This window comes from Eulemur rufifrons, chromosome 20 (genome assembly GCF_041146395.1).
Source record: "Eulemur rufifrons isolate Redbay chromosome 20, OSU_ERuf_1, whole genome shotgun sequence".
Classification (NCBI taxonomy): Eukaryota; Metazoa; Chordata; class Mammalia; order Primates; family Lemuridae; genus Eulemur; species Eulemur rufifrons.
The window spans coordinates 30696832-30841010 of record NC_091002.1 but is presented as its reverse complement, the minus strand read 5'-3'; positions in this window follow the sequence as shown (position 1 = coordinate 30841010).

The following is a 144179-nucleotide window of genomic DNA, read 5'->3' as shown; positions in this document are numbered from 1 at the left end:
TTTTATTGAAAAGGAACTGAGGTTCTAAGAATGGGAGGGACTCTGCAACATTGCATTCCTAGCAATATGAGAGTATTAGAACTTGAAGTTGTACCTTCTGAGTCCCGTGCTTTTCCTGCTATGTCACATCTCCGTAAACTCCAGCTATCAGAGTTCTGTTAGCATTGCTTAAGTGTTTCAGAACTACATTTCATTTTAAATCTAAATTCTTTATGAGAATAGTAAGAGGGTAAGAATTGTGCCTAGACCATCAGGCAATAAATAATATTGATAATCAAATTAAAATTAAAATTTAATCAAATTAAAATTCACAAGTAAATTTTCACAAATTAAATTCACAAATAAATTTTCTATCATAGGGTCAGCACTGACTTATAACTGACTTACAACTTTTATATTTTTATTTATGGTACAACTATTTCAAAATATCTCATGTCTACAGTGATAGCAATGTGGTATTGCAATATTTTTTTTAAAAATAAATGTTTAGCATTATTAGTATAAAATGTATGCATACTACATTCACATTCTTATTGTTACTAATGCTTAGTACATGGAGAAATTATCCGTTAGCAAAAATGATTATTCAATTGAAATAGATGCTACCAAATAGTCTAAGCAATTGAAAGTTTCTACAAAATGTCTCTATCATGAAATGTACCAGTCTCTTCTATATTATCATTGAACTGAAATCTCCATAAAAATGACAAAGAAAGAAAAAAATGAGAAATTATTATCTGGTACAATCTTCAGTCATTTGAACAAAAACAAAAAAAACATGTAATGAAGATGAAAGTAATAAGTGCTAGACCTATCCACCCATCTTTGCATTCCTTCTTAAATGTACTAAAAACATTATTATAATACATCTAAAAATCATTGTCTGACTTATGATGGATCAATAAAGAAGTACTTGCCCTGTGCACATCAAAATCTTTTGAGAAAGATAAACTTTGTTATGGAAAAATACAAAATAATACCACATTGTCAAAACAATGTATCACCTGCTTTTGGTAGAATCGGGGTCTGAATAGTTACTATATAGTGATAATTATTAGTAATTACGGTGAAATGCAAAGCAAGAAATTCAAATCATCCTCCTCATCTTGTTCCTCCTTTCTTCTTGCACCCACCTGAAGTTTTCTCCCTTCTGTATTCATTATATTAGTTAGTGATTTCTCAAACTATAAATGAGATTTTGAGTTTTTTGCTCAGTCAAAATCTATTTTCCATTCTCTTGGAAATAGCACCCCAACTTTTCCCTAGACATCCCCTTCTCCATCACTGTCCTTTATGTGGTTCAGTCAGAGAGTGGATGTCCATGGCCACAGTGATCAGTACAGAGCTGAGCAGGTGGCCTAATTAGCACACTGATTGCCACACACAAAAAAATGCAAACTTTCTCTTGGGGCCATAGTGGTTTATTATGAAAATAGAATAAAAATTTTGAGCATAATTTAAATATGGTTGCATATTCAGTTACCTTGCCAGAAAAGAGTTTCATGCCTGTCTCCACCTACCCAACTTCTACTTTGAGACACTATTCAAAATTTGTTTAGTTTTGTTTTTTCTACGAAGTCTTTTCTAATTTTGCCAGCTAAAATTATTATTCACGTCCTTTATACTTAACGCTGCTATGATAACAGGTATCAGATTATAACTTGTGTTACTTTTCCACTCAGTAGTTTTTAAATTCCTTGAAAGCAGAGACTGGCCATTACACATTTTTTCCACCTTCCTTCCAGTCAATAGAATTATGCTTTGTGCAAAACATTAGAACAATCACTGTTACCTGAAAGCTTGTATAGATGAGTATATCTGTGTATAAACAAACAGCAAAGACCAAAATTAAAAGACTTTAATAAAATGTTCCATGAAAGCACCGATGCCTTTCCCTGGGATTAGGTAAGGTGGTTGAGAAAATTGCTTTGTTTTATTAATTCAGGTTGAAAGTGAGTGCGTTCAGACTGCTTCCACACCACTGAAATTAAAGTGGAAATTGCTTTCTTGTTCCCATATTTGACACAGACAACTAGATCAGAGAATTCAAGAACCAAGTCAGACTTGGAGCAACAGGCAGCTCTTCTATAGACAAGGTCTAGTAAAAGTGTTCATGATGGCCATATTTTTTCACACTGCATTTTCTCTCTGCACTATTAATAGTTTTACCTCAACTGACTCATTTCCATTACTAGCATCTACCTCTTTATTTCTCATTAAGCCCATAAGAAGCTCCCTACTTCACCTGTGAAATAAGACATCTTTGCTATGCTTTGAACACATCACTATGAACCCACTGTGTCATGCTGTGCCTACAGAGGATGAGAGGTTGTAAAACAGCTGGTGTTCCTACCTCTAGAAGAAACCAGAACGATCTCTTCTCAGAAAATGGACCACAATCAGCAGAAAAACAGCCTGATAGTTGACTGCTCCTTGTGCTCTGTGACTCCACTGAACTGTCCGAACTTAACCTTAATGGACTTCGAAGGTCAACACGAACCTAAAATCACAAGCAGATCTGGGGTTCAGCAATGGGCCAGCGCCAAGCTACCTTACAATCAGCCAATCCAGAACTGACTGACCAGGCAAAGGATGTGTTTGAACCAATCAAAATTTCTTTTCCTTGTGAAATCTTTAGGCTTTGTAAGTCACACCCTTGCTTTGATCACTGAAAGGGTATTCTCAGGGACTGTTTTCCTGTTGACATACCCATTTAAAGTTAATTTGCAATTCCCTCTTACTTATTTTCTGACTTAATCTGAAGGTCCATCCCTCAGAACCATACCCCTGTATATTGGATAAATTTTCCATGCTGTCATCAGCAGGAAACTCAGCCTAACCCTCTCAGTCTTTATTCTGTTTTAATCAATTGTTTATTGTCCAAATAGGTTGTCAAAACCATTTCAATTCTGGCAAAAAAATACCAAGCCAGGCCTCTAAATTGTACAGATAACTAAGAGTTTTGATACAGATGCTTAGTTCAACAACTTCAGAACACACACTGAAGACACACAGCTTGAGCTGAGCAGAGCATGCATCCCTGGGTAAGAGGATGAAGCATTTCATATTCAAATGCTTGAAATTATTTGCAACATTCACAATTCAAATGTGACCAAAAATTGCAACAAACTTCCAGGGCCCAAACCCTCTCTTTACTCTGTTGTAAGCCCGCTTATTTATCTCAGCAAGTTAGAACCACACAGCTGGAACAATACGGCAGCAGCATTTCTTCTGGCATTAATCCACATTTAAAGAGAAAAATCCCTTTTGGGAACATGGGGTGTATCACCTTAATTTTTTTTAAAAAATTAAACTGTTATGGCCTGAAGCTATCAAAATGTATCATGCTGTTTACAAATCCTTGTTCAAAGAATACTTTGGTGTGCATATTTATGAATACAAAGAGTTACTGTTTTACAGAATTATTATTTCAATATACTTTTCCACTATGTATGTATAATATGAAAGGGATGACAAAAGTATAATATTATAGACATTTGAATCATAGACTTAATGTCTACATTTAAAAAGTGGCAAGTTTAAGGAACAAAATTATAGCTCTAACAGCCTTTCATTGGCTTTATAGACCTGAATCACTAGTGTTTCTAATGCAATAGTTATTATTAATAAAAGAGTATGAGATCATGAAGTATTAGGCACTCACAAGGGGCTGATGAAAAGGTGCTAATTAATATCATCTTCTAAAATTATTATTACTACTGGCAACAGTACTAATAATGAAAGAGATTAAATACTTATATAGTTCTAGCAACTGACTTATTTTCCATTATGTGATTCCCATAGCAATTTTAAACTATAAATGCTTGATTTTGTTGTCTTTTTTTATGTGACAGATTTAGATTCATGACAAAAATAATGAAACACTCTCTGCTTAATGTCATTTAAATTATTTATACACTGTATGTACTACTACAATAGTCTCCTTTTCCTCTTTATCAACCAATTGCAATTCTGTTTTTTAAAAGTTTTGAAAACTTGTTTTGGAGAAACTAGTCTATTTCCCTTTTTCTTATCCAGGAAAACATTCAATATCAGATACTAGATGAAGAAATAAAATTACTTTTTCAAACATTGTAATATATAAATTATGCAACTTCTTTGACTATAAATCAAAATTAAACACAAATCTTTGGAAAAAAAGGAAAATATTGAGTCACATCTTTTGTGAAGTATACAAGCATAAAAGATTGGAAATCCCATTCTAGTTATTGTATTCATCAATTTTTTATTTAACTAATTTTTATAAATGTGGTTTATAGTTCATGTAAAAGTACAGACAGCCTAAATCAAAAACAAACATAAAAATTGTTTATTCCACCCTCTCATTTTAATGGTGAGGGAAACAGAGTGAATGCCACTTTGTAGTGTATATTACAGTCAGAGCATGGGTCCCCTGACAGAAATACTTATTGAATACTAAACCTCCAATCATAATCATTTAAGTTAAATATACTTTGAAACCAACAGCTTTAAAGAGATGCTAATATCAAGAAAATTCTGTTGTGTTTTTTTTAAGCAGACTGATTTTGCACAATTTTACAAAGTTGTAATTGAACGATTTAAAAGAAAAATGTTATCTGCTAATTTTGTTCAACATTTTTTCTAAATTCTAAGATTTGCTTTTAATATTCTTCCCAAATATTCTTTTTTCTGACTTCTACATTGGTATAAAAGTTATATTCTCTTTCTCAAGCCAATGTCTTAGAAAAAGGACTGGATCAATGAAAGTAGGAAGGCTCTAGATAAGCTATAGCTGATAGAAATATAATGAGAGCCATTTTTGTCATTTTACATGTAGCAGTCACATTAAAAAATTAAAAAGAAACAAAAGAAATTAACTTTGAGCATAGTTTATTTAAACCAGTATGATCAACTTATTATCATTTCACCATGTTATCAGCATAAAAATGTTAAAGAGAAATTATACATTATTTCCTCATGTTAAGTCTTTGCAATCCCATGTGTATTTTACACCAACAGCACATTTTAACTCAGGCTAGCTACCTTTCAAGCACTCAATAGCCACCTGTGGCTAATGGCTACCGTCACCCTAGGTGAATTATTCTGGTAAATCATGAGCTTGCCAGGACTCTTGCCACTTTAGAGCTAGTCAAGACCTATGTGCTACTACAACAGCCCACTGGGAGCACATGAACCAACCTCCCACTACTGAATCCAGAGGGAGTTGGTGAAGAACCTTTACCTCTTAATTTTCATCAACAAGCTATTATGTAGAAATTAAGTAGAAAAACCCAAATTAGAGGCATTGAGATGTTTATATGTAACTGATCTAGGCTGAATTTGCTTTACCTGGCCCTGGCTGACAAATCTGGCCTGGGAGCCTTTTCTCAGCACTAGCTGCAAAATTCTATCTATCCCCTGTGTTTAAGCCTCTCCTGTTAAATTATATCATATTTGTATTCCTCGCTCCCAGCACATCGCTGCCTCTTAATAGGTGCCTGTAAGTATCTGTTACACTGATCTGAGCTAATTAGAACCTCTAAATATGAGTGGTGGAGAAAGAACTTGGCATCCCTACAATTAAGACAAAATTTATTCTGTAGGTATATTGGTCTTTTACCCTATCTACAATTAATTGGCAGGGACACTGGGTGTTCAAGAAAGCCTTCCATATCAAGTCTACTCCATGTCAGAAGCTTCCTTCAGCCTCCTGATATAATTTTACTCAGCAGAAAATAAAGCTTACCTCCTAAATAGTTCAAATTTACCTTCTATCAAAATTGTTCACTCAAAACAATATCTCCTGGGTGCTGAAAATGTCATTAATTATTATTAATATATCAATGTTACATTATTTTATGGAAAAACTAGAGACATGAATATGATTTTTCAATGAGAGGGCAACGTGTGGCTTCATGTTTCCATCTGATGGACATATATAGAGATGAAAGTAGATCTGCGTAGGTATATGTATGTTTGCTATTTGTATGTTCATCTTAGAGTCATCAATGAAGAATTTTCAGGGTGCAGAGGTAACTCAAAGGAGTACTTACAAATAAAAGCCCATCAGTGTTAAGGTTAGGCAAGTTATTTGTGGTCCTTAAGCCTCCTTATCTGTAAATTTAGGAAAAGAATAATGTATAACTCACAGGGCTATTGTGGATGCTAACTTAGATAAGGCATAGGTTTGTGTTTAGCGAGAGGACAGGCACTTGGTAAATGCTTAAGAAGTGGGGTGGCTATTCATATAATTCATATTTGATTTCTAAAAAATGAGGTAAAAGGTAGAGAAGGATAATGGTAGATAGTTTACTGCCCTTTCCTAAAGCTGAAAAAAGTGTGATTCATGCTAATGACTGTTTATTTTACCAGAATAAACACAATTTCAGACATATTATGACTCTAAAAAGAGGTGGTGATTCTACTTCCTGCCTAGTCATTGGGTATAGATGACTTAGTGGCACATATTCTTTGAAACACCCTTATTTAATGTCAAAGGTATCGTGGTCCTTTTCTGTCTGGGGACATCTGTACTGCCAGACTAGATGGTAACACCCATGATTAGTGAACAGAATGTGGAGTCAGACTCAATGACTGAAGTTCCATTATTGCCACACATTCTTGAATCACCTTCAAAACATCATTTGGATCTAGAGACTTCAAACCCCTTCCATCTTTCATGCTCCTTAAAAACTTTCACAGTAGCTCAACGGTTTGGGAACCAAGGAAACTATCATTAGAGTGAATAGATAGCCTACAGAATGGGAGAAAATATTTGCTCTCTACACATCTGATAAAGGACTGATAATTCAAATGTATATAGAACCCAGGAAAATCATCAAGAAAAAAATCAAACAACACAATTAAAAAGTGGGCAAATGACATGAACAGAAACTGTTCAAAAGAAGATAGACTAATGGCCAACAAACATGAAAAAATGCTCAATGTCTCTAATCATCAAGGAAATACAAATCAAAACTACAATGAGATATCACTTAACTCCAGTGAGAATGGCTTTTATCAAAAAGTCCCAAAACAATAAATGTTGGTATGAATGCAGAGAGATAGGAACACTCTTACACTGCTAGTAGGACTGCAAATTAGTGCAGCCTCTGTGGAAAAGAATTTGGAGATACCTCAAAAAGCTAAAAATAGAAATACCATTCGATCCAGCAATAGCACTATTAGGCATCTACCCAAAAGAGCAAAAGACATTCTATAATAAAGACATCTGTACCTGAATGTTTATGGCAGCACAATTCACTATTGCAAGGATGTGGAAACAACCCAAGTGTCCATCAATTCATGAGTGGATTATTAAAATTTGGTATATGTATACAATGGAATATTACTCAATTATAAGAAATGACACAGTGATCTAGCACCTCTCATATTTTCCTGGATAGAGCTTGAGCCCATCCTCTGAAATGAGGTATCACAAGAAGGGAAGAATAAGATCCACATGTACTCGCCATCAAATTGGCATTAACTGATCAACACTATGGTCCTCACATGGTAGTAATATTCTCCAGGGATTACGGGGTTGGGGGGCAGTAATCTCACAACTAATGGATGCAGTGAGCATTGTAGAGGGGAAGGACATGCCTCTAATCCTCGCTTGGGTGAGACAAAGTCATAAAATGTAACCAAAATGTTTGTATCCTCATAATATCCTGAAATAAAAATAAATAAAAAAAATATTGAAGATAGCCAAAGGTTGGTTAGCAGATATAAAAGTATAGCTAGAAAGGAGGAATAAATTCTAGTTTTCAATAACACTATAGGGTGACTATAATTGACAACAATTGATTATATAGTTTCAAATAGCTAAGACTGAATTTTGAATATTCCTAACATGAAGAAATGATAAATGTTTGAAGTGATGGATATACTAATTACCCTGATTTGATCATTACACATTACATATATATATACCAAAATATAATACTGCATCCCACAAATACATATGATTGTGTTAATTAAAAATAATAAAAGCAAAAATAATTTTTTAAAAAAGAAAATACTATTGGAAGAACTATGTCAATGTATGCATGTTCTTATCAAATGATACTGTAACAACTACAATAATGACTTCATTGTAATAAATGATTGAAAGGAGAGGTTAGGCAAATTATAGAAAACTCGAAGAGTAATATGATTCTTCTCAGTGGAACAGGAACCTAAGTTAACTGCTCACAGAGTTGGGTCTAGCCTCTACCCTTTTGTGTCTTTTTCAAAAAATGGACCAAGTAAAATCACAGCCCATTAATTCATTCTCTTAATTAAGTTTTAAGAGCCCCTGCCTTCTTAAGTATATCATTAGCTTCCTTAGCAAAACCTTTTCTTATATATAATGCAATAATAATCTGCACATTAATTCAAGACAAATTATTACATTCCCCAAATTATTGAGCAGATAAATTTTAAGTACATTTAGTAGCTGACTCATAGATGTCTATAACTACCAATGACAATGCAATATGGTCTCTTCATCAGGAATCCCCAAGTTATTGAAAAAGATAATAGGAGTTAGACATGCTGGTGCTAAATTCCCAATCTATGTCTTGAAAGCTCATGTAACTGGTACAAATCCTTTAAATGTAATGAGCTTCAGTGTCCACATATGTAACTGTAGTTAATCTTCCCTTCTCTATATGCCACATAGGATTGTTAGGAGAGCCAATTGAAAAATTTCTATGCATCCTAGAAATAAACAATAACAATATTTTATTTTTCACATTTTATTTTATCACAATATGACATTTAGTCTCCGGGTAGATGAACAACAGAGTCACATAAAAATATCAATCTCTTTACTTCAAAAGTGGGGGTTAATGAGTCCACTTAAAAATAATATCCCCCTTTTTAATGTTTTGTGATGTTTTTACAAACCACTTGTATACATTATCTTAACTTCCTCCTCATGTTCCACTGAAAGTAGGTAGTGAAAATACTGTCATCCTTCAGATGTCAAAACCGAGGCAAGGAAAGCAACTTAATCAACTTAACTTAGATTTCCACTGAACAACGACAACAACAAAATCAGCCTCACAAGAAATTTCCACTCCAACACTCATTTTCTGCCATCATAATTTTTCCAGGGTCAGATTCTTAAAGCAATTTTCTAAGTTCATAATTACCTTAGTTGCATGCACAATTTAGGTAGTTAAGTAATTATATGATTTGCACATGCAAATACTGCAATCATTGGCACATAAAAATAATGTTCTTTAAACATTTGGACCTGATGGAGGACAAATGGTCAGGAAAATCAAAATTTCTGTGGTTCCCAGAAGGGAACACTATAAACAGAAAACATTATAACCTATTCTCACATGTTTAGAGAATCAGCTGACTTTAACCTAGAGAAAAGCAGCAACATAGAGGTATTCTAACTTCTACTCTTCCTATCCAAAGATTACCAGGTACCAAATAAGCTAAGTGGATCCATAAAATACCTGAACTCAGATCAGAATACTTGAGTGTAAAATACAGTCCCACCTTTGAAGAGGTTGGGAAGACTTAACCAAATCACTTAATCCCTAAACTATCTAATACGAATATCTAATAGTGGTATAATAATAATATCAACTTTGTAGGGTCAAATAGAGGAATAAATGACAAAGTATATGAGAGTACTCTATAAACGCTGAAATGTTGTACAAATAAAACAGATCTTTATTGGGTTTGAAATGTCTATGATATGATCAAACATCTCAATAGATCAGACACACATTGGCTTTTGGTTGGAAAACAAGCTATCCCTAAGGGAGCTAAGTAATTTCAGCACATTTTTCTTTTACACAGTAAAAGAGTATAGCCTGAAAGGGGAGTGAACTTCCTTTTAGATCCAGAGTTGATGTGGTCTTTATGTTAGTCCCTTATCTAGTTTGTGAACCTGTAATTGAAGGTGGATGACAGAGAAACTAGCAAGAATTTTCAAGGAGAGCAAAAATTCATGTCTGCCACATTAGAAACTAGATCCTCTCATTAAAAATAGGGAATAGGACATTTTTCACAATTCCAATAATTCATGAGAATTGTGAACTTGCTACGGTTTTTAAGGAATGTGTAAAATGGTTTTACATATGAAGCTGAAGATAGAGCATTGACTGAAAACGTAGCCAAAATGTATGTAAGACATTGTGCAGAATTATCTAACACTAAAGTACCAAGGCACCAGAAAATGTTTTCAATTAGAGAGTCTGTATAGTTTTCTTGGGGGTGATTAACAGACATATTTACAATTTTTGATATGATGAACCTGTAAGAATGCTAAAAAATGAATTGCGGGTCATGTGGAAAGATTTTACAAGAGGTGTGATCTTAGAATTGTTATTCTCCCTCTTTTCTCAATGGAAATCAAGCAATTGGGAGGGGGGAGGGGGAGATGGGTAAATTCATACCTAATGGGTACAGTGCACGCTATTTGGGTAAAAGGCATCCTTGTAACTTTGACTCAAACTGTACAAAAACAAATTATGTAACCAAAATGCATGTACCCCCCCCCCCAGTATTCTGAAATTTAAAAAATAAAAAAATAAATTATAATAGGAAAAAAAACACATTGATAAAAATGTGTGGTCTCTCCTTTCCAGAGTCTTCTTTCTAACTCAGAAAGTGGTGTGATTCCATGGGGGAAGGAATGGCTTTGGAGACACAGAGACATTGTTATACTCTCATCTCATCACTGGCTGGGTATATGGATCTGGCAAGGTAGTAATACCCACATTCTTAAGCTTTTCGATTTGAAACTATCCAAATTATTCTCAAATCATATCAAGTGAAGTGCTGAGGGCGATTGCATACAGCTTGATCAGGATTCCAACAGTATCACCACCAGGACCCAGTTTCTTTCTCTCAGATACATCCAGGCAGCTACGTAGCTCTGGCCTGTGAGTCCCAACCAAAGGGTGGCAGGAAAGACCAACTGTGTCTATGGAAGAACTTTCCACAAATATATGTGTCTTATTTCACTGATTCTGATTGGCTCTAATGTAGTCACAGTGGCCAGGCATCTAAGGACGCTGACTCTGTCAGAGCACATGAGCTGAATTTTGGGGGAAGGAGGGATTCTGCATACGTTTTCCCAGAATTCCAGGAAATTGATGCTGGTGGCAGAAACAACAGATAGCCACTATAGAGGCTTAGGGATGACTTATGCAGGGGCATGATGGTGAATGCCAGGGCTTCTTTGATAACTCTGCCACATCTATGGTTCCAAAGTTCTTCACTTTGATTTCTTTTCACAGGGAAAGTCTGCATCTATCAAATTTCCTACCCTCCCCCCAGTCAGGGGCCTCCAGACACTTCTGTTTCCACAGGGAAGTCATGCAGCTCCCTGAAATCAGCAATCCTAAAAGCCAAAGGGATTTGTGGTCATCTTCCAGATTTTTCACTTCGTAGCTGTGAGCCCTTGTGAAAGTTGCTGACCTCTGTATGCTTTAGGACTCTTAGCAGTGAAACTAGAATAATAACACTTATTCTGAGGGTCCTAGTAAGGACTGAAGATTAAGACATCCCAAAAGTGTCTACTGTAGAGTAGACGCTCAATAATTGGTTATGATGACATAGCTCGGTCCCCTGTTTCCTGGGGCTTCCTCTCCCACCGTCACCACCATACCCCATCCAAATGTCAATATTCAAAGTGGCCCTTACCTGCCTTTCAGAATTTGGAAAAAGTCAGTGGTCCAAACAGAGCTTTAGGCACAGCACAACAGTCCGTGAATCATTCAAAGGGGCACTGCTGTGCAAAGACAATAACAAAAAGGGTTGTCATCATCGGACAAGTCCCTGTTGCCCTTGGTGATGACAACTTCTCTAAAGTACTGAAACTCACATGAGGAATTCAAAGAAAAGACCAAATTCAAGTGTTTTATGAAGGGAAACCTCTGTAGAGAAGTTGGCTCCCTAAAAACTGGCTGTTCCTTATTTATCAGCAAATGACCAGCTGCAACAGGTCAGCCCAAAACCCCTTGCTATGTGCCCTCATCAGCAACCACCCCGCAATAGGTCGCCCCGTTTCTTAATTAGACAAGGGAGTTTTCAAATGTAATCTCTTTGCACTCAGCAGGCCCTGGGTCAAATAGAATCTAACTAACCTGCAGCTTATGTTTACACAGCTTCCAACAGTTCAAAAAGCCAAGGGAAGATCAGAAGCTTATCTCCCAGCCAACAGTAGGGGGTGGGGAGGGGTAGGTGGAATTTGACAGAAGGTTGTAATCAGCTACATTGGAGGATGAGGGGAAGGTCTGCTCATCTATTTCTAAGCATGTTAAGACAAGATGTTACAGTTCTGGAAACCTGGGTGCAGAAAAAGGTGGGCAGATTCCATTCTTGTGGTTTAATTAAGAAGGAGAGTAAAAATCTAACATTAAGTCCAGCTCTGCTCTGGGGAAGCAGGGCAGAGGTGGGGGAGGCTGGGGGAGAGGATGGGCCCAGGGGGATGTGCCGGCCAGCACGTGGCAACTGTTCACGGTGAATCCTATTCTAGCTCATGGCCATGTGTTCCAGCCCTTTTGGAAAATTACCTCCAAATAACAGATCACGAAAGAGCAACTCCAACAAGCCCTATAATTTAGTCCCCAGAGGAAATTCTTCATTCATCAAGTGTACAAGAGGCTAAATTAGTTCTATACCCAGTGGGCCCTGGTTGGCAATTTTATGTGAGGGTAAGCCCTACCTTGGGGCGGAGTCCAGCCAGAAGGGCTGGTGGCCAAGCCTGCCCGGTGCCCAGCTGGGTCAGACCACATATTGTGCCACAGATTGGTTAGAGTTCCTGGGGAGTATCTCTGGGACTCAGTCCCTGTCACTATTTTTCTTTTGCAGATGCACATTTTTGGCAGTTTGTGGGGATTGAGTGAATTGGCATCATTTCAGCCTGAAGTTGCTGGAGGGTTCTTTACCAGGGGACAGAATAATCTGACCAAAAGTGCATGATGGGACTGAAGCCAAAGAGAACCTTTAAAAGAATCCTTCAGTTTCTTTCTCAGTGTTAATTAAGCCAACGTACAAAATAACTACAAATGCGCTTATACAGTATACACAGATTTTTTTTGTTGTTTATCGGTTGCTTTGTTTTTGTTTGTTTGTTTTTTTCCATGAATCTATGGACAGCCTGGAAACCAGTTCCACTGTTGGTGGCCATTAAAATCTAAACAAAACAAAAACGCCTTACTAGACAGTCAGAACATGTTTCAGAGGACAGCTCTTTTCCCTCCGTCAAATCTTTATTTTTATGGACTTTGTTTTTTCTTTTAATTGAGAGGTAGTGGAATTCCTCAGGTGTACCAAACATTTCAGGGTCTATAAATAAACCAGAAATTTTCTTCGTGTCTAATCAACATGTTGCCTGGAACAAGATACTTTTTTACATTCCCTACATTTTAAGAAAAATGATGTTGCTAAAATTGGGTTACATTCTGAAGCTAAAAATCTTGTTTCTCTTCTTAGAAATCTGATTCACTGCCTTCATCTAGGAATCTGAATAAAACTACATGCTTCTCCTTTTTCCTGTCTTTTTAAGAAATCTAAAAAAATGCCAGCTTCATTGGCATTTGTGAGACTTCTTTATGCTTAGATTTTATGAGCAGACATTCATTGTAGATCAAAAATCTGCTTTAGGAATTCACTAAATGCTACAGGCAGGATATATTTGAAAAGAAGATTTACTAAGTTGGGGAGAAAATGATTCTGCAGAAATAGAATACAGATGCTTTCACAAATAGTAAAACAATAATTCTAAATTAAAATTAGAATTGAAATACGTTTATATATATATATATATATCACCAAGTTCAAATAAGACTATGCAGATAGAGTTGGTTGAATTGTGCAGCTTTGTCAACCTGTTTATTTCCTGTTTTCTGTTCGCGGGTGCCCATAACAACTGACACTGTAGTTACATCTCTAAATTTGCACTCACCGAATGTAAAAATGGAGTCAGCTATTCAAAGTACAGAATCCCCTGCCCTGCAATACTATATATTGAAGAAATCTTCTGAAATGATGAATGATGAAATGTATGTACTGTTAATTGGGCAGACTAATAAAAGTGGCCTAATATATGCACTTTCATTCAAAGTATTCATGTCAGATGAGGCATTCTTGTAATCAAAGACATACCTGCCTACTTAATTTCAATTTTCCAATTTTTTTTTCTGCCTTTTTGGTGGAGTGAGCAAGAAGGGGATTCAGAACTCACTAGAAACCATGCATGGGAATAAAGAGGCAGGAATAAAGTTGAATTCATTGCGTAGTCGCCTGGGTGTTGTGAGTTTAATATGTATTTGACAATTTGTCATTTAAATAGCAACCAGAAGCAGGGCTGCTGTAAGACAGTGCAACAAGCCAAGAAGTTTGGAGGTTTGCACTCCTCACAATCATTCAAACTCAGACTAAAATATTAGAGCATAACCACTGAGTGGTCTTGACTCACACTTGTAGAGACCACAAGTCCCAGGTGGCCAGAGCCAGGGACACTGTAGAGACAAAGATCCTGAGTGTGTCTAATGGAGAATGATAGGAGAGAACCAAGGTCTTCATCTTCCTGTAACCTGTGCATCACCCATCCTCAACTTAGACATTTGACATTGCACAAAATTTCTACATGTTATTTTCTGGCATGAAGTCTCCTCTGAAAAAAAAGCTCATCAGCTTGTGATGAAGAGATGAAAGATGTTGAAACATGATAACTTCAAACTCCTCAGAGAAACTTGTGGATGAAGAAGCAAGTGGAAACTCTGTCTCAATATAATTGCTACTTATATTTTCATTCATTTTATAAGTAATCACACGGGTGTATTATAAACCCAGGCACTACATTATTTTCTGGAAACATTATAGAGAATAAGAGAGATAAAGCACTTGGGATTTTCCTTCACGTGGGCTGAAGTGTTTGCAAGGATGATGGTAAATAGATGGTAAACAAGCAAACAAATGAACCAGTGAGATCAAATCATACGGTGACATGGCCTATGAAGAACAGAGTGGATTGGGCATGGTGGCTCACATCTGTAATCCCAACACTTTGGGAAGCTGAGGCAGAAGGATTGCTTGAGCCCAGGAGTTTGTGGCTGCGGTGAGCTACTATCACACCACTGCACTCCAGCCTGGGCAATGGAGTGAGAACCCTGTCTCTAAAACTTTGAAAGGGAGAAGAAGAGAAGAGAAGAGAAGAGAAGAGAGGAGGGGAGGGGAGGGGAGGGGAGGGGAGGGGAGGGGAGGGGAAGGGAAGGGAAGGGAAGGGAAGGGAGTGATGGCAAGAAAGTGGTTTGATGACTGTTATAGATGAGTGGTCATGTAAGCCCTTTCTTGGAGGCAACATTTAAACTGAGACATAAATGACAAGAAGGTTTGAGTCTGTGAACAGCTGGGGGAAGAGGGTGGGCAGGGGAAACATAAAGTGCAAAGGCCTAAAGGCAGGAATGAGCTTGGTATATTCTGGGAATAAAAAGCATGTCAGAGTGACTTATGCCTAGTGAGGAAGGAGAAATGACACCAGGTGAGGTCAGAGAGATGAGCAAGGATCTGTGTGTGCATAGTGTCACCAGCCTAGGTAAGGGTTTTTGCTTTAAGTTCAAGGGTCGAGTACTGAAGGGTTTTAATTTGGGAAATGACATGATAACAATTTAGAATCTTTTAGAATTTTCCAAAATCACTCATGTTGCTATTCTAGAATGTATTGAAAGAAGACATGGTAGAAATAGAAGGGAAGACTACTGCAGGGATATAGGCAAGCAAAGATGGCAGCTTATACAGAAATCTTGACAGTGAAAGTAAGTCAATGTATGTAACATATATTTTTAGTAGCAAAGGTAATTTTTTGTTGATAAGTAGAATTTCAGACATGACGGGAGGGAGCATTCAAAGGTTTCAGGTTCGAGAAGGACTGTTTGGGTTCTTTTCTACCTGTTCTATTCTGCCTATTCTAACAACTGACAGTAGAAAAGTTAACAAAATTGCATTCGTAGAGTCTTTCTCTTAGTGCTTAGCAGTTTGTATTTCAACAGAATTTTTCATATCATGTAATATGTTTCAAATAAGAATGGTATATTCCTCTAAGGACAATAAAAGACCATGATTTGTGTGGCTGTTTTAAATTTTGAAGTAAAGGCTTGGCAGTCATCACAAGACACAAGCAATTTCACTTCCCAATACATTCCTTTAAATGGCATCATGTTGAGCAGGAAGAAAACCAAAATAATGCTCACTCTGGCCATAAATTGTGGAAATTGGAAAAATGCAGAGTTGATCAGCATTGAGCAGAGGAGGCATGCCGTGAGAACCACTTATGTGAATAAATTTATGTATAGCCTGGATCCATGGGTCCTTGAGCAATCTTGAGTCTCATGGAGTCATGTATACATACATATACACATATACAATCTATTGATATGTGTGTGTGTATATATATGAAATATGTAAGATATATCTTATGAGATATATGTGTGTGTGTGTGTGTATATATATATCTTATTAGCAACAATTTGCTTTCAAATGTCCAAAAATAGAATAACCAATGTCAGATTATAGACACGACCCATCCACTTGTGGTTCATAAATAAGCAGCTAATAACTACCCCCAAAGTCTGCTATACTATAGTACAAAAATGGCAGCCTTGACCTTTGAGAAACTACAACCACATTTGAATGATCCATGGCTTCATTTGGGCTGTTTAATAAAGTGTGAGCTCTTTGCTTTATTATACTTGGAGAAACAAAAGAAGGAAGATAGAAAAAAGAAAAACTAAAAGCTGTTATTTTTGATTCCATGGTTTTTGTTCATTTTATTTTTGTTCTTTCAGTTAGTCAAGAGTGAAGTTGTAAAGGGGTAATAAAATTATTCCTAAAATATTTTTCCAGGACCCTGAATGTCCATATCTGGACTTTCATATTTACATGATTACAGTTATCACAATTTCTTTCTCAAGGTAGAGAATCCATATGCCAAGATTTCAGTTGTGTGCCAAGAGAGGCATTTTGGTATTGTCAGGCTGCACGTAAGAAAACCATGGCAGTGGGGCTCTGGCATCACAGGGAGGCCAGATATGGCACACACCTAACAGCACAAGCCTCCTGACACCATCCTCTGAATCCGCATTATTAATGTCATTGTTATCCTGTGTGCCCTGAGATGTAAATGAGGACCAAGGTCTTCACAGGCAGAGAGGCTTTGCAAATCTCTTACCACCTAAGATGATGTGAACTGATGATGCCAATTTAATTACTTTCCCAAAGTCAGCCTAAACATATTTATAATTACAATTTACTGAAACTGCAGGAACTCTTGCCAACTGTAGATAGATTTAAGTGATTAGAAAACACACAGTACCTTCTGAACTAGCTCACCCTGAAAAGAAGGAACCGTGTCACAGGGGTAGAAACCTCCTTAGATGGAAGGAAGAATCCATCTATCTTTTTTCAATGACAAACAGAATTTTCAAATTGGAGAGCACCTTTTCTCCCTGTGACCAGTGACATGCATTTTCTAGGAGTACAGCTAAGGACTTCACTATTTTCCAAGGCTTTGAAGACTCTTATAGGGTGATAGTGGTGGCTGACAATAAGTCAGAAACAAATTTTTTGGCATCCTGACAGGTAAAAATTTCTTTTCCTGGCAGGTAAGGACATGAAGGGGTAGTGGTTATTCTTAAAGCAACATTTTATGGTAAGTGAATGAATGAATGTGTGAGTGAATGAATACGTACATACTAGTACTTAGGGCGAGGCATTCGGCATGGTTTTAGAGCTTTTTACCTCACCGCAGACGCATTTCACAAGGAATAGAGGTTTACAGAGGCAAAAGCACAACATGGTAGTTAAGGTACCTGGCTGGGGAGAAGCTACTGCCCATTCTTCCATTTCCTGTGGGACCACACTTCCTTCATATGTTTAAAGGATATCTTTCTAAACTCATTATCACACCTCTTTAGGTGGTCATATCTGTGTACATGGTGCAGTGGGCTGAAGATTTCCTTCTGCCCAACTCCATTTCCGTGAAGGAAACCACCTGGACAGCGGAATATATGCAGACAGTATCTGAAGCTCACAGACAAGCCAAGAGACCACATGCAGCCCCCATGCAGAGACAAGGAAGCGCTTCCACTCTGATCTTCCCTTCCTCCTGGGGGAACTTCAGGGAGCATACAGCCACGAGCCCAGCCCATACTACAGAATCTTTTTATTAAATACTGGAATCAAGAATTCTTTTCCTAAAATAACCTTTACTATACCAAAGAATATTTTCAGTGAAGGAAGAAACAGATTGTAGTAAAATGAGTTTGAATATGGTGGCAAGTTTTGTTTGGTGATCTGCACTTTCCAAGATAATAAACATGAAATAAAAGCATCTCCATTCACAAATACTCTTTGCCATGTAGAACTAATAAGCCACTCCTAAGGGTACTGTCCAGAGAACATGGCCTTGCATTAGGGCATTGCTGTTGGGGAAGGAGAATTTACATTTTATCCGGATTAGTAAGATGGAAGTGATTTCATCCTTTCTCCTTCATTCATTGTATTCTTTCCTCTGGAATATCTGCGGTAATAACATCACTGACTCCTAGGACCCGAAGCCTGGCAATCTATTGATTGCCAATTGTGGTTCCAATCCCCTCAATCTCTTCTAAATGATCATTCAGTCTCTACTTGTACACCTTCACTATCTCTCAAAATAGTTTTCTTTTTCCCTCTCATAGAAGAATTCTATTCAATAGAAAGTTTTAACTTGTGTTAAGTCAAATTATTTCTACTTTTAACTAACACTCACTGGCTTTAGTTCTTAGTAATTTATGGAGAAAGATGATTCCTCATTCCAAAGTCTTGAAGAGAGCTATGGCAGACACAGAACAAGTAAATGACATGATTCCAGCACTTAAGAACAGTGAAGTTTAAGGAGAAAAGCAGAATTAACAATTAGGGAAAAATTAGCTACTGACGGGAGCCCATCTCTCTGCATGCAATAGAATTGAGAGTATAGAAAGGAAGGGAAATGTAGGGAAGATTCTGGGAGGAGGACAAGCCTAGATAAGCAGAAGTGAAGTAGGGGATCTCCATTCACACAGCAAGAGGAAGTGGAGGGAGGAAAGACAGTTGCAGAGATTATGATAAAACACAGGTCAAACACAAAAGAACACTCAGTAAATACCTGTGATACAGGTAAAATGTTTTTCACTAGCAGAGTGCTATGCATAACATTTTTATATCTGAGAGGTCTAAATCATTTTAGGAATGATATTTCTTAAAAAATACTGATTTAATACAAGTATTATACTTTCAATTCTGTTTTATTTTTCCATTACCTTTCTGCCTGCCTTGGACAGCTGTGTAACTCATGCATCATTTTACATCCAATTTCAAATTTCTATGTATGTCTGCAAACTTCCAGTTTTGGCCTTTTCTTACCCAAAGCAAATATTTCAAATGTATTTTACATTTTTATTCCTTTAATATCTATTAGCAGTAAGATACCTAAATTCCTCATTTACTGTAAACTTTTATGGAATCATGTTGACTGGAGCCATACAGGGTAAAGTTGTAGCCAATCTGCTTTTGATTTAAACGAAGTCTTGCTTTAGCCTCGAATCCAGCCTGTCTACCTGAAATGACAGCAGCCACAATAACCACAAATATACACTAACGTATTTTTCCACTATGTCCAAAATGGTATCACACATCTCTCTAAAAATTTATTTTTCAACTTATTTCCCATCTTTCCATTCAAAATCAAATAGCCAATAACATAACAAGAAGGTCAGCTTACATTAAGAAAATGGTGCAAAATTGCAATAAAATTTTTGAACCTCACTTTTAGTATAACTGAGTAGGACTAGGGTTAAATCAGCTTAGATTTGAATCCCAGTTTTGTATTAATTAGGTTGTATGAACTTGGACAGGCCATTTGAAGGATAGTTTCCTCATCTGTAAACTGCAAACAATTATAGCAAGGTTTATGTAAAAAATTCATGTAGCAAAGGAGCTTACAGAATGCCTGGCACATTGTCACCATTCACAAGACTCCTTAGTCCCTTTATTAATTAATTTTCTCATATATCTCCACTAATGTAAATAAAATAGCTATTTCTAAATTTCTGTGGACCAAAATAAAAGAGACAAAGTAGAAATTAGGTTTTTGTGCAAACTGTATGGAAAAAAATTAAAATGAATGTTTGTCATATACTTTGTTTCTGACTTCCTATCAAAGAAGTAGGCCATTTGAGTTGGCTTTAGTCTTTTACTTACGGTCACTTTATGTTTTGTTTGAATATTGATATTTGGACCTGAGGATGAAATCCTGGATATCTTCTTAGGAGAATTTTGGACAATTTATTGGTAGGTTGTCAGGAAAGGCCGGCACTGAATTGCTCATGTGGACAAAGTTGACCATATTTCTAAGAGAATACTGTAAAATGTGGTTGCCCAGGGGCAAATATTTCAATTCCTAAATCATTTCATTCATGTTTTGCAAGTCAGATTTGCCTCACAAATGCTAACAAAAAAAAAATTTTTTTCTAATACATAATCCGTTGTTCCACTTAATGTCCAATCCTAAAGGCAATTTCACTCTTGTTTGTTATTCCAAAAATTTCAGAAAATCATTGACTTATGATCTCTAATCTGATCTGTCTTCTGATTTCTTATCTTTAAATTACATTAGCTATTTTTCAGAAATGATTCCCAATGGCTTTATTCTTTTATTACCCATTGAAGAGCTCAGTTCTGAAACATCTCAAGCAACCCACATCCAATGAAGTTTGCAGAACACAGCTGTGAATAACCTTTAGTTTTTTTACAACTCAAAATGTAATATTTGATAATTTAATTTTTTTTTGGAAAATGCACTTGGTTCGAATCTTTACATGAATATGTATATATGTATGAACATTCACACTCAACTTTCACATAAATCTATTGGCAGTAGAAATATTTTACCTCCACATATTTAAAATTACATAATTTCAGAAATTAAGTGGAAAATTGCACAGGTCATCTATAAAAACTCTGAAACCTTGTGTAGCCCTCTACATTACCAAAAGTTAGTGCTTGAAACTTAAAGAACTTTAAAAAAAAAAAGTTAAATGAAAATTTAAAGAACTGCTTGTCATTTCTTTCTCTTCTGGCCCAATATAGTTACTGGGGTCGTAGGACCAGGCTTTTGAGTAGCCAGTGCACATAAACAACTCCAGAAATCTTTCCAACAAAGGATCCCCTGTGTGTATACCCACAACTTCAAAAAGTTGGGAATGAACTTTATCTTAGCCAGGTTGACAATGATAAGATTTCAAAACGGCAGGCGGGGGAGGAGGGCGGAGAAAACAGACCACCCACAGCCCTGTTGTCTCAAAAGCAGGCAGAGCCAGACATGCAAATATCACTATCACAGTGTAAGTAGCATCTCCAAACTGACTGTCCTGTTGAGTGGCAGGCCTTCAGGGAGTGTTAGCTAATTGTCTAGGAACAGGAGGGAAAGGAAGGTACACATTCATTTTCATTTAAATGTAAACAATTTTTACCACTAAGCCTGGGGAGAAGAAAAAGGAATATGGGTTTGTTGACACTGTTGTTTCTTGGGATTCAATGTGCCCCCCGTGGCATATCATCTGTGATTTGATTTTTTGTTTTTTAATACAAATTTTTTTTTTTTTTAAGATTTCCTGAGAAATACTAAACCAAGGACCTTCCTATAGAAAACCAGGTGGGAGCAGAAGAGATGTGTCTACATGTGCATGAATACTGCCAGAGGTGACCCAGTGTGTCAGCTGACAGCCCAGGACTTGAGTCATTGCCCTGGCTGGTTTTCTTTTTTGTCAGCAGAGTGAAAAAACATCAAAAACAACCTACAAAAAATAAAGAAATAACCTATTTCCATGTCTGGAACCCTAGCTTCTTGCTTCCCCCAGCTCTCCCATCCCTATTATTAAATGAGTAAAATAGTTGACAAACTCCAAATATCTCACACCAAGTTAAGTCAGATTAAATCATCTTAGTCGCACTGCATATTGCAAAGAAGTCACAAAAAAAAAAAAAAAAAAAGGTTGGCATTGAAAGAAGAAGTGAGAAGTTTGGGGACACATCATATTCTAGCAATATTCCTACAAGTTAGGAATTTGTTATGCCTCAGCACACATTTTAAAAAGAAATCCAGTTGCTGAAAAACATGAGACACTGACCTCTGCCACTGATCAGTTTGCTGGAAGGACACATACTTTGTGGTTACTAAATGGTACTTTTTTGGTTTTATAAATACGTTTAATCACTTGCTGGTAGAGCATGATGAAACCTTCGTCACCTAACCCTTCAGAAGTATCTAAAATATGAAAAGATTTAATAAAGCATAGCCAAAATACTCGTACCTCCAATAAAAGTAATCCAGAAAATTACATTGGCACTTTCTCAGGCAGAATCATACTTAGAAGATTTATTCTCATGTGGCTATGGTGTGTGCTGTGCTCAGACATTTCAGACTTTACTGTATCATCATTTAGATACTATTTTTACCTTCCCCAAGTTCCCTGGATGACTGAAGTCCTTACAGTCCTCAGTTAGTCACATCCCCCTCTACTAATTCGCAGATGCTGGAATAATGACAAGGATTGAGGTCATGATGAATTTCTGAGGCGGAAGTCTTGCCTTTATCAAGGAGGACGTAGTTACTCTTTCATGAGTCACCCAAACTACCTCTTGCATTTGACGGCAGAGCCCAGAGTCTTTAGAGCAGCTGTTTTTGAGTTGCTGACATAGGAAGTGGGAAGTTTGGGAGTTGTTTTGATCACCCATCACTCATTTATAGCTCACTTCCTACGTAGATTACAAGTCTATTCTGTCCTCCTAAGCTAGCTGGTTAAAACTAAGACAGATAATTCTCTGATTAACTCACTGTATGAGGGAAGCATCATTTGCAAGATCTTGAAAAATCCCCAAGCTAAACTACACTGAAAGTCACAGTTCCCATCTAAAAGCTCAGAACCAATTTAGGGGTACATTCAAACAATTTACCAGTCACACAGAGGTGATGAGAGTTGAGTACAATTATCCTCTTCATCCAGCTTCACCAGATCAAATGTCAACATCTATCTCTCTCCAGACCACAGAGACCGTACATCTCTCTCTCTCTTTCTCCCTCTCTCTGGTCACTCTGGTGGGGCATGAACTGCATCTCCTTTTAATCTGAGCTTCCTTTTACTCTTTGCAGATTAGCCAGCAGACTTCTTGGTAAGTCTCCACTTTATATTGCAGTGCACAGATGCACAAAGCATGCCTCCTGAATGGCAAGGACATTTGTGGCACTGGTCATGCAGCTGAGGATTGCCTAATTCCACACCTCTATTTCATCATGCACCAGGACAAAGATATTTTTGGTCAAAAGACAAAAGGATGGACAATCGCTGAGAAAAAGAACATTAGGTTACAGAGGAAGCTCCGTGCTACTATCAAAGAAATTATAAAAAGACGGATGTTGTTCTAAGAAATGTGAGGACAAGGCATTCCCAGTATAGAACTAAGCATAACTAAAGGATAGAAAATGAATCACATGCCAGAGAAATGCCACCAACACATGTGGGTCAGTGGCTAACAACTGGCTCCATGAAACAGATTTAACCATGAGCATCCCATGATTCTGTGGCACTCCTTGCTCACATCACATTTTGAGCTATAATATTACAAGTTACAAGAATGAACAGAAGAAAATTTAGTGTTACAGATTCATAGTTGCTCTTCTGAACTTACTGTGCAGAATATATAAAAGGGCTTCCTTCCCATAATTTGAAAATTCAGAGTAAGGAAAAATATATATACACATATATATTATATTACAAGTTGAGTCTAGAAACATTAAAATTAGTTAACAATTACAGTTAGTTCTAAAATACCAAGATTGCTTCATGTTGAGTTGGCATTTCTACACTACATCTCTATCATTATATTCTATATTGTTATTTTATTCTATGTTACTATATATCTATACTATTTATATATTGCTATGTTAAAGCATAATATGGCATTAATATATTACAACATACTATAATACTAAATCTATATTATATTCTATAATATGTTTATATTATCATATTCTGCTTCTTTTTCTGTGAGTTTAAAGGTGAAACTTAAAAAGTTTGAGGGACTTTTCTGACACATCATTTACCAAATAATTTTATTCTGCTCAGCGAAAGAACCCCATAGACACTGTAAAGCTAACATCACACCTAAAGTAGACTCAGAATGAAACTTTCTGACACCATTGTCAAAGCCAAAACATTGCAATCCCTCCACCTCACCTTTTATCGGAGCCTTAATGACAATAGTGGCTATTCAGCATGTGACTTCTGTGTATCAGATGTATTGATGACTACTGCTGAGTGAATTCTAGGTCTATGGCACCCAGCCCCAATTCTACTCTCAATACTACATAGAAAAATGGGGTCACTTAAGGGTGTACATAGCTTGGTTTGGTCGTGTTAGTCCTACCTGACCTGACCACCTAGATGTTGGGTTGAGCCCTAAGAATTGGCAGATGGGGACTACTGTATCTATTGAAGAGACTAGCATTTGATTTAAACTACATAATCAGCAGTGTTATTGAACTGCAGAGCCCAGTAGGGAAATCCTCTTGTGTCAGAACTTATTTTTAATAAAGGAACAACCATATGTCAAGGTTAATTGGCAGTTTCACATTGAAGACAACTATTATACACATGCGTTTCTGTCTCCTCCCATCTAAAATCCCATCATAAAAGAAACCGAAAAAGAACACATTCAAGGCAGTGATAGAAAATGGAGAGGGTTGCGTTGGCCGGCTAAAACAATGAGGGATGTCCAGAATGGCCCACGCAGATGTGGAGCCGAAAATGATGAAGAACCCACAGGAAAACACAGGCTTAGACAGATCTGTGTTTTAAAACAATAAAAGTTCACATTAAAACTTCACATTAATTTGACATTAAAGCTTCAGAAGCAGACCTTGACGAGGAGCAGTGGAAACTTTGGTGAACAACAGAGAAGTCAGGTCTCCAAAGTAGTGAGGACAGAGGCATCGTCCTTAGGCAGAAGCTGAAAGACAGACTTTCTGAATAACATCGGGGATCTACTAGGCAGTATTCTAGCGACATACTGCAGCTGAGAGAAGGGGAGAAGTACCCAGACATGTTTCTGTTGCTGCAAAGGACGAGAAGATGCTTCCCCTAACACCTCATAAGGCAGGTTTTCCACGCACTCTTGAAGAAAGCCCAACCTGCTACCTACTCGCTTCCCAACTGCCTCCTTTCAGAGTGTAAGACCTGTAATTACCTGCAGAGTACAATTTTTTCCCATTTTTGTCATGTGGACCTACTTCAATTCCTGATATTGATAAATCAAGCCATTATTTGGCAGTGTTACCTCATCTGTCAGAATAACCTGTTGAAGAAACAAGTATGCAGAACAAATGAACTAACCGAACAAATCAACTAACCAAACAAATGAACTAACTGAAGAGAAAATAAATCTTCCAGAGCATAGAAAATAACTATAACATAAATGCAATTAGTGTCATCAGATCAATAACTGTATATCATGGAAATAGGTTTGAACACGAGGGCCAAGCATCTGCATTTCAACATGGTCTTCAAGAATTTCTGATGTGCATTAACATTTACAAACCCCAGTCCTAGAACATCTTCAAGATCCTCCCAAGTGGACAATTCACGATTTTATTTCAAATACAATTGCTAGGATTTATAGTTCTCATTGGATACAAACCACTGCCAGTATGACACAAAGGAAAGAAATGAAAATATTCTGAAATTTTTGGAAATTACCCATGATGCTTTGTTCCATTGAAAGTCCAGCCCAAACAGATTTAAGAATGGGAAATGTGGAGATTACCTTGCTGTAAATAGCACACGTGTTCAGTCTCTGGGTCGTTGATCATTATCTCTGTGTATGGTGTTCTCTGCTGAAATGGGATGGATCTGGAGTCCTAATGTAGAAGTAAAAGAAAACAGTACTTTAAAAAACACTTGGTGAGGAATTAGCATTCAACCGAGTACTTATGAGTACTACATAGGAGAATATCACACATCATGTTTTCTGGCAACACTTGATTTATCAGGCTAAAATATCTTTTGAACAATGTTATGCTCTATAGCATGAAGAGCCTATGGTTAAGTGGGACAATTGTGAAAACAACCAAAGTAGAAGAACTGTGACAAGAACCAGCTTCCAAATGGGGATTTTCATCTGTACATTGTAGTCACTTTAATCCCCTAAATATTTTCAGTTTCCAATGAAAGAATTGAAATTTCCTGAACAACAATACTGCCAGGAGTTAGTATCCCTTTCACTGACCTTCAAAGAGTCTTTCTCTATTAAAATGGTTTAAATCAAATCTGAGCATCATTAAGATTACATGCAGCTCATCAGACACCCGCCTAATTGGAAAGGACAGTCTAGAAATACATAAATTTCCATTTTCACCTAGGATGTATGGGACAGGTTAACCCTGTGAAGAAAGCTGTTGGAAAATCACTGGAAAAACATGGCTTTTCAAACTTATCAAAGTGGCCTTTTGGCACTAAAAAGTAGATTATTTTGACTAGAAAAGATGCCTCTGTATTTTGTTTTATTTTACTTTATTTTTTGCATAGGATTTCTGCATCATTTTTTGGACAATCCAAATTGAGTTCACTGCTCTCATGCTGTAAGGCCCTCATGTCAGATTCTGATCGCTTGGCACCAACTCGGGGGAATCAATTCTTTCAGTGAACATTTAGCTTTTTCTTTGCCAGGCAATGTTCTTGGGGGTTAGAAATAGAAAGTAGCCTTCAGGAAGCTTACACTCTAACATAGCCTGCGGGGCAGCTGGCCTTCCTTACAGGTGTCTGTAAGGATGGGGAGAGTGAGTTTTAGCATTCTCTTCTGTTTTGATGAAATATCTATGAGGAAGAATCAAAACTCTTCTTGCTCAGCTTTCAAAGTTGATTTAATGTGCCTTTTATCTCACTTCCAAGGGTTACAAAACCAACTTATCTGAGAACCAAGGGACGTGCCCTTCCATTCTCCCTTGCTGATAAGTTTATATATTAACTATCAGGCCAGGTGTTGGGGCATATACCATCTCTTTATCAGCTGAGAAGAGGAGCTAGCTTTTAAATTTATTTCTAAATTTGAGAACACAGAGAATAGACAAAGAAGGTCTAACTTGCCTTTTTCCCTTGTTTCTAGTAAGTTTAAAATTCTGGTTGTGACTTTGGCTTAATAACAAGGGGCAGAGGTCATAGGAGAGAGAAAGGAATGAGGCTTGTCTACACCTAGGACAGGAAGGAGACTGACCAGGAAGGCGGCGTGTGCACCTGGTGCCTCTAACAATCAGTCATCAGAGAAGCTTGTGACCCTGTTTTCTCAAGCCCTGGTCCTTCCCTGCCCATTTGGGAGCTCGGGATTTTTCATTATGAAATTAGGACACTACACTGGCTCTTCGATCTTCACTTACAGCTATTCATTGAGTATGATGGGAAGAAGGTGCACCCCAGGGCATTTTGACCATTGACAGGGGCTGGGCCCCTGGCATGAGGCATGCAGGCTAGAAGCTAGTTTAGTAATCAGCTTGGCATCATCAGGTGAATGCACTCATCACCTTGTAGCCAAGGAGACTCCTAGGACAGAGAGAACACTGACTTCCCCTACCCTTCCAGTTCCGTGGATTTTGTTCTTCACTGTCAGGATCACCTTACTAGTGCAAATACTTACACAGTCATTTAAAAAGTTGCTGCTATGTCAGCCACCGTAAAATCATTACATTGAAATATTCAGATTATTTCATCTTTAGAGAGAGATTCCAATGAAATGCACACACTTAAGGTCTAGAATGACATATCACTTGGAACTGGAAGAGCTCCTTGAGACAATCACCACCAACCATTAAGATTACAAAGGGGATAAATGACACCCGAAGCAGGGAAGGTTCCTATTCATGGCCCCAAGCTAGTCTCATTGCCCAGCATGAGAAAGAGGATTTAATTATTGTGCTTGGGGATTCCATTTTGTTAACAGTGCTTTTATATTACCTATCGTAATTTATTGTGAACAGTCTGAAAAAAAGTAGATGAAGTTTATAGTGTTTCAGGTGAGCCCATGCCAAAATTAAGGGAAGGAAGCCATGGTTAACTTACAAATGGGAAAAAAAAATGATCAGCATATCTATTTCAGTAAAACAAGGAATAGGTCTAGGATTACCCTGCCGGGTTGAAGCCCCATCCCCACTTCCTTGCATGAGACAATAGGAAAGTCAATAGGAAAATAGAGGCCCCATAGGGCAGTTTTCAGCACAAGAGAGAGCTGTCCTGATGTGATTAAAAGTTGCATATAAGACTTTAAGGTCAACAAGTGTAGACAGTAATAGGTAACTCCATAGATAAAAGAATGAATATGAACTGCAACTGGGGGGAGTTGGGTGTTTGAATAGGGATGGTCTATCTTGCCAGGCCAGCAGGTGTCCTGCTAGCTGGAAGAGCAGGGAGGACACTAAACCAAAGCTCTCTATGAGGCGATGAGGGGAGACAAAGGCTGCCACATGGTCGAGGAACTTTTCTAACTGCTACCGCTGACAAGAGAGAGGGGAAAAAAATAAAATAGAAAGTCGAACCAGAGAAAACGACAAAGATAAAGAGGAAGTGAAGTAGTTGGAATAAAAAAATATATATATATGGCCCAAGTGCCTTTATTATGAGTGGATAGAAAATCTTCCATCCCAAAGATTCCTAGCTGAGATTTGTTATTCCAAAATCAGATGCTTGAAACTTTCTCTTAGGTTTGGGTAAAACACGTTGGATGGAGGAATTAGGGTCTGAAATTTCTTCTGAGGTGAGTTGCAGATCTCTCCCAGCCCCATGAGGTTGGCTGCAACCTAAAAACCAAGTTTGCTCAAAACGATTCCTTTCTGGAACCGTCTAATCTTGAGCCTCACCTGAAACATTCTTTAAATCCAGGTGGTACCCCTGGACAATTAGTTCTTCTGTAAATAAACTATTTCCCTGAATAGGAAAAGCCTTAGGAGATAAGCTACTGAATCTTTTATAACTCCTCCAAACCCCTAGACATTCCTTAGATTGGTGGTGATATGAGCAAAATGGATAATATTTTCTACCTTCTGAGACGGATATTTCTCTCCAGGACACCTCTCATTATCTGTGGATCCCCTACTACAATCAAAGGCATTCCCCTACGCAATAAAACAGGATCTATTTTGTCACTATTAGTTAAAAAGGTGGAACTGAACTTCTAGGCCTTTTGCTGTAGAATAGCCTCATTAGTAAACTAACCACCAATAAAAAGCAGTCATTTTTGCATTGATATAAAAATTATTTTGCATCTGCTAACAGGAGCTGGAAAGAACTTCAAGGGATATTCACTTGAGATCAGATTCAACTGCTAAAAAATAAGATTTGTAAGTGTATGCTATTTATAAACTGCCAGTTCTATTTGCTCTTCTTCACAGTTTTGAACTTAGTGACTCAGGAGAAATATCTCTTCCAAGGTAATATCCATGCATGATTGTAAGCACTCTGAATTCACGTATAGTTTTGTATGAGATAAAGTAATAGTAATGATAATCATGATAATAATCATTAAAATGTTAAAAATGAAGACACGTTTCATAAAAGATAGAGTTTGTAAAGACTATTTGCTTAGACTGTTGCTATTTTACTCTGTATTTAAGGGATAGGTATACAGAAAGTAGAACTGGATCATCACCAACCGCTCTAAAAATTTAGTCAAGAGCAAGTTTATGACCATAAGGAGGGTGGTACATATGGGCTTCTGTGGGTATTTCTTCGTATCCCCTTCCTTTCCCAATTTTTAACCAATCTATCAGTCTCAATGTGCATTGAACCAATCAATCAAGGACATCATGTCACAGTAAGCTCGGGTGCCTGTGCTTAACAAACCATAAAGTAAGAAAGATATCAGTAGCAGACATATCATGTCTTATCATATTTCTGGAAAAAAAATCAAGTGTTCAGATTTTTTGATAATAACATGTTCAGATATTTTTAGAGAGTAGGCAAAAAGAAGAAAATAACTATATAAGTAATTTTTTGTTTTTTTCTTTTTGGTCGAGTTTGCAAAATGACTTATGAGCAGGACGCAGCAAACCTAGCCTACGCAATTTAGAAAAGCTGCCAATTCTTCCAGGCAGATGCAGCCCCCTGCCAGGAAGAGGGTAAGGCTTGGTGAGAGGCACCTGGGCTGGATTTCAACCTCACTGGTCCCATTGGGTGGGTGGCCTAGTGCAGTGGCCCAACTATATGCAATGGTCCTGCTTAAGAAGATCTAAAAATTACTCACCTTGTTCCATTAAATACCTGCATAGATTTTTATAAACATTTCTCAGTCAAGGATGAGTGTTAACTTCATAGAACATTAGTGTGAATTAGTAAGAAAGAGAACATGACCAGGAAGAAATTATATTATCCTTGAACATGCAAGCTGAGCAATGTAAGTTTTACTAACCTATTGATTTTTGGAAACTCTCCTTAAAAAGACTTTTTTTCTCTTTCTGTATTGCCCACCTGAAGGAAACGTGATGAAAGTTTTTCTGAAAACAGTGAATTATTTAGGAAGTGACTTGACAGGATTATCACATAGTCATTCAACTATTCCATATAAAAGGATAAAGATTACAGACAACATATACAGCATACATGGCTTTTCTGTTCTTACTAGATGCCAAAGTAGACAGAGATTGTCTTAGATAGAAGAATACAAGCTTTCTTTGAGAAACTTGGAATTCAATATGCCCAGCAAGAAACATGGCATTAGGTGTTTTATGCTGTTTTGTCTCCCTCAAGGAAGAAAGCACAAAGGGTCTCAAGCTATGGTTTTCACATCTCGCCAGAGGCGTCATTTCCTTGAACTGTCTCAATATAGATTCCATTTTTTTAAGAAGGCAAGCTGAGACTTTTTCCATTACTCTTGGCCGGGATCTGCATTTAGTCAAACTGGCCACTGTCACTACTTATGTCTAATTAGAACCACCTGGGAGACTTTGTGTCAAAGAGAGGGAAGGAGAGCGAATGTTCATAATGATTACAACAAAATTTAATCTCAAGGCTCATTTTACTTGTACCAGGCCTGCACCTCTCACATTTTCAAAGTTGATTTTCTTTAGATTTTGGCTGAAAGCATTCAGCAGTTGCACGGGTGTGTGTGTATAATACATGAGTACAGTACAAGTGTTCCCTCTTAAAGAGAATTTTCGTAGCCTTTAAAGAAAAAATGTACAATACTGAGATCTGAGTTGAGTTGACACACAATAGCTGGATTGGCTTCTTCTTACTTAGAATGGTACAGAAGGAGCTGAATTGACACCTTGTCAAGGAAATAGCATCACAAGTGTGCACGCTCTCTCTCTCTCTCTCTCCCTCTCTCTCTGAATCCACTTTCCTTCCAATCACACCTTCAACATTTTCCTAAGGATATTTCTTTCCAGTCTTAAACTCAGTAACTTTGGTCTTATCGCAACAGCAAAAACAGTTTCGAAAATTTTGATGGGGGGAAATACAATGTTGAGCCAGGATAGAATTATTACAGCAGAGAGAAAGAGAGAGAGAGAGAGAGAACGAAAAAAAAGCTTATGTTTTTCCCATTTTCTGTTATCAAGTGTAATATGTCAACTCCTTTAATGAAGCCTACAGTGAATGAAAAAAATGTCATTTGTTATGAATGATACGAATAACATTTATAACTGGACCTTTTGTTATAATGCTATGGCATAAAAAAATTTATATTTAAAAATATTACACATTGATTTAAAAAATCCATGAGCTTAAAATTCAAAACTAAGTTCCATAAAATACATGTAATTAAAGCTTCCATTACTCTATTTTTTCTTCTCTTCTCCTTACAAACTGAACCATAATGCAATGCCTAAAATAAGAAAATGAAATGTTCAGAAAAGAAAACACAATTCCAAGCCTCCCCTCTACCCTCCAAAAAAGCATATTTATTATAACAATATGAACCCACTCACTAAGCATGAAGAAATTTACACTAGCACTTTCTGTATCTTCCCCTACAAACAATGGCATGTGTCACCAGTCATCAGAGAAATGAGTAGACAGCACTCAATGTCTTTACTTCACCCTCAATCTCTCAAGGCCCTTGATTTTCCTTTATAATTACTTCGTCAGCACTGAACCCCACGCTTTCTGGTCAATGGCCAAAAGAAGGAAATCAGCTAGTTTTGCCTCTTGATGCTGGTAAGAAATGAAAACCGACATTCTAGCATCGGGAGTTTGCACACTCTGGTTATAAAAAGGCAGATGAAATTTTGGTCATGAAAGACAACTATTTTCTTTAAGAACCCTGTTGGAAACTATAAACGTCCTTGATATCTAGTTTCCTTTCAAGACTGTTGAAGCTCTTTTCAGGTGAGGGAGTGAAAGACTTCGGTGAGCATTTAACTGGGAGGCAGATCTAGGTTTGAATGTTGGCTCGGCTTTTAACTCGCTGAGAACTTGGTCAATCAGTTCACTCATCTGCAAAATGAGTTTGAGCATTCCCATTCCAAAGCACTGTGCAGATTGAATGTGAAGATCAACGCAAAAATATTCAGATAAACTGTTAAAAGATATCTGAATATAAGGTATTGTTTGAATGTTTATTTTAGATGTTCCCTTGCTTCTAGTGCATGTCACTACAGACAAACCCAATGCTGGAAGATGAGAGAGAGAAAATTTCTGTATCTACCCAGGATCTGGGTTCCTTCCTCCTATCTTCGTAAGACCATTTGTTCTTTCTACACATTGGACTCTCCTTTAAGTTAGATAAGTGCCTCTTCACCAACTACCTTACCTCCTATAATCCACAAAATACAAAAAAAAATTACTCTCTCTTGGCCCGTTCCTAAAAACAACATGATAACCACAATATCTGCTCCTTCAAGTTCATCCTTACGTATCATATCCCAACTCATAAATATACTCTCATTACTTTACTTTGAACTTCTTTTCCTTTTCTCTTTTCTCTCTTTCTAATTATGAATACACAAATTTCATACTTGTTGTATTTTTGAAAATCTTTTCTTACGTTTCTCCACCTGTTCTTTTTATTTGAACTTTTATTCATTGATCAAAACTGGCAACTATAAAGGGCTCCCCCAAATCATACATGATGTAAAAAAGCAAAACCATTGTCAACAGTTAAGTAAAGATTGTATTAAAAACGTTTAACTTAGGTCTTGGGAAAGCATATTATTTTCTAAGTGCATCCCCTTAATGACTCAATGAGCACTTATTAATAATCTAAAGTTAGCCCATGTTTATTAATAAAACCTGTGAAAGAGACAATAGTTCTCACCTTCAAGGAGCTTATAATCAAGTTGCAGAATGAAGGGCTTATATGAATTAGTCATGGTGATTTTGGCACTGTAGATTTCATATTTTGGTACCTCCCTGCCAGCTCTTTTTTCATAAGCAGCATCCACTCCTGCAAACACACTGTGTGTCATGGAAAACGGATGCTCAGACCCCAAACAGTATCTAGAAAGGGTAACACAGGGATATTGAATAATGGGATTCTAAAAATCCACTTATTATTAGACAAAGCTGGCTCTTTGAAGGGATGTGATAACCCATATAAGAAAAGCAACTCCACCAAATATAATCAAATTACAGAACAGACATCTCAGTGGGTAAGGGTAGGAGATAGAGTGGGGGTCAAATGAGGGGGTTGATTAAAAAGTCTGCTCCAAGCTGGCCACATGCAAATGTGGCTTCTTAAATAGCTTGTACTAACAGCCTTCTCTGTCAGCTTTTGAAGCCATGGAATATTCCTTTCTTTGATTCTTTTATCAGTTTTAGAATAACGAATGTCTCCTGTATATGAGGCTTATACAGATTTTTATATCTGCCTACCTATTTTATTACCTTTTATATTGCATGTGAGGCTGGAACAGTTTGCAGCAGAACAAAGCTAATTACAGCTTGCATGGCCTAAATATAGCATAATGACAGAGTGTCATTCAAGAGTAGCACTGAGCTGAGAAACCTTTTGGCAGGCTGAGACAGAGATTATTCAGCTCTGTGGAGATAGCTCCAGGGGCTGAGCGACTGCAGAACTGTAAGTTACCCAAAAGTTGTGAGCAGGTCACTGAACAATTGTCTTCATTTTAGGAGGAAAGTTAGTCTCATGACTGCTTTGCTTGTTTTACGTTGACCCTTATTTTTAGAAAATAAACTGCACATGTGCATCAAGCTGTTATTTGATAGAAAGGGTCAATAAATAGGGATTAGGAAGGTCCAGACTGAAATGGAAGAATTGGCAGAACCAGGGGATCTAAAAGGTAATATTCCTGGGAATGTCACCTGGAATCATCTCACAAATGGCATAACTGGCTTAATTCCACCAGAGAATAATTTGTCATTGGATTTAATGATGCTCCTTGCCAAATCCCTTACCTTACATGACTGCTTTTATTCATTGGTTTGTTTTGGTGCTATTTCTTATAGTTGCTACCTTTCATTCTATGGGCATATGCCTATCACCTGTTTCTAATACATATACACTTCTCTCTGGTATGGGAGTTTTTATGGTATAGATGCAAGTGCAGTAGTGGGTGGTCCTAATCCTTTTATACCCTTTATGTCAAACTCAGAAACAATCTTCCTACTCACAAGACATATATGCCATTGGCAGTTTTATTTAGCTAAGGATGTCTGACTTCAGTAACTCTGGTTGTCTCACATTCCCCTGGCTATTCATTCTGCCTTTTGACTCTCCCTGGAATTTCATAGTCATGCTTTGTATTAATGCTTGTTAATGGCATTTAATGAGAACCTTTCAAAGACTCTGAGTGAGTAGAGGAAACAAAGGACGTGCCCAGTGCTGTCACCAGAATTCCACCCTCTACCCCAGGGAAGAAGCCAGGACTTAGCCTTTGAACCCGATGCAAAGCAGGTATAGTTTTTACTAACTACTCTGCTTTCCTTTATGAAAAAGGGTTTGAAGAGCCTAGCACTCTCAGGATGTGAAAAAAGCTTAGAAATTAAAAGGAAAGTTAGTAACAGGAATTTTTGTTTGACTAGATCAATGAAAACCCCTCATGCCAAGCCACCGTACTCTTGGGGGGAAAAAAACATGGCTCAGATTTAGAAGAGAAAGGACATTCATGATGACATCTTCCTTGATTTGAGCCTCAGCCTGTATCAGCCTTGAAATTCACAATGATTTCTTCTTATGAGTGAAATTAATAGACGGAACCTATATGTAAGGATAGATTACAAGAAGCACATCCTAAAATCTATTGTTAAATGTAAGCATGATAAATAAAAGGACCAAGGATGTTTTGGTATTACTATCAGAAACTGTCTAATTGTTCTTATGCTATGGAAGTTTTTTTTTTTTTTTTGCTTGAATTGTGAATCATGTTATATCTTCTATATCATCCTAAGAATTTTGTTCATGTAAAAATGCTGCCATAGTCTACTATATTTTCACAGTCTATTCTACACCATTTTATGGGCTGCTTGTCTTATTGAGGGTTTAGCCAGGATTGTAACTACTTTTTCTTTTATTCCCCCCTCCACCTGCTCTGTGCCTCGGATCTTGCCATTCATTGGTTCTCTGGTTATTGGCATTTCCACATGAGACAGGATAGAAGACATAAAAAGGCATGGGACCCCATCAGTCAAATTGACTCCTCGGTGGCAGTTCTGGGACAAAAAAAAAGTAGGGTGAAAAGTTGAAACACTTGGCTTGAAAGAGATTTTGACATAATACAACAGTTCCACCCACAACTCCTCTATTTACCACTCTTGGTTATAAACTAAATTTTACCTTTTTCTGGTGTTTCAGTCTCCTTGTCTTTGCTTTGTGTGGTCTATTTATTTGGACAACTTTGCAGCAAAATCATTACTATATCAACTTTCCAGCTACCGAGGCAAAAGCCAAAGAAAAACTTACAAACTTTAGTACCAATGTAGCCTTGTGAATGTGGGAAGTGTGAAATACAACTTTTTTGACAGCTGTAAAATTGTTCCATAATGAAAATAGGGGGACCTATAATTTAGTTTTATATTTTTCACATTAACAATAGTATGAGTAACTAAAAATATAGTTGAAGTCATCCAAGTAGCACTTCTCAATACTATGTCTGGGTTAAAAAAAATTCAGGTTTATGTTTGGCTATGTTAATGTAAACAACCATATAATGACTTCTTTTCACGCTCCATCCCATATTTATAACACAAATGCAGACAGGGTTTATGAAAGCAGACTTCTCAAGAAAACCATTTGAATAATACAGAAACTATAATGCAACAGAGTGCCAAAAATATATTATCTCTGAGACGCTCTACTTTTCTCAAAACAATATGATTAAGTATAAAACAAGGTTCTATATTTTTCTATAATTGATCTGTGTGTATATCTGAAATTTTACTGAACTATAAATAGTTAAATAAAAGTGCCTAAATCATAACTAAACAGCTCAATGGATTTTTATAAATTGAGCACTTCCTTGTAATCAGCTCCTAGATCAAAAATATAAAACATGAATAGCCCAAGAAGCCATTTTGAAATTGCTTCAATTTACCTCCCTACCCAAAACCCCCAAAGTATCTCTCTTACATATTAATTAGTTTTGTCCATTTTTGAACTTTTTATGAATTGAATCAAGAGTAGCCGATTTTAACAATCAATTCACATGTTTCAGTATATTCCCACCACCTGGGCAGAAAATCCTGTTGTAGAAATTAAATAAAGCTACATAATTTAAATATACAAAATATAGGCTAAAACTTTGACCGTAATAAAATTCATAAAGCACAGAGTACGTATTTATGCAAGAGAGCCTAGACCTCCTTCTGTCTCTGACGAGATCCCAAGGTGTAAATAATACTCAAAGGGATAATAATACACAATTATTGATTTTCTGTGTGATAGACATCATTCTAAGTATTGATGGGCCATGTGGTTTAATTCTCACACTAACCCTATCAGGTAGGCCTCCTGTTCACAGAGAAGACAGAGTGGAGGTAATTTACCCAAAATCACTCGGCTAGGAGGCGAAAGAAAGGCAAGTGGGCTCCAAAGCCTGCACCTTCACCCACTAACTAAAACCATTTCCTGCTGTGAGTGTCCCTTTACTTTCCTGCAGGCAGTTCTTATAATGCAACCACTGAAGAACAACATGGCTCACAAACTTGTGGACACACCTGTTAAGATAATTAAGCAAAAGGTGAATGTCCTTTTTTCGTGTTCGAAAGTACGGAACTCTACGAAAGTGCAGAAAACAAACCCGCAGGGATTGTGGGAGGCTTAAAGCCTTGGTTACCTGAAACCTCTAGTTAACCAGAAGGGGGCAGTCTCATAAGGAAGAATTAGAAGACAGAGAAAATCATATTAAAGCTAGGAATAAATAAAACTGCACCTATTTACATACTTCTACGTCAGTTCTTAACTACAGGGGATATTTCACAATGTCTGGAGACTTTTTTTATGGTCCTGATTGGGGTGGGAAAGCGGGGGAGGAGGGGAACAAGGTGGAACAGTGGGGAGGAAGGTGGCTGCGTGGCATCCGGAGGCCAGGAATGTTGCTAAACATCCTCCAATGAATAGGACTGGCCCCCGCAACAGAGAATTTTCCTGTTTCAAAAGTCTATAGTTCTGAGTTTAAGAAACCCTGCACTTACGTTTCTGAATTGTCTCCTTCCTCCACGTGGAATAGTGGAAAGAGGAGGAGGTTCAAGGTGAAGAGGTCTGGGTGTGGGCCCAGTGAGTGTCGTGCTGAGGGTGAGCTTAAAAACGTCACTGGGACTCCTATGAAGGCACCAAGTCATTATCCTAGGTGCTGAGTGCTTTTCTTGTAAGTATAGATTATAAGATTCTCATTTCTTAGAGATTTATGACTAGTAGATAAAATTTTTTGACGTATTTTAACACTTTGGCATAAAAAATATAAGATAGTTTCCCAAACGAAGTTTAAATTTAGCAGGAAAAAAATTCTTTATCAGAATAATTTTTATGCTGAGCAGTCTTGCACTGTAGAAAAATACATTAGATCCCCACTTCATAGGCAAAGTAATTCAGAAGCACGGACAAAATCCTCTCTAACCAGAGCTTCCCAAGGTCTAAAATGCACCTGTGCATTTTGGGAAAGTGCAGATCTTGATTCAGCAGCTCTGGTGCAGGACCTGAGATTCTGCATTTCTAACAAGCTTCCAGGGAATACCTCTGTTTACGCTACCCTGTAGGTGGGCAAATGTCTGAGCTAATCAGAATTGTTAATGCACAGAAAAATACATGGGAGATGCACATTGAGAAACACACAAAATCTATAACGTTAGTCACTTTTACCTCAAGTCATGATGGAATATAATAGACAAATGCAAGGCACCCTCTGGGTCATGAAGTTCAATTTTCTAGGCTTATATTGAAACAATTAAGAAAACAGTTTCAAAATGTTTTAGTGGGGGCGGAGGGGTTGAAACGGAGAAGATAGATATTAAATCCAAGATTACTTAGATACAACGTAATCATAAGCTCAGGACACTGTACTTCCCTGTAGCAATCTGGGCCTAGGATTGCAACGCAGTCTTTGCGAAGTGGCTGAATTTAAGGGATCTCATCAATACTTAAAGCTCCAGACAAGAGGAAGCCCAGAGCTCTATAATGAAAACATTCTGTGGCTGCTCAGGCCTCTAAGCTCTGCAAGGAATGGATTACTGTCAGGGGATGTGTCAAGGGCTTATGTTTAGGGCAATGGAATTACTGTATTTAATAAAGTCCCAAAGGGCTAGGCATTGACTTCTTAAAATGACTGGGAAGACCTTAATGCTTCATAAAGAAGAAAGAAGGGGAGGCAGAAAGGCCAAAGGCCTCTGTAAAGCTAGTTCGTGCACTGTCACCTGCTGAGGGTCTAAACATGTGATCCATGGACGGTCCTCAGAGATCTGCAAATTCCTCCAACTGGCAGATGGGCACACATGCTTCTGAGAACAGAATCCAACATTGCATTAGGGTGTCAGGATGGGTCTGCGTGTTTTTGGCTTTTCTTCTCCTTCTGTGAGTTTTGTGGTTCTATCTAATGACAAAGCCTTAACTGATCAAGACCTTTGCAATTCCTACTGCCCTCCCCCTGCCTGGGGCATATGTAACTACAAAACTTCCATTCTCAACTGCAAATAGAAGTTTCCAGGATTCTGTCCAATGGCTTATAAATCCTCCAAATATTAAGCATGTCAGACCACTCTGAGACACCACTAGCTATGGTCCTCTTGAATCTTGGACTTGTAACGTCACTTGCTGAGTAAGCCTAGGTTAAAGTGGAAAGACAAAGCCAACATGGATTGGCAAGATTCATGAGAACAACAGCATATGGGTATTGACACGTCCTCTTGTCTCCCATTCCTAAGCTACAGTTCCTGTGCCTCAGAAAAACAGTTTTTTTTTTTTACTTGAAAGGAAATGTATATAAAAAAGGTGGAAGCGTTTTATTGGACTCTTAAGTTAAAAATGGCATTTAACTGTAAAAATATTTCATATTTATCATCTCTTCCCACAAATGCAAATAACAGTTGCCTTAAAATACTGAGCCCTGAAAAAAGTCATGTATTCACGTTGTGAATAAAAGTAGTATAGGCTCAAGAAAAATCTGTCATAATATGATATATGCCACACATGGAATGTATTTCCCATTGAAGACAATCTTTCTTTCTTCCACAAATGTTTCATTTGCCATTGAAGTAAACGGAAGTTCATGAAGGTTGGCCAAACCCAGCGTTTTAACACTGTGCAGAACAACGTGTCGTCTACTGCCAATTATCCTTGACTGCAGAGGCTACAATATCTCAGGGCCACAAGCCACAAATGCTATATGCTTTCCCCCAAGCAACAAAAAAGCATGTAGTGACAGTCATACTTCAAATATACTTTTATCAGTGTATAAAAACAAAGAGCATGTACTCACATGCGTACTAACCCAGTAGGAGAGAGAGGACAAGATGTGTGGGGGGTATCAGAGATTAAGATGATGAAAAGTAAATTGTTTTAGGACCTTTCTTTTCCTTCATACTTAACTACAAAACAGTAATAACCTGATCATGAACCAACATGAATTGGGAATGTCTGATTGAGTCTACACTAGTCAAATAGTACTAGATTAACTCCAGGTTAAATTCAACCCAACCCAGCAATCTGGATTGGTTGAATAGCCTACATAAGTCCCAACCATATTTCAGATATTAAAAAATTCAATCTAGCTGTTGTTATTTTGGTTAAGGTTGAAGACAACCAGTTTTAGTATTTTAAAATTGAATTTTAATTTTAACAACCTTTTAAAGGGTCATATAGACTTTGAAAAAGTTTTCTAAAACACTGGTGATGAGTCAGTTTCCTGGGTGTTAGAAATGTCACTGCTCTAATAGGCCATTCCAAAGGACCATTTAGTTAAAACCATCTTTTGTCATATATCACATTGTAATTGTTATGTTTCATAAGTAGACTTACTCTATAGCTATGCCACAGCTCTTAAAGCTATCTCCCAATCTCACTCTTTAAAAAAAATTATTAGAAAAAAATTAAATCTACAGAAATAGTTAAAAGAAGAATACAATGAATGGCTGTATCCTTTTCACTTAGAGTGGCAAATTATTATTTTTCACATTTGTTTTTTACCAGTATCAATGTGAGTATAAATATCATATGCCAATTCCTCTTTTTTTCTTCTTCTTCTTCGTGTTTTTTTTTTTTTTTTTTTTTTTTTTTTAAGAGATGAGCTCTCTGTTGTCCAGGATGGAGTTTGGTGGCATGCATATATATTTGGTAGAGATGGGGTCTCACTGTGTTGCCCAGGCTGGGCTCAAAATCCTAGGTTCAAGGTATCTTCCCACCTCGGCTCCCAAAGTGCTGGGATTATAGGCATAAGCCATACTGCACCTGGCTCATATACCTATTTGTATGTTTTGTATGTTGAACCACTTAAAGTGAGTTTTATTCACCATGACTCTTTGCCTTTAAGTCTGCATTTTCTAAGAAAAAAGGTATTTTCTTACACAGTCATGATATAATGATTACATCTGGGAAATTTAGTACTGTTACAGTAATATTATCTGACATATATAGTTTGAATTTACTTTTTGCCAATTGTCCCAATATTGTTTTTTCCTCCCAAGGATGCAGGATCCAGTGTAGGATCACACATTCCATGTAGTTGCTATGTCTGTTTACTCTCCCTCAGTCTACATCAATCCTTCCCTTTCCTTGTCTTTCATCCAATTATCGCTGAAGATTACAAGACAGTTGTTCATTAGAATGACCCTCAGTTTAAGCTTACCTGCTAGTTTTCTTGTAGTTATGTGCAATATCCATTTTCAAAGTTATGCATAACACTGTTTCCCATATGCCATGTTTCTCAAGGGTAATAGCATTCTCAAAGAATTATATAAAATATATATGCTATATATTTATATATTATATATATATATATATAGGTAAAACTCCAGTTGTGCCTCCTTCCTCCATTTTAAATAATAAATATTCCCAGACACATGTCCCAAATGTCACTGGAGGTGGGCAGGAAATACCTCCCTAAATAAACACCTGAACAGATAGGCATAGATGCAATCTCATTTTGTAATTAGTTCTTACAATTTATAGTACGAAAACGAAGCTCACAAATATTTGCTTCTTAAAACTATTTTCCATGACCTTTTCTATCTATTCTAGTTCCCATTCACTGAAAATAAAACCTTTTTTTATTTTAACATATCTCATAAGTCAGCCTATTTTCCTTATGTCTCACTAGTCCAAATACTTCTATAGAATTAGCATTTCAATTATGCTTTTTGACAGGATATTTAATCCAGAACTCCTTCGAATTAATCTGCAGCTGTATTTTACGTCTGGATTTTGTCATGTGCTATGGAAGTAAGGCCCTGGATAAAAGTCCATTAACAACAAAATGGAGAAAGAAGCAGAAAAAAATCAAGGGTGTTAGAGGTGCAAGGGAGTGGTTTTGCTTTGAGCATTCAAACAAATATCGGAGGAAAAATAATCTGACAAACTTCACAGAAATTTGTAGGAGCCCAGAAGTTGGTCCAACGCCCTTTTTTGGCCTGCTGCCACTGGTAAGGAAGTTTTTTCTCTATTTAACAGATTTCTTAGATCCTGCCTACATTTCTCCAACCACTTCCACTGATGCCAACTCAACTCCATGGCTGCTGTCTTGTGATCACACAAAGTCCATGCATCCAAAGAAAAGCGTTTCTGACTCAGGCACAAAATTCCTTTCTGGATGCAAAGTCTATCTTATTTGAGAATTCTATTTTAGAAATTTTTGGTACATTGCATGAAATGTCTATACTAGCAGCCTTTATAAAATTGCAGCTTCATGGTTTTCACAGGGGGAAAGTCTGGGCATGTTACAGGCTTAAGGACCAGTTTTGTTTTGTTTTCTTTAAACCAAATATATTGAATTATTAACTCAATAAATATTTATTTGACTTGTACAATATGCTAGACCATGTGAATACTAGATTAGCTATAACCATGGATACAGCAAACTTTCTACTCTCAAGCAGCTTACATTTTAGTGTAATAAGCTTTTAATTTCCTAGATTATTCTCATCATGTTGATTATAGTAACAATAAACAACAGAAAAGCCAACCAGTCACCAGAGTGATTATCCCTAAATAGTAATCAAAAGATAAAGTGAATTAATATGTAAGTGATTTTTTATAAATCCTTTAAGTAAAAACACACAAAAAGTACTTAGGCAAGACTATAAAAGTATAATACCAGAAACTAAAATAAAGCTACATTTCAACATAACCTGCAAAAATCAGTAAGAATTTTAATGATGAGAATAAAAATAGTAGATAACATCTAGTTTTTTAATAGGTGATATGTTATCTTACAAATGTTTTAATTCTCATGAAAACTGTGAGAGGTACAATCGTTACCCGTGTATTAAGAATAGGAATAAAGGTTTGAGGAATTTAGGCAGACTAGCTTAAATAGAGAGTCAGCAAAGAGCTAACCCTGGATCCAACCACTGGGGGCCTCCAGAACTCATCTTATTAAATTACTACAAGTTATTATCTTCTTTTTATTAGAAGCAACCCCACCCCACTCACAGATATGACATAGACATTTGGCATTCAGTATTAAAAAAGACAAGTAGTGGTAGTAAGAGTAATAATAGTAATAGTAGTGAAAAACAATTAGCACGTATTTTAAAAATGTTATATATGCATTAATTTATCCATTCATTTAGTTTGACTGTAGTACTTTATTTACATAGAGAAAATACACAAATCTATCTGTATAGCTCTATTAATTGGGACAAATGTATACACTCATATAACTGTTACTCTGGTCAAGATCTAGGACAGTTCTAGGGTCCCTCAAAGTTTTTTCTGTGACCTTTCCCAGTCAATACCTATTCTATCCCCAGCCTCAGGCACCCACTATTCTCTCTCCTGTCACTGCAGATTAGTTTGGCTTGATTTTGAACTTCATATAGGTGGAATTCTTTAGTTTGTCTTTTATCCTCTTTCATTAAACAACCATAGCACCATGAACAAAGAAACAATATAACAGACTGAGATTTTACTACATGAGGAAGTGGGCAAGTCTATGTCTTCATATTATCCCATCATCATTTCAGTAGGAGTATTTTAATTTATTTCCATCCCAAGGTCCCAAGCTATGCAAAAATCAGACCCAGAAAGACAAAAAATACTAATTTCTGTGAATTCTATGTTTTAATTAGATTCCCTATCAGCTAGTAACTTTAGAGGAAAAGAAAAATTATAGAAGTTAATTTCCACCATTCCTAAGACTTCTCACTCTTTTCCCTTCCTTTTTTTTCCTCTGGAAAGACATGGGGATTTTATTAAAGTGAATCCTAACACCAAATTTGTAGCCTTCCCTAAAACATATTAGGAAAGCACAGTATCAAATTGACACTTAATCTAGAATGTCCAGGCTTCAGAACTTTTAACCTAGTGTGATAACAATACATCAATATATTTGTGTGTGTGTGTGTATGTGTGTGGTGTATGTATGTATGTAAGAATGGAGGTATGCCAGGGATGAAATATTAAAATTTTTAATCAGTTTAGTAACCAGCACCAGTATTAAATATAGCAAAGAATATGAACTCTTTTAAAAATTAATACATCTTTTAAATACAGTTGAAACTGCATTAATAATCTGAATTCAGTATTGTCCACAATAATATTCAATTGGTGAGTAATGAAAACATTACATTTTTTAAGCCTTTGCTACCCTAATCCTGAGAAAAGTTTACAAACACACAGGTTGAGGGGTGACTAGCAGAATTCCTCCAAATCAGATCTGCCCTTCCATCTGGCATTATGCTATGGAGATATTTATCTGAGGCTTATCTTTACTCAGGAGTCTAAGTTACAGGTAGACCAGACCAGTAATATGACATATAATATCTGGAAATACAAGTGATATATGCATGCACATGAGTTTTGCTGAATATATTAATAAATGTTAGCCTTTTTAACTAGATTCAGAATAACTACATATGTGCATATTTAATGAAATATGTTTGACATGTCGAAAGGGACAATTTTATTTAATGTTTTTGTTAATTGTGTATCACGTAAAATATTTTCCATATAAAAATTTCAAGTATTATGAGGAAGAAAATACTCTCAATGTTTGAAACTGATCTCATGGTCCTCCCAAGAAATAATAAATATCTTACTTTTTTCTTTTTTTTTATCATTTTATACCCAAAGAATGTAATATTGATTCAAGAAGATTATTTTAGGATTTGGGACCAATGACAAGATAGAAACAATACAGTAGTTGAAACAGGGGAAATTTACTACTATAAAAATTATCAACTATAAGTATAAAGATATAAAGGAACTCTATATGGTACGTAAGCAGTAAAGGAGAGTATCCATAGAAGGACAAATATGGAAGGGGTTCAAACCTTGGAGGAAAATGTATGGTTCAGCCACCAGATAGCAGAGAAGTTCAGTAGTCTAGCGAGGCCGAAGATGGTATGGAAATTCTGGTCAAAGAATAGGTAACCCCTTGGAGTGCAGGTGAGGGAACAAGTGATCAAGAACTGGTGGTGTGGACATGCAGTGGGGGTCCAGGTGCCGGTTAGAACAGAGGGCTTCAGAGCACATGGGCTGCACAGGGAGTCACAGAGGAAATGGAAGCTCTATGTTGATTCCTAGGGCCCTTGCACAGCTGCATGGGCACTTGCAGGAAATGCCACTTGATGTGTGACCCTCTGTATCACAGGTGGCTATGTACAGACTGTGTGGAAGCTTTGGTTTCCATGTTGAGAGGACTGTAGGAAGGTTATCACCAGGTAGAGGCTATGAGATCACAGAGGGACTGTGTTCTGACCCTTGCTGGGGTAGGCTCCAATGAATATCTTCACACACCCACTGCCAACCCCTCTCATTGGAAATTGCAGATACCCTCTTTCTCCTGACATGTTCCTCCAGCACATTCTACTAAGAAAGGGTAACATTGTGCTCACTTTGAAGGAGAAACACTTAGACAACTGTTGTTTATCATAGCATATATATTGAAGGTTGCATTCAGAGATGAGAAGCAATAAATTAAAAATTGCCACAGTTCCCCACACTGGCTACTTGGCTTCCCCATGAGCATTTCTAAACATGTTTGAACTTTCTTGCAGCAACAGACAATAGTTATCCTTTTTGCAAGTGAAGTTCTCATTCGCTTTCTAAATAAGATGCATAGTCCCAATAGTCATCGTGTCCCCTGTAAGCTATTAAATATATTAATTACTCCTCAGATTTAGTTTCTGACTCACAAAATATTGTTACCTGAATTTAAATTATAAACTTATCCTCCAATAATTCTTGTCTGATTTTTTAATGAGAATAAGGAGAAAGAAGAGGAGAATGATTAATATATACAAATAAACATATGCATGCAACAAACATAAAGAATATTTGCAAAGCTTCTATAGTCCTCCTTTCTGTAATTGATCACAATTACAGAAGGTCATAGTTGATATCTATGGCAACTTTTATTCACCCATCCCTAGTTCTTTTGCCCTCAGTCAGAACCTCAGCCCTTCTGGATTCTTTCCATAATAGAGTGACCCACACTTTTATTCCTATATCATCCTGCTATAATTAAGTTGATGCAGTTTTCTGCTAACCTTTACTATTGGGTACAGAAGCACCAATTGACACCCTGAGAATCCTATGAGTTCAAGACATAGTCTTCTTGTTTCTATTATACAGCAGCAACTCAATTCACTCTTGGTAATCAAAACCTTTCACTCCAGCCAGTAGATTAGCTCTTTTTAAGCTCCTTTGTCTGCTTGTTTGCTTGGTGGCAGAGGGAGCCCAAAATGGCCAGATGGAAGTCTCGATTTTCAATCTGATGGAGCCATTGCCGTAGAGCCATCATGTCCTCTGGTGGGAGCATTGTCCCCTTGGCTAAGACCTCCAATCCAGGCGAGTTCAAAGTTTCCAGGAGCGGGAAGCAAAAATTCTGCAGGGGGTTATTAGGTAATACAGTGAGAGAATCCACTTTCACTTCCATGCCTTGATTTCAGGACATGTGTATTCTGACTATGGGAAAAACCATGCCATGCAATGGTCTATGATTCAAAGCATAAACTGCACCCTGTAAAACAGAATCACACCCATTCGGGCTGTTATTTCCCAATTGACACCATAATTGAGTCTTTAGTAAGCCATTTCACCTTTCAATTAATTGGCCAACTGTTTCTGGGTGATGAGGTGTATGGGAAGGCCAGTTGACCCCAAGGCATGAGCCCAGTGTTTCATTTCCTTTGCTGTGAAATGCATTTCTGGATCCAATACAATGTTGTGGGAAACACTATCATGGTAATTCAGGCATTCTTTGAGTCCATGGATAGTGGTACTAAAAGAAATATTATCAGCAGGGAACACAAATCCATATCCAGAATATTCATTTCAATGAGGACAAATCTTCGTTTTTTCCATGATGGAAGAGAGCCAATTCAATCAACCTGCCACTAGGTGGCAGGGTGGTCCCCAGGGAATGGTACCATAATGGGAACTCAGTGTTGATTTACCAAACTGACAGATTAGACTGCACATTCGGTAGTCAGGTCAGCCTCCATAGTCTACATCCCTGTTGTCATGGTCACTGTGTTCATCAGTCTGTTGAGCACACACTGGGGTGGATGGAGAAAGAGGCTTACAGATATCCACAGAGATAATATTTTGTTTACTTATTTTTCCCCAGCTTGATTAACAAACAAAAATCTATATATTTAAGATTTACAATGTGATTTTTTGACATATGTATACATATGTATATATTGTGAGGAGGTGATTAATACAGTCAAGCTAATTAACACATCCATCACCTTCACATAGCAATTTTTTGTGGTGAGAACGTGTAAGATCTACTTAAATTTTAAGTATACAATACAAGATTATTAATTTCAATACAAGATTATTAATTTCAGTAGATGCCCTTTCATAAGTGTCCACATAGGACAAAAATATCTTTACAGTCTGTGTCCATTTTGAGAGGTCCATCTGCATACTTCTTCCCCAAATATATTTGTTACCCATCTTTCAAGCTTATTCCTTTAAAGTCCCTAACCATTCAGCCGAACCATTAGCAAGTGCCCATAAATCAGTATAGATCTGCACTCAGGCCACTTCTCATCCAGACATAGGAGACGACAAATATACTCCATGAAGTTCTGCCCCCGGGAGGATTTTCCTTCACCATTTCCAGAACCACCCCTGACTGGGGCTGTTAATTAACTTATATCAATTATTTCAGCCCAATCTAGTGTTACATTCCTTCCTTTTTAGTCTAACACTTTTAAACAACATGTTCCCCAGGCTTCTGCCAATACATATTAACAAGGTCTTGGTATTTCATTATGGGTTATAGTGGCGGTCACCCTGCATCATGCTGAGATTTGACCCTAGTTATGGGCCTAGTGACAATAGGCAGAGGTTGTGATGGGTCTTGAAGAGAATAAGCATTATTTTCCAAAGCATCTCACCCAACTAGTTGTATCAAAGGATTTTCTTCAGTCTCCTGGAGTACCAGGGGGCCAAGCCATTTCTATTGCTAAGAGAGGCTCAGAATGGGTTGAGCATTCAGGATTGTCTGTTTTACCTGGGTCCAACCAGATGGCTCCATTCCAAATTTTAGAATCTCATTATTTCTCAATTAATAACCTTTAACATAAGAAACTTGGAGAGAGTGAATTGTCATAATATATTTGTAATACAATTGTCACTATAATTTAACAATACTCACAATGAAAAATTGTGTTTGATTTTCAGCAACATCAGCCCAACATTTGCTAGGGGGAAAAAAAAATGTTTTAGGGATGTCTTGGAAGCTTTCTGATTCTCAGACGATGACTTGAAGTAAAAGTTAATGGGCCTTAACTTGTCATTTTCTCTTTGTAAGCACTCAAGTGCACTCAGAAAAAAAAAAAAAAGAAAAAAATAATCCATCCCACACTGCAGCCCTTGTAGTCATTATTACTGGCATATAGTTAAGCACAGCAGCCTCTTCAACTTCCAAGGCATGTGTTTCAATTGGCACTTAATTATAATCAGCCACAAATGATAGTCTGATTAATTTTAATGCCATCGTATGCCATCAATTATTAGTATTCTATATTCCATTGGTAAAGATTGTGCCTAAGCCCAAGCACATGACCAAACCAGCCCCCAAATCCCATCTGTGGTAGGCTGAAGAAGGTTCACCAAAGGATCACATGTCCCATACATCTCACATCCTCATCTCTGAAACATATGAATGTTATCTTATTTTGCAAAAAAAAAATAAGGGTGTACAGATGGAATTAAAGACTTTGAGATGGGGAGACTATCCTGAATTCTTTGGATGGGCCTTATAAACAATTACACGTATCTTTAGGAGAGAGGCAGAGAGAGATTTGATACACACAGAAGAGAAGGCCATGTGAAGATTAGAAGATTGGAGTGATGTGGTCATTAGACAAGGGATGCCCAGCAGGGAAAGATGCCGGTGAAAGAAGCAAGGAACAGATCCCCCCCCCCAAGACCTTCCAGAGGGAGCGAGGCCCTGCCCACAGCTTAACTTTGGCCCAGTCGTACTGACTTCTAACATCTAACCTCCAGAACTGTGAGAGAACAAATTTCTGTTGTTTTAAGCCACTAAATTTGTGGTAATGTGTTACAGCAGCTCAGGAAACTAATGTACCATCTTCAGGAGATCCATTTCCCGATACCGTGCCTGGTAGCAATTCTGTAACAATTTGCATACAGTTAGGAGATAGAAATCAGAGAGTAGGTTAAACAGGGTAAGATTAATAGTAAAATTATTAATTATAGTAAAAGAGTAACCATCATAGATGGGGAAATCTATACAGCAATCTAGGACTGAGAGTGCCCAGGAAAGGACAAACTTGAAAAGAAGTTCAGACCTCACAGGGGACATGCTACAGCCACCAGATAGCAAAGAATTTCAGTAGTGTAGCTAGACTGGAGCTATTCTTGAGATTCTGGGCAAATAGACAATCCTCTGGATTGCAGGTGGGGGAGCTGGTAATTGGCACCTTGTGGCAGTGGGAGTGCAGGTGACAGTGGCAGCAGGAGGGCTCAGAGCATGTGGGCCACTTAAGAGGTAGTGGCAGCTCTGTGTGGATGCCTGGGCCACAGGCTGGCTGTATGCAGACCACATAGAAGCTTGCAGAATGAGTGGCTGTTCTAATTGTAACCCTCTGTGCTATATGCAGTTGTGTGTAGATTTTGCAGGGACATTAGTTTCCCTGTTGAAAAGTCTGTAGAATGACCATTGCCAGGCAGAGGTTGGTAGCAGAGAGATCATGTTATGGGCCTTACACTGGGGCAGGCTCCATGGCACCAACACTCATCCCTCCTCCCCAGTGGCCATCCCTCTGGCATGGAAATTGCAGGAAGCCTCTTCCTTCTGTAAAGTCCCTCTAGTACCCTCTACTGAAAAAGCTCAACATCACACTCACTTTAAGGGGAAAACGCTTAAAGGAGTTACACTGTTAATCACAGAGCATATGTTGAAGGATTTACTAGAAGCTGAGAGGCAGTAAATAACCTACACAGTCATATACATACTCTACAGCACATATTCAGATTTTCCCAATTGTTCCAAAAATGTTCTTTATAGCTAGGATTGTTTCTTTCCCCCTTGATCCAGGATCCAATCAAGGTTCAAACATTGCACTTGTTGTCAAAATCTCTTTAATCTAACCTATGATAGTCCCTCCATGCTTTTTCTTCTTTTATAATGTTATTTTGAAGACTCTAGACCTCTTATCATATGGTGTGTCCCACATCTGAATTATCTTATTATTTTTATGTGATGTGGTTCATTGTAAGCATTTCTGACAACAATACCACGTGGCAGATATTATATCCTTTCTTTTTCACCCTACTAGGGGGCATGTGTTGTCAGTTGGCAATGCTAAGTGTAATCACTTGGTTGAGATGTCTGCCAGATATCTTTACTGTAAAGGGAGATTTCTCCATTTGTATTATAAAGTAGTCTATCAAGTAACTTTAAAACCATGTAAACACCATTTTTCTCTTTTCTTCCTTTCATCCTTTCTTCTCTCTTTCTTTCTCTCTCTCTCTCCCTTCATTCTTTTGAGTACCACTGTTGATTCAGATTTTTTTTTAATTCAGTAAATTATAACTTATTTTTTTCATTCTTTCAATTTTTTAACTGAAGTGAAATTTACATATCATAAATTAACATTTCAAAGTATAGAATTCAGTGACAGTTAGTACATTCATAGCGTTGTCCAGCTACCACCTATATCAAGTTCCAAATCATTCTCATGACCCCAAAAGAAAAGCCCATATCCATTAAGCAGATACTTATATATCCCTTCCCCCACTCAATTCCCCCACTTTATCCATTATGGAAAGATCACATGAGTGGAATACTACAATAAGTGACATTTTATATCCAGCTTCTTTCTCTTATCACAATGTTTTTGAGGTTCGTCCTTGTACCATGTATCAGTACTTCATTCCTTTACATGGCTGAATCATATCCATCCTATGTATATGTGATATCTTGGTTATCCATTCACTCATTGATGGGCATTTGGGCAATTTCCATGTTTTGGCTATCATAAATAGTACTGCTATGAACATGCCTGCATAAGTCTTGGCTTGAGTACCTATTTTCAATACTTGTGTAAGCCCACAAGTGGAATTACTAGGTCATATGGTAATTCTATGTTTAATTTTTTATTTATTTTTTTATTTTTATTTTATTTTTTTATTTATTTTTTTTTTTTTGAGACAGAGTCTCACTCTGTTGCCTGGGCTAGAGTGAGTGCCGTGGCATCAGCCTAGCTCACAGCAACCTCAAACTCCTGAGCTCAAGCGATCCTCCTGTCTCAGCCTCCCGAGTAGCTGGGACTACAGGCATGCGCCACCATGCCCGGCTAATTTTTTCTATATATATTTTTAGCTGTCCATATAATTTCTTTCTACTTTTAGTAGAGGTGGGGTCTCGCTCTTGCTCAGGCTGGTCTCGAACTCCTGAGCTCAAACGATCCGCCCACCTCGGCCTCCCAGAGTGCTAGGATTACAGGCGTGAGCCACCGCGCCCGGCCTGTTTAATTTTTTGAGAAACTGCCATACTGTTTTAAATGGTGGCTGCTGGATTTTACATTCCCACCAGGAATGTATGAGGGCTCCTGTTTCTCCACATCCTTGCCAACACTTGTTACATTCTGTTTATGATTATAGCTATGTTAATGGGTACTAGGTGATATCTCATTGTGGTTTTGATTAGTACTTCCCCTCCCTGGTGATTGACATTGAACTTTTTGCTCGTTAAACATATGTATATCTACTTTGGTGAAATATCTATTCAAATCCTTTTTCTATTTTTAATTGGGTTACTTGTCTTTTTATTATTGAGTTGTAAGTTTTTAAAATTGGTTGTCTTATTATTATTGAGTTGTAAGTATTCTTTTTATAGTCTAGATGCAAATGCCTTATCAGACAGATGACTTACAAATATTTTCCTTCATTTTGTGAGTTGTCTTTCCACTTTCCTGATACTGTCTTTGAAGTACATTTTTCAATTTTGATTAATTCTAACTTATCTATTTTTTGTTGTTTTTATGCTTTTGTTGTCATGTCTTTGAATGCATTGCTAAATTCAAGGTCATGAAGCACTATGTTTTCTTATGAGAGTTTTAAGTTTTAGCTCTTACATTTAGGTCTTTGATCCTATTTCAGTTAATTTATGTTTAGGTTGTGAGGTCAGGATCCAACTTCATTCTTCTGCATGTGGATATGCTATCATCTCATTGCTATTTGTTGAAAAGACTATTCTTTCCCCATTCTTTGCCACCCTTGCCAAAAATCAATTGTGCATAAACATATAGGTTTAATTGTGAGCTCTCAATTTTCTTTCTTTTGTCTGTGTGTCTATCTTTATGTCAGTAACACAGTGTTTTGGTTACTTTCGTTATGTAGTAATTTTTCAAATTGGGAACTATAAGCCCTTGAAATTTCTTCTTCTTTTTCAATAACATTTTGGCTATTTGGGAACCCTTGCAATTCCATATAAATTTGAGATTCAGCTTTTTTTCCATTTCTGCACAAATGAAAGCCATTGGAATTTTAATAAGGACTGCATTGACTCTGTAGATCACTTTAGGTAATATTGCTGCCATCTTAGTAATATTAAATCTTCCATCTAATGCATTAAGTCAGAGTGATTTTATATTTGTTTATTTTCTTTAATTCTACTTAGCAATGTTTTGTATTTTTCACCGTACAAGTTTTTTACTTCCTTGGTTAAATATATTCCTAGGATATTTTTTTTTGAATGTTTTAGTACATGGAATTATTCTCTTTATTTGCTTTTCAGATTATTTATTACTAACCTATAGAAATTTAGGCAAATTTGCGTGTGTTGCTCTTGTAACCTGAAACTTTGGTGAATTGTTTATTAGCTCTAATAGTACCTTAGTGGATTCCTAAGAACTTTTCTGAACACAAGATTATTTCATCTATAAATTGGGATAGTTTTAATTCTTTCTTTCCAATTTGGATGCCTTTCATATTTTTTTCTTGCTTAATTGCTGAGGTTAGAACTTCCAATACAATGTTGCATAGAAGTGGTGAAAGTGGGCATCCTTGTCTTATTCCTAGTATTAGGGGGAACATTTCCTGTCTTTTACCATTGAGTATGATATTAGCCTTTAGTTTTCCATAAATGTTCTTTGCCAAGTTAAGGAAGTCACCTTTTCTTCCTAGTTTTCTAAGTGTTTTTATGATAAAAATGTATTCTTTCAACACTTAGCTAGGCCACTTACAACTTCAGCCTTCACACTCTGTTTGCACTGAGCCAAAGATCAGCCAGAGGTGAAAGCTTGAGGTTTTCTTAGGTCTTTTCTGAGCATGTATCTTGTGTTGACTTCTGCATGTCTTCTTAAATTCCTCAGTGCACATAGGTGTTTGAAAATGTCCCATCTTCCAAAAAGAAAACCAAAAAAAAAAAAAAAAAACCTTTCTCAGCTTTTCCTCCCAGGCTCTTGGTATGTCAATTGTTTTCCTCCACTGTATTCATTTGTCCCAAGCAGCAGTGTGTTGTTGATCATTGCCTTACAATCTTTTTGAGTGATGCCCTCTGTGTAGCTCCTTGTCTGCTCTAAGACAATTTCAAGTTAGGAGAAACGAAGTTAAACATCTTGCATGAGTCTGTTATGTAGCCATCAGACAGGTCAAAATACAAATTCTTTGAGAATAAGATCTGCTATTCTTTCTCCAGAACCAGGGAACAGGGTCCTAAATCGGCAACATGGACTGCCATCTTCAAGCTTGCCACCAAGTCAGGGAGGGGTACAGAGCAAGAGAAAGTAAAAACACTGGAAAACTTTCCTGCCATTTTTGAGTTGCCTTTTTACTTTTTTCAGTGTTTGCTTGGTTGCTGCAAGCTTTTGACTATTTTTCCAGAGGTCTGTCAAAGTTGATTCTGACATTTTTCCTTGATTTTTTGGTGTTTTTTCACCATTTTCATTGATGTCACTCCACCAATGAATAATCTTTACTCTTTGTGATGTTCAAATTATTCTTATTTATTCTCAATTTGCCCCTCTAAGTCCACACTTGTGTGCTTTTCATCAATAATGGTTTGCCTCTCTGACCCTTAGTATTCCCTTTTGTGTTATGAAGCCACTTCTTTTTCAGGGATTTGGAGGATTAGAGGTCATATTTGTAAGACAGCACAATATTTGGCATGGAGAAGTTCAATAGCTCTCCATTATGATGGTAATATCATATCTTTTGCATAATGTGTACAGTTGCTTTTCTTCCTGAGTTATTTAACACATATTTATTCAGCCTCTCCCAGATGCCAGCCACCCTGCTGGGTATGGGAGATACACAACCCCTGCTTCAAAGTGGTCTGTAGCCTAATTACAAAAAGTTAAGTAAATATACAAGTACCATGCTCAGAGGAGGAATGGCAAAGCATGAGGAAAGAGCTTCACTCATAAACCTAATACAGTCTTGAGGAAGATTAGAGAATTCTTTGCAGAAAAAAATGATATTTGAAGTTAGAGTTTGCATAGGTCATGGTTTCTGAAATAACCAGAAATAACAGCAGATAATATCCACGTTAAGGTAAAGAAAAAAACACTCCAGGAACAGGACAGATCATGCATAAAGGGCCCTGAACCTGCCAAAGAACATGAAATCTCTGGGAACTTCAAGAGGCAATTTGCTCTACACTGAAAAAAATTGAGAATGCAGAAAGGGGTGACTATGGGAGAACACAATCATAAACTACATATTTGTTGAATACTTTAAAGATCAGCCATTAATTAATCCATAGAGAAAATTTTACCAAGTGCCAAATATTAGAAATTATGAAGGCTGTATTTTTGTTTACAATGCTATAAAACTGAAAATTTTCATTGGAAGAATAGAAAAAGTGGGATCCTTTAAACTACAAATTATGAAAATGCTTTGCCTTAGGTTTGCAACATGTATACTCATAAATTTTAAAAGAAAGAATAAAAGGAAGGAAAGAGGGAGGGAGGGAAGAAAAGAAGGAGAGAGGAAGGAAGAAGGGAGGAAAGAAGGGAAGAGAAAAGAGATGAAGAGAAAAACTCAGGAAGGGAAGGAGGGAGGAAAGAAGAGAAGGAGGGAGGGAAGGAGGGACAGGAAGAGAGAGAGAGAAAGAAGGAAAGAAAGAAGGAAGGAAGGAAAGAAAGAAAAAGAAAGAAGAAAGAAAGAGGGAGGGAGGAAGGAAAGGAAAGGAAAGGAAAGGAAAGGAAAGGAAAGGAAAGGAAAGGAAAGGAAAGGAAAGGAAAGGAAAGGAAAGGAAAGGAAAGGAAAGGAAAAAGAAATTCTGATGAGCTTCCATTTGTTCCCTTGATGGAATGTATTTAATCATTTTCCCCCAAGATATCTCCAAGATATGAATGGTAACAGGATGTTTATACCAGAGATAAGACTGGACTAAAATCCTAATTCACTCTGGGAGCTAATAAAAGTAAAGATTTGAATTCAAGTATCACTTTCTCCTAGAAGCACACGAACAAGGAAATGGGGTCAGAAGGGCAGCGACAGTGTTGTAAGCACTTTATCTGAAACATAAACATTACTGGAGTGCATTTTGGACAAAATTACCTCCCTCAGATCTGGGATGTTAGCATTCCTACCCTACTTAAGCACGCCAATTTTACTGTGGCTTTGAGGAGGGCTGGTCAGGGTGCTTGACTGGACACTTGAGAAAAGAATCTTACCTCAAGGACTAATATAACTCAAGCAATTAAAAGGCATCCCACCAAGGAGGACCTCATAAAACCCCAAATCCATGGCACAGAGTCCCTTCCCATAAATATCACAGGCAAATGGAGCGTCTATCACTCCATTATGGAAGATTATTCAGTCACCTTTCTCTTGTAAACAGACACAGTCAGATACAGAAACACTGAGCATGAACGAACCATGCCCAATTAAGACTTGGCTTTGCCTTGTTGAAAATACCATGGGAACTTCTATTTTTCCCATCACAGACTATAGAATGGATATAAGAGTTTCACTGCCTGAAATCAGATGAAACAGTCTATTTTTTTTTTTAATTAAAAAAAGAGGAGCAGAAGGAAAAAATAAGATAGCCACCTGGAAGACTGGATATATTCTGCATGATTTAAAACTGGACAAAAACTATATATAAATAATATCTCTGATTTCAGTACAATGTATCTGGATCTAAGTTCTTGAGTGGAATTTGCTATCCCCAAATCCACCATGAAACACTGTAATAAAACAGTACCTCTTTGGGTGCAGAGACCTCTTCTTTTCAAAATCAAGTTGATGCAGCATTATCCACAATAACCAAAAGGTAGAAGCAACACAAATGCCCATAGACAAATGAATGGGTAAGCAAAATATAGCATGTACATACAATGGACCATTATTCATCCTTAACAAAAAGGAAATTCTGATGTATGCTACACCTTGGATGAACATGGATGAACCTTGAAGACTTTTTGCTAAGTGAAATGAACCAAAATGAAACCAAAATGAAACAAAACCAAAATGAAACAAAAGGACAAACACTGTATGATTCCACTCATACGAGACACCTAGAGTAGTCAAATTCAGAGACAGAAATTGCCAGGGGGTAGGGAGAGAGGGGAATAGGGAGTTGTTTTTTAATGGGTACAGAGTTCTAGTTAGGGAAGATGAAAAATTTCAGGAGATGATGGTGGTGAGGGTGGCACAACAGTATGAATGTACTTAAATGCTACTAAACTGGTCACCTAAAAATTGTAAACTAACTTTATTTTATGTATATCTTACCACAATAAAAATAATAAAAAAATTTTAAATGAAGTTAACTATGAAATTAATTCTTTACAATTTATTTTGGGATACCTCAATTCTTCCCCTTTCAAAAAAGCTGTCATGTTATTAACTCAAGAAATCGCCTATTACAACAGTCCCAGCCCCTTTATACTTTTTTTTAGAATGGCACATAAAGTCTTGCCTCTGGGACTGAGACATTTATACACCGAGGTATCACCTGGTTGCCAAACTTGCAGCCTTACTAATGGATGAGGAGACAGGGATTGCTCTAAAACCCAAACTTTGCAAAGCTGTAAATTGGTTGCGAGTGTTGATTCCAGAAGCAGTAGCCAAAGAATTGCTCAGCCAGTATGATTTTTGCTCACTTTGTCTGTTTCTAACTCATTCTAGAAATGCTTCTTCTTGGAACTCTCTCTCTTGGATTAGTAGCTTTGGTTAACCAGTCATTTTACTTGATGTAAAATACGGATGTTCTAGGAAAGATGAGAGCAAGCAAATAAATGAGGGTTTGGTCAAGGGAGGGCAAAAACTCCCTAGAATAAAAACACAAATTAAAATCTAAAACATGCTGCATTTTACATTAGGAAAGACAGGAGAGTTTAAGTTTTTCAAATACTTTAGCTTCAGTGGGCTTTAAATTGCATTTTTAATGTCTAATTTTTATTTATTTATTTATTTATTTTTTTTTTGCCACATGCTTCCTACAGACACTAGTTAGAGAGGAGTCATGTTTAAACAGCCCCAGCAATGAGGGGGATTGAGAAAGTAGTAAACACACGCAGCCCATCTCCATCATGACTTGACTTTATGTAAAGATCCATACACATGTTGAATGCTTGCAAAGGTTTGACAGAAATATTATGCTAACTTTGGGACAAAAATCTAGATTTTGCCCTCAAACCGATATCAATTCTTTCCTCCTGCTTACATTGGTCTCAAACTTTTCTCCCCTCCATACAACCATGCAGCATCTCTTATGTGGTCCCATTCTCAACCTTAGAGGAATAACTCAATGTGGGATCACCTAATACTTTTTCTACCTAAGAGCTTCAGAGACAGGAGACCTGAAGATAGGGTACATAGAAGGATGTCACACAGGATAATAACTCCCAGAATTCATCATTCTAGTTAAAAACCAATAACAATAACAACATCAACATACACTCTGGCTGTCAGTCATCACACAACACAAAGGCAGCCCACTACTCAACAAAATTCTGGTTCTTTCAGTCATTGGGGTAATCGAGTCCCCTGGAGTAGTGCCTAGCTTAATAGAAAGAGAAAAGGCAAGCACATATCAAAAAGACATAAGAATTCTTCCAAATTAAAAAGAAAAACAAGTTTATAGTAATATATTGACAAATATATAATCAATGAGGAGAAACTGTGGAACCACAAGTATGTATAGCATCAAGTAGAAGCATGAGGTGGATATTTTAAAATAGACTCATTGTGTTTTGGTCAGACTTCCTCCATTTTTTGTGTCTCTTATTTGATAAAATTTATTGATTTTCATGATACAGTATTAGTGTAAATTCACTTGATAAAATGGATGGTGAGTGATAAATATGAAAGCAAAGATAGTTGCTGCAATAGACTGATTATATGAGACACATAAAGAATCCTGCTTTGGTAATTTATACAATTATTTGAAAATAAATAAAAATATTAAGCCTCTATTCTTACAATAAAAATGAAATAGAAACAACTAAATATCCTGAACTGAAATTCAGACAAAACAATTGCTTCCTTAAAATACTTTGATTTCTAAAAAGATCTTTCACCTTTTTCCTATGACATTTAAGTAGCCAAAAAAAAATTTAAAGCCAATATGATATTAATAGCTATTCTTGAGTATTTGACTCCTGTTTTAGTTAAAAATAGATTTAAAATACTTTGTTATCTCATTGACGCAGTGCTTGTGTTCTATCCTCTATAATCTCTTCAGGATAGGAAAGCTGTCTTTTTTCAACTAAACTTGACCCAACAGGATGTTTGAATGCTACGTGTTAGGACAAACAGTTCAGGTGATTAAAGATCTAGGGGTGCGGAACCTGCAGCCTCTGGGTACATAGGGCCCTCCAAATCTCCAAGTGTGGCCCCTAGAACTAATCCAAACTTTAACAAACCCTTTATTAAAAGGATTTGCTCTGTAAAATTTGGATTCAGTCAAAAGGCCACACTCAAGGATCCAGGAGGCCACATGTGACCCCATCTGATGGCTTGGTCTGGGAATTCAACTGGCTGTTAAATAATCATCTGATTGAGAGTGTGGAGGGGACACTGGGGAATCAAGCAGGAATAACTCTCCTGCGTCTGAAATTGAGATGAATTATGTGCCCATAAAATATGAGACAGATATCAAGTTACTCATTATGCTACACGAAGAATCAAGGAAACAGAGTAAGCAGTGCAGCTAGTTAAGAGAATCCATAAAATTAAAGCTCATCTGTTTGAAAATCAACTTCGGCTAGACAGAGAATACCTATCATTATAAGTACAGTAGGTAAATTGTGATTTGAGTGGAATGTATTTGTACGGCTAGTCTTAGCCGATATAATGTTTTTTCATAAATTTTCACAAATTAGGCTCTCTAAACAAGGCTGATTAGGTTTATTCTCTATAATTATCTCGGTGGTAGAACAACACGAGATACATTTTCACAAATGTGGCAGGGTGGGGTGGGGTCTCAGAAGGCCACTTTTGAGGAGCAACGTGGCCAGACAGAGTAAGTGACTCACATGCTTCTCTACATAAAGTCATCTTAGATTGGAAATTTGGGAAACATCAGACATAAACAGTGAGGAGAATATATTTATTTCTTGCCTTTCTACTCCAAACTAGACCCTGATACTCTCATGACCTTGTTGCTTTGGAAACTCCCAGGATAAAAGAGGAAACACTCATTGACTTCTTTTTACATGGGCCCTCGGCTTCCTCCCCTATTCTGATGAGCTTCTGATACTGAGAACCAATTAGATCTGGCTCAGGTGACATCAATTGTTCTAAATATTTCACAGAAATTAATGTCAGCATTTCTCACAGGTCTGGAATTTCCCACCAATTTCTAAAGACTGGCAAAGGAAACTCAGAGTTGGGAAAATATTCTCGTTCAAGGGTAAACTTCCAATACAATCTTAACTAGCTACATTTGTACCCAGACTTACTAAACCAAAAGAAAGGTAATCAAGAGAAATACAAGAATGTGCACAACATGTATGCATACCCACACATATAAATATATGTTTGAAAACAGGAAAAAAATGACATTTTGGTTAAGAGACATTGGAAACATTTTATAAATAATAATAAAGACATTGTTTTGTTTTAAAATAAAAACGAAGATGAAGATGGTAGTAACCACAAAAACATGCATACTCAGGGACTGGCTGGTCCCCCGAATTTGGGTCATCTTTTCTCCATACCCACCATGTCCAATCAGCACTGAGTCCTGTAGATTCTACCGTGTAGCATCTCTCTAATTAGTCTACCTCCAGACGTCCCACTACCACTTTGTATAAACCACATACATATCCTATTACTGTCTGCAGCAGTGTCTTAGGCCATTAGGGCTGCTATCACAAAATACCATAGACCGGGTGGCTTGTAAACAAGAGAAATTTATTTCTCACAGTTCTGGAGGCTGGAAAGTCCAACGTCCAGGTGCTAACAGATTCAGTGTTCAGTGAGGGCCAACTTCATGGTTCATAGAGGGGGCCTTCTTGCTGTGTCCTCACATGGTGGAAGGGTAAACAAGCTTTCTTGGTCACCATTCATGAGGGTGGAGCTCTCATGACACATCAACCCCCCCAAAGCCCCTCCTGTTAATACCAATACATTAGTGATTCAGTTTCAACATATAAATTTTGGGGCGAACACAAACATTCAGTCCATAGCAAGCAGCTTCACTCCTATCACCCAGCTGCCTCATTCTTGCCAGAGGGTCTCAACATGGCATCTCTTTTGTATAAAACCCAATACACAAGGAGGGCCCTCTGTGACATAATTGCTACCACCGCCACTGCCTTTTTCTCTCTCCCCCTCGCACTCTGGCCTCCTGCATCTTTGCCTTGGCTCAGACACAAGTTCTCACCCATTTCTGTGTTTGTGCAAGCTCTTCCCCTGCCTCACAACACCCTAACTCCCTTTCTTCCCCTGGCTCATTCCTACATTTCCTTTCCAACCCAGCTTAGTCATCATCAGTGTCGGGGAGCCCTCCCTGGTACCTTGCTATCCATTCCAGGCTACGTTTGCTGCTCAGATACACTCCTATGATACCCCACTAGACTGTGCATTCTGTGAGGGCACATCCCGGGTCCCTGTTGACTTTTCAACGAGTTCCTACAGGCAAGTGGTTAAGAATCCCTGCTTTGGGGTTGGTCAGATGTGGATATGATTCTCAACTCTTCCATTTTTGCATGTTGCTTAATTTCTCTGAGTCATAGTTTCATCAGCAACATGAATAATAATACCATCTTACAGTTGTTAGGCTTGAATGAATTAATGGGTTTAATTTACCAAGGAAGGGGGAGATTCCTTAAAAGGAATTGGCTCGTGCAATTGTGAAGCCTGACAAATCCCAAGACCTGTAGTCGGCAGGCTGGAGACCCAGGAGAGCCAATATTCTTTCAGTTCAAATCCGAAGGCTGGAGACACAGGAAAGCCAATTTTAATTCTGAAAATAAGCCATGTGGGTGACCTGAGACCAAGGTGGATAATGATGAGCTGAAAGCTGTAGTGGAAGTGAATCCATCTCAACCTACGCATGAATTAGCAGCAAAGTTTGACATTACTGTTCCAACAATATTGACCATTTGAAACAAATTGGCAAGGTAAAGAAGCTGGATAGATGGGTTCCACATGAATCAAACAAGCATCAGAAAAGAAATCATCTCAAAGCTTGCCTTTCTTTGTGTCACTACATAAAGGTGAAGCATTTCTACACCAAATTGTTATGTGTGATGAGAAATGTATTCTTTTTGATAATTGCAAGCATTTGGCACAATGGTTGGATAAAGATGAAGTGCCAAAACACAGTCCAAAACTGAATATTCATTAAGAAAAAAAAAAGAAGAACTAATGGTGTCTGTTTAGTGGTCCAGCACTGGTATCCACAGCTTCATGAAAGCATCTCTAATCTAAATATATTTTTTAAATCCCTTTAGCAGTCTGCTTCACTTTATTCATGGATACTAGCATCTTAAATGGAATGTGCACTGGAGATTTATTAAATCACTATGTATACCATTCAGACAGAGATCAAAAACACCAGGCGTTGGTAAGAATATAAAGCAACTAGAACTCTTACAAATCGCTGATTTGAGAATGTAAAACAATACAACCACTTTGGAAAACTGTTTGGCAGTTTCTAACAGAGTTAAACATACACTTGCCCTGTGACCTGTCATTGCACCCCTGGGCATTTACCCTGGAGAAATGAGTGCATGCATGTTCCACAAATTAACTTGCACATGAATATTCACAGAAGCACTATTTGTAAGAGTCTCAAACTGGGAGAAAAAAAGAACTCAAATGTCTAATAATAGGAAAATGAACAAGCAATTGTGGTATATTCATACAATGAATTTCATACAATGGAATATTCATACAGTGCAATTGTACCCAGGAAATCAGCAATCAATAAGGATAAACGACCAAAACTTGCAGTGTCCTAGATAAATCTCGAAAATATTATACTGAGCCAAAGACGCCAGACCCCAAAAAAAAAAATTGTTTAGAAAGGGTGTAAAATATATCATTCTGCCTGATGAAATTCAAGAAAAAAAAACTAATTTATGGTGATGAAAATTTAGAATACTGGTTCACATTGAAGGGAAGTTCAGCTTCAATCAGAAAAGTACAAAGGATTTTCTAGGTTTATGGAACTGTCCCTTGTGATCTGTGTGACAGAGATGAACATGTATACTCATCCATCAAGCTGTATACTTAAAATTGTGCATTTTACTGAATATAAATTAAATTTCAATAAAGTACTGTTAACATGAATAAAAACCTGTGGAATTCTAGCCACAAGCTCTTTGCACCGACACTCACTCACCCTTACAACAGTTAACAAGCAAGACCCTTTACCACCTCACACACTCACCTAGTAAATTAAGGAAGTTCTACATTTACAAGAAGTTTCTGTCCATTGGAAAATTTACTATTATTTCTTTAAGAAGTCCTGGCTTATGGACTATCTGAAGAACTGACTGTAAGGTAACCAAATCACCTCAATTCTTTATTGGAAGAAAGGGTTTGAAGAGCCGTGGCTCTTTTCACCACTGCAAACATACATTCCCCAAGTTGCTTTTAAACCTCATCTGGCCGGCGTGGCAAGGACCCCTGTGGGTCTCCAGAACAAGTGCCCGACAAGGTGGGTTTCTAGGCAAAGTCAAAAACACAGGAGCTCCTCTCACTGAAATATTTGCCTAGAGATATTTCTGTGCCTGAGAATGAAATGCAAATTTGTTTCCAGTAGCCTGAGGTGGGATAGTGGTTTTTATGGTTTTGCTTCAGAACCTGATGAAAATTGGGAGTGAGTTCATCTCTTTTTATAAGGTTATTTGGTGAGGTTTTCCAAAATGATCTAATCTTGCCCTGGAAAATGAACTAAAAGGAGTTGACTGGTTATTAGGAATGAGTTCACTAGCCCCACTTAACAACTATCCAAGTGGATGTCTTCATGGAAGTCTCTAGGCTGCTTCTGTCCCAACTGGGTTCAGGGACCTCCCCTTGACTTCAGAGGGACTTCCCAGTACAGAACAGGGAAGAATCACATCCAAGGTCTTTCATATTTTAAGTGTGCTTGTCTTTCCATTACCTACTCCTACTTTCAGAGCAGTGTAATTTAACTTCCCAAATTAAGACCAGGTTACAAACTAATAACCTCTGCTCACTCTCAGACACAATCTATTGTACTGGAATTAAAAACACCAACACAATTTTTTAATTGAAATGACACAGGTGGGTTGTACTAATATTAAACTTTTCCAAAGCACACTTGATTAAAGTGAAAAGCAGTCATACTGGTCTAATGAAATTAACCAACTTCCATAGTTAAAGGAAAAAAAAAATGGAAGGAATCTGGCTGGGTAATATTTTGCATGCTGATTAATAAGTTCACATTCAATAAGGTGAGCAAAGATCTTTTATGGATATTTTTACACTTGGTGTTTGTGTTTGCTAGTTAAATAAAGATTGACTTCAGTGCCCACGTTCTTCATGAAATTAGATAAAATGAATGTTTAATAGTTCCTGACTCCCAAAAAGTTTGGAAGTCATAAGAATAAATAATATTAAATGTTAAAAATAATATTAAGACAACAATAACAAAAACCTACGTATTTACATAACTGTAAAAAAAAAGGTTAAAAATGCTAAATAGATGGAGAATTAAGGAATAGTGAGTTTAGAGTTTGTCAGAAAAGTCTTGCAGGAGAAGGTCAAGTTTTCAGCTGGGCTCTGACAGAAAAAAGGAACTTTTGATTCTCAGGCCAGTTTCTTTCTCTGAGAAGAATACCTTTTAGGACCATGATTTTCAATGGGATGCAATTTGCCATCCCCCATGCCAGGGACACTGACATTGTCTAAAGACATTTTTTGCTGTCAACAAAGAATTTTCAGGTCCAAGATGTCAGTAGTCAAAAAACACTGTTTAGAATAATTCAGAACTGCTCTATCCATAATCTAAGACACATTGGCTTTTACAGCTTGGTTGCTCAGGCACCTCAACAGGGAGGGAGCATTAAAAATAGTGCTTAAGACTTTTTAAGAGCAGATTGAAACAAATTTTTAAAAGAAAGCACAAATCTCAAAAACTGCACTTAAACCACCATTTCTCAAATTACATGCTAAAATATATTCAAAAGAGAGCCAAACTGAGGAAAAGATCTTCTCAACACAAAAGCCACATTTTTCCAAGTTTTTGGTAGTAGGAGATAATATACTTCTTTTTGATATGATAATCCAAATTAATTACTCAGAATTTATTTTTAAATAATTCTGGTGTACGATCTAAAAGATATTTATTGAGAGAGATGTTTTTGTTCTCTCCACTACCAAAAATGGAATATTATCTATATTTAGTTATTGTTATATAATATTTGTACCTATTTATGGGGCACATGTGATATTTTGTTACATGCGTAGAATGTGTAATGATAAAGTCAGGGTATTTGGTATATGTATCACCTCAAGCATTTATCATTTCTAAGTTCTGGGAACATTTCAAGTTCTTTCTTCTAGCTATATTGAAATATACAATATATTGTTGGTAACTATAGTCATCCTCCTCTATCATTAAGCATTAGAACTTATTCCTTCTATCTAACTGAATGTTTTGTACCCATTAACCCATCTCTCTTCATGCCCTTCCCCCCTACACCGACACTCTTCTCAGCCTCTGGTATTGTAAAGGAGAATTCTATACGCACTTACTTAAGGGTATGTAGTAGGAAACAAGGAAGGAATGTAAAGCTCCGTGTACTCAAAAATTCCCTAGCTGATAGGAATTATATCTTCTAAATACTAACATCCCTCAATTAGTATGAGTTGCCTAAGTTTTTCTACACTGAGATTTATTAATAGGTTAAATAATTTTTTTCTATTAAAAATGTACCACCTTCTATTAATGTTTAATCTATCTTGTATCTTATGGATAGACAGAGTGATTTTTAGACCCTCTTATTTTAAAGCTAATATTTATTAAGCATTTACTAAATGTCTGGTTCTGTGCTTTACATTGAGTTTCTCATTTATATACATGTACAAAAAAACAACTTTGAAATAGATACCATTATTCTTAACTCCACTTTACCTCCATTCATGTAGAGAAGAAAATTGACTTTTAAGGAGATTAAATAATTATTCCATTGTCAGGAAGTGGCAGAATTTGGGCACAAATCCAGGGTAGTTTGACCAGAGAGTGTACAATTTTAATAAAATGTATGTTAAATCTCTCATAATAAGCAGAGATGATGTAATCAAATTTATTCTAAACTATATGGGATGTTGGTCTAAGGTGGGAAAATTGCCCCATCAAGTTGCTCACCTACAAATGTAAATAAACCCTGAGGTGGGGTTTGTGAGAGAAATCCTGGTGTTGAGGCTGCAAATACAAATGGAAAATAGCCAAGTACTTTAGAACTGGGTTAAGGTATTTGGTCTTCATTCATTACTATTTGCTTATACTAGTGGAATTTCTTATATCCTTGAAGTGTAACTGGAGTTACTTTTAGTCACTAAAACTCACATTATTATGAGCTTGAGCAAAAAACATCAGGCAATTGATTGTTTACATGGACAGAAACCACCAGATGCATCCAATATCCACTAGGAAGTTCTGACAGGCCATTTTCAGACTGTTTTGTGGTTCTTTGATTGGCTGTGTCTCACACTGACAAAACTCATTTCTGAGATCCACTGACTAACCCATAAAGACATTGATGGATGCATTCTCTTTTTCACCACTCATTCATTTGTTCACATGTCAAAACACATATGCATTCAATGGTTTATTCAAAAATTTAAGCTGAGAACTTACTGTCTGTCAGGCATTGCATTAGGTAATGGGAATAAAACAGTAAGAAAGATATGGCTCCTGACCTCAAAGAAGGTTATAGAGAGTAGAAGAGAGAAACTGAATAAGGATATGAATACCGTCATAAAATATTACAGATTAAGGAGAAAAGAATGGAATTCTTTGATAGAGAGAAAGGGAGAGGGATCCTTCAGCAATCAAGGTCAAAGAAGTGTCTTGATGATATAATAGTTAAGTGAAACCATAAGGATGAGAAAGGACCCAGCCAAGAAAAGAAGGGGGAGAGGGAGACTCTAGACAGGAGTAACGTCGAAGATAGACAGCAAGTGGGATGGGAGGCAGCGACCAAAGACAAGAGTGGCATGAAATGAGGTGGAAGATGTAGGTGGGGACCATGCTGATGGTTTGGATCTTCTGTTATGTGGGATTGAAAAAATATTTCAGCAAGTAAAAGTTACATCCTATTTGCCTTTTTAAAAGAACATTCTGAGGTCTCTGTAGAAAACTTTATTAGAGTGAGCAAAAGTGAAATCAGGTAGACTGACAGGAAATCATTGGAGTAGTCCAAGAAAAGATGATAGTGACTTGAACAAGGATAGAGAAGATGGAAATAAAGAAGAGTGGTATAATTTTAGATACATATTGACAGAATTTACTCATGCATTGTATGAAGAGAAGGAAGGAGTCGGAGTCGAGCATAATGCAAAGAATCTCTTTCACATACTGAAAAATGGGAAACTAAGGTCAAAGAGAGGACCAGAATGTTTTGTAGGGTGGAGTGAGGGAGAGCACAAGAATTTCTTCAGTTATCCAAGTGATACTATTTGAAGACACATTTATGTAAAGAAGTCTGCAACACAATGGAAAGTTTTGGGGAGGATATATAAAGTTTGCAAATCAATCTCTAGATCAACTCTGTCCAATAGAACTTTCTGTGATGATGTAGATGTTCTATATCTGCACTGTCCAATACAGTGGTCACTAGACACATGTGGCTATTAGGCACACAAAATGTGGCTTAGTGCAACTGAGGAACTGACTTTTGGATTCAATTTAACTTTTATTAATTTAAATTTAAATAGCCAATAGTTTATTCAAAAATATTTGTTCAACAATTCGTTTGAATAGTTTTTGTATTCCCAAAATTTATATATTGAAGCCCTGACAACCCCCCACTGTGATGGTATTTGCAGATCAGGCCTTTGAGAGATAATTAGGATTAGAGGAGGTCATGAGGACGGAGCCAAGGCCTGATGGGATTAATGTCCTTGTATGAAGAGACACCAGAGAGATTGCTCCCTTCCTCTTTGCACCTAAACAAAGAAGAGATCATGTGAGCACACAGCATGGTGGCCACTACAAGCCAAGAGAAGAGGCCTCAGGATGAAACCTTTCTTGACACCTTGACCTTGGGCTTCATAGTCTCCAGAACTGTGAGCAATAAATGTTTCTTGTTTAAGCCACCCAGTCTATGGTATTTTGTTACTGCAGCCCAAGCTGACTAATACAAGAACCCACTATTTTCCAGGCACTGCATTTAGACAGTGGGACACTAATAGCATGATACAAGTCCTTGCTGTCAGAGAATGCACACAGAATGGTATTTGAAGCCATGAATGTGGATTAAATCACCTACAAAGAAATTTTACATAGAGAAGAAAAAAGAAAAGAGGGGAAGAGATCATAAGAGGAAAAAAATAAGAGAGGAGAGTGGCAGAGGGGAAGACAGAAGAAGAAAAGGGAAGAGAGAGGAGGAAGAGAAGAAAAGGCTTCAGAAAACTCCAAAGTTTAGAGTTCAAGCAGGTAAGGAAGAGCCAGCAAATGATCAGTCCACAGGTAGGACTATGATGCCAGGGGATATCAAAGAGAAGAAAGGTGGGACTGAACGTGTAGATCAATTGCTGATGTGGGCTCGAGTAACTGGAAGGCAGAAAATGTCCTTTGATTTGCCCACTGAGGTCATCAGTAACCTTGACAAGAGCAGTTCCAGTGGAGCTTGAGAATGGGCCCAGCCCAAAGTGGACTTGAAAATAAAAGGATGGTGAAGAAGTAGAGGCACAGTGGCCACATTATCCTTTAGAAAAATATTGATGGGAAGGGAAACAGGACATGGTGGGTGATAAAGTGGGATAGAAGATTTACAGTGGATTTAAAAGAAATACTTAATTTTTATTTACCTGTAGGATGCAATCATGTTTGCATGCCAAAAACATCCAGTAAAGACGGAGAGTTTTATCGATCATGCAGAAGAGAGACTAAATAATTAAATGACTGAGTCTTTGAGTAAGCAACAGCAGAAGGATAAAACCTACCTTTGATAGAAGCTGGGACATTTAAAAAATATATTTGTAGGGAGGAAGACAATGGAGGCAAATGTAGGCAAGATTGTAGGTTTGGTGGAGAAAGTAAGAAGAGGTAATTTCCAATTAATGGCTTTTATCTCCTCCATGAAGTAGAGCAATTTAATATCTATTTTCGTGCTTTTCTACTCCTGACTTCCTGACATATAAACCTCATAGTAATCCATCAGCAACCATAGTATCATAAATTTAGGGTTGTTATAGCTGAAAAGAGAAAGAGTGAGTTAATATTTATTTTTTTATATCCAAAAATTATTCATGAAACCCTCATTTAAAAAAATAGACTTGAAACCCAAAGCTTGTGCTTTGAAAGTTGCAAAAATTAGTGAAATAAGAATAGAAAGGAGAAGGAACAGAAAGAGGGAGAAAAAGAAAGATGGTTGAGAAACAACCTATGTGGTTTGGGAAGTTTTTATTACAACCCAAAGGAAGCAGGAGGAAGACTTCATGCCATTAATAATGATAGATGGGAACGACAGCAGAAGGAAACACCAGCTCCCTCCCTTGGACAAGACTAGACAAGACTGACCTGGGCAATGAGAGAGAAAGGAGAGAAAGGGGGCTAGTAGAGACTGGGATCACAGAAAAAGACCTAGTGGGTGGGAGGGGAGGAGAGGGGCATACAAAAGTGAGCACAGTCTTTTATTAGTTCTGGGGAGTCTGGGAGTTCTGCCTAACACATGTGCTTATGGGTTCTTTCAATCAGGCACTGGGTTAGATACAAGCACAAGGATCTAAGTTTAGATCAAATGGACTCACTAAGAAAGCTCAGAATTCACGTATTTACCAAGTAAAAGCAGTTAATGAGCCAGATGTAAAGCATGCTTGGTAAGTCTTTTAAAGGAAAGTGGATAAAAGACTCTAACAAAATAGTTACGGAAATGAGAAGACTTGTGGTGTGGCTAGTTCCTATTGAAGGACTGGGAGAATAATAAGGATAAATAACCAACCATCCAATTGAGGCAAAAAGAAAAAGCCATAATTGCCTGGGTTTGCAACTCCCTTTGAGGTTGCATATCGAAAGAGCCAAATATCCTGGTTCTAGTCCCACGCTTTGCCCAGATGCTTAGGCATTCTTTTACTAAGATCCGTAACAATTTAGTAGGGCACAGCACACCTCCACTCCATTCCTTCTCTGGAAGGTAAATGAATTTCTAAATGGGGGGATCTGGCTAAAAGTTTGTTAGGGAGGGAGTAGATGACAAAGTTTTTCAAAGAGTTAGGATTGAGCACTTGAATTTCTTCATTTCCATATCCTTGTAGATGTATTTCATTATTCAATTAAAAGAAGGCAATTTTCTTTCTATTTCTGTTTAACTCTGGTGCACTTGGCATTTGATTAGACATCCCTGGATATTGAATCACAGCTTTTCAGAGATTTGATGTTAACCACTAAAGGGCTAAGAAATGGTAGACTAATTACAATTATGCTCCTTAATCCTGGTATGAATGCTATAGATAAAGAGGAGAGAAGGAAAATAAGACCTAACTAATTGTTCAATGAATTCTTTTTGAAGAAAGGATACAATATAGGTATTCTGTGTGCACAAACCACTTGAGTAATTTTTTAAACCTCAGTTATTTTCTAACTCTATTTCAATCAGAATGAAGTTTCCTGAGATGGCTCAAATATTCTCTAAACAAATGCCTTCATCATTCCCTTGATTTAAACTTCAGAATAATTTGTTATTAATAACTATTATTCTCTAGAAAATTAATCTCTTTAATTATTGACATTGAGCTATAAGTTACGAAATAGGAAGGAATGAAATTTTAAGAGAGGGAGTAGACATAAACTTGTATAGGAAAGGAAATTATTATTAAACATCTATCTCAGTTGACAAAGCATTTCAATTCCCCTTATTTGAAAATAATCCAGCCTTTTCTCTGATCTCTTTCAATTCTGTTGAAGTGGATTTCATACTTAAATTTGGATAAGGCAATTCCAGTGAAAATTTTGTTGAAACTCTGTGATTTGGGAAGTTTTCATTACACTCTCATGGGGAGACAATAACTAGGGTATAAAAACTAGTTTTTGTTTTTTTTCTTTTTTTTACAAATCTTCCTCACTTACTAACTCTTAAAAGGACAATCAATGTTAGCCTTAGGGTCTGTCACTTAAGGTGTTTAAAGAACCTTATGTAGGTTCCCTAGGGCAAGACCTTCAAAATCTTAGTCAAATGCCACACTCTCTCTACAAGTTGACAGAAGACTTAGAATATATTACTAGATTTATTTACAGAGCATAATCACCAAGTTGGACCAGTTTGTGATGAGAAACCAGGTGTCCAGCTACAGGGAAAACTATAGCTAAGCCCCTTTAATAAAAACAGAGTATTAAAAACAGAATAACAAAAACAGAAAGCATGGCTCATTCGTTGAAATACAGTAACCTCTACAAAGCCCTCTTTCCATCTGGGAGTCAACCATCTAGTTTGGACCAAGGGTAACTAAATGAGAGCAATTTGATTTAAAAAATCAATAGGGACTATATAAATGTTTCCTTTAAAAAAAGGTTGTCATGTATCATAAGTATGTCTGACGGTATGCTTGTCTATTTGTTTTTAAGGATTATAAAAGACTCTGTCCTTAATATTAAGCATATTTACATTGACCTGAGCATGGGTCTCTTCAGTTCCAACTGCCTATGTTTCCTTTAATAACTCCAAAAAGTTTATTGAACACCTACTTGGTGAGAAACACCACATAAGCTTTGGTGCTGTAAGGTACATCAGAATATATCATGAAGTGTATCACCAGCAGCTAATAAGTAAACTGCATGAAATGCAACCACTTTAAGGCTAAGGTAAGTGCAAAAGTGGGAGGCATTCCATGAGGTTTGCCTTCAGGACGGTGACCCCTACGGGCAGAAACAAGAACTAAAACCTTCCGAATAAAGGAAACGGCAAGAGCCAAGGGTGGAAAAGGTCAAGGAGAATTTACTGCATGGCTAGAATGAAAGCTTCATCCATTATCCAGGATTATGGATATTGAGGCTGGAAAGCTAGAGGGAAAAATAGTGGAGGGCTTTAAATGCTCCCCCCATGGAGGAAGTTAAGAATTATTACTATTTTTTTTAATTTCTAACTGCAGTACTTTTCAGAGCCTCTAAAATGCCAACATGCATTGTGACTCTCCAAGAAAAAAGTAGCATGCCACAATCTCATTTTTTTTTTGTCATAGAATTTTTAGTGTGATGTTCAAAGGGATCCAGCCCAACTATGACATTTACTTAGGAAAATCCTATGTTAGGGAATTTGAAACTGCTTCATAACATGATAGCATTAATATTTATTAACAGAATCAGAACAGCCTGAACAGTATTCTGGGTTTATACCTATTATGAATGATCTAGAAAATCACCAAATTTTAAATTGGAAGGTAATTTAGTGTCCCTCTGGTGCTATTTGATAGTTGAACAGCCGCTAAGAAAATCATACCACTTAATTCTTTAGCCTCAGGTGACAAGGAACTCAATTGAAGGAACCAATTCCATTTTCAAACAGTTTATTATTTTGCATTCAAATTTGCTTTCTGCAGCCTTTTTTTTTTTTTTTTAAGAGCAGTCACTAAAAGACTAAACTACCCTTTACCCAACATCCCTTTATGCTGTTTAAAACAATTACCTCATTTCTCCCTGGTCTCTCTTTTCCCAATAATCCCAATTGTTGGTTATATGACAGGGTTTCCCAGCCCTCAGCAACCTAGTCTTTCCCCCTTGTAGACTCCAGTTTGTTTGTCAGTGTTTCTCTTGACATGAGATAGTAGACATTGAGATAGTAACACAAAGAAAGGTCATTTGGGTTAGCCTGGACTCAATATGAAGTCATGGTCCACTAAAATTAACTGAAATGATTTTCATACATATTTCTGTTCACCCTCATCTCCTCTACCCTCTCTCCCTGTTTTGCTAATTCTAGGGACTTACATTAAAGTTCATCTGATTACCATTGGCATAACCTTCTCTTTCTCTCTCTCTCTCTCTCTCTCTCTCTTTTTTTTTTTTGTCATAATCTTTTTGATCTTGATTCTGCAACCCTCCCAGTTTCAAGTAGTCTTCAATTTGATCAGCAGTCATTACCTGAGACTGGAAAAAATATTAGACCAACTAAATCCAAAGCCCTGAAACTAGAAACAGACACTACTGTTCAAACTGTAATTAATCCACTGATCACTTAAATGTAATTTACCTACCAAGAGTGACCACCTAGCCTTCATAAGAAACTGAGGCTCACTCAAATCCACTTACACTACAGCTGCCCCATGGAGAAGAGCAAAGAATGATAAAGCTCATTATGTAAATGCATCTTGTTAGCTCCTTGACACCACTGTGCTATCAATAGGTCTCAGAGTTCACCTTTTCGTTTTTGAAAGCTGGCACATCTATCAGCATAATTGTAACTTTTCTTCTATTCTCCAAAATTTGGCAAAGTTTACTGCCACTATTTCTGCTGTCTTTCCTCCATGTCTCTAAATATTCTGGGTCTTTCCTCACTTGGAACAACCATGTCATTATTCCTACCCCAAATGACAGTTTTTTGTTTGTGTTGGAGCAGGAGACTTTAGTCAAGCATCATCACTGAAACTAGTACTACTTACTTCAAAGAAAAATAACGGTTCATTCCTTTATTTGTCCTGCTGTGAAATAGGATTTCTCAACCTCAACACTATTGACATTTTGTATCAGATGATTTTTTCTTATGGGGAGGGACTATGTAAGATATTTAGAATATTCCTGCCCTCTCTACCTACTAGATACCAGTAGCAACATGATGAATACAAAAGAAGAGAAATGTATTGTTATTGATACACATTTAAATCTCATATAGGGCTTTCAAAGATCACATAGTCTACAAAAATAACTGCTTGAATTCCCTAACTCTCTCTTCTACAACCAATCTTCTCCATTTTCCTCCTTTTCAATCCCAAAGCATTTTTTCTTGGTGTTTCTCTTTCCAGTACCATCCCATGAGAAAGGTCAACATTTTCCTACCCATATAAAATGTCCCAATGACACCAACAAGAAAAAGAATACAAGAGAAATGGTCACACACCCAATCATTTTCTTTGGGGAGATCTCGATTGGAGTGTCTATTGCCCCCTGGTGGCAAGGCAGCCTATTTTTTTTCTGCTTTTATTGCGGGTTGATAACTTAGGGGGCTAGGAATTCTATCCAAGGCTGTTATCTATCAGTTCTGTCAAGGAGCCAGCAGGAGGATGTCATGTATTTTTTTTTTCCCCTAGGAAAAAACGTTGGGCCACAGTGAAGTGAGGCATTACTTATTTTGGCGAATGGTCTCATTGATTTTTTTCAGTTAGAGAGGTGGCATGTTTGACATGTTTGTGTCTTTTGAAGCAAGAATAAGTTAGGTCAGGTTTTGATCCAATGTCCATGTTCTCATTTTTTTAATTACAAAGTTAAAATTCAAAAGCACTCATGGGAACAGACAGCACTCTTGCTCACCACATTTTAGGTGTTACCTCAGAGAGTTCAACATGTTTGCAGGTTTCATTAGGTCAACTTTAACTCTCTTTCTTTAAAAAACAAAACAAAAACCCACAAAGGTCTAGTAAATTGGGATTTTAAAAAGGCCACTGTTCCAATTGTGTAAAGCTGAGCCTATACTATTAGATTCAGTGAAAAATGCCTTGAGAACTGACGGCACAGGGACCCTGGTGCTACTATGCAACCGGGATTCTGCTCCTGAAATAAAACTTGACATCTGTATATTGATAGGTTAAAGTGGGAGGAAAAATGCTTGCTTTGTAAGATTTTAATTTTTACAGCTTCAAGGTATTTTAACATAAACTTGGCAAAAGAAAAAAAATTAAAAAATAAGAGAAAACAACCTGGCTAAATTAAATATATTGGTCTGGGTCAGTGAGAGTTTCAATGCCTGCCAAAATTGATTTTCAGCAACATATAGCACGTTCCGTGAAGAAAGGGTGGTGTTATTAAATGGATTTAGCACCATTTTAAAGTTGTTTAAAGTTTATTCCAGATAGACTATGAGACTTGTGAGCATAATTTTGATTCCTTGATCTATAAACAAAGCGCCTGAGCCTTAAATCTGTTATGTCCAAGGCTCTATGTTGGGCACTAGAAAGTAACCTCAATGGCCACCCCTCCCTTCAAGTTATAACAAAAGTTCTCATAATAAATGACAAGTGCTTCTCTTCAGGGAGTAAGTTCTTCTTTCAAATAAGTCCATCCCATTGGGCGGTGGCCTAAGAGGTGAACTTTGCATTGACCTAAGAGAGTTAATTCACTGTAATTCTACATTGGGCAACATAGAAGAAAGATAGTGGATAAATCCAAATGATGAACATGATTATGAACAAGATCAGAACTATACAAACATGCCCCTTTCACAAAGGCAGAGTTTTGATGTATGAATCCCCATATCCTTCTTTGCCAGAGGATAATTCAAAGAATACTGACACTAGAAGCCTTTGATTGCATGTGTATGAGGCCTTGGTCTTCAAATCCCTTAAATAAATGTCACACCCTTGCACAAGTGTTGGCTGGCTTCAAGGCACTGATCTCTACTAAACGTCAAGGTAGAATGGAGATCCCACCCTGCAAGGTGCATTGGAACTCCCATAAACCACTTGCCTCATTCTGGCTCTGGGGTTTAGAGGAAAACCAGCAAGCTTCAAAGCAGGACAGCTCTATCCTCTGATGTCTATGGTCTGGGGTGGGGCAACAATGCTCTAGAAAATTATTTTGTATAACTTTTATGGGCCTGGGAGTATTCTTTACTAGCACCTCTCCCATCCCCAGGCAGAGGCAGGTTCACACACTAAGCAGTCGCCCTACTCAGTCTTCTGTCTTTCCCTCTACGTCTTCTGGGCATATTTAGGTTGTAGGAGCAATAGGACCAAGAGTTACGTAGACTGGAAACGATGAGATCCAGGGATGAAGTCTTCAAGTAAACGCTGAAGAAATGAATACCTGAAGATCCTGAACAGCATCTGCCTTTAAACAGCAGCCTATTCAGGAACGAAAGTGTTGAGTTTAGGGGACTAATTTGACATTTGTAAGGTTATCAAGCAAGAATCGAGTCCATTTCTGGTACCACTTTTTGTAGAAACCGGTCCAAAATAAATACACAGCACAGCTGTGGTGCGGAAAGCCTCCTGTGTAAATTATTTTCATGTGTGTGGCTTTTTTAAAATGAATTTCCATCAATCTTTCCATGGGTTTTGGTCCATGTTAGTCCTGACTATAACTGTATTTTTCCGAAAAGTTAAGGGAGGTGACTATCTATCAGGGACCATCTCTATTATAGCCTTTTTTTTTTTTTTTCCAGGTTGGGTTTGAGGCTGGCCACATATTTACTCAATGCTCTTAATATACTACAGAAGTTGGTTTGGTTTGAAGCAATGCAAATGATTACATTGGGGTAGCTTCCCACCTCCCTCTCCCTATCTCCCTCCGCTTCCCCTCCTCCACTCCGAATTCTTGGCTTTACTATTTATAGTTCACAGGCAGCTCTGGCTTCTCCCACCCACCATTGCTCCAATTTGAAACACATGCGGGGGAAAGAGAGGAAGGGGAGTTTGTGGGAGGAGAGGTGGAAGAACCACACCCATCGTGAAGCCACCATCCCATCCTGTTTGAATGTGGTTAAACACCCAGAAAGAGAGAGAGTTTGCTGGGACTCATTTCAATACATCCATGTTCCCTGGTCCAACTCCACTTTGGTTTCTTATTGTCTGACTCATTCTGACTTTGGCATAAATCAGTTTCTTGATCATGATGGAGGAAAACCAATAAAGGGAAATGCCTCGAGCCATAACCTCTCATGCTTGAAAATAAAGAGGCGAGGAGGGGGAAAAATAAAACCTTCTTCTCATCATTTTCTCAGGAGTTATCACACTCTGAAAGTCCTGCACCTGGCCCTATTAAAACCTAATCCCTGAAGGTTGTACCTCATAGTAAACACCACACGCACACACAGGAAGAGGGAAGACAATCTGTGCTTTAAGGCCACTTAAAACATTTTTCTGGAAGGTAGGAAGGTAAGAGATCAGAAAGAGAGAAAGAGAAAAGCTGAAATAGGATTTTGGCAAACTCCCCCTGCTATAGGCTGCCCATAGGCAAAAGGTGGGGTGTGCCAATTTTGTTTAAGTAAAAATGACTCAGGTTAAATGTTAGGACTGTACGTTTAGTGGCGTCTTTTTATCTTGTGCAAAGAACACTGTAACAGTCTTGCGTTGCCTCTGTGTTATGTGCATTCAGCGGAGGCTTTGACTTCCTTCTTATCTTTTGTTTCACTGACATTTTGAGGTTTTATACCTATATCTACTACTGACTTTTCCTGCATATAAATAAGCGGCTGGAGTAACAATCATTTGTAGAAAAGCTGATAGATAAAAAACAAATAATTGGTTACCATTATCTTCCATGAATGGCAGGTATAAACTGGGGAGGGTGTATATGCTTGACTTCCAAATGAGAGGTAGAAATCTGGGGCCTAGAAGACCTGGCTTTCAATGCCGATTCTCCCATTTCTAGCTCTATAACTTTGGGCAAGTTGTTTAAACAATCTTCCTAAGACCCAGTTTCCTCACATATGAAATGGTATGGATAAGAGTGGTGTAAAAATAAATTATATACAACATGCAAAACCTTCAGCACAAGGCACATAAATGATGGCTAATAAAGTTTTTTATAAGACTTTTCAAAAAACTGACATCAAGTCAGAGGGAAATTCAACACTGAAACTCTAAACAGGTTGTGAACCATTTCTCCAATCCTATTTTTAAAAAAAATCCACATCCAGAACTCAATTTAGCAATGTAGTGATGGTATAAATTTCCACCATTTTTGAATGCTCCAGTCATTCAAAATCCGCTGTGCAAAGCAAAGTCTCATAAATATTAATGACTGCTGCTGTCATTATATTTCAGACCACTCTTTAGGAGAGGAAAAAGTTGTTATAAACATATAGCCAATCAATTAACTTCATCCAAGAACAAGAACGATAAAAATGTCATGTGAATTTCTGTTTGTCAGGATCTGCTGTTGAAATACAGAGCCCTCCAATGGAGTTTGGATGGCTTCCAGCAGGAAGACCAGGTCAGCCCTCAAAAATGGCCAACCACAAGGGAGTTTCCAAAGTTGATTGATAACAGCTGATCACACATCCTACCCATCTATACCCTTCTTCCCCCACCTACACACACAATAAAAAAAGAAAGGACAAGGAGGCACAGATGCAAACTGTTTCATTGGACGTAGTTTATGACCAGTCCATTGTGCTGTCTTCCTCAGTTCTCCAATGCCCATTTGGAATGTTGGGTTCTTAACCTTCCGAGCATACCCTAGATGCAAATTCAAGAAGCCCTGCTCATGCCTGTAATCCTAGCACTCTGGGAGGCCGAGGCGGGTGGATCGCTTGAGGTCAGGAGTTCGAGACCAGCCTGAGCAAGAGCGAGACCCCGTCTCTACTAAAAATAGGAAGAAATTATCTGGCCAACTAAAAATATAGATAGAAAAAATTAGCTGGGCATGCCTGTAGTCCCAGCTACACAGGAGGCTGAGGCAGAAGGATTGCTTGAGCCCAGGAGTTTGAGGTTGCTGTGAGCTAGGCTGACGCCACGGCACTCACTGTAGCCTGGCAACAGAGCAAGACTCTGTCTCAAAAAAAAAAAAAAAAGAAGCCTTTCTCTTAGGAGAAAGCAGCGAACTGAATCCTAATCTTCAATTTAGTTTCATTTGTCTCTGAAAAGTCTGTTAACACTTGCTTGTGGTTTGTAAAAGCATGAACAATAATATATTGTCCATATTTTTATCTGCTGAGCAAAGAAAAATCATCTTTAGGAAAAGCTAAATTTGTAGGGCCACTTTCATCAGTACTATTTTTAAGAAAATCTGATATTTCAAACTCATTTATAAAAATCATAATATTCTGGCCCTGAAGGTACAGGTTCAGGCTGTTATAGACACCTGATCATAACCCCATCCCGTTTGCACATTTGGCTGTTTCCTTCAATATTAAATCAAGATTAAGGGGTATTTCTTTATTCATTCATTCATTCATTTATTTAAGACTTGGGGTCTTGCCATATTACCCAGGCTGTGTGCAAAATGCTGGGCTCAAGAGAGCCTTCAACCTCAGCTCCCCAAGTAGCTGGGACTGCAGGCACATACAACCATGCCGGGTTAAGAAGCACATTACTGAAAGGGATGGATTGATCATAAATCACATACGGGTTTTGTTTCAGTTTAGTTTGTACAGATAATCAATGTGTCTTACTTGATTCACACATCATTAAGTGCCTGCCAGGATATATATCAATCTATATCATGCCCCTTCAGAAGAATTTCATAGGAATAATTTTAAAATCCCTTTTCCAATAAAATGGATTTTTACTGCAACATTTTGCCCTTGCGTATTTACCACACACATGCAGAGTTGACCCAACCCTGCATATGTGAGCAAGCCCACGTGCCCATTGCCATTCCGTGTGTCTGCCATTGGTTTGGTGTTATGTCCAGTTGATAAAATAATCCTTCCTACCAGTTGCTTTTTGGGATAAATCACCAGTGATCTTCTTATCACACTGAACTTTGATGTTGAATACTGGCCTAACCTAAGAAATTACAGAATTTTCCTTCTTACTATTTACAAGTTTAATACAATACCAATCAATTCCCTTTTAACTTTTTTTATTAGAGTGACTTTTTATTCTATATATTTCTGCATTATTTGAAAAATTTAAAATAAGTATGCAATCATAATGTATTATTTAATAGAAATGTGTAAAATTATTACAAACACTATTATTACATGATCTACATAATATATAAAAATTATAAAATATCAATGAGATGTGTATGTATATATGTTGGAGATAATTGGGAGAGAAAGAGTCCAGTTAGTTCACTTTCTGCTTATGATCTCTTGCAGATTGATTAAAATGAGGGTGATTCACTGTTTTCATCTGTAAAATGAGGATGGTGACTGGGAACCTTGTTATGAGGATTAGCAGAGGTCAAACAGGGTATAGGTGTGGGTTTTGTTGTGCATCTAGTGGTTGATATTATTATTACTGGTATATAAACCCCATTGCTTTTAGTGACTTCTTATTTCCTAATGCTTTCTGTACAGTCATTAATTTTTAAAGTCAATGTAAAATGTGCTAGTTCGTTATTTAAAACTTTACAGTAAGGGCTCTTGTCAATTGTTTGCCATCTTTCCTTTGTTTATAATTCTCCAAAGATTGCTAACAGCTACTGAATGATCCAGCCTACAGATCTGGTCAGCAGCTTTGGATATAATTTTTCTTGGACAAAAAAGCCTTTGTCATTACTTGTTTTTCTGTCTGGTATATAAATTGTATGTATAAAAGCTATTCAACCTTGGAAAAGTTTTTAAGTGCACACTTGTCCTACATTAAATTGAAAACAAGAAAAATGAACAAAAATACCTATCAATTAGTTTCTAAATTGCCATCTTCTAATAACATTCACTAACAAAATCTAAGTTTGCCCCATGTCTCAGAATAAATTCGCCCAATTGGTGTTTTGGTTAATGTCCAGAGAGCTTAGTCAGTATCAATCTTTCATCAATACTTCTCTAATACAATCACATTCTAAGCTTTATTTTTCATGACTAGCATTAGACCTTAGCATATAGTTCAAATAACTTAAAGTGTTCTCTAAAATATATCATTAGGTGAAAGATTTTGAGGAAACAATTAATTAAATGTAATTCCTTGGCAGGTGGCTGCATTTCTCTGCTGAAGGATATGCAGTAGCACGTCCAGATGAATGAATAAGCTTCACTCAATAGGTAGGAGTTTGTGCACAATTTGATGCTTAATTAAAAAAGCAACAATTAAGCTGTGAATGTGTCTGGAGCTTTGATATGCATTAACTTGGAGAAAAAGGACAAAAATACTTAGAAATTTCAAGAGAAAAAGAAAAAACAATCAGATAGTAGAATAATAGTATGACAGAACAATGGAGACCCCTTCTAGAAAGAAAAAAATGAAAGGATGATAATGGTCCCTAATAGAAAGCTTAGAGGAAAGAACCTCAGACATAAATAATTGTAATAATTGCATGATTATATCAATAGGCATTTTCAAATGAGTCAAATTCCTTTTTAAGGTGCCAAATTATTTTTGTGGTGGTTTTATTTTTTATTTGCAGCGTAATTATCATCTAAGCACAGCTATAAGTATTTGTAGGGAAAATGGATATTCTGCATAATGTAACACATCCTCCTTTTTATAAGTTTCTTTAAATGTGAGAATAAAATACGAATTGTGGATCAAAATCTATACTCAGACTCTTAGGAAGAAGTGTTCACAAAAGTCAGACTACACTTCAAATATTTAAAGGAGAATTTGGTTCCCAAGATTATGCTCATTGTCTAGAGCAGACATTAACCCATATTTACCCTTTGGTGGCTTTTTTTTTTTTTTTTAGCAGATTTGAATTTACACTTACAATTTATTCCTTCCAAGTCCTTTCTCTTTCTCATGTGCGCACACACACACACATAAATACATTCTTGTTCCTCTATAATGCACTTATGAGTTTGTTTTGGTGCTTAAAATTGTTAAATAATACATATCAATAATGTTTTATATAAAATTCCTCAATTTCTCCAAGTATTAACTATTAGTTATAACCTCAGAGATACCATTTTTGTACTTTTGGCAGATGACAACAATTAATAAAGATCAAAATTATTCCAATGTTAATTATTTTTTACATGACACAAAACCCAACATATTGCATGAATCAATTGGGTCTTCTGCACAGTAAAGTAGCATTTTCCAGAATCCACTCTTAACTTCCAGACTGCATTAAATGTTACCCACATAGAGCTAAAAAGTATTTGTGTTCCTAATGGAGTGGAATTTAAAAACAGAGAAGAACAAAGTACATGGCTAATGCATCTTCCAATTCTAAGAAAGAAAGAGAGAAAGAGAGAGAGAGAGAGAAAGAAAGAAAGAAAGAAAGAGCGAGCGAGAGAGAAAAGGAAGGAAGGAAAGGAGGGAGGAAGAGAAAGAAATGGAAGCTCTTAGTTTTTACTTCTGAGCTTATGTGGTGGTTCTTCTTTATTATTCCCTTGGGAAAATAAGGGTGATTTGATTCTCACATTTTCACTCAGACAATTTCAGTTCTCATCAGATCAATGTGAAAGACTTTCTAGCAGGAAAACCTTCTGCTGGATGAGATCTGTTCTCCTCCAAAATACACTCATACACACATAGCCATGATCCTCTAGCACTGGAAAGATTGCAAACAAATAATTCCAGGTAAGATATAAATAAATAAACCATAGTTTGTTTAAATATATTCTTTTTTTCTCACTTTCCCTACACACATTTGCAAGGGCCCCGTGCTTGTTCTCTGAATGGGCTTTTATCCAAAGGAGTTAGGCAGTAAAGATAAAAGTGGATAAACTACATTTGAGTGCAAATGTTTAAAACAAGAGTTGTGGGTTGAGCCTCAGAAATCTTCTAACCTTAGCAGGTAGCAGCAACAAGTTTGTTTATATCAAACCTGAGACCAAGGCACAGGAAAGTAAAGCATCTTTAATAAGTAAGTTCCACATAAGCCTAAGGACACAGCACTGTGCCCTATACATGTTCTTTCCCAAACTCACTAATCCATATTATCTGACACAGAAAATTGTTCTGAAGTAATGAAAAGTCTAAATGATGAAAACTTTCATAAATGCAGTTTTGTTATTTTTTTAAGTACTAGTAATAATTAAACTTAAATAACCAAAAAAAATTGCCTAGTAATTACCCTAATTTAGGTAAGAGTAGTTCCTAACTATTCTAATATGTAAAGTGGTACATCAAAGTACATGCATCTGCTTGAGAACAGTTTCTCCTCTTTTCCTGGCTTATTAACCCTTGAAGCCTATTTCACTCATTCTTTCAATTAAAAAATAAAATTAATGGAAAGCCAATTTCTTACTAGATATTAGAGGCAGAGAGACAAAAAAATGACTTCTTAACCTTCTCTTGTGTAGTCCCACTTTCATTCATGGTAATTTAAAATCTTTCAAAGCTCAATTGTTACACATTTCACATGTGAATCACATGTGAATCATTTGAATGTAAGAGATTGGCTACATCTTCCAAATTGGGCAGTAGATTCTGAGGCACAAAGTAGAAGTAAACACATGAGGAGTGTTGGCTCTTTGGCATTGGTCCCTAAGTCTCTTCTACTTCTGTGCATCAACCACGTTTTGAAAACCAATCAACCAGCCTAGAAGTATCTGAGACATTCTTATAGTGTTATGCATTCATGCATTTACTTATTCAACAAATATTTGCGAAGTACCTACCACGATCCTGGTGCTAGTTACACAATGGGATTTTTTAAAGAATAAGTATTTAAAAGACTGTGTGTGTGTGTGTGTGTGTGTGTGTGTAGAGTGGCACTGTATGCAGACAGGTAAGCCCTGTCTATTAAGTACACGTACAGAGGTATTTCAGGGGCTCAACAATGGTAGCTATAATTCTCAGAATTAACCATGCCAAGTTTTCCTATAGGAAGCCCCTATGATATATTTTGGGGCCATGTATTCCCAGAGACATTCATGCCTTCATCTCTAGTTTACCATTCACCCAACTGAAGAGGTCTGTAGGGATGAATGAGATAGAAACCACTTTTTTATTATTTATTTTGACTCATAAATGAGACAAGAGAACAAGGACAAAACCAGGAGGGCCCAACCCTTCTAACTAACATATTAGGAGTTGGCTTTCCACTTGGCCTACCCTAAGTAAACTCTTCATGGGTGAATTCTGAGACCTGATCTCTCCTCAACCTTAATCTCTGAAAAGCAATCAGTCCTGTTCCTACATAAGACATTATACTAGAGAATAAAAGATCAGTACATCCTTGATAGGGAAGCAGGAATTAGGAAAAACCCTAAGTCCAAGGTCATGTTATCAGGTCAACTAATAGATCCTCCCTGGCAGGAACACTCACAGGAGATGACACGCCTGTTGGTGGAAAAGGCCTTTGAGAAGGACGAAATTCTTTGCAACTGTTAGGAAAACCTCTACACAACAAGCATGTGCTTATGCCCCAGGGTGAAGCATACCACCGATGAACTAAAATACAACTTCTATTCCATAACACCATTAATAATTTCTACCATAAGACCGAACTCTTTGACTTGGAGCAGATGAAATTTAAAGGAAACATTTCCAAAGCCAAAATGAATCATGATAGACATTTTTTTGGCCAGTGAAAGGAATAAGTCTGTTAAAAATAAATGGCCTAGGGAATATTTTTTCACGATAATCAGTTGCATAAGTTAAATAGAGTTTAATGTTATTTTGTAAGCCTAAATAATAAAATCATCTGTCACGTGGAGAGTATCATCGGGAGATGTTAATGTAGAAGTTATTCATTTGCTTTCAAATCTACTTAGATAAACAGAACTTTTTCCAAAGCCAAAGAAAAATGCTACTTTTTCTTTACATTAGAAAAATGGTTCTATCCAACTTGTTCTTAGAAAAGTTTTCCACTTGTTAAAGACTTGGGCAATTGGGGAATCTCTCTTTGCAGTGGGAAAGCACACAGACTTTCAGAGTGGGTTAAAAAATAAATCAATGCCAATTGGTGATTTCTAGGATGATAGAGAACATATAAATGAACACAAATAGTGAGCTGGTCGGGGGGGAAGCAAATATAGTTTTTACTAGGCTGCAAACATACATTTCACTTGACTCATCAACAACACAGTAGAATGAGGACCCAAGGCATAAAGCTTGGGAAGTGAAGGAAAGAGAAAGATTAGGATGTGAAGTAATGAAGCCTGAGGGATTTTGCATTATGTTGTTGACCTATGGATAGCTCGAAGTGGGGGTAATGAGTACTCTTGACTCCATGGTGTTAGTATAAACAATTCCCTGGGCTCAAGTATCAGCCATTTAAATAAATTCAGGAGATGGAGGAAGTGATGTTTATGGGCTAGAAGTCTGGGCTCCTTTTTTAAACAATCAAGGGTACACAGATCACAAAATGGAAATTTGATATAATGGGAACAACACAAGAGGAAATGACACAGGCTAAACTTGAGGGAATGGGTTAGAAATCCTGAAACCTAGTTCTGAGAAAGAAAAAAAAAAGAGAGAGAGAGAACTCAACCCATTTGATACCAAATTGACAAGTCTTACCTTAAAAAGTAGGTATACCATTGTTTACCTGAGGTTGCCAAAAATTTATTTCTTTGGAAGACACTTTTACTTTGCAAAGTTATAATCAATTTTCATTTATCTGTATGAATAATTGGAAGCTGTATTGAAAATTTGTCCTATTGAGGCAATTTTTTTAAAACCACTTACCTTTTAAATATTATAAATATTATGTTTATATGTTTATTATATCTTATTAAATCTGGTATCACAATTATTGATAGCGTAAGAGAAGAGTGTGTAAATATCCTTAGCATCCAGAGTAACTAGGATAGGATTTCAAACATATTGTCGTTAGTTTCCTAAGTGAATAAATGAAAAAGATGGATGGAAACAAGTGAGTAGGTTTGAATAAGATCTAATAGTTTTAGGGCGGGGGGAAATGGAGGACTAGAGGCAGCCTGCCAGCTCGCTGCTCCCAAGGACAGAAAGGAAAGTTGCAGGCAATTGCCTAAATACGGATCTCTCTTCCCAGAAGCAGCATTGTTAATTCACAGAGAAGCAACGTGGGACACTCAGTGTGGAAAAAAAGGTGATAGGGTGATACATATAAAAAGATTAGAAATTGCAAGGAGAACAATAGGAGAACAGAAGGCAGGAGCGCTGTGCTTGGCCTGCTGGTACAGTGCAGACTCAACTATCCGACGGCACGCACCACCCCTACAGACCTCCTACCTTCTCAGACATGGACATGCCTGGAGTCTGTACAGAGGTGTTGCACTAGACAGCAGGTGCTGTATGGATCAGGCAACAGCTAAAACCATCCTGAACTCTTAGGTGCACCATGCTAGGTCTACACCAGGCCGGGGAGGGAGTGAACTGACTTGTGGCTTCCCAGAGCCCTACCCTGGAAATTAAAGCCAGGCACTTCACCCCAAGTGTGCAGTAGGACCTGAGCATGGGAATTGACTGGACAGCAGCAGGCCCCAATCTGAGAGGCTCTGGGCGACCATTCTGGGGGGTCCTGGATGGGGCATTGAGAGCTGTGACCTCTGCATGTCTGACATGGCATCCATGAAACCCTGGTGCCTAGGAAGTAGTTTGCAGCTTGCTCAGCCCTGAATCCACCCTCTAGGCCCCAGCCACCTCCTGCCTGCCTGGCCCTGACCCGATACCCCAGGTCATGTTGGCCGCCATCTACACAGCCCGGCTTCTGGCTTGGAGACCCTACTCTGAGGCTTTGCTTCCAGCTCCACCCCAGTCCCAGCTCCCATGCTCTCACACAGAAACACAGTGGGCTCCAAACTGAGAGGCTTGGGGTTGCCGCTTAGGCAGGCTCTGAGAGGAGCATGGAGTGCCCTGTGGTCCCTGGGCTGCCAGAGCCAACAGCCTGTCTAAATTGGCATTAGCAGGACCCTGATGCCTGCAGAGCAGCCAGTTGCTTGCTTGCCCTGACTCTACCCTCCAGGCCCTGACTGCCTCCTGCCTACTTGGCCTCGACCCCATGCTCCAGGTCAGATCGCCTGCCATCTGCATAGCCCTGCTTTTGGCTCAGAGGCCTTGCTCAGATGTTCTGCTTGGGGCTCCTTCCTAATCCCAGCTCTGAGGCTCTCAAGCTGGAGCCTGAAGCTCCACCCCTGTGCCTCCAGAAATCCTGCCAGGCCCAAGACACCATCCCTGAGTCTCCAGCACTGCATCTGGACCCCAAGACTGCACTCCAGAGCCTCCAACACCAAACCAAGGGCTGGGAGAGCTGCTCCAAGGTCCAATGCCCCACCAGGGACCTCCTAGCCTCGAGCCGCCAGCACACCGTGACCTGCTTTGAGCAGTCACCCACAACCCAGGAAACTATGACAACCTTATCCAGCTGCTATGGTTACCTCTGTGGGGAGACCCTGGGTAGAGCAATCCCCACAACACCAGCCTCAGTGAGGAGAGTCTTATCCAGTTCCCAACTTGAACATCTTACAACTTTCTGGAGAGTTTCCAGCAAGGAATAGTAGTCTTGAAAACCTACTAAACTGAAACTCAGAAAACAGAATTCAGATGAGAAGAAACCAGCAAAAGAACCCTGGCAACATGAAAAATAAAAACAGATCAACACCCCCAAGGGATCATAGTAATGAACTCCAAATATAAGGAACTTGTTGAAATGACAGTAATGGAATTCAGAATATGGATGACAAATACGATGAATGAAATTGAAGAGAAAGTTAAAAACCAACAAAAAGAAGCCCAAAATATATTTCAGAAGTTAATGAAAAGTCACTAAAGAGCTTGACAAAATCAGGGAGGTTATAACAGAGCTTAAAGAAATACAAGAGTCTTTCAGGGATTTTCTAAATGCAGCAGAAAATTTCAGCAACAGATTAAACCAAGGAGAAGAAAGAATCTCAGAATTTGAACACAAGGATCTCAAACTAACCCAATCATTTAAAGAGGCAGAGAAGAGAACAAGGGCAGAGCAATCACTTAGATATGGGACTATGCAAAGGGAACAAACATATGAATTATAGGTATCCCTGAGGGAGAAGAAGAAGTGCTAAAAGTATGGAAAATCTATTTGAGGCAATTATTTGGAAAACTTCCCCAGTATTGCCAGAGATCCAGACATCCAGATACAAGATGGTCATAGAATTCTGGGAAGATCCACAGCTGGAGCCCTGATTCTGACTCCTGAGAGAAGCTGAGCTGTGGAGCATTGTTTCACCAAGGGAGGTTGCTTGAACCTTCTTTTCAGGAGCAGGATTTTTACAATCTCAGTGTTAACTTTTAGGTTCCCCTTGAGCCATCATGAGTTGAAGAACCACTTGGTCTTAATGTACCTCTACTGACACTCAAAGTGAGCCTTCTTTAAGGTTTACTATATCACTCTTCTGCTTCCCAGCACCAAAAATAAAATCTAAGAGTTTTGCTATGACTGTGACACCCTAAGTGCAAAGGCCCCTCATTCATCCCTGTCACCTCCTCTGATGTCACTGTGCTCTTCTCCTCCCCATTTCAGCCACACTGGTCTGCTAAACGGTCATGGAAATCACAGAGGGCCCCCTTTGCAGTCTGTTTCCTTTGTATGCTTACATCTGACTTCCCCTAGATCTTTGAACAGCTCCTCCCCCATGGACCTCAACTAAGTTTACATATCTATGTTTCTTAGAAACCATTAAGGAGTAACTGGCAAGAGAAAGAGATCCACAACTGGCAGGCCTATCTGTGTTTTATCTTCATGGGTTTATCTATTTTGGATATTTCACATATGGAATCATACATCATGATACCTTTTGTGTCTAACTTCTTTCACTTAGCACAATGTTTTGGAGGTCCACCCACACTATAGTATGTACTAGAACTTCATCTTATTTTGTAACTTAATAATATTTCATTATACGTCTTTTGTTTATCCACCCATCAGTTGATGGATATTTGGGCTGTTTCCACCTTTTAGCTATTGTGAATCATGCTGCTATGAACATGCACATACATGTACTTGTTTGAGTATCTGTTTTCAATTTTTTTCAGTATGTACCTAGCAGTGGAATTGTGGGGTCCTATGGTAATTCTATGTTTAACTTTTTGAAGAATTGCCAAACTTTTTCACAGTGGTTGAAACATTTTGTGTTCCCACCAGCAATATAAAAGGATTCCAATTTCTCCATATCCTCACTTCTGTGGTTTAAATATGGTTTGTCTGTCCCCAGCAAAACTCACACTGAAGTTTGATCCCCAATGTGGCAGTGTTGGGAGGTGGGGCCTAGTGGGAGATGTTTGGGTCATGGGGGCAAATCCCTTATGAATGGTTTGGTGCAGTTTTTGGGGTAGTGAGTGGGTTCTCACTCTCATGAGACTAGATGAGTTTCCTCAAGAGTGGATTGTTATAAAGCCAGAAAGCTCCCATGAGTCCTCTCATCTTTGCACGTGTCTGCCTCCCCTTCAACCTTCTCTGCATGTTATCATGCAGCACGAAAGCCCTTGCCAGAAGCCAGGGCCTTGCCCTTGAACTTCCAAGCTTGCAGAACTGTGAGCTAAATAAATCCCTTTTTAAAAAATATAAATTACCCAAGTCTTAGGTATTCTGTTATGGCAACACGAAATGGACTAAGACATTCACCAACACTTGTTAGTGCCTGTCTTTTTTTATTATAGCTCTACTCTTAGGTACAAAGTGATAATTCACTGTAGTTTTGACTTACAACCATGGGTTTCTAAATCCACTCCTTATTACTTTTGTCTTTCTCTTTTTTGTGATGCAATATAATAATTCATGATATGTCACGTAGAAAGACAGTGTTTCAACAAAGATTAATTGGATGATTTGAATTTAATAATATTTACAAAAGGTTGCCATGTGCAATAGACACACTGTATAGAAACAAAAACAAACCAACCTTAGTTTCTTTCCTGATAGATAACGGAGCAGGGAGGCTTTCAGCTCACTATGAGTGCAGTGCGAAGCAAAATCAAACAAAGGACATGAGAGAGCAGATGATAGAGGGATGATCTCTAGTTAAAGGGTCAAGAAAAAGCTTCATGAAGGAAACAGAATTTAAATTGGACCTTACACAATGAGTAGGACTTCAGGAGGTAGCAGGGATAAAGGTGTTCCTAAAGAAAAGGAAAAAGTAAGCAGACCCAGCACTAGGAAAGGGTAAGTTGGAAAAATCTTCTTTGGACCTGGGTACATGAGAGGGCACAAAGAAAGAAGGATTAAAAGTGTGTTTGAGATATGGCATTAAGTGTGCATATACATCACACTGAGAAATTTGGACTTTGAAAGTACATGGCGAGGGGAATCGACATGTATGGTCAAGAGAACTTAACCTCACAGTGTTATGTGGAGAGGGTGGAGCTAAGAACAGCTGAGAGATTTTGAGTATGAATGATGAGAAGGTGGGACATTTTAATGGAATAAGGAGCAAGTTTGGAGCAAATGTGATTTTTTTTCATAAACTATCTGGATTATCTTTAATTCACTAAACAAATCAAGGTCTCTATGTGTTATTCTTCCCCATCTTGAGTTAGTCATCAGGAAGGCGTTATCTCCTCCTGATGTTCCTGGTCAGCTTGGCTCAGGGGAGGCAGCCATCAATAGCACTTCCCTGGCAAGAGTGTTGAAAACCCTGTGAAGTAACTTGTCTCCCCGCATGGCCTGCTGGGCAGAACACCTGATCTTCCCAGTCATCCTTATATTACTTCCTAAGGGTCTCTTAGAAACATAGACATGAACTGAGTGTAGGCTTATAGGCAGAGGAGTAATAGATTCACTAGCTACAACATTAGCGTGGACAAGTTTAATCTTTAATGAACCCATCATCACCAAGAGGATCAGGACACTGAAAAATAAAAGCTAAGTGAATATTTAATTTGGGGAAAGGGAAAGAAGTTTAAAGGGGCTTCCCAGATTCAGAGTAGATCTTGCTAGGTGGTGGGATGAAGTTTTATCTAAGCATTCTTCACGTGGAGGCTAAAGATGCTGAGCACAGACGTGTCTTGTCTTCAAAAGGACTCTTCCCAGGCATGGCCCTCTCACTGGCTTTGACTTGAGGATAACTGATATTAGTAAAAGTAAATTGGAGAGCATGCCACAAAAAAAATCTTTGCCCATTGGCAATTTCCTAATTATTTTTCAAAATGGAATAATGATGAGAATGAAGAAGACAGAAAGAATGTTAGCTTTCCATTTTCCATAAAGGTTATGAAAAGTGCCTTAGCAGGAACTGCCAGCCAAGCAGTTCCCCTCTGGGTTACTTCATTCACCCTGTGACTCCCTCGGGGTCACCTGCAGCAGGGGAGACTCCTTCCTCCCCTGGCTTCAGAACCAAATAAACAAATAGTGCACCAACTTTGGAGAGACACACGTCAGAGCTAAACATATAATTTGGAAAATTATACGTGGCTAATTGCCCAGAAAAGATCTCTTAGCTTTTCACAAAGATTCATAGGGAAGATGTTGGAAGGCTCATCAGAAAGAGTTAGAACATTAATTTTCCCAGGACAAAGGTGAGGAAAAAAAATATGGGGGACACAGAAGAGATGGGGCACAGAGGTACTGATGTTTTCCCAAGGGAAAAACACCAAAGGATAAACAAGAAATGTTGCCATAAACCCCTCATTTGGACTCCACGAACAGCCCACAGGTCTCCCAAGGCAATGTTCTTTTCCTAATCTTAGACTTCCTTCACATTCACAGACACACACACACACACACACACACATGTATACAGCAAAAGCCATTTACTTACCTAACTTCAGATTATTCAAGGATTTGTACCTGTGTATGATAAATGTGCCATTATTCTGGCTGAGACATTTTATTTCTATAGATATCAAGTAAATCCATATTATAAAATCAGAATATCAGAGATCCAAATTCAAGTCCCAAAGTTTGTATCTCCATCTTACCATGAGCCATCAGAGTGTCCTGAGACCTTTCTACCAATTCCAGTTTTGTTACTTTAGGTCTGACTCCCCTCACCTTACGATGGTGGCAATTTTGAGCTTCAAGTCAATAATTTGGTGTCTGCTTTTTTCCCTTTCTTTCTTTTTCTAACATGTTTGGTCCAGTCAAAGGAAAAGATACCTCACGAACCCCTCAAAAGAGATTTAGGTAGGAGAAGTAGATGAACACCATGCTCCTTCTAGCCTGCATTCATGAAAGGCAGGTTAAAAATAACCAAAAATTCGCAAGGGCTTCAAACTAAACCTGAAAAGTCAACCTCAGCCAGGCACCAAACTCTGCCATCTACTTCCCAGAGTTACAGTTTATAACTCATTTGTCTTGTTTGGTCTCAGACAAAAAATATAAATAAATCAATAAACAAATAAATAAATACTAAGTACACCTTCTTGATGACAGGCCTTGGCAAAAATAAAAATAAAAAACTGTATAAATAAAAGTATAGAGAAAGTCCTAGAACGTTAGCCAAAGTCACTTTGTCCTGGGTGATTTGTTTTGACCTTCCTCTGCCCTGGCAAAATTAAAGAAGAAAATGAGTATACTATTGTCATCTTCTGATCCCCTGGGAAGGTCTCCACATCCTCGTTGTTGAGGTAGAAGCTGGAAAGCAATTGTGTCCTCAGAGCAGGTAGACACCCTTTTCACAAAAGAGATTGGCTCTTAGCCCTACTAAAATGCATCTTATTGATAAGCCTGGTTCTGAAAAAGCATGTATCGTGAATCTCGAATCAAAAGTGCAAATCCTGCCCAACAGAACTCTCTGTGACAATGGAAATGTTCTCTAAACCTTCTGCCTGATACGGCAGCCACTTGCCACAAGTGGAGCACATGGAATATGACAGGTCTGAGGAATTCTTAATGAACTTTAATTTGTACGAATTGAAATTTAAATAGCCACATGTGGCTAGGGCCTACTACACAGGCTAGGGCATGGATGCAAAGAACACATGTCTCTCCTTGCTAGTGCAACTCCAAAGATGTCAATGCTCACTGGCCCCATTTTAGCCACCTTTGGATGAGTGTGGAAGGGCTCTCCAGTCATAGATAAAAGAGAAGTTAGAATCGCAAATGATTTTCTAAAATAATGTAATAATTTTACTTTCAGGTGTGTGATCCCTGACACAAAAGTAACCAATTTGCTAAAGATCCAGTCCTGCTTTGATAGCGCGGAGATTATTATTATTTGCAATTAACCTTTCACACCCCAAACTGGACCTGGCTTCCTTACTTTGAAGTTTCATTGTCTACATATATGTAAATGTCATTTTAGTTTACTTTTATCTGCAGGTAACCCAGTTTCTCCTAATCTATGCAATCCCTGGAATAAAGTAGTAGGTTTTTCCTACTAACTGCAAAAAATTTATCCAGACAACTGCTGGCTGCATGTACAATGCCAAACAGCCATGGTCCTCTGCCTTAGTTGATTTGGCAAAGCTCTTGGTAGTATACAGTATTGTTGGTGACATTCACTTTTTGATGTTTTGCTTCGTGAACTTTTAACAACCTCCTGCTCCTACCTTAACTTAAACTAACTCTCTTCATTTTTTATACCTGTTCATGACCTATGTAAGTGTACTTTATCAGCATTAACTAGAAGGTGATTCTCATACTTTAGAGCACGTGAGAATCACCTGGAGGGCTTGTGAAACACATATTCCTGGGTCCCATCCCCAGAGTCTCTGATTCAGTAGCTCTGGGGTCGGGCCATGGAATTTGCATTTTTTAACAAGTTCCCAGGTATTGAAGATGTAGCTTGTCTGAGGACTACACTTTGAGAACCACTAACCTAAACCTTAAGTATCCTTTCAATTTCTGGGATGACTCCACCCCCCATACCTGAACCCCATGGTTGTCCATTTCATTGTAGACCCCAGGCATATCTTTATAAAATTTGATGACATGCACATGATTCAGTTGGGACATTGTTCCAATTAAGAATTGGTATAGTTGGTATCAGTGGGTCTGAAGTGGAACCTGAGAATCTGCATTTCTAACATGCTCCCCACTGATGCCTGTCCTGCTGGTCCACCCAGAGGCACAGGGCCCTAGATTCCTCACCTTAACAACTTTCCATCTTGCTCATTTTTAACCCTGTTTCTTTCTCTGAAGTTCGCAAAGGAACAGGGCTCTTTTATGCTCATTGCTGCCTAGGAGCTCCTCCTGCTAGCCAGCACTAGCGCGGCCACGCCCCAGCCCCATGCCTAGGGCAGCTATTGTTGATTCACACTGGCAATCCTGAGTGCTGAGTCTGAATGCGCCCTGAAAACCTTTCTCAAAACAGTGTGCTCTGTGCAGCCATGAACAAAATCCCAGTAGAGTAAGAGGAAAATGGTTGGCTCTCCTTGGTCAAATAAATCTCCCAAAACCTCACCAGGGGTTAATTTTTTTCCACTTTTTAGTACCAAGAGATAATCAAACTTTCTATATAGCCGAGCATATTTGGTTCATACGGCTACTCAATTCCCTCTTTCAAATTCCCCTGTTAATTGTGATAGACCTGTTCTTCCCTGTAGTTTTTACCCACCATCTCTGATTACCTCCTGCCTTGGTAGAAGTCATACTCTGCTTTATGAACATTAGATCTTTTAACTTTCTAAGACAACACATGCTCTACTGTGTCTTTGATATTTCTTCTTTTAAATTTCTTTCTCCTATATTTAAAATAAGCTCTTGTCTCTTATCTCAAAACAACTGCTATTACACCAAAATGACTGTCTTGCTTCTCTCTTTGCTTTGACTTTTATCTCCTCAAACAGTGGAGTCTATATTCATGACTTCCATCTTCATAGCTGCCACTTATTTCTTAACCTCCAGAAACTGTTGTTTTGTTCCACCTCCACCACCTAGCAAAGGTGCATACATGTTTACTTAGGAAATCCAAGGACTTTTTCTCTATCTTCAATGCAGTAACTTTTATTGACTAGATGCTCTGAAACAAAAGATTGGATCTTCCATTAGCTCCTGGCCCACTCCATGTTTACCCTGTGGTTTCGCTTCTGCTTCCACCACCAAATATCTGGAAACCAAAAAAGAGTTCTGTCTCTGGTATGCTACAGCTCTCTAGTCTTCCTCAGAAATCTCACTTGCTGAGCTCATCTTTTCCTCACTGAAGTCCATTTCCTTTTTGGGTTTTCTTATTTTCCTCTTCAAGTTGCCTAGACTCAAAGTCCCAGAATCCGCCTGAACCTGCCCACTCGTCATTCTCTACACCCAATGAGTTCTCAGGTCCTATAAATACTTTCTTCAGAATGTTTCTCTCTTTCAAATGATTCTTCAAAACATCTCCTTCCTTTTTATCACTGCCAATTGGAACCCAGTGCAGGTTTCTCATTACTTAATCTTCTAAGCATACAGGGCATTTTTCAATTCTATGTCAATGAATCCAAGAGGCAGCTGTAATGGAATTTCCCCAAACCCTTCTTTCTTATGTCACTCCCACGTTCCCAAAGCCCCCATGACCCCCTTCCCCTTTTCATTTCCTACAACAGAAAAATAATTAAAAAAAAAAAAATCCCATACTCTTATCCTGGTGTTCAAGAGCCTCGTTAATGAGACCATTTAATCTATGCAAATTTAGCTCCTTCTGCTTGCCTCCATGGACTCCTCATGAACTCTCTGCTTCAGCCATATTGGTCCACTTTTTATCAAAATATGTCACCCTGTGTGCACAGAGCCACCCCACCCCTATCCCTACCCACTGTCTGTTGCCTATGCCTTCCCCTCCCCACCTCCATAATCCATCCCCAACTGCAACAGCTGGGTGGAGTTCCCCTGACTACTTTAGCCCCAATACACCCTGTATACCCCAAGCTTTGTTTGAACAATTCAATTAGCACTTAGCTTTTCTCTTCTTACATAGCCTTTTCCTCTAAATTCTGAATTCCCGTGGAGATTTGAAGCTCCCTTTAGAAGGAGCTCTATCTTACATCTGCTATATATACATCAGCAGTACCACCAGACAGCTGACTACAAAAGTAAAGACTTTATTCTAATTTTGTCCAATTTATGGATCAACATTAGGATTTCTATGCAGTTTGAACTTAGCATTACCCTCAGGGTGACAATTTTATACAGTGCCCTGAAAAAGATATACACACCTGAGCAGGTAGCATTTCCTACAATAACAAGACCTCCACCTGGTCAAAAGCTATAGCTGAACCACATCTTGTTTCATATTTTAGCTAATAAATGCTCCTAAATATTTTCAAGCTTCCCCACCGTCGCTAAGGCTTAGAGAGGCTATTTGTCATACTTGCGAAGGCTTCAAATGAGGCATGATTTCCAGAAGAAAGCAGCTGTGTAAAATTGGCCTGCAAACAGAAAGACGGCATGGCTGTGGGACACCTAGCCTGCTGTCAACAACCAAAACCCTCACTGGCACTGGTAAATGTTTTATGGGTTTAATATTAAATTAACTGCCCCTGCATACGGAGTGCATTATATTTAATGGCATTCCGATATTTGGAACTGCAGTTTTCTCTTATGCACCTGTAAAATTAGTATTTCATAATTTTCCACTAGGTTTATAAAGCTTAATTTTTTTATGCAGTTTTTGTGCAGTTTTCAAAAGCTTGACATAGGCAGTGGAACGTGGACTTGAAGAAGATCTGATGGGCAAACTGTTATTCACCACCAAAGAGGGACTGGTTTTTTTTTTTTTTTTTTTTTCCTATCTACAACACACACTATTTGAAACAAAGATTATAAGGTTTTTGTTTATCTTGAGTCATCAGTGAGCGATTAATGCACTTTGGCTACCCTTTGCTTTGCTCAGGGAAAGTCTAGCTGAGGAGATGAGTAATTGCAGGTTTACTAAGATCAAACCCAAAGATGATTCTTCAGGCTGCTCCTGTTTGAATACCTGAACTGTTACTAAACCTTGGGTAGGGAGTCATTTTCGGTTTTGCCCAGACATTTTAAGCCTTCAATTAGAAAGGATTATTTACAAATAATATTCATTTAAGGGCAAAATGTCCCCAATTATAAAACAGTTAAAACAAAAACTGAAAACTATGAAATTTAGATTCTGTGCTTTTTTTTTTCCTAATTAAAAGTTATTATATGGCTAACCCAGAACTCACTTTTCATATTAATTCAGCTAATTTATAGAAAGCATTGTCATCCTCTGATTCTGCTTTTGGCACAGACAGCAGCCTGAACTAAGGTATAAAATATAAACCTGTCTTAATAAATTCACTTGGCATTGTGGCCACCCAGTCGTTACCTTCCCAGGACTCACTTTCTAAGGTTAACTGCCCTAGGGCCTGACCTCATTCAAAGGTGCCCATTAAAAACTGAATCTTCATTCACGTATAAGTATTTTCTGAATATCTGCTTTCAGTTCATTGGTGGTATATATCTAGGTAGATCCACGAGACATAGAGCAGATTGGTGGTTGCCAGGCACGGCGGGGGGTGGGGGGGGAGGGCCGGAGGAAAGATTGGAAGTGCCTGCTTAATAGGTACAGGGTTTCTTTTGGGAGGTGATGAAATGTTTTGGAACTAGGTAGAAGTGATGGTTGCATAACATTGTAAATGTACTAAATAAATGCCATTGAGTTATACGTTTTTACATGGGTAGTTTTATGTTATATGAATTTCACCTCAGTTAGAAGAAACTAATCTTCAGCATAGGTTTGCTAAACATATGGCTTGCTACTCAGCACAGGCCTCTAAGTGATATTAAGCTACCCTAAAAAATGAACCCCAAAGCCTAGCTTCTGAAAGAAACGCATGGCTTCCAATAATTTCTTACATATTGTTATGTAATCAACATTGTGTACTTCTATTTAGACCTATTGCACCTGTCCTATTAACAGAACAATGTAAAGACCCAGTGACCATCCCTGTGTTTTCCTAAAGCTCTTTCGTCCAGTCTCTGATTGTTTTCCCACATGGTGCTGCTTTTCTTCCTTTCCTTTCATTTTCTAATTACACCTAAGGAGCCGGCAGTGCCTAGGGCCTCCTCGTTAGTGCTCTTCTCTTCTCTGCCCTGCAGGATTTCAGGTGACTGGGATCACTTGGCTTCTGAGCACTTCCGAATCTGGGCCTGCAGCCCTGCTGTCTCTCCTGGTCCCAGACCTGTGCAGCACCCGCATGTCCAGAAGTTGATCATTTCACAAGTGGATACCATTAAAAATCAGCTCACTTCGTACAGTTTTTAAACAATTCTTTAGAAAGTGCTTTCAAAGACAGTATATCTTTAAATCTTCTCAACATCATCTTTGTGAGATAAGTAATATTGCACCTCCTCTACTCCCTGCTTTGTATGTAAGAAGGCTGAAGCTGGGAAAGGCACAGTGATCAAGGTCACTGAGCTGATAAATTGCCAAGATCCCACTGTTCAGCATCCCAGTTCCTTACCCATCCCACCATAGGATAGGAATGTCTTTATATATCTTCAAAAATGGTTCCCTCTCCTACATTTGTACTCTCTTTTTAATGTCACTCTCTCTCCATCCAGGTCTGAAACTAGACTCTTCCAAGTCATTCTTGACTTTCTTCCCACTCATCATCCATATGTAACCAAAGTCTCTCACTTTGAATCTTATTCTATAGCCGTGGCCACTGCACATCCCCTCTTCTCTCTCGCCAGACTACTGAAAAATTTTCTTAGCGGAGAATTCTCCTTGTTCTCTTTTCTAACCCTGCAAGGCTCTATATTATTACAGTTCATCACTCACTCTTGGTGGGATAGTTTAATGCCCTTAGTACTAACAAATCCTCTTACATTATTTGATTGATAATGTCTGCATCACTATTTTTTGTCTTCATTTTTTCAAACATTTATTAATTGGATATTAGGTCACCTGGAATAATCTGATAATATTCTTATAACTTTTGTCCTATCACTCATATCCTTTTCTTTTTATTTCTATATTCTGGACATTTCCCTCAAGTTTGTCTTCCCATGCTTCTATTATTGTTTTTAGATTTCGATTATCCTATTATTAACAAGAGCTCTTTATTATTCTCTACTTGTTCTATATTTGACAATGTTTTAAGATACAATGGTTATAATAACTCCACGTATCTTTTTGAGATGATTAATAATAATTTCTTTGAAACTATCTTCTCTTTCCTATAATTATATATTCTTTCTCCAATTTCTTTTTTCCTGTTTGTTTCAGTCCCTATCTTCCCTGTAACAGGATTTCCTCAAATGGCTGATGTTGCTTGGTTATCCATTTACATTTAACACAAAACACTAAATAGGTGAATTGAAGCCTTATTCATATTTGTGGAGTTTATACGCCCGGGAGGAAGGTTGACTCTGGAGGTGAGTAGATAAAAAGAAGGCTAGATCACCCCGGTAGGCCAAATCTATGAATCTCATGGTCTTTTTGGGGATCGCCTTGGCACTCCACAAAAAGAACCATCGATGTTCTGTCTAGGAAGTGGACTTAAGGGTAGGACTGGAGGCAGGAAGGGTGGTTCTCACTTTTTGGTTTTCAGACTTTTACTTAATCTTATTATAATCAATATAATATCTCCAGTTCATCCTCCTCTAGGCTCCTCATTTCCAATCTCTTGAGGTTTTTCTGGTTTAATTTCTCTAAAAAATAAACTTTCAGACTCTTGCAAGTATGGGGAATGGGGAGAACTTTGTCTTTTTAATGAAAATGAAAGTTACTTGAGGATGAGGACTAAAAAGCTGACTATTCCTTTAACTGATTTTTGAACAAATCTATTTTTTTTCAGCTCCACAGTTTACCAAGACCCTCTTCCCTCTGGCCAATTTCTTATCCACTTTCTGATTGTCAAACAAATTGGGTTGGGTGGCATCCATTTCTATTTCACCATCTCCCCACCTGGTCATTTTTATTTAACTTCCTTCTTTTCTGAGTCATTTTCTACCTACTTCACACACTTACTATCTACAACATACAAACATTTGCCATTTTCTCTGTCTGCTACATATTTAGGGTTTGAGATGTTTTCCAGATTATTTAAACATGTAGTTTCTTATTCTCTATTTCTTTTTTTTTTTTCTTTTTGAGAACCTCTAGAGAAGAAAACATCAAAAAATGCTTTATCTATTCCACCATTTTGAAATGAAACCACTCATTTCCTAATAAGGCCCATACCCTTTCTCTCTGATATTTCAAACTATACTCTTTATTTTCTTTTCTTCTAACAAGATAGCCTTGTCCACCACTATCCACAAACTTTTAGAGGCCCAGTTTTTCCTCAAAATCTTATCTTTGACCGGAACATCTTCACATTGAATTAATATTCATTTTCTTATTTCCTCCAATAGGATTAAGTTATATATTCTCTATCAGCTCCAAATTGTCTCTTATCCCTCCCCTCACTTGTTAAATTATGTCTATTTCTTTACTTTGAGGATAAATAACTTTCAATATAGGATTAAAAATAGGGAGACTTACAGAATACTACTAATGACAAATTACTCAAAGGAAGGAGGGAGTCAGGAAATTACTAAATATTAGGTCTACCAGTCACCCATTTAAACAGTAAACTGCATCTCACATATATTTTTGCCTTGCTATATTAAACTTCTAGAACTGTCTATTGGAACATCACAGCGTGGATGCACAGTAAATTCTAGCAAACCAAGCAGGCCCTGATTGGTAAGAGCACAAGTTTCTGGGATAAGTTTAACAACAACAGTCTTCATTTCCAACTATCACTATTATGCATTTTATCCATTGCTTTGGAAATCTCAGCAGGCAAATTAAAAGCCTCACAGTGTCAGTAATAAAATAAAAGCAATTAAAATATATCTTATGTTATTAAATAGTCCTGACGGTTGCTTAATTACTTCATAGATTTATAATTAGCCCTCAAATACCACGGGGTAGTCATTTTATTTTTTGAATGAGCAAACTGAGGCATGAGATAATAAAGTATGTTTTTAAAAAAATTGTTGGCAGAAATAATGGGGGAATTAAGAGGCCATTAACTGGGCTTGGCCTAACCTCTTATTTATCAGCCACACGATCTTCCATGTAATACATACTTCATGACATTATTGAGCTTAAAACTCCAAGATACTTTTCACATTAAACGAGACACTTAAATACAAAAATGGTATAAGTTTTCCTATAACTTCTACTCTATAACATTAAATAAATTGTAATTAAAAAATCTTAATTGTAAAGATATCTAATAGTTTAAATATTATATGTTCAAACTCATTGAAATTATAACATTGCTGGGAAAAAAAGATAATTAACCTTGTTACTCATTAAAACAGAGACCTGGTCATGTATCTTTCTTTAAACCTGTGCCTATTTTAAAGAACACTTATAATTCTGATGATTCAAATCCAAAGAATAATTTGTTGAGCGTAAGACTATACCAAGAACTTAATAGCTGGATAAAAATCATTGGATTCAAAATCATTCAATTGCCTGAAAGAGCCAGAATTTGGATCAGATTTTTGGAAAATGTGGTCTACTATTAAAGCCCTGAAGTGCAATTTAGTGAAGGAAATATAGAGGAACTAAAATAGTCAACGTAAAGAAGAGAGGGAAAAATAGTATTTTCAAATTATAAAGCAGTAGTATTGCAATAGAAATTATTCCTTAAGTATTGAGTAGCTCTTGATTGTAGCACAAATCATTTCTCTTTAAACCTAATAGTCACAGAGTAATACCTACCCCGGCACACTGCCGGAAGCACAGAACAACCCTTCTGCCTCAGAAAGACTTTCACACAGGGTCGCAGACAGCAAGTTACATTGCTCCCATACTTGCCTGTCCCAGCCTGAGACCTTAAAGACTGCAAACTGCTTGGCTAAGCCCTTCTGTCCTCCCAAGTCAAGAAGAACCCATGGCTCTCAAGGATTTCCGAGAGTCCCTTTGCTTTCCCCCACCAGTGGGCACAACCTGGAATTCATCTCTGGTGTAGCTGAGTCCTTGGACACCTTATGCAACCTCACTAAGCTGAATCCTCTTCCCTGAACTCACACTGCTTGCAGGTCTCTGCCCCCTTTCCAGGTTCCTCTCTGGAACATACTAAGGACACTAATTGTCCTGTCTAGCTCTTTGCAGCCTCACTTTTTTGGTGGTGGAACTCTTATCCCTGGACTAGCTGAGGTCCTCCTTCAGAGAGTCATCTTTCTTGATAGATTTCTTGGGCAGTTGGTGGAGGTCCCATCTCAGCCTGAATGGATTCCTTTGGACCACTTCTTTCATCAAGAGCCCCTGCCACAGGCTCGATGACAGAAGTTTTCACACAGCTTTTGCCTCTGGACTTGCTTCTCTAGGGCACTCTGCATGCCACAGCCAGAATGGTGTTGGCCATTTGTCTGCCTAAAACTCCACAGGGGGTTCCCTCATCCCCCTCAGGATGAATTCCAACTCCTTATCCTGCCGGTTCTAACTTCACTTCCAGTCCTTCCTGCTCTAACCCAATCTCTCTGTTCAACTTCTCTTGGGGTATTTCCAGATCCCCTCCTGTTCTCCAGCCTGTAAAATTACCACAAGCTGTAAAGTCCTGAAGCCAGAAGTACCCTTCACCCTGGCTATTGACTGGTTTTTCTAAATACCACCTTCCCTGATGCCAATTTATCTAAAAGTCAATATATATTAGACATTGTAATTGTCTAATATATTAGACAATAATAATAAAGTTATTCTAATCTTTTTAAGTCAAATGTTATATTAATATTATAAGGCTTTCTACCCTATGTGGTCTCAGGACTCATGTGACTTACTTTCACATTTCTAATCATTTTCTTTAAATCACAGGATTTTATGAAAGATAATATTTTTTAATTTTTTGCAGATGTTTCTTGTTCTCATATTTACTTGTTAACACATTAAGAACATTAAATATATACAAGGAAATTTTAAACTAGCAATTTACACTTCTCAGCAGTATAAAGGCAATAATCACAACAGCTTATTGTCTTTTGTAGTATTTAGATTCTGTCACTAAAGGTGGATCAATTATGCATAGTCAATATTTGATCAATATTTCAGTAGATGGATGTTCTAGGATGAAACCAAGGTGATGGTCTTTAAATGTAAGGGAGTCAATGGGAAAAGTCCTAAAAAAAGAAAGAGTAAGAAATAATTATTTAACCTATGATGCAAATATGTAAATGTACTAAGTATACATTACTAAACACCAAATTTTATAAAAAGCATATTTAGATGAACTAAATAGTATTCTTTTTTTAAATTTTTTTAATATGAACTTATTTGGAAATAGAATTGACTAGTACTCAAAAATGCTTTTTTATATATCATATATTTTGGTTTTCACTATAGTCCTATGAGACAGAGCTCTAATTATCTTCACTATAGAGAAGAGGAAACTAAAATTCAGACACATTAAATGGAATGTAAAGTTTCACACAACTACAATGGGTGGAGGCAAGGTTTGAACCACTATCTTTTCAGAAGCCCAGTGGTCTTTCCACTGTGCCGTCCGTAAGTCTTTGACATCCAAATGATGTCATGAGTCCATGAGCCAAAAAGACACAGCAGAAAGTGTGAGCACTGACGTTTGCTGGGTTCTTTCATATTTGGGTAGCTCTAAAGAAAAAGGCACGGGAACATTTCATCAGAAAAACTACAATAATGTATAACAAACAACTCCAAAGCTCAATAACTTAAAGCAGCAATGATTTATTATAGCTCATACGTGGCTGCAGGCCAGCTAGGGCTTGGCTGATCTAGGCTGAACTCAGCTGGGGCAGACATGCTTTTAGCCTGTGGTATCTAGGAAGATTCAGCTTCATGGGGCAGGTCAAATGAGACATTCAGCTGCAGGCTGCAGGTACAGCTTGGTCATATCTTTTCCTGTGTTTTTGTCTATAGCTCAGTCTAATGAGCAGCTGTGCCTTGAGGGATTTGCTTCTCCTGATGATGGCAAAGACTTATATAAGAAGGCAAGTGAAAACCTCTGAGCCTAGGCTAGAAAGTGCAAGTTGTCACTTCCATGTGGCATTGGACAAAGTCAGGGCAGAGTCCTAAATCAAAGGGAGGAAAAATATGCCCTCAGTGAGGCAACCGCAAAGTAAAGATACAGAAGAGGATGTGAAGAAACGGACCCAGCCATCAATCTGCTTTCTAAGTATCCCCTGACTGGAAAAGTTGAGATCAGGTACATTGTTTTGACAGTAAAAATAAATTCACTGTTCATCCTTCCATCCATCCTTTCATTCATCCATCTTTTCCTGACAAACCGTGAGGATCTACTGTGCCAGACAGTTCTGTAGGAACTGGAAATGCAAAATGAATAAAAAATGTTCTCTGCCCAAGACAGAAACATGAAGAATATTTTCATAGCATATGGGAACTTTCATACACTAAAGGGAGAGTAATTGAAACAACTTTTCAGAATGTCAGTTCGGAATATAAACCAGAATGATAAAAAAAAAATTAAGTCGTATCATTTGATTCAACAACTTTTCATCTCAACATTTAGCTGAAGAAAACAATTGAATAAGCATGCCTAGGTGTATATACAAGGATATCAATCAAATACTATTGAAAATAGCCTACACTCAATAAAATAAGATGGATGTCTGGAAGGGAAAACAACAAGTATTTGTTACATGTAGTGATCTCTGGTTGATGGGATTATGGGCATTTTCTTTTTGTTTTTGTTTAGTTTATACTCTGTCTACAGTGAACAAGGGTTACTTATATAAAAACAAATTAATAAAGATATGAGTAATCAAACAGAACTTGAAATCATAGTTTGATCACAAACAAGACATAAAAATTAGGATTTCCAGTAGACACATGAACAAATAATTAAAATACAAGGTCATGTGTTTCATGACAGTTTCCTATATACCAAGTACAAAAAAGCTACTTTACAGAGGATGTTCTATTAGATCTAAATCCTATAGGATGTGTGGGACCTTACCAAGAGGAGAAAAAGCAATGAGGATGGTGTGTGTTCCCAGTACAAGAGACTACTTAGTAGAGATAATGAACAGTTAAGGACATTTTGTAGAAAAAAGGACCGCCCATATTTTCATCATTATTCAAAAACCTTAAATTGTGTTGAGGGACTGGGGAAAAATTTCATACATTATGCAATTCTCACTATCACAGTCATTACATCAATATATTTTCATAATTGAAAAGCTACCAGGGAAAGAAAGGGTGGCATGTTTTGTTAAATGAAAGAGGAAGATCTTAGATTTATGCTATCGAGAAAATGCTTGTAAATCAGGTGTCCAGTTTCTCATGGCTCTTAATTAAATGTTTGAGTATTTAAAAGCTTAGGTAGCTACTGAAAAGGCTGTTGATTCAAATAAAGTTGTAGAGTTGAAAATGATAGATCACTCATAATCAGACATTTCTTCCCGAGAAAGGCAGAATAGAGGTTTTCAAAACCATTGGGAGGATGTGGTCCACTTACTGATTTCCATTTCTGGACTTGATTTATAACCATATGATTTCATCAAATTCAGGCTCAAGAGGAGAATTTCTGCCTGGCAGATATTTTAGACAAGAACAGATTGTCCAGCATCATCAAATTTCAGGATTGTTACATTTTCCAGCAACTATTCTATTCATCCATGCTTTGCATGTGCTTTTTTTTCTTTTCTTAGAGCTTTTATATGGTGATTATTTTCTTCTGTTAGTAATAAATAATAAACTTGAACTTTCTAAACTTCCACTTTTTCATACAGTCAACATATTTTGTTTCTCCCCTCAATCAATAACGTTAATGGGAAGAGTATGAGCTCAAGGGAAAACTTGAGATCACTTGTGCTGTAAATTTTGGCACAAATTTATTTCTATTCAAGACTATATTTGATTTCTAATTATTTTATATACATATCTATCTCCCTCTTGCAAAAGATTAGTCATTTCCTTCAATGCAGCAACCAGAGCACATACTTCTTTTGCATTTTTGTCCAACTCCCTACCCCCACTAATAGACATGTATAGCCTTAAGTTATGTAATGTATAGCCTTAAGTTATGTAATTTGCTGAAATTGGTGAACTTAGAAAAACTCACATTTTTCTCCTTGCTGTTCTAAAATGTGCATATGTACATATCTTGTACTTTAAACTTCTTAATAAAGTTCTCACATTAAATTCCTACAGGAAAAATAATTTTCCAGGCACATTTGGATCTAGACCTTGTGATAGCTCTTGACAGAAAGGTAAGTTTTTGAGAAAAGATGTAAAAAGTGGCTAAAATAAAATACAGCATACACAAAAGCATACATACAAAAATAGCAAGTTAAAATTCTTTTTTTCAATAGCCTTTCCATTACATTAACATTTCAGACTCCCTTTAGAGCTGTGGTCCCCAATCCCTTGGCTGCAGCTGGGTACCAGTCTGTGGCTTGTTAGGAATCAGGCCACACATCACTGCCTGAGCTCCATACCCTCCCTCCTTCCTCCATCCCCCATCTGTCCATGGAAAAATTGTCTTCCGTGAAACACAGGACTTGGGTGACACAGCAGGAGGTGAGTGTCAGGTGAGCCAGGGAACTTCATCTGTATTTACAGCCACTACCACCACACTGCATGCTCATTACCGCTTGAGCTCTGCCTCCACCCCCCTGCACCCCACCACCTGGCTGCACCCCACCACCGTCTGTGGAAAAATCGTCTTCCATAAAATCTGTCCCTGGTGCCAAAAAGATTGGGGATCACTGCTTCAGAGTACTAGTTTCAATCTTTGCTAGATGTTACAATCATTTGAGACATCAATAGAGAGCACTCATACACAAGCCTCACCCAAAAATGATTGAATTTGAATCTCTGGGAGTGGAGCCCCTAGCATGGATATTTTACACATGTTAAAAGAAAAAAACATTAGAAAAATTAAATTTAGCAGAGTTTATTTGAGCAAAGAACAATTCAAGAATCAGGCAGTGCCCTAAACTTGTAGTGCTTCAGAGAGCTCCACTCAGCAATGTGGACAAGAAGTATTTATAGACAAAAAAGGAAGTGCCATACAAAGACAGCTTGATTGGTTATAGCTCAGTATTTGCCTTATTTGGGCATCATGTCATGATGCATTTGCCTTATATGAACATAGTCTGTGATTGGATGCAGCTTGGATGCTGTGATTGGCTGAGACTCAGCTGCCTGTCACAAGAATACACTCTTAAGTGAGGTTGTAGTTTGTTACTTATGGACTCAAGATACTGAGGCAGATTTAGGCTAAATTTAATTTAATTTAGCATACTTAACACACATCACTTCAGGTAATTTTAAAGGGCAGGGCAAGTTGAGGACCCCTACTCTAAAGTCAGTTACTGAATTGGACCTCTCCAAGAGTGGAAAAGGTTTTGATTGATTGAAAGAAACTGAACTGACAGTCAAATTGATTTTAGGATCAACTCAATCCAACAAATACGTTGAGCCTGCCAATTAGGTATAATGTATAAGGCATGTCAACAGAAATTTTAAGGCACAAGAGTCAAAAGTTGCCACTGCAAACAGTCTATCAGTTCAGCCATGTTGTACACTTTTCTTCTTTCAATTTAAGGCCACAACACCCAGACTGCCTGAGTTGTCTATGTATCGTCTGACTCCTTTACATTTGGAACAAAATGGCTGAATTCCTCAGATGTTCTATTCTCAGGTTAACCAGGTGATCTGGCATCAGACTCAGCCTCCATTTCTAGATTTCAGCCTCCATTTCTAGACACTGGTAGCCTGCCATAGCATCTGCTCCAAAAAGAGTCCTTTTCTAAAGGCTAACCTCATAGCAGAGCTAAACAATGCTGCTAACTCTAAGAACACAGGCCACACATAGACCCAAGAAGGAAATTGGATTCCTGGCTTCAGATCTTGACCTCTATATCATTCTGTAAAGTGTGCACACTTTTATTTTTTCCTTCTCTAATGCTCTCTCTTGTAAGATGATTATGCCCTCTAGCTTCAGACTATTAATACAAAGAAGTTTTTTTTTCTTTTTAACGCAGTGCTTTCCGTAACAGTTTAATTTATTTCTTTAAAATATCTTACATGTTATGGTCATTTCAACTAGTAATTGTGTTTACATCATCCCTGAGAATGCCGCATAATTAAGAGAAAAACAGCCAAAGCCATTCAGTGTTTTTGGCTTATTGTTTGACTATCTGAAAGCATTGCAGCTGGAAAGAATTCCATTAATTTGTGGCTAGCACCGATACATCAGCCTCAAGACCTTCCAAGTAAACAGAGTGAAATTGGCATTGCTATCTTGTGGCAAGAAGCAAAGAACAGAGTGGTACAGAGTTCTCCAAGAAGGAAACATTAACCCAGATGTGAACAAGACAATGAATGAATTGTTCATTCGGACTTTTCAACCTTTCAGCTGTGAGCTGCAATTACAATCACCAATGCATCCAAACACTCAAAGGAGACTTAAACCTGAAAATTACCCATCGTGGCCCAGGCACAGTTATATCTCCGTAGCTCCATGAAATACAGGCATCCCAATTTAACTTAGACACTTAACAAATTAAACTTCTCTTTAGGGGAAACCCAGAAAATCATGTGGTCCCTTACAACACACACACACACACACACACACACACACCCCATATTAAAAAACAACTGGCATTTATCTTCAAGAGTCAACTCTTCTTGCTTATTGCATAACACTCCTTTCACTTCTAATCAGAAAGGCAATCTTTCTTCTAATATGGTAAATATAATTTATTTGCTAATCTACCAGAAAGAATTACAACTGGCTATTTTAGGCCTCTGACTTCACGGAGTGGTTTACTACCATAACTTTATTTGTTCTGCCAAGGAACACAAGTGTTTGTATGTTCTTTGCTTAGATGCTAAAGTTCTGAATCATGTTTTTTAATAAGTAGCTTAAATTATTTTAAATGGTAACCAATCAGAAGATCTCATCTATTTTTAAGTATATGATTACACTTTTGCTCTCTTAAGAGTTTTTCTATCACATAAAACCCAAATCGGATTGTTTTAATGTTCCTCTTCTTAACTGGTTGTGTTTCTTCATTGTTAATGGTTCCACCAGAGTGTTCGCTCCCCATGTGCCATAAGGAAAACTGCGTCCAGTAGCATTTAGTTTAACCAGCCAATATGAATGAAACCATTTCAATATATCTTCCATAGAAATCTCTCTGATGTCACCTTGATACACAAAATACCAAAACATTTATAGACTGTTGGTGGGACTGCAAACTAGTGCAATCCCTATGGAAAATAGTGTGAAGATTCCTCAAAGAACTACCCTAATGGTAGTAGACGTACCATTTGATCCAGCAATCCCACTACTGGATATTTACCCAAAGGAAAAAAGTCACTTTATCAAAAAGACACCTGCACTAGAATGTTTACTGTAGCGCAATTCACAATCACAAAAATGTGGAATCAACCCAAGTGCTCACCAGTTCATGAGTAGATTAATAAATGTGCTATATGTATACCATGGAACAATACTCAGACACTAGAAAAAATGAATTAGACCTTTTGCAACAATCTGGATGGAACTGGAGACCATTCTCCTAAGTGAAGTATCTAAAGAACAGAAAAACAAACACCACACGTACTCACTATTAAATTGGAACTAACCAGTCAGTACTCATGTGCACAGATGGAGGTAAAACTCAACAGAAATTGTGAAGGTGGGAGGGAGAAGGAAGAGACGGGTGAAATCATACCTAACAGGTACAATGTACACTATCTAGGTAATGGACACACTTATAACTTTGACTCAAGCAGTACAAAAGCAACCCATAACTTTGACTCAAGCAGTGCAAAAGCAACCCATGAACCAAAACATTGGTACCCCTGTAATATTCTGAAATTAAAAAAAAAAAAGATCCTAATAAATAAATAATATACAAAAAATTCTTGACTGTATTATGTATCTATCCTCTGGAAACTGTTCCAAAATTATTAGCTGCTAAAAAATCATGTAGAAACCATTTTACTAATTTTGCCCAGTTAATATTATATACAGATTATTTTAGGAATCACATTAGATACACAAAAGGACATATGTAAAGTATATGCATGCATATTAATATAGAATGTTCACCAAAAAGAAAGCATTGAGCTTTTAGAAAAGGAAAGAAAATGACTTCCCCAAATACTAAAAGGATATGGAACAGCCAATGACTCTTAATTCATTTAAGTCAGAGCATACTGATTCAGATACTACATTATTACTTTATTTTTAAAAACAACTTTTTATGCACAAGCTCCTAGTTATAAACATGATACCATATTGACTTTCAATTTGTAAATATTTATGTCAAATAACTCTTTTAAAGAGAACAGAATGAAAATCTGAACGAATTGCACGTGCTAGGACATTTTGGTACGTTAATTCAAAGCTGTAGGCAGAAATGATTTGCCTTTATTTTTATAAAGAAGAACTTCACTGTGGTAAAAGAATTCTCTGCACTGTTCTCTGCAAGTTTTCACTTGAACAAATCCAAAATACCCTCTTACCATTAAATTACCTCATGTGAACTTGATAGTAAATCAAATAAGCATGTTTCCAATGCTTTTATACTCAATTAATAAAACATTGATTTTTAGGAGAGATTTCATGCTTAAGGAGTTTTATGGAGAGGTCCTTAAGTCTGGCTTTCTTCTTAGAAATTGGACATGATGCTTTTGTCAGAAGAATGTCCAAATAATGAATAGCTATTGCAATTCAGGAATCACGAGCACCAACATTTCCAAAATTCTATTTCATACTCAAAAGCCCTTATTGCCAAAACTAAATCAGGCACCCATATGTCTGAGGAAACATTGTGCTAATGGTGGATTTCTTTTTATGATTCTCATATAAACTGTGAATATTGGTTTTGGTGTAGAAATCATAACACATAATATGATAATTTTTATTATAAAATATAGCCTATGACTACTGGAAATTAAGACATTTTTCCCCTTGACATTTCAGTGAGTGAACTTCCCTTGTATGTCTCTCCATAGGAGTCTATTCAAGGATATATTCTAAAGCAATAATTTCCAAACTTTTGACTAGTGACTAATACAAGAAAACTTCATTTTACTTTGAGATGCGGAAGACATAAACATGTATATGTATAATTGGAACATTAAATTTAACAAAACAAAACTTCCCTATACTACAAGTCTTGCTCTTATGTTTTCTATTTCACTCCATTTCTCTCTGTTCTTGGCTATTGTTTTATTTTTCCATGTTGGTTATGACCCACTATATTAATTTTATGAACCATCCATGGTTTTCCATCTAGAGTTTGAAAAACGCTGTTCTACAAAGAGCCTTGACCTTGCTTATCTCTGTGCTAGAGGCAGAAAGGCCGTCTGTATACACTCATGTCACTTTCAGGCTCCCCAATATATTCCGGACCCCAAAAATATAACTAAGATCCGGGCCCTTGTGGGAAATCGCTGCTGTCCAATACATAAGATCTTGCCTGTGATAAATTGTGTTTGTAGAGATTATCCAAAGGATCGGCAGGTCATCCACATGAATAAATAATCTCTGACATCTATCTCTGGATTAAGTCACACTGACAAGATTCAAAGAGCAGATTTTCGTCAAGCAATCATTCTGAGCATATCCCTCAGAGGAATTCTGGAAGAATCAAGCTTCCAGAAGAAGTGTCTCTAATCTAAGGATGCTCTGGTTCAGAGCATCTCAAACTTTAATGCGCACAATTCCCTGGGAAGTCTGTTAAAGTGCTGACTGTCCAATATGGCTGGGGTGAGGCCTGAGACTACATTTCTCACAAGCTCCAAGGTGAGGCCAGTGTTGTTGGTACAAAGACCACACTTTGGACAACAAGGGTCTATGTGAGATGATGTCTTTCCTGAAATTGAGCATTTTTTTTATTTTTTTTTTTTGAGGGTTCTTGAAACAGTTCTTGTGTATCAGAAGAATTGTTCTTTTCTAAATCAATTTCTTTGCATTTGAGAAAAAATAGTTATATTTTATTCAATTAGATTAATTCCTAGACCTACTGTTATATACATACCATTGATTTTCCATTATTATTTTTTTCATCCCCAACTATTACTAACTTACACTCTGATTCTTCCTCTCGCTTGTGTATATTATTAGGAAATGTTTCATATATTTTAAAATAAAACATCAACGAGAGAGCATTGTTCAAGAGACCAGAACCTATGGGACAGCTGAATCAATGTCTACAACCTAAGGCCTGTGTTCCGGGAAATCTGTGAGTGTTGTCTCTCATATGTACCTCATCCTGCTGAATGTTTCGTGGGTGCTAAGTGAGAGCCTCTCTTTGACAGCATGCCACCTGACCTGTACCCCATATTGGATCCTTGAGTCCCGAGAATGAGAGAGGCTGTATGGAAGGAAACATCTCTCTCCGTCTTCATTTGAGGAGACTGGGCACTCAATGAAACTAGCTTGAAATCCCTATTTCCTAATCACCATAGTGGAAAAACACCCCTCCTTTTGTTGGGGTTTTTAATAAAAACATGACGACAGTTAGGCAAAAATTATGCATGCATTTGGCCCAAGACATGAATTTAAAAAGAATCAAATGTACTTATTATTATTGCGGTGATGATTGCTTTGTTTACAATTCTGTGCTATGGTAAAAATATTATATGCACAAAGAATTAAATTTAAAATGACTTTTTAATTATGCTCAAATTAATCAAATTGATGGTGGGCATCGAAAGCTCATAAATTTTAATTTTAACAACAAATAAGATGCATAGTGGTGGGGGAAAGGAACTAGTTGAAAAGAGCAGAGGGAAAAATTATTTCTAGACACAAACTTCAATTATGTCTTAAATTCTATCAACCTGAATCTTCCTGGAGCTATCTTTTAGGTACAAAATGAAAAGAAATTTCTGTATGTAGAATGTATGTCACTCATGTGTCTGCTCTTTAAAAAGAAATAGTATATTACTATATATATATGGGGAATTATGATACAGTCTTCTGAATATACTTAGGTTCTTATCTAATTTCTGCTGATTTCCACCAAGATCAATATTAGCAGATGCTACCAAGAATGTGACTTTAGAGAAGAAAGAATAACATGAACATCTGGTTCTTTTTAGCCTGGAGAAAATAGATTAGCCAGCAGTTGATCCTGTTCCTCTTGGAAGAGGAATTGGGAAACATCATTAGAAACAAAAAAAATAATTTATCACAATGGAAATGAATTGAAATTGGAACTGCTGGACTGTGATATCTGTGTAGATGAGTAATAAATACACAGACCGGACCCTTCTTCTTGTCAGCATCATGGGGCTATTTTATTAGTAACCTCGGGTGCCCTTGGGCATAACCCTCCATTTCCATTTTTCTCAATGAAAGCGGTTGGAGTCAACAGCTAAGATTTGACATGAATAAGATATCACCTAATGTTTAACAACAAAATCCAGAATGGACTAGATTCAGCAAGACTCAAAATACTGGGGTTTTGCTTAACATCTGTTTTAATCTAACAATATCTCGTACTTATTCAGACACACACACACACACACACACGTACACTTGTTCACATATACCAGCTTAGCCAGAATAAAACAACACTTGCCACTTGAACTAAAGAAAACCTTATAAAAGTTCTTCATCTATTTCCTCATCTGTAAAATGAGGATGTTAGAGTAGATCAGATCATCTTTATGATCTCTTTCAGCTCTAATGACATATCAGCTAAGTGATCTCAGTACAGGAAGGGAGCACATGGGGAAAGGTTCATGTACCTCTTAAAGGTAGGACTCCAAGAGCTCCAAAGAAACATCATGATGGCCCTATTTTGACATCGCTAAGACTCTTCTCCCTGACCCCTAAACCCAGTGAGCACTGTATTATAAACCTTCATTTTGTAAATGTTTTCCATACATACAAAAAATACTTTCAAAGTTCAGCAATTCTGAAAGTGGACCACCTCTCTCCACCTAACGTTTGTTATTTGTGGCAGACAAATCATCAGTTCAGAAAGCACAGCAAGAAAGGCTCAAGAAGTCTTAGAAAACATTGCATTTGACCAAGAGAATGATGGTCATGTAGCTCCTTCTGAAAAGATGATTAAAGCTGTGAAACTTTTCCCTAGACTCATGTGGATCCAAATACACATACACATACACACACACACACACACACACACACCCATTCTTGGTATAATCCAATGGCAAGATGTTCTTGTTTAAGATGTTTTAAAGAGAAAGACAAAGATCAGCCAGAAATTAGGCATCTAGCCCTCCCTGGTTTCTAAGATCATTCATCCATTCATTCATTCAACAAGTATTTATTGGGAACTTACTAAATTCCAAGCACTGTTTTAAGCCTTAAAGATATAGTAGTGAACAAAATAAAGTCCCTGTTGAAAAGTTTACTTTCCATTTTTTGTGTGCATGCATGCAGGTGTGTGTGAAACCTAGAATAAACATACAGAAAGTGAAAGGATAAGGATGAAAGGTCCCTATGATAAGATGACATTCCAGCAGAGGCCATAGTCCCAATGAGAGATCCAACCAGGCCAATATTTGAGGAAGAGCATTTCAGGCTGAAGGAACACTAATTTTTAAAACTTAAAGTGAGAATTATTCTTTGCATGTTTGAGGTGAATGAGGCTGGTTTGCCTTGAATAGAATAGATTACATGTTGACATCAACAATGGGTTTGCCCTAAGACAATAGATGTCCAGTCCATATAATTTTAATGTAAAAAGAACTGTATTCTTTCACTTAATAGTACTGATCTTTAGAGAAAAAAAGCCCTTTAGTTCTTTACTACCATATTTATTTGTAGCCTTTCCTAGATCCATGAACCCCGGTTTATGCTCACTCTGAAATCTACATGCTTCCACTTCACTCTGTGGAGTTATTTTTGTTATTTCTACCTCAGCAGTAATAGTCTGGCTTCATCAGATGGTCTCTGGCCTAGCAGCTCTCTAGTTTCATATCTTTGGTCTGTATTTTATTTAAAACAAACAAAACTCTATGGTAGCTCAAATAAAATCAGATGATTAAAAATATATGTTGCAGACAAGCAGTAACACTTGTTTAAGATCAGATCTATGAGTCTGTGTTAACCAACCTTGTAAGAGTCATGCATAAAAATTTTCTACTCAATGATAAACAATTAGATAATTTATCTTATAAATTTGGATAAATTATTTTAATCATGTCACTGCATAGTCCCTGGAAATTTAGAAATTGCTTTATAGTATAAGTTTGAGCTGCCAATTTCCCCATCACCCTTGTATCAGTTTCCTAGACCTGCCATAAGATAGTAGTAAAAATTAGGGGACATACAACAATAGACATTTATCGTTTTACTTTCTAGAGGCTAGGAGCCCAAAATCAAGGTATTGGCAGGGCTGTGCTCTCTCTGGTGGCTCTAGGAGGCAAATCTTTCCTTGCCTATATTCTGGTGTTAGCTTGCAATCCTTGTCATTCCTTGGTTTGTAAATATGTCATTCCAGTCACATGGCCATCTTCTCTCTCTGTATTTGTACATCATCTTCCCTCGTGAGTGTCTGTTTCTGTGACCAAATCTCCCTTTTTAATAAGGGTACATGTCACATTGTTTAGAGCCCTCCTTAATGACCTCATTTTAACTTGATTACCTCTATAAAGCCCTATTTACAAACAAAGGTCACATTTTGAGGTACTAGGGGTCAGAATTTCAACATCTCAACATTTCAACTCATGGGACCTCCAATCCACTAAGCATGTTCACTTAAGGGTACCTTTTAGCATTGAGTAGGAAATGTGTTTAGTTCATTGTCTCGTACCTAGTTAGTGCTCAGTAAATAAATGGTGGCCATTATAGTAGTAATTCTTAGTATCTGGAATTCAGAAATGAGCTGTGATGTTAGTCCTGAATATATGACCCTTACATTGTATCAGTTAGCTATTTCTGTGTAACAAACCACCCCCAGACTCAGGGGTTTAAAAACTACCATTAGTATTTGTTATTTTTCACAAGTGTACCAGTCAGCTGGGTAGTTCTTGTCTTGACTACTTTCATTCATTTTTCTGTGGCCAATGACTCAATTGGCTGGTAACTGGCTGGTCTAGCATGGCCTCAGCTGGGAAAATTTATCTCTACTGAATGTGGTCTCTCATCTCCCAGCAGCTTACTCTGGACTTGTTTAATGATGGCTGGGCAGGGTTCCACTATAAAGTGTGAAAATACATGAGGCCCCTTGAGGCCTAGGTTTGGAATTGGCACACCATCACTTCCACTGCATTCTTTTGGCCAAACAAGTCACAAAGTCAACCCACACTCAAGAGGTGGAGAAATAGAATCCTCTCTCAGTGGGTGGAGCTATAAGTTCTTTACATTGCAAAGGGCTTGGATAGAGGAAGGGGTGAAGAATCAGGGATATTTCTGCAATCAATCTAATGCAAGCATCATATAACCATTACCAAAAAAAAAAAATCTGCATGCTGCCAGTAAGTGTCTTGATCTTCATTAGCTGGGCTTGCCGTCTCATTTTTTAAGTCCATAAGGACTCACATTCCATTTCAAATACTGGTGTATGTATGGTTGTAAATTATGCACATAGTCAAACTCATGGACTCACTTCCTTTTATCGTCTGACATTTGTAAGGCAACCATAATATTCCCCACCCCTAAAAGCTCTTGATTGTTGGGGATAAAGTTTTGCTAACTCACCAGATCTTAGCATCTAATATATCTTTCCGGAATCTAGGCAAAAAGGTCTACATCTTGACCATTTCAAGATTTCATTCTCCTGGAAAATTAATAGTGAGCCAAAGGATATGGGAAGGAGCGATAAGGGAATTGTTCTAAGCCCCACTTTGATTTCTGTAAGGAGCCTGTGCTTTCCTTAACCTCACACATTCATTGGCATCCGTACGACAAATCTTCTACTTTTCTTTTTGAATTAAAAATTAAGATTCCCAGGGGAAATTATGCAATGGGAAATTGACACCTCAATAAACTTGGCTCACATATTTTATTGATTATCATAAATCTAATTGTTACAATAAAACTTGGGAAAACCAAAAAAAAAAAAATCCCTTTCAAGCTCCAGTGGTATATATTTCTTTCTATTAGGGTAATGCCTGCCTGATTATAATGTACTTTCTGAAAAATAATAAATAAAAAAGGGAACCATTCCAAACTAAGTTTGCCTCAATTGTCTCGCAAAAATCTTGATGGCTTTTTAACTGTTTTCATGAACGGATGGCCACTAAATAGGATAGCAACAGTTTAAAGCACTTACTTAAATGAACATTAAACTTAAAATAAAATGCATAAAAAGTTTAAACTAAACAAATTCAAATTATACACTTGCTGCTACATAGAACTCTGGATTCTGGACTCTTTTTTTTTTTTTTTTTTGCCTTTTACTGATTTTTTTAAATTGAAAAATACTTAAGTTGTGCCTGCCTAATAGGGGTCTTATTTTCTTTTTGGTAATTGCCCTAAGCCCAATGACCTGTAAAAAGGCAGACCCTTAGATTTAGAAAGCTTGATTTCACTGCTTGTTGTAGTCGTGGGACTGGCTGGTGTGTGGTTTCTCTGCCCTCTGAACTGTCTCCCTCCGATGGTCCCTGATCTTCAGCCGGTCACATCAAGAGGCCATGCCCCAATGTTGAGAAATAAGGCTGACAAATAAGAAAGACAGTGCTTTCTTTCAATAGTATCAGAGGTTTAATCTACTCCAAGATCCAAGTTCTTAATCATCTTTGAAACATAAACCATTTCCTTTTTGTCTCTCTGATTTTTTTTCTGAAATAAAAGAATAAAAGAACACGGTGAATACAAGTTTATTGATTTTGTGACAAAAGAAAGAAAACTCTTTAAACTAGATATCTAGATGTGAAAACTCAAAAAACAGTTTTTCAATTCTGAAACCTCTTCCAAGGAAAATATCTATATAGGACAGGTCATCAGTTCAATATCCGGTTAAGGTATGTTTGGCACTACTTCTTTAGTCCCTCAAACTTTCTACCCACAACAATGTTGCTTTCACTTGTTTCTCAAGGAGGCCTTTTTCAATAAGGTGAATAATAAAAATAAGCGACTGCAAACTGGGGAAAAACATAAGGTGTGGAGTATGTTTGCATTGCCTGCATGCGATGAGGTGCAGTTTTAGAAGATTCAATCATAGAGTCTACTCGTAGGCCTACCACCTGTTAGTTGTGAATCCTTAAGGAAGTTAATTAGCTTTTTTGAACTTCAGTTTAACTCATCCATAGGATGGGGATAATAACACACAAATATAAAGCAATTTGCATGTGGTAAAGCAGTGTAAGGATGTTATTTGCCAGAATTATAAAGTGTTGTGAGCCCAGTGGATTGACTCTGACAGTACAGGATAATTTAAGATAACATAACAGCAACTAAACACATGGAAGCACACTCCATTCTCAGATGTCAAGAAAAAACAGACTCTTGTCTTTATCATGAAAATACTAACGTATGGGTTGGATTCTTCAAGGAAATTATAAAGTCACTCAATACTTAGTCTGGCTTTGGAGGCATCTTAGAGGCAAAGAAATAAATCTTGATCTGTATCATTACAAGAAAAATAAATTGGCAATATGGACTGCAGTTCTCCAAATATTGCTTTTTGATTGTTTTTACTTGGCACACATCACCTGGTATGTGAGAAGAGACTTAATAAATATTTTGGACAAAGAAAAATGCACCCTAAATATTTTGACAGTAATGTATAATAATTCAAGTCATCTTTTTTTCTCTCTCTCTTCCACTTTTTATCTTGACACTCTTAAGGGAGAACCATATTTGATATCCTCACAATTTCTACAGGTTAAAAGTTTTTCCACATTCATTCCTTTTCAGGGTACTACAAGCATAACTATGAAAAGACTATTGTCTTCATAACTCAAAATTCCAGAACACTTCCTAGATAAAGTACAGAGCTAGTAAAACATTCTGCAGTTGTTAGAATTGGATGTTGTCTTTGAAGAGGAAGTTGAACATGTCTCTCTAAAGTTTAAGATGAGCTGACAATCAAAATTCAATGTCAAATAGATTTTTTTAATTCTTTATACTCCAATATAAATAAAAAATCCATTAATTTCATTTGAGATTCAAATGGAAAATGAAACACAAATTTATGATAACATTTAAAATCAGGAGGAAACTGACCCAGTCTTGGCTGAAAATAAATTATTTTCAAGAATGTGGCTTTGTCAATGTACCTGTCAGTGAATCTTTCCCCTTAGTTGCCTTGCTTATTACAGGTGCTGTAAGCATTATTTGAATTTTATATTTGTCTTCTCTTTTGGCGTCTTCTCCACCACCACATCTGTCCTACTGCTTGGATAACTAGTCACTGCAGCAAATCCCAATGCTTCTTATTACTTGTCAGCAGAACAAAATAAACTAATCAAAAAATCCCTGCTCCCTCTCAGCAAACCAATAAGTGTTCCTATTATTGTCACCTGGAATACCGGGAATGCAAATTAAGTCTGGAACACCTGCATCCCTTTTTCCCCTACCTAAGACATTGTCCCACCTTTCCATAAGATGCCATTAAAACTCATCCACTCATTTATTATGAAGCCTGTAACTCAGAAAGGAGTAGCACATAAGCCCAGGCTAGAATATACCACAGCAAGTGGGTCATGGAGCCACCAGTGGTCCTTTCTGTGTGAATTCCATTGCTCACTTCTTGGAACTAACCAAATTAAAATGACTTAATAAAATCTTCATGGCAGAATCATACAAAACTAACAGCCAGAGCATTTCAACAAAATTGCCCTAATGTATTATTGTCCAGACCCTTATTGGTCTTCAAATCCAAATTATCTGTTCAAATCCAATTGTTCCTCTTTCTGCAGAGTTCTTTTTGAAGTTCGTTAGAGGTCTTGGGCCAGAGGAAACCAGCAGGACATGGAGGAGAAGGGCAATTATTCTCTGAGAAAACTGACTACATCTCTGATATTATTAAAATAAATTACTCTGTGGCAAAGACTTAAAAACCATTATGTCAAGTGATGAGGTTAATACGATGTTGGTGTCCCATGGACCCTGGTAAAGGGCATGCATTTCCGTCCAGCTATAGACACTAACATTCAGCTTCAATGCCATTTTGGTGATAGGTTTTCTCTTGCAGTTCTACTCTTTTGCTTTCCTTTTTTTTTTTTTTTTTTTTCCTTCAAGCAAGTGGAGAAAAACACAAGCCATCACACTCCATGTGGTACCCTCTTTGCATGTGTGAAGCTGCTTAGAGTTAAATGCCTCCAGGTGGTATGTTAGGTTGGCCATGGGCCACTTGGTACCTCCACTATGTCCAAAGAAATGATGATTTTTCTTAAGAATACCTTTGGATGCGGAAAGAGAGTCCATGACCTCCCTGTTAATTCATTTTAAGACTTTGAAGTCATCATTTCAGGCTTTGTCTTTTTACCTTAAAAAAATAAAATGTTTCCTCTAGCTCATATACTGGACTATTCTTAAGTTTCATTAGGTTATGTAAAGTGTTTTGGAAATCATAAAGATATATGTAAATACAAGATGTAATTGTATCACCTGGTCATATTCACGTCCTGTCAATGTTATATTATTTAGTCTTATTACAAGAGATTAGCCATAAGCTATGTGGTGTTCAAATCCTGTGGTATCTATCACCGTCTGATAGAAGTAAGACCTTTTCGACGTGATGAAATTTCAACGAATTTTGTGTAGTTTATCCACTCAAAAATCAGTCTCTACAGCACACATCTTTGCATATTTGCAAACTAAATATTTCAGCCTTGCTTTGTCTTTCTTTCTGTTCAAAGTACAAACATATTGGTCTAAGAACCCATTCATTTCTCTCACATTAGAACTACTTTCAACCACTCATTCTTATTCTGATGAAAGCTTGGGAGATCTTTCTCTGCATCCTATTCCTCTTTCTTAATCTGTTCATTATCCTGTTTTCTCATTTTCCCTCATATTCTTACACATATACAATATCAGTCCAGCATTTTCTCACCTACATCTTTGAGCTCACTTCCAGGCAAGAGGATCAGGACCTCATTTTTGGTCGTAGACATTAACCTCTTAGCCTCTGACCAGCTCCAGCTCACAGCTGCCTAATCCATCTTTGTAGTCTTATATAATATATTCATGACTTCATATAGAAGGTGCATCCTGTCCCATATTTTAACATTTGAAGGCCTCATTTGAGTGATATTTCTCACTAATTAGTGAAATAAGACAAGGGATACATTCTAGATAATTAAAGGACTGAAAGGAGGATCAGGTCCAGACATGGCCCTGGGTGTCAGAGAGTGGGTATGTATACTTCTCCCCTCACTACACAACAAAAGGAAATATACATTAAAAATGGTTATTTCAGGTGTAAAGCCACCTCTCAAGTTCTCCAACCGACAAGGATATAGACACATATGTGTTATGTTAGTTACTCCAGTCACCTCCAATAAGAGGAAATTCTTGGAATATACTAACTAAACATCCAGGATTTTTTATATGCCTTGAATAGGAAACCGAGTGTTGAGTCATCCAAGCTGCTTGATTTTGCAGTTTACAGGCATCAGTTACTAAAGTGCTGTGATATCAAGCACGTGTGCATGGAAAGCATATTGTTGAGTATTTTTATAAGGAATTAGTCAATGTAATTGCAGGCTATAAAGAGATTGTTACACAACCTCATTACATGTTGTAAACACTTCATCACATGACATCTTTCCATGTCATAAATATATCATCAGGGACCATTATGTTCTCTAATGATGACTTCTTGCATCCATTCATCATGCAAAAATGAATAAATGCCATAAGGAAAGCATAGTCTGCACAGTTTTTCACTATGATGATAACTCCATCAGTAGAATTCCTTATGGCGTACTATATGTTTACATATGCTGATAACCAGCATGAAGATAAGGGTATTTGCTCTTTGCTCTTTCTTCTTACAGCCACCTTTGGCTGAAGGTAATAAAATCTGACCTGATGTGTTTGGTTTATAAAGGAATATTTTTACAAGGAGAAGGAAGAGGAAAAGATGAAAGAAGAGGGGTAGCGGGGAGGAGAAGGAAATGGAAAAGAGCAAACAACTTAAACTATTTAAAATAATTGTGTAATGTAGGCCTATTTGTGTTTGCGTGTGTATATGAGTTAATTCTTTCAGACATGTTTGACTTTAGACATGCTTTGCAATTAGTTTACATAAGGCAATGGAACTAACCACTCCCTGTGCCTAGGGTTTAATGTTAATTTCAATTTATTTTTCTAGGGCCACATGTTGTATATTTCTATTTATTAACAATTTCCACCTTTCTGCACCACTTCTTTATAATATCCATGTCTTAAATTACAAGATGGAAGAGGACATCTATAAAATAAAATCAGACTACAGCAATGAATTCCAAACTTATTTCATGAAGCCCTAAGTTATTCTGGGGTCCCTAAAGCCTCCTAGAAATACACTGGTGAGTTAGGCAGCCTCAACATCTCATCCTGCCTCAACTGTGGACACTCCACGTCCATGCATTTCATAATTTGGGCATCAGAGTATGAAATCCACTGAACTAAATGATATCCATATTTCTCGGAGCCTTAAATTCCCATGATCTCTTATATTTGTGTGATTACCAGGGATTATCATGGGATGGTAGTTGCAGGCATTAGGCGCTTCCAGGAGGGCCCTTTGGCCTAGGCCTCTCGTCCATTACTGCATAGGAATTTAGACTTTTGATGTTACCTCAAGTGAAGTCATAGACAGTCATTGTGTTTGTGTGCACCCATGTTTGTTAAACACAAACTTTTAAAATATTCCATAATTTTGATAACCCTCAGTCAGCATTTTCTCATGTTTGAATGTACCATGGGTTTCAAATGATGGAAATTTCTTGCCCATTTCCTGGCCTCTAAGGGGTTCTGATGATCACCCAGCAATACACTGGTTTTAAAGTCCAGGCAATACCTTCAATCTGCAGGTAGTCACAAATTTCCTCTGCTAATTAGAATATCCTCCAACACCAACTGGGTTCTTCCTAGGATAAGTACTTTATAGATCACTTCACTAGATTTCTTCATTTAATCTTCACAATAGCCCTATGGGACCATTATTAACTCAATTTTCAGATGAGGAAGGTGAGGCTTAAAGAGGTTAAAGAAGCCAAAATCACACTTAACTAATAAGTGGCTGAAAATCAATCCAACCCAAGCAGGCTGCCTCCAGAGACCAAAAACTTAATTACTACGTTCCATTTGCATCAATGTTAATACAAACTCCTGCTTTTTTCACTTTGGAACATAATGGGAATGACCAAGAATTAAATAGCTCAAGAGCTGGGGCAATTTGCTTTTGTTGTTTATATAGTTTATTTTAGTCTAAGGGTGGCAAAAAAAAAAAATTAATTTTCTAAAATTCATAAATACACACATGTATACATAAGACACACACATATATGAAATTTATCTACACATATACATGCACACATATATAAAATAACCTAACATAATAAAATAATTTATTTAAGGGGATTCATTTAGATACAGCATGAAAACGTTTGACTAAAAAAGGAGCAATGGTCAGACTATATAAAGAAGTCATATAAGTCAACAACAACAAAAACAACCCAATTCAAAAATGGGCAAAGGAGCTGAATAGACATTTCCCCAAGGAAAAATGTACAAATAGTTAACAAGCACATGAAAAGATGCTTAACATCACTAATCTGTAAGTACATGCAAATCAAAATCACAATGAGATACCCTTCATATCCATTAGAATGGCTATTATAAAAGTAAAACCAGACAATAACAAGTGTTAGCAACAATGTAGAGAAATCAGAGCATTGTGCACTGTTGGTGAGAATGTAAAATGGTATAGCCACTGTGAAAAAGACTATGGAGGTTTCTCAAAAATTTAAATATAAACTTATGATATAGAGCAATTCCACTTGTGGATACATATGCAAAACAGTTGGAAATAAGGAGTAAAACAAATATTTGCACATCAATGCTCATGGCAGGATTATTCCTAATAGTTAAAAAGTGAAAACAACTCAACTGTCCATCAGCAGATGAATAGATTAAAAAATAGGGGTGCATACATATGATAGAATATTATTCAGCCATAAAAAGGAATAAAATTTTGACTTGTTACAACATGACTGAACCTTGAAAACATTTATGCTATGTGAAAAAAGCCAAACACAAAAGAATAAATACTGTATAACTTTACTTATGTAAGGAAACTGAAATAGTCAAATTCATAAAGACAAAAATTAGCATGGTGATTGCCAGGGGCTGGGGGAAGGGAGGAATAAACTCATTGCTTAATGGGTATGGAGTTTCTGTTTGGAAATGATGAGAACTTTCTGGAAAAGGATAGTAGTTATAGTTGCACAACATTTCAAATATACTTCAGTGCTACTGAAGTGTAGACTTAAAAATAGTAAAAATGGTAAATTTTATGTTATACATACTTTGCCAAATAAAAATTAATAAAATAATCAAGAGTTCTTTTGAAGATTCTTTTTAAAATAGTAAAAATAATATCTTTCAAATCATAATCTTGTTATTTGCTTAAATTCTGGTCATATAGTTGGCTGGGATGCCTCTAGTTGGGAAGCTCAGCTCTCTACAGAATAAAGAAATTTTGATGTACCTCACATGATCTACTTGCTTGTCCTCTCTGTACATTTAAATTATAACGTTACCACAAAAAGGGAAAATTATACCCTAAGAATAGATTCATTCAGCACGTGCTGTCTATATTACATTTATAGTTGCATTCTTCCTTCACAGCACATTAGAAAGAAAGAGAAAGAGAGAGATTGAAAAACATTTAGAAATGAATCACATTGAAAGTTAATAGCCTTTCTTATTTTTCATGCATTCTTAAATTTGAAGAACTAAACCCAAAGGACTGTATCATAGCTCTACACTTCCTAGTGGTGACAGACAAAAATAAAGTTTGACTCAGCCTAACAGGAAAAGCCTGACTCATTCAATTCAAAGCCCCGACTCTCTGCAGAAGGTGTTTGGAACAAACCCTTGATGTGTTGATCCCTAGGAGAGAAGATGAGCTGGGAAACAACCTTACTCACCCACCATGCAGTAAAAGGAACAGATGAATGAACCCATCACTACGTTGATATTTAGAGGAGCTGGAAATACGTATATTGATGTTTGAAAAATATGTCTTTAAATAATGTCCAACTAGAAATTTTAAGATCCAAAGGTAATTCTGTTCATATGTATGTAGATTTCTTAGCTTGCTTTCTCTAAGTAACACTGCCCAAAGACCCCACCCAAATCACTGTGTCCCTTGACTATGTTTGGTTGTACAACGCAGACAAGAATGGGAGAAAATAATTTACTAACAATGGTGTAAGTACTGTTCTATTTTTTGTGTCTACAATAAGGGGAACAGTAATTGTCCATTACTTGGGCTTTTCTCACAACTTTATAAAGAAATAGGGGGAAGTAAATAAAAAGTTTGTTCTGTCCTATGTAACTTAAGGGAATTTGCTCCAGAGGTTTCCCTGTGTTAACTCTGGTGTGTTTTCCAGTCATAGGAATGGACAGATGCAATGAGCCAGCACAAGGCAATATTCAAGCCCTCCACTCACACGCATAAACACATTCTCTCTCCAGTTGCTTCTCTTTCTGCTTTCTGCATGGCTTTTCCTGGATGAATTCATTGATTGCCTGCTTTAGTGTATAGGGAAATCATATCCTCTCTCATAAAACCACCTTGTCCTTTCCTAAGAAGAATCTTCCTTCAAGTACTAGGAATTCTTGCCAATATATTCAGAGTCATAACAAATTATTGTGGAGACTACCTTAAGACAAAATCGACTTCCCTCCAGTTCCAGGTAAAAGAGAAGAGGTTTGCAGGGCCCCAGACTAACTTTGCATTCTCTGTTCTTTCCACCTATGCTTCCAAATTAGAGGGTGGCTAAAGGAGCCTCCCTCACTGGGAAGAGGAGATGGTGGTGCTATGCACGTTGCTGGAATGTTTCAGGTGGACGGACTGGGGCGGAGGAACTCTTTGGGAGAGGTGAAGTGAACTGTGCATGTTTAATGAGTTCAAACCTCTTCTACAAATTAAGTGAAATATTTTAAAAGGAAACAATATTATTTAAGTTTTATTTGTTTCAGCTACTTGGTTACAACTCCACACGGACACAATTAATGAAGGAAATAGAGTATTTTATAAGCCTAAGACTCTCCCTCAATCTGTGACCAAGAGAAATTCTTTGCCTTAATCACTATACATTCCTTTCGGATAGCTCGTATATTGCCAAAATAATTATCCTAGGCTTCAGAAAAGATTTTGTCTAGTCACTCCCCAAAAAGTTATAATGATTGTTCTGGTGAATAAAGTAATAATGAACTTTGTCCTCTCTTGCAATATTTTCATGTGTATTTTTAAGCAATCCTTAGTAATGCACTATTTTAAGTGTGTCTGTAAAAGCATATGCACACACAGAGGCCATTGGAAGCAAAGTTTCCTATAAATCTAACAATTGATGGGTAGCCTGGATGCTCTGAAAGCTCTGTTCCCAGGAAATGAATCTCTTTGTCCAGGCCAGATGCTATTGCACACCGATAAAAAAGTGAACAGCTTTTAATTGATTTTGTGAACAGTGAAGTGTCCTGGAAACTAAATGTGTTAAAAAGTAAAGGAAAGAAAGCAAAAGAAACAAACAAAATCCCTTATTTTGCCCAAATTTGAAGGAGGAGAAAACTAATCCTAGAAACTACTAAGTGGAGAAAAACATCCTAAGTATACAGGAACAGAATGCTGAAGATTCTAATTCCTAAAGACTTTTCTGTTTGTTGTCTTCCAATTATATGGAATAAAGAAAGATAGCTAACAAAATTTTAAAAATAATTTTCTCAGAGCTTTCGCGATTCTAATATTTGAAAGTAAATTGTTTGATTATTTTTTCCCTTCTGCAAAGGATAATCTTAAATGTAATATACATCCTTTATTTTTTTTCTTTTATATCCAAAGAAAACCAGAAAGAGATCTCAGGTTAAAGTATGATAAAGGTGGAAGTATCAGTGATCTCTGAGTGATTGAAATAAACTAGAGTGTCACTTTGAGTGTTACCCTCAAAGGTAATCCCATCTTAACATTCTGTGCAGACACCGTAAAAGGCAGCCAGTCCAAGTTCGTTAGCTGAAATATAGACTGTGTGAACATTCCTAATCTCTGAACAGCATGGCAAAATAAATAATCACTCGATCCACTTTGTTTCTACTCTTCCCTTCCCTTCACACCTATAAATATTGTGTATTGTATACATAGCTTTTAGGGTCAATTATTAATGGTGAGAACCATTAAGAGGGCAGAAGGTCAGGGGCTCCTAACTTCAGTGACCCTTAAATTTAATCTAGCGTGGTAGAAATAGAATGGAATACTGGTGAACTTGCAAAGTGTGATAAAACCTGCTTTACCCACACAATTGGGCAGCAACAGAAGAATTAAAAAAAAAAAAATTTAAACAATAAAATCTTACTTGTGATCTAGTTACAGCCCCAGAGTTAAAGGTGAACATTCACAGCCAGCTGCCATGCTCGAAGGCCAAACACTGACATCTTTCAAATATCACGTGGTTTCTGGGCTCCGGCGGCTTTTTGAGAATTTTTTATCAGACACACACTGGTCTTTATTTTTATTTACCTTTATGTCCACTTCAATAAGAGAGATGACAAGACAGCATTTTAGAAAATACAGAAACCAATTTTTTCAGCCCAGCTGAACTTGATCTTTCAAAATAAATCTTTCAAATTAGTCACACTTACACCATTCACACAAATTAACAAAGTACCCCTCTACACATGAAGATTTGGCTGTGCAACATAAATGAGGAGGGAGATACAAAATTGACATTTATGTACAGGAAGAATCCTCACCTCATATCTGTATTATTGATCTAAGTGTATGGTGCAGCAAATGCTTACGTGAACCTTTTTATGCTCCATAGATCAGGATCCCTATATTCACACAACTGCAGGATTATCAGAAGTCATCAGTACCAATTCCCTGAGAGCTACGGGGGTAACATGATTTCCTCAAGACCACCCAGCTGATTGGAGACAGACGGGGGAATAAAAATCACCTTTTCTAATCGTACATTCAGTAACTTTTGCCATACTCAGCTATTTGATGTAGTCTGCTATTTCTTCAAATGCCAGAATTTGACATCAAATGTCTGAGGACCATCAAATATTAAATACTGTGACCATGAGCCAATGGTGACTCAAGAAGAATGAAATTTCAATGCACATATAGCTCATGTGGGGATCTTGTAAAATACAGATTCTGATTCAGGAGGTCTGGGGCAAGGCCTGGGCTTCTGCATTTCTGACAAGCTTCCAGGAGGTGATGTTGATGCCGCTGCTCTACAAACACACTGATTGCCGGGAGCCAGATTGCCTTTCTGGGATTGCTATAGATCACAGAGCTGTGTGTTACTGGTCATTATCAGAGAGGAGGAGAATAGTGCCTTGGGATGAGAAGAGAGAATGGAATAAAAACCCAAAGAGATAAATGAACCAGAGAACCAGAGAACAGAAGTGGATATAGAAATTTCACACTGGTTTGGGGGTTTAGAAAAATGTACATTTGAAAAGAAGGATAGATTTCCTACCATCCTCCAAAACTTACATACCAATCACCTCATAGGAAACATATTGGAGGCATCAGTTTTAAATCTGGTCCCAATAAGTATTTCAGTAGGAAACCCTTCAAGTTGGGAGTGTTTTCACACAAAGAGAACCCCACCCTGCTTCTCTCTAAGGCCATCCCTGCTGCACCTCTTTCCTTGCTCACACATATACTCAGGGACATACACACAACAAAAGCAATATTTGGGCTGGTGCTTTCAGCTACCTTCAACCTTGTTGCTGAAATGCGTCAGGTGTGAGAGTGAGATAGAAATCACTCAGCCTCAGAGACAGAGGGTCCATCACCAGAACCTGCACAGATAAAACCTGAAATAATCAGAGCTGGCTTAAGACTAATTATCTTTCCCTTTACCCACCCAGCTTATCTTGGTCCATTGAGGAATTTATCTCTCATTTTGTCTCTTGCATTTAATTTGTTTGAATAGGAAATGAACTGCTGGAATTTCATGGGGCTGAGTGTCTAACCTGCATGGAACCACATGGACTAACTGCAAATACTGAAATGCAGATCAATGGGAACTCAGAATAGGAGATTCTTGAGTCCAGAACTTGTGTATAAAGACAGAAATGCTATTTATACCAAGTCAGCTGGTTTAAAGATATGTAAGTTATCCACATGAATTATACATGGCTTATAAATAAAATAAGAAAAAAAAAAAAGCCAGCCTTGCCCCTTAAGGAAATCAGGCAATGTGCTTAAGAGAAACTTGAATGACCTTGCCTCATTTACTAACATGCTTTCCTGGGAATTGGTTGTGGAGAGAAAGTTCTTTCTGTGTTATCTGTGGACACACCATTTCTCTACAGACTTAGGATACAGGGCAAGAAAGGAAGGGCATCTTTGGCAGAGGACAGTGATATCAACTATGTTTTTGCCTCAAAAGACTGTTTTGCAAAACGAGCTTGGCTCCATCCAATCCCAACAGTGTAGAGATTCAAAGGTCAAAGTTTTCCTTAAGAGCCTGTCCTAATGCAAAGTGCAAGAGCATTTGCAGTTTTTGCCAAGGTAACTACAGATAATGGGACAGAGAATGTGTATATTGAAGCCACATGGGAAAGGAAAAGGACACTTTTTCTGCCTTAAGGGAGAAAAGAATAATTACCCTGTGGGTAGAAGACCGAGAAGTCAATGGCCTAATGGATTATTCAGTTGTATCCCCAGAGAATAACCGATGACATTGCATGATTACAGTCAGACAGCTAGAAACAAAAATAACCCTTATAAAAACAAGGGGCATATGTTATTTATACTAAAAGACACAGGCAACTGGCAGGGCTGCAAAGACAGAGTTATCCAGCCCAGGAGAAGCTACCACCTAATTTATTGCCCTGTATTTCCAAAGGAACCTCTCCTTTTCTGTAGAAAAGAATGAAATAGAGGATGCTTCTTCCATATCAGAGGAGAAGGATATGTTCCTGTATCTGACACTAAAGATGATCAGCCTAAATAATTCATTTATAAGCCCCTATAAAAAATAAACACCTCTTTTCCTCACCAGGACCCTAGACGAGGGCAACCTGATGACCTCCCAAGCAGGTTACTATAATGCAAGGCAAGAAGACCCACCACCCCTTCTGTCTCCTACATGAGAGCCTCCTCCTTTCTCAAGGCCCCTTCCTCTGAACTCTTGTTCTAACAGTTAGCACCTGCTGTGCACTACACCTAGTTTCCAAACTGTGGTGATGAGTCTCAGAGAACAAAGCTCACATTCAATTTTCAAAATGGAGTAATTGTATAGCTCATAGAATCACAGAATTTCAGAGTAAGGCCAACCTTTTTCACTTTACCAATAAGAAAACCAGGTCCAGCACAGACTGACGATGTTCTTAAAAGCTACAATGCTACTAATAAAAATAAAAATGGTGAATACTCAGTGCATGCTTACTATGCCTCTGGCATTGTCCTAAGCACTTTTGTGAGGATTGCCTCATCCCTCCTGACAACCACTGATTTAGCTACTGTTATTATATCCACTTTGCAGATGAAAAACGATAGCACAGAGAGCTTAAGTGACATGCCCAAGGTCCTCTAGCCAGTGCATAATGGAGCCATAAGCAGAATCCAGGCAGTCTGCAACCATATCAGAGCCCCGATTCGAACCCAGAGCAGGACAGCAGAAGGCAGAAATGGCACTGAGCTTCCCTTGTCCCCCCGCCGTGCAGTCTGCCTGGCACCTCTCCTATCACTTAGCTCAGCTCAAACAAGAACATTCCGTGAGGAGCCTTAGAGATCTGAGATCTCATTAACCTCTGTAGTACTTCGCTCAAATAGCCTCCTGGGTACCCATAAGTATTATTTTATTTCTGGCTCATAAACTTTCCACCAGGACAGGACACCACATCTGTGAAGTCATTAAATCTTTATAATAACAATATTAGGCTAATGGAAATTATTAGTCTATTCCTCATCCCCCAAAAACCATCTGGTAGGTTTACCTGGCAATGACTTTGAGATGTCATCGTGGATCTTAAAGCCTAAAGAACATAGGGATTCATAACTTTCTCTGAGCAATGGAGTTTTCCATGTGGTAACAAGCTGGCATGGCTGGACTATTGGATTTAGACGTAAACAGGATACTGGAAAAGGCCGGGAGAGAGCACATGACAGTTCTCAGATTAGAATTCAGGTGGTAGGGTAGAGAGCATAGGTATTTCCAAGCCCAGCCTTTCTACTGAGAGAACTGGTTGCCAATATTTTGATTGCATTATGAATTTCTTCATAAAATGGTTTGTTCTTTAATATCAAATAATAAAACACAGGCATTAGAGCCAATTTAAGTAATTTAGAATAATTAGAGTCTTAAGTAGGCAGCACATGTTCGGAGCAGAACAATCTCTCTCCAAACAACAGTGATGTCAGAGGTTTTCGGTTTGGGTCTGTTTTCTCTCTCTCTCTCCTCCCTGTGGCTCCAACACGTGGTGTAGTTTCCCTTCCTGGAGCCCAGTTACCCAGTAACTCCTGAAATGGCTGGATAAACGTTGGCTGCCATGCACGTTCAACCTTGAAAGCACAACAATCTGGGATTTTAATTCAAACAAATGTGAAAATGGATTATAAATAGGATCCAGCTGCATTTCTAATAGCGAAGGGAAAATCAAGCTGAGACCAAAAAGGAAGAAAAAGGAAAATGAAAGCACCTTGCCTTTCTTTCCATGGCCTTCTCTCATGCTCCCATCACTGCCCTGTTGAAAGAGGCCTGCAGAAAGTCTAAAATGTTTTAATTATATTTAATTAAGTTGTCATTTGTTACTTGGCTTCCTGAAAGTTCTGCCTAATTAAACCAGGCTCCATTTTCAGATCTACACAGTTACCTCCAACCTAGCATTTAATAAAGGGGGGAAAAAAGTGGTTAGCAGAGGCTGTCTTCCTGGAGACTCCTCATCCTGCTGCCAACAACTGCCGTTTATATATTGTTAGCACAGATGTTGGCCAGCACAACCCAAGGCTTCTGTCGGGGTGCTGACAAAGACAACCGCCTTCCCGACCTTCAGTAATCCTTCTCTCTTTCCCCCAGCAACTTTCATATAAGTCAGTATTTGAATATGGAAAAATTGTGAGCAATTCATCTCAAATCATCAGCACCTCACGAAATGGAATAATGTTACCTACAGCCTGGATCAGTGGGGAAATGCAGCCCTCTCGGTTCAAAATTCATTTTGTTAATCGACAGCCTTAAGGTCACTGACTATTTCTTAAGTGTCACCCTCTACCAGATGATTTAATTATGCCTGGTAATATTCCCCTAGAGGGCCATTGTGTGCGATCATTCAAGTTATGCCTTGCACGACCGTAGAGGCACCTTTCATGGTGTGGTCATTATCAATTTGTGAATTTAATATGATGATTTTCCAGCAGATGGTGGTCAAGTGTCTTAAGGAAAGGGTCTCAATTTCCAATCGTGTGCTAGGCCTGGAACAGTGCTGACCTGCAAGATTCACGACTGGGCTGAACTTTAATCAAAGTTCAGGTCATCATGTACTTGAAGAGTTTTCACTCTTATGTTAAGAATTGAGTCTATTTTGTGTCGATGAAAACAGTATTAATAAATCTCACTACATAATTACAGGAAATGTCAGGAGGTTTCACACAGACACAGAACTCCTGTATTTATTTTAAAAAAAAAAAAAAAAAACACAACTCACCCAGAATTAAATGATTGATTTTGAAGAAATTCGTTCCATGTGTGCAGCACCCAATAGACTACTTACCTCATTTTTTTGTTTCTTTGACTTAGTATGAAACCCTCTGTCCCTCCCTAATTTGCTCACAAGAATGAATAGTACAGGTCAGACTTTGAATTTGCCTACAATGGCAAATGCTACCCAAACATTTCAGCAAACAGTCTCTAAGTTTGTCTATTCCCTTCCAAGGATTGTTTGTTTCACCTGCAAACATTTCCATTGTGAACATGTTTATCCCATTCATGGTGGGGAAGCAATTATTTATAAGTTTGAGGAGAAGCTTAGGGAGATAGCAGACCATTTTGCAAACGTGCCTATAGTTTGTACCTCAAAAACCTCCTGTTCCTCACTGCCATCCCCTTGAAATATTTCTGTCTAGGATTTTAGTAAATACTCTTGTGAGGTCTCTAAGATGCCTCTGTGTATCTTATACACAGGCAGGATTGTCCAGTGAATCTCCAGAAATGTGTGTGTGGTCTCCCAAACCACTAACCTCTAGGGATCTATTGAATTAGCACAGTCCAAGTCCACATACGTGCCCTTGAGAACCTATAGCCTCCAAGTTCCCCCAGATATTTGTATTCAAAGGCACCCACACTGCATTGTCAATGGGAAATAAATCAGGAGAAACTAAAGTGAAGATAAAGACAAAGACAAGTAGGAGAAAGATCCGAGGATATCAGTAGATTTGTTTTATATATGTTAAATATGGGACTGGTATTTTAAGGAAGGAAAGTTAAAATATACCAATTTTGTCATGTCAGCAAAATGAAGCTCATTTCTTCCCATTCAATGAACTGAATGAGATTAAATGATTACATATGATCTTCCTATTAAAATTTCTTCTAATGAAGAAGATGAAACAAAGATGAAGATGATGAAGAAGAGGAGGAGGAAGAGGAAGAAAGAAACAGGAAGAGAGAGAGGGAGGAAGGAAAGAAGAAGGCTGAAGTTAAATTTGGATAAAAGTTCTGGAGCATCTTGTATACCAAAACCTTAAAAAGGGCAACCTGCTGGGACCCCAGCTGATACAGGGATGCATCCACAGCCCTGGTCCTTCTCAAAGATGAGCTTGCTATTGAAAACTACAAATTATAAAAGGAAATTCGCCATCATTAGAGAGAATCACTGAAAGTAACAAACAGGAAAATCAGCATTCTAAAAAGGAGGAATTATAAAACAATCTAAAATTCTACAAAATAAACATATTTTAAATGTTTAAAGAGCTAAAAGTAGAAATAGAAAATACATTGGAAAAAGAGAGAGTCTATGAATAAAGAACACATACTTTTAAAAGCACTAAATGGAAACTCTAAAAGTAAGAAAGGAAAATGAACTCAGATAAACATAATAGTTTTCAAGATTCAAAGGGGTAAACATACAGAAATATATACAACAATAATTGCATACTTAACTAATTTAAATGCACTTGAATTCAGGGCGAAACTAAACAATGCAAGCATGGAAGATGGGAGTGAATTGATTAGCTTTATTTTTAGTCCCTTATTTTGATTTGGAGGATTATGATGTTGGTCAGCTCTAGATTTTGTCACACGAGTAAAGCCCATTTAAGAGTAACAGCAGCAAAATTTTAAAATATAATTTATAACATTCGAACTAAAGGTAGAAAAATGTAGAAAGCTGTTATCCTGATAGAATTTTTAAAAGGATAAGGAACATTCAAAGAAAAAGAGAAAACCCAGTATTAATTGGTAAAAGTTAATCCAATATATACCAGCAATCACTATAAATGAAACTGGACTATACATCTCTGTTAAATGAAAATTTTTTCAGAATGTATATTTTCACGTATATCTATAAATTTTTACAAAGGATATCCCATAATGTATTGCTAGTTTTCATCAACTTTACTGTTATTGTAGTCATTTACTTTTTAATCTAGCACATCCTTAATTCTAGACACTGCTTTCTTAGTGAAACATTAGAATTTGAATAACTCAATATGCAAGCATAGGCCCCTTTTTAAACCTTGAATACATCATAATTCTTAGATACAAAAAGAAGGTTTATGGGGACTCAATCTCTTTATCTGTAAAGTGGGAACAAGTATACTTCCTTATTTTACAGGGTGGTTGAACTTAGAATAGAGGGAGGAAATGGATAAAAATAATAATGAAATAATAAATAAGAATTTTTCAAAAGTATTTTAAAGTAATCCAATTAAAAATGGGCAGAATACATGAACTGATATTTTACCTAAAAAGATATAAATATAGCAAATATATAGATGAAAATAATGTTCAAAATCATTAGCCATGAGATAAATGCAAACTAAAACTGTATTGAGACCTATCAAAATGGCTAAAGTAAAAGTAGTGAAATATCAAAATGGCTAAAATAAAAATAATGAGAATACTAAATGTAGCGAATATATTCCCAAGGGAACGCTCTACTCTAAAAAACTGTTTGGCAGTTTTATATAAAACTAAAAATGGTCTTACCATATAACCCAGCAATTATACTCTTAGATATTTATTCCAGGAAAATTAAAAATTATGTTTGTGCAAGAACTTATACAGGAAAGTTCATAGCAACTTTATTTGCTATTGTCAAAAACTGGAAACAACCCAGAGATCTTTCAATGAATGGACAGCTAAACAAATTGTGGTGAATCCATGCTATGGAATACTACTCAGCAATAAAAAAGGGACATATACTACTGATATAAACAACAACTTGGATGGACCTCAGGACATGATGCTGAGTGAACACAGCTAATCGCCAAAAAGTTACATATTGTATGATTCCATTCCTATATCATTCTCAAAATAACAAAATTACAGAAATGAGGAATAGATTAGCGGTTGCCAGGAATTTGGGATGGAGGAGGAGATGGGTACTAAAGGGGAGTGGCTACATCTTGATCATAGCAGTGGTTATAAAAAGCTACACATTGTGATAAAATTCCATATAACTATGTATACAATGTGCACATATATACACTCCCACAAACAGGTGCATGTATAACTGGTAAAATGTTAATTTCCTGGTTTCAACATTTACTATAGTTATTCAGGATGTTAATGTTGGGAGAGGCTGGGTAAAGGATGCACAGGCCCCCTCAGTACATTTCCTTGCAACTTCCTTTAAATATATACTTACTTCAAAATGAAAACTTAAAAAAAGGAGAGGATCGTTTGCTCTTTTTGTTAAGACACAGTAAGCTTGGCTGTGACATGAGGCTAACTGACATCAGATACCAAAAGTCGACCTTGTCACTACTCTCTTTTCTCCTCTTTCTATCCTCCTCTGGTAACAGATCAATAGGGCTATTTACTAGGACTCTCATAATTCAATTCCCTGTGAAGAGTGTTTAAATTTATTTGTGTATTCTAAAGGAAAATTTGTATCATGTTATCCTTGGACAAATTTTGAAAAAAAAATTGAAATTGAAATGAGATGGTTATGGATGGGGGAGGGGCGTGCCAAAGGCAAAAGCACCGGGAAAAGAATTGACGAGGAAAAAAAATCTGTCATGAGCAGCTGGTTTTAGGAAAGATCTATTCGAGAACTTTACCAAGGAGACTCTCCATCTTTCATTTTTCTCTGCTATTCTTTCATCTCTATCCTTTTCCTTTCCTTTTCCCCAAATGTCCTTCAATTTTTGGTTATTTAATTCAAGTATTTTTTTAGCTTCATGGGAATGCCCAAGCTTGCCCCTAATTCTCTGCCTGTAAACGATTTTTTAAAAGTCATAATCTAGAGTCTCCATTTTTTTCACAATCATTTCTGAAACTCATTGAACTGGTGACTTGCATTTAGCACTCAGTATTGCTCCATCCCCACCCAGGCTGACCAATGGTCTACCCTTCTCCAGCTTATCCTCCGTCTCTGCTTAATGTTTTGTCTCATTAGGCTGAGAGTGTGGACATTTGTTTACAAAACAAAAACAAAAACAACAAGACATAACTCAGAATGCTGCACAATCCCATCCCTTGTAGAAACTGAAGAAGAGAGATTGGAAAGATGGGCAAGAGAAGATTCCATGTGGCGTGAGGATTTCTACTTGGCATCTCTAAGTCCACTTTCTACTTAGGCTCTGAGAATACCAACTAGTGCTTCTTTTATCTTTCTTTTTCACTATTGTATTACAGGATAATAAGCACATCATCCTTTTTTCCTATCATAGCTTAATTTTCTCACCTGCTGTGCCAATTCATTCAGGTCCTTGGTCCTTCCCTATTAAGCTCTCTGCATTCGTGCTCTGTATACTTCTTCCATCCATCCAAGGGGCTGGATACCAGCATTTCCTTACAAACAGCTTTTCCTGACTCTCAAACATCCACCTTAGTTGATTCCTGACCTTTGTGTCAATCAGGGATATTTCGATAATAAGAAACAGATACATCTCATGTTATCCCAGGAAGAGGAGATATTTAGACTGCCTCAGAACCCAAATGCTAGAAGATTGTCAGGTAGTCAGCTTACTGGCCGGCCCTCTCCTTTTTATTGTGTGATCTCTTATCTCTACCCTCTGTTCATCTCTCCATTATCCTCTATGCAAACTAATTTGAGAGGTTTTTAAAATTTTTATTTCTTCCCAGTATTTTAACTTAAACATATGTGGCTTTGGGTTGTTATGACCTAACACTGACCTCAAGTCTACCTGACCTCTTGCTTCTGTCATAATTTAGGTTTCCTTGAAAGGTAATTTTGAGACAGGGACCCTAATGCTAGTAGTTTACTTAAGATGTAACCCCAGGAAATACTGATAAGGAGGGGGAGGATGTGGGGAAGTGAGGCAAGGAAGAGAAGATGACCAATAAAATGTACATTATCAAGCCAGCTACCATTGTGGGTAACTCTGGGAGTCAGTGCAAACATATGTCTCAGAGTTATCCAAGCCAGGGGGGAAAGCAGGTGGAGTATTTATATACCGGTTTCTATTAAGTCATTGTTCTAGAGCTCTTCTTGGGAAAATCGATTGTCTGGCGTTTCTTGCCTACCATGATCAGGAGCAAAGATGGTTTTGGTTACCAGAGAAAACATTCAAGCTTTGGGAAATCAAGCCATGGTGCTCTACCATAGTGAGGTCCCATGGATTTGAGTAGCACATGACAGCATCTAACAATCACTGCCTTTAGTTTCTGTGTATCTTAGTTCAAATTTGGAAGTGAGAATATGATGGGCTCAGCTTGGATCATGGGTCCTTGTTGGTCCAAATAACATTAGCCATTGGAGCAAGGTCATCTGTTTTGAACATGTCCACCTAGGTCTACCCCTTCACTAGTGGCTTCGGGGTACCTCCAGAGAAGATAACAAAGCCTGGGAAACTTCCAAATGTGTCTAAGAATACAACACTCTCTGCCACCGTAACTAGGCTGTGCTCCTACTTTATCTCTTTGGTTGTCAGGTTACCACAGTGAACGTCCATTCCTGCCTTCACAAACAAGGCAATATTCTCATGAAATAATCTGCCTACGCTCTGCACAGCCTGTATAATTACGCATATACATGGATATATACTCCTTGTGAATCTCTCATAGTCTAAGTTCCCTTGGGCAGGATTTCTCTTCTCTACCATTTGCTTCAAAGATCATCTTAAAGGAAAATAGCACCTTCATATAAAGAATCGTAGCTAGAAAAAGAATAATAATAGTTTGACCTCTGGCTTTGAGCCAAACCCTGAATCCGTTTCTGCCCGAAGTGTATATGTACCTTCCCCATGCCTATGGATATCTCATAGTGCCTGAGGATAATTTCACCCATTCAACAGTGTTTTACACATTTGATGGAAAGAAAGATTGGAATTCCCACTAGAGGAGAAGATCAGATAAGTAAAGTGGAGATAGTTCCCATAGTTTATTTCTGCTATGGGCACAAACACAACCAGGACTGGCTATCAACAGAGTACCGGCAACAGTGTCATGTTGTACAGGTCCATGTTGGCAAATGAGATGACGACATGAGGGAAAGACATGCCAGAGCTGTCCAAAGTTTGGATTGGAGCAAAGTAATTCATTTAGAGATGCTTGCAATTATGAAAAACCGAATAACTTTCTTCTTGACCCTCGGTTTCCATCCTAAGATTTCCTATAAGGAGAATCATCTTGATAATATTGAGCTTTTTCTGGGAAATTATGCAAATGATTTAATTTCATCAGTTTTGTAAGGTTTTGATCATCTCAAAATTTCCTGACACAGGTGAAATCAGGTAGCATCTTAGGTTGTAAGGCCCCAGCTGGATGATAATTATCTAACTCTAAAAGGAGTTCAGCTTGTGAAGTTAGATAAGTCCAAAGCTAACAACTGCAGCACACCTTCCTAAGAGGGACATCATCTTTAAGATCTTCAACCCAAACTTACTCTTTTCGTTGAAGATGTAGCTTTCTTTTGGAAAGCAATTGTGCTGTAATGATCTTAACAGACTCTATGGATTTCAAAGTGCCACTGTAGTTTCAGAAAGGCTAGAAGTTCAATACCATTTGAAAAAAAATATTTCAAAATAATTTTCTTTTCTTGGTCATATAGAAAATTTAACACTTCTTCTTATAATAAATTTTCTCCTACGTCTACAGGTTACTCAGTTAACTTCTGAAATTATTTATAATCAATAACTTACTCAACTGAACTTCTCAGCTCTTCACCTTTTGTGTTTTTATATGCAATTCATTTTTCAAGAAATGTATTGGAGGTAAACAATGTCAACATGTATGAAACAAACCAGATTTAGTTTTGATTCTCCGATCTTAAAGAAAAATCATGTAAGTCCCTGGCACCAGCATAGTTTCTTTGACATAGTACTCAAAGTGGTAAAATTTAATAAAGCTCACTTTTTAAACAGACAACAAAAAACACTGATATTCACTATAATATTGGAAATCTGCATTGCAAACTCAGCACAACATTGATATCTAACTTTTTAACCCATAAACACTCAATAAGATGTTAGGGTAAACTTTATATTCTTTCATGCTGTTGTATTTTAAAGTCTTAGATTTAGAAAATTGAGATTGAGAAATACTATGTAAATAATTTATGTTTTTTAAACTTGTTTTCCTAATTTGGGGGGTCTATGATTCAAGTGTTCTCATGCATGCCTTTCTAAAATGCTTTCTTTCTGTGCAGGTTGGCCACATGATCTCAGGTGGTACAGATACACTTTGCATTCTCCACTTGTCCAACACTTCCTGACTGCCTACCTTGTGACAGAAATTTGTTTAATATCGAACAAGACATGTAAGATACCTGCCCTCATGGTGTTTATAATTTCATGGAGGGAGATAGATCAGAAATAAACATACAGACAGCATAATTTCAGGTAAGTGCAATGAAAAAAAGTAAATAGAAATAGAAAGTAATTGGTAGCAAAGAGGAAGAAGGGTTGGATGTCTACACTAAGACTGGAAATTAGAAAAGATGTTTATCAGTCAGGATAAGTGAGCTTATACTGCAATAACAAACAATGCCTAAAATTTCAGTGGTGGCTAAGGTCAATTAACCTTTATTTTCCTCTTAGGCAGAATCTCCTATAGGCCTGGGAGGCTCTACAGTAACTTGCGCAGTATGTGATGGTGTAGCATTGTTCCCCCATAGCAGCACAGACTTCAGTGTGCCCATGGCAGAAGTAGAAAACACCATAGCGTCTCACATTGGGGAAAAAGGTTTCTCCCCGGGAGTCACACAGGTACCTTCCCTTTACATTTCATTGGCTAAAGCAAGCCACCTGGTGTTCCCTAGCCTCAAGGGGCCAGCAAGTTGTAATCCTTCTCTTGTATCCAGAAGGAGGAAAACTGGAAATATTGACAGGTAGCTACTGCATTTATTCTGGCTCCAGAGTGGTTAGGAAAAGCCATCACTGAAGACTGAGGGAAAAGCATTTCAGCCAGATGGAATAGCAAAAGTAAAAGCTGCAACCTGAGAATGAGCGTGGATTGTTGAAGAATGAAGACGAGAAGGTAATGAGCATGGAGGAGAACAGAAAGACAAAGTAGATGTCTGAAGAAGGCAGAGGGCCACATTATACAAGCCTTGTAACTAGACTATGGATTTGGATTTCATTCTGGATTCAATGGCAAAGCCCTTGGAGTGTTTCAGGCAGAGGACTGACACAGTCTGAATTATATTTCTAAATATACACACATGCCTGTACATTCCCACTGAAACTGTCAAGTCTCAGCTCAGAGGCTTCCTTCTCTCTGAAGCTTCTTCTCCCTCTCTCAGCTAGACTCAGCAATCCATCCTCGACATTCCCTTTCTTCTTGGCATCAAACTCTATTTAATCAATCACTTGTTAATAGCATAATGATAGGTTTGCCTTTTTTCTTTATTCAACCATGAAATCCTCAAGGGCAGGGATATCTTTTTGTTCCTTATATCCCTGGAGCCTAAGGTGATATTTACTACACTGCATTATTAATACATTTCTCCGAAGAATGAATAAACTCTGAATCTGGTGCTGGAGCTCAGGATCACCCAGGATCGTGGAGCTAGAGGAGAACTTCAAGGTCAAGGACACTGGATTCCACAAGGCTAAGTACAGAAGTTGTTTGCAGGCATACACCCAAATCCCAAATTAGAAAAATATTCTAAGTAAATTGGGAGTAGAGAGAGTAGGGTCCTTTCCACTTGCCCTACTCGTCTGCCAAACCTGTGATTGGTCTTGGGGTCAATGAGATCTTCTGAGGTTTCTAAAGACAAGAATTCTGAGGTGCACAATTTTAAAAACACTGATTTGACCCATCAGCTATAGTTCTCCAACTGGAAGAAGGGTTGAATGAGTTGCAAGAATCACAAAAATAATAACATGGCTGCGTCCCATCACTCTGCCTATGAAACTCAAAAGAGTTGAGGTTCTGAGCCACCTTTTTCTCTTTCTGAGCAGATCCCTCAGGAGTAACACCATGCTCTCTTTTTGGGTTATCAGAATTAAACCTTCAGCAGTGAGAGGCTGAATGTTCTCTGGGCAAGGCCATAACTTCAAAATTCCTCTCATTTCATGTTCTGACAGATCACCTGCTTGCTGCCACTGCAGGCGCCCCCCAATCGCACAGAGTTTGCCAGAGGCAGGTGCCCGACTCAGTTTTCTGGGCTTTTTATTCCTCCTAACCCTGTGTGTTTGCTCAGTATCTTCACCTAGTGATGAAGCAACCCTCCCATCCTAAAAACAGAGGAGGAGAAGGAGATTTACAAAAATATATCAAGTTTTCCTTCCCCTTCTCAGCCCAGGAAAAGTGGGCATATGCTTTAAATCTAATTGTCTCTGGGCTCAAATTAGAATCAAGAATCATCATGCCTCCACGTGTCTGGAATCATCCCTCCCATGCAATTATTTTCAAGTTGTGCTTACCTTGTTTGAAAAGTGCCTTATAAACAGAATCATATTCTTATATTAACTGTATTATAGATGCCATCATGGCCCTCACCCACATCATCACTCATAAACTGTTACATAGTAAAACAGAGACATGACAAATTCTAAGAAGACATTTTTCACTGGTATCATTTTCTAGAGTGGGGGTGGACGACACTACTGCCTGCAGCTACTTTATACTCATCTCTCAATCCAATGATACCTTGATTCAAAGTAAAGGTAAAAAAAACAACAACAACAACAAAAAAAAGCCTGTTTTCCACCTAAAGATTTTAACTATAAAACCTTGCATCCAGATATATGAATTCAAGTGGAATTTGAAACTTAATGTTGCTGCTTTGGGAATTTGGCCACATTACTTAATATCACTGGGGCTCATTTTGCACAATACCTGAAACATAGTAAGCATCCAACAAAATGACAGTCATTATTATGCATTCAGATATTCTCCTTTAATTTTATACTCCCTATGGAGTTTATGATATTTGCACACTGCCTGATGTAAGAATTTCAAAATCAAATTACACGAATTGTTATTGAATGCCTACATCAGTTGGTAGCTACATCACTGAAGTAATCCCTTAGTCAGAAGGAGGCACCTATCCAGTGTTCTACTTGTTTCAAAACTAATTTCAACATCATTAATATTAGAAACAAATCAGAAGTTTGAATCTTTCAGGAAAGTATAGATCTCAGTGCTAAACACATCAATTGTCATTTGTTACACTTACTTTTTGCCCTTTAAATTTAGAATTACATGATTTTATAATACACAGTCCTTATTTTCTTTGGTATAAGTTTAGGCTGTGGTAGATTAGATTATATCCCGTGAAAAATTCACTCTCTCCTCGCCATCTCCATGGAAGGAGTGCCTTTCCCCACCCCCTTGATTTTGGACTTAACCCAGCTACTTGTTTCTATTTTGTCCCAAGCAATAGAGATTAGTAAACATGACCCAAGAAAAGGCTGGAACTGTGCTTGTACAATGGGCATTGTTGCCTGGCATTCCTACCAGTCACCATGAGAAGACAACACGCTTCAAATAGCCACTTATCCAAATAGGAGGAGAGATGCATGGAATAGTCTGAACCTGACCTGGAGCTTGGAGCCAAGCCCAGCTGAACCCAGCTTGGATGAACCTAATCCCAGCTACCTCACAAACACATAAGAAAGAAGTGACTATTGTTGGATGCCTGTGAATTTTTTAGTATTTTGTCATGCAGTATTATCATGGCAATAGCTGACTGATACATAGGCTTTCTAAAAGATCACATATTATTCAAATCACCGTTCATTGCAAGTAACAGAAACGTAACTGAAACTAACTCATACAAAGAAAAAAACAATTAACTGGACCTGTGGTTTTAGGCAAAACTGGACTTAAATCCTCTTTTAATACGACTCAACTGGTATTTTCAGGAATATACTCCTCAGCATCTCTTACTCTATTTTCCTCTGGGTTGGCTTCATTCTCAGAGGAGATTCTGCCATGGGCAAGGATGGTCTCTAAGAGTGATAGGTTGGCATTTTACCAGTAGGTGTAATCTAGAAGAAACAGAGTATATCTTTCCTAAAATCTCTAGCAAAAGCCCTGGGACTAATGCTTCCTGATGGGGTGGTCAATCAAGCACATATCCCAAATTAATTATTCTGGCTGCAGGGATAGTCCTCTGATTGGTCAAATATGGGCCTTGTGACCATCACTGGACCATAAGAAAGGAATGGGTCCCCAGGGAAAAATTAAGACACTGTTACCAAAATGGTCCACAGAGGCAAACATAACAGAAGAGCATGACAGACAGAGCTACATAGTATTCGAATTTTCTTTTCTGCCTTAATGTAACCAGCCCCTACTTTACAGCTTCAAACAAGAAGTGCCATCAGGCCTCTTAAGAAATCTCTCGGGCATGCCCTAGCACTGGTTTGAAGCTTTATGCCTCAGCTTGGCTGTGCTGAATGACACTCCTCATTTCACTTGTCCTGGTATTTTCCTAGTCTCTTGGCTTATTTGGGTTGTGGTTGTTTGGTCAGAACAGAAGGCTTTAGTTCTCTCCACACTAACCAGAGGGAAATGATCAAACCTAGAAACTAAAAAAAGCTAGAAACCAACCTCTGCCAGTTTTGTATAAACTAACCTAAATGTATAGCCAAATCTTGCATTTAAAAGCAGTAAATTATAACTCAGTATTTCTGAGCTGTTCTGGCCAAGCACGAGAAACAAGGCTCCCTCAAAGCACAGTTTTCAAACCCAGCCTGGATATTGGCTAGCAATTATGGTAGAGATCTATGCCTTTCTGATTTCCCAAGGGTGACTCTGCCAATAAGTTATCACTCTGAACTATTTTTAAAGCAAGCACAACATCCCTTTGAATACAGAACGGTCCATGCAAACTAGCCCATTACTATTAATAGTAGTAATATCCCTGGGTGAATCACCCTGCAAACAGGGACGCGTATGCCCTGCTTCCATTTTGGACTCCAGTACAGACATGAGGCAAATAAAAATCACGTATCTGGCAACCAGTTGGGTTCTCCTTGCTGATTTGATGGAGTACTGACAGTCTTTTAGGTAATGATTGATCATTTTATTCCTAAAGGCAAAACACTACCTTAACCCCCTTTGTTGTCCTCCTAGTATCTAGCCCACTCAATTTTATACACAATCAATGCAAGGCAAATTGAAACTCCCTATAAGGTTTCTGTCTCCACAATCAAACCAGATATGCAAGAGTAGATGAGCTATGCCTTTTGTTGTTGCTGAACTCTTTTAACAAATAGGGACCAGCTTAATCTAAACTGTAAAATAATGATGTATAAA